The following is a 141,105-nucleotide window of genomic DNA, read 5'->3' as shown; positions in this document are numbered from 1 at the left end:
ACACTATTGAGCATCACCTTCCACCACACCAAGATGCAGAAATGTAGGACAAAAGTCAACTCCTCTCTGAGTGAGTCAGGGCTTATGGGATTTGCATCAGCTGACCTTCTTGGCAAGCAAACCAGGCCAATGAAATATAATGTGCTTAAATATAATTAGTAATAACATTCACAATTTGTCCAATATGAACCACATGTTGGCATCTTTTCCTCGGTCCTCTCAGGAGCCTTTACTGATAGGTAGCATCATCCCAGATGATGAGGGATAATATCATTGTTCCCCAGACCCAGAGAAACAAAATGGGAACTTAAAAAAAAAAAAAAAATGTGTAGAGGTTAAGGATATAGCTTATTTAGTAGAGCGTTTGCCCAGCACATCCCAGGTTCTGGGATCTCGTAAACTAGGCACAGCTGCACACACCTGTAATGCCTGTACATAAGACAGAAAAGCAGGAGAAGCAGGAGTTCAAGGTCATCCTCAGCCTTACCTGAGTCCAGCTCAGGATGAGATCCTGTTTCAAAAAACCAAAAATTGTGCACAGTGACCGCTGAGCCAGAAAAAAACCAAGGCCCAGAGGTAACTTGTCTTGCTCCTAAGTACCAGAGCCAGAATGCAGATCCAAGACTGTCTGACTATTGTGCTATGTTGCTTTGTGAAGGAGTTTCAGACGACTGAGACACCCCAATATCAAAGCAATTACAAGAGAGAATGACATATCCTCATGTTGAAATTAACAGAGATCAGCAAGGGCCCCCTGTAAGTGCAGACAGGCTGGGTCTCAGACCTCATCAGGTACAGAATACCCCCCTAAGGGGTTGTTTGATTGGTCCTTGGATTAGGATTCTGTGGCTCAGACCTCACTGTCTCACAGGTACCCCAAGTGCTGTCCTACCCCACCCCCACCTTCAACAACCAAGACAAGAGAATCAGCCTTTCTGGGGTCAGGAGCAAGGTTTTGCTTTTACTCAGCAACAATACTCTCTGTATTCCTGAAGCACTTCCTAGGAGACCTCGTAACTTTTTCAGGGGTACCTACCCTTGAGGAGAGGCTAAGCTATTCACTCTTAGGATCTGTCCCCTAGCGTGTAGCAGAGCCAGGGCCAGAGGATGATCAGACTCTTAACCGCCTTTCACTGGAGACTATTTGGAAAATGAAAAAACAAGCATGAAGAAGAATATTAAAATCATCTGTAGCCCAGGCTGGCTTTAAACGTCTCTGTCGCTGAGGAGGACACTGAACCCATGATCCTCAACTTCCCACCTCCCACGGGCTGGAATTACAGGTGTATGACGCACTGGGTTCCCTATTAGTATCTCTGTACTTTTCTTCTGGGCCGTCTTCAGTTTCTTTTACAGAAACAGGACCCTGCTGTCCATGCTCTGTCACTTCCCTGTTCGCACTCCGCTTTGGTTCTGCTTGGCTCACACTAACTGCTACCTCGTCCTGTCCTCCTAGTGTCCGTTCCTGTGAACAGTTCCGTCAGTGCCGTGATTCTGAGAGCAGTGAACCAGAACAACCACACGGTGGGCTCCTGGGCTGGACCAGATCAGCAGTGCAACACCAGTGTCCTCTATCGAGTGACATCCTCAGACAACTCCAACTTCCAGGCAACCTGGATAGCTCCTGATTCTGAGGATGTGACCAAAATCAACCTGCAGTAAGGACTGATCATATTTCACTTGGGGCTTTTGAATTTTCTTTAATAACAGGTTTATACAGATTCACATTAACTAGGACTAAAATTAGACTGTGGATGTGAGAGGAGAACCCAGCAGCGTCGCTTCTTGTCTGCCTCACCTTCCCTTGCTGTGCCTTTCATGCACATGTGTGTGTACACACACACACACACACACACACACACACACACACACACGCCACACCCCAATGCACAGTGCCCAACATAATCAGGAAGACTGGGATACTCTTTCAAGTTCTCCATATTCAAACTGGTGAATTTTTTTTAGTCTTTTATTAGCATACAAAATAATAGATTTCATTATGACATTTTCATCATGTATATCATTGTACTTTGCTCCTATTCACCCTCATTACCTTCTCTTGTTCCCCCTTCCCTTCAGTTATCTTCCTTCCTGCAGATAGTCCCCTTCCACTTTCACACATACACACACACACTAGATAGATAGATAGATAGATAGATAGATAGATAGATAGATAGATAGATAGATAGATAGATAGAAATCTAGTAGAGAATCATTTATAAAACATACACTCATTTTGGAAATGTGCAAATGAGAGAAAGTGGAACAGTGAGTAATAACAGTGTTTTCCTTCTGTTATAAAAAATGGATGCCCTGAGGCTCTAAGAAGAAGTCACCCGGAGGCTGGCATTATTCTTTCACAACAGATGCCTCTCACTCTGAGGGCATGGTATGACATCGGCTTCAGAAACCAAATGTTGCGAAGAACGCAGTGTTCCTGAAAGGGCAGCCATGGCGTGCTGTGTCCACTGTCAGCACCTTGGTCTCTGTGGAAGCTGGTGACACTGTTGAGCCATGCTTCCCTCTCTTGCCACACTCTGGGCCTAGCCAGGCTTCACTGGCTCTAGAGGAGGGACTGTTGTGCCCACAGAGTGATAAATGAAAGCAGAATCCAAAGGGAGCCGTTACTACCAATCCCACCATGGCAACAGTTGCTTAGAAGCCAGCTAGTCCTACTTAGAGTAAGGACCTTGACCACACTCGGTGCACCAGCTGTGACACAGCAGTGACAATCTGCAGGAGAAACAGCAGAGGCCCACAGACAGTGCAGTCTCCATCCTCATTTGCACATTCACTACCATGCACTAGTCTCTCTGCTTGTTCATAACGTACACACTCATGATCAGCAAGACTGACTCAAGGGGAGGGAGACACAAGGAATACCACCATGGGGGCACACGATGCTGATTAGGGTCCAAAGGGGATGACAACGGTCATGGCCTGTGGGATTTACAGTGAACCTGGGAAACAGGACCCACACACATGTTAGTACTGAGGTGAAATTCTTCCTCTGCTTTCCCCGAACATGTAGATTCAGAAAGAGCTCTGTTACACACTCTCCAGCCCTCCTCTACTTCATCACACACATCATAACTACAACTGACTCCTTAACTAATTATCTGGCTATTCACTGAAATCTGTCTCTGAAGACACAATAAACGCCATGAGCGTAAGAGCCATGACTGGTGGGTTCACTGTTGTCTGCTCACACCAAGCACAGTGACTGGTATACAGACTGTGTCCTTTCATTGGTGACCTGCTGAATGTATAGACAAGGGGCCAATGTTATAGTAGACCCACTGATTTAATAACAACAGGATGAGCTCTGAGGATCATTTAATGAACATTAAGTACCTCCAGTATGGCAGACATTATTCACAACAGAGCCTGCCCTCCGGAAGTCAGCCCTCTAGTGGGTAGAAAAGCTCATAGCAATTCAACGTTAACAAAAGGTGGGAGATGTGTCAGGGTTAACCAGAGGGAGACTGAACTTGAAGGATATCCTCGAGTTTCTGGACAGATATGACTAGGGAAGTTATTACAGACAAAGAGATTCTCTTGAACAAGGGACAAATATGTGTACCAGCCTGTGGGGAGTTCCTAATGATGAAGCTGGTGGGGATGGGAGATGGGAGAGCTGTTTAGAGTTAAGACCCTAGAGGAGTTCAGTCAAGTCAACATGAACTAGGTCAATATTTAATGATCAGCTTATTGTGCCATATAAAAAGTACGCTCAAAAGAGATTAACAGGATGGGGTGGTTCAGAAAGGCTAAGATGTAGCTTGTGAGTTTCACAGACAAGATCCTCACCATTTCTCTCACTGATTTGCCCTCCAGAGTCTTCATCGTCATCGACAATCACACAGCTGTGAAGTCATCTGTGAGACTGGAACAGATAAGTGAGTTCTGTTGCAAACGCTTTGTATATTTACCGATAAACGCAAGCAGTCTGGAAAATTATTTTACCCAAGTATCAGTTGAGTTTCCCACCACCCTCATACCTAATGTGAGATTTTTCCCAACCTTTTGTTTTATGCCATGTGGAAAAACAAAAGCCCTCTCCAAGATTTGTGCAACTTTTCAGAAATCCCCATGGTCACCCGGGGTTCCAAACCCTTCTTTCAACAGGGACTACTTCTGTTCAGTACTAGATAGGCACCAATCTGAAAAAGCAACATTATTCTCAGTGTCCACCCAGAACCTGAAACCCCACTCACAAAGGCTTTCACAGGGTCCACCTTTAATCAAGCAGTTTTTAAGGGAATTATGCAGGGTGTGGGATTGAAAGGCACTAGTTATACAAAAAGAGTTGGTATCACAGAAATGACAATAATGTCATATGTTCTTGTCCACTTGCTTTTTGTTTTTGTTTTTCTTTTGCAAAAGGTAGATTGACCCTAGTACCTTGGCACAAACTAAGAAAGTACATGATTGCTAAGCTGCATCCTGACCCTTTCACGGGTTTTCTTTCTATTCCGTGTGTGTGTGTGTGTGTGTGTGTGTGTGTGTGTGCGCGCGCGCGCGCACAGACACACAATGTGCTCAGGAAACTAAAGCTCACCAAGTACAAAAATCCATATTCACAAACATGCATACATGTTCATGCATGTATTCATGCTTATGCAGGTCGGTGGTCAGCCTCACCTTGTTTTTTGAGACAGGGTCTCTCGCTGGCCTGGGACTCACAAAGTAGGATGGTTGGCCAGTGATTCCAGAAATCTGCCTTCTTGGCCTCTCTGGTGCTGTGATTACAAACATGTGCCACCACACCTGGAATTTTCACAAGGGATTGAGGAGATCAAACTCAGGTCCTCACAACTGAGCAAAAGGACTTTACTAAGTCATGTCCACAGACCTTTCACGAGTTCCCAACAGGTTCAGCCACTCTCGCCACCACCAGGAATTTCCACCAGCCTTCCACAGGGTGCAGACCCCAGGCTCACACTTTCCCGGGCTCCTCATCCTTCCTCTGTTCCCTTTTCTCGTATTTCCCTGTAAGAAGCCAAAGCATCTAAGCTTCAGGAAGGATAGTCAACTTCCCTAAGGACACAGAGAATGTCCAGAGCAGAGTGAGGACTCCAATTCTACATCTTACACCTTTTTCTACTTTTATTAGACTTAGGTTAAAACTAAGGAGATCATTTCAATGTAATTTTTTTAGTCTAAGGTTCAGTCAAGACCATGTGTGAGGCCTTGGATTCAAATCTCCAGCATGGAGGGTGTTGTGGGGGGGAGAGAAACAAGAACTGTTAGTCTCTCTCAATGTCCAAATAGCAGGCCTTCCTTATGAGTCCCAGAGCACTGAAAGACACACAGCATGTGGCTGGTTTTTCTTTAGGTTATCTACTACCAAATGCACCCATGGAACAGTTATTTCCAACAACAAGTTTTAATGTGCTTATGCCTAATCAAACTATTATATGACAGTCTTAACTTTTTCCTGGGTGGCTTTCCCTCTCTGAGGTTATTTTCTCCCTCAAGGACATTTTTGAAGAAAACACTTGCAGAAATGCTAATGGAGGAGGAAATGTTTATTTCTAATCAGGACCCCTTAGCTCTATCCTAACAAAATACAGTTTAAAAATCAGGGGAAAGTTCTGGAGTGGTGGTTTACACCTGAGTTCCCAGCAGTTAGGAGGCTAAGGCCAAAAGGTCACCATTTCAAGGCCAACCCGGGCTATACACAGAGCAAGACTCTTGTCCCAAACCAAACCAGAGAATGACAGAAAAGGGGAAGACCATGACTGTGCTCTGCTCTTCAGCTGCATGGAATGTCCTGGAGAAATGCTGGAGAGAGAAGACACCGTCTCAGAGCAGGAGGGCATCCACCAGGCAGGCAGAGGAGGCCTGGGCCTGGGCCATTTTCCTTCTCTTGTTGCCAAGTTCTAAAGGGGAAGAAAGTAAAATGGGCAGTGGGCGGGGGGAGTGTGTGCACATGGGGAGGACAAGGGAGGGCGTCCTCTGCCTTCCTCTGTGGCTTTCTTTCTTATGACTAGAGATAGGGCTCTCACTGAACCTAGAGCTTCCCATTTTCAGTTACGATGTTGGCCAACAGGTCCCGGCAATCCTGTCTCTGCCCTTTCCTGTAAGTGCCCTCCTACCCACTCCCAGCTAAGGGTGAGACACCCTTGAAGTGTCTGAGCTCCAAGCTCCAGGTTTTCTGGCATCAGACAAGTCCCAAGGAGTGCAGGCCTGGCTCTCTTTGCTTCATAATCGCTGAGAACCAGTGTCCGGCCAGAACCTGCAAGAGAAAATGGCCTGTGGCTTGCTAGCCGGAGAAATAAAGTCAAGGATAGGGTATCTCTATATACCTGTCTAGATAGGGTATCCCCCACTAACGTTAAGGCAGAGGTCACAGTTCTTGGGTCTACATGAACCTGAGTTCTCCCAAGGCCTTGGAATTAGCAAGAAAATCATAAAATTGTACTACATTGGGTCATGTTTGCACTAGAGTTAAGAGTATGAAGATATTTGAGAGCACACTACCCAACCAATGACAAGTTTCATATGTTTTATAAATTCTGTGGGTCTCCTCATCTCAATAGACTATGTGGGTGCTGGAGAGATGGCTCAGCTCAGCAGCTAAAAACACTGGTTGCTATCCCAGAAGTCCCAGGTTCAATTCCCAGCACCCACGTGGCCCTCACAACTCTCTGTAACTCCAGTCCCAGGAAATCTGATAGCCTCTTCTAGCCTGGAGGGCACTATATGTGATGCACAGACACACATGCAGGCAGAACTATACACGTTTGAAAAACAAATAAGCAAAATAAAATGCAGGAGAAAAGACCATGCAGATCTTAAGGATAGAGGCTTAGGGGGTTTTGGTTGTTTGGTTTTTTGAGACAGTAGCTTTGGAGCCTTTCCTGGAACTCACTCTGTAGCCCAGGCTGTCCTTGAACTCACAGAGATCCCCCTGCCTCTGCCTCCTGAGTGCTGGGATTAAAAGCGTGTGGTGCCACCACCCATCTGAGGCTTAGTTATTTTTATTACTTAGCAGTCTGAACCTTCTAGCTGCCTACAGCTCCCTCCCCCACAAGGCACTGGAGAAGTAGTGATTGACTTTTTGCTCATGATCTCTGGCTTTACTGTCTTGAAAATATATATATAGTTTAGTATTGTGTGTGTATGAAGGTCAGAGGACAGCATTTTAAGATCAGTTCTCTTCTTCCGCCTTTACGTGAAATTGAACTCATGACAAGTGCCTTTACCAGCTGAGCCATCTTGCCAGCCTTTTTCTAGTGCCTACCCACCTCCCAACAAAGGTCTAAGAACACTGTTTCTTTGATTTCTCCTCCCCCAGCAACACCTGCACCCTTGACCCCTACCCCTGAGGCTTCTGGGACCAACCAGACCACAACCATGACTACAGCCAAGAGCCAGACCACAGCCAAGACCATAGCCAAGAGCCAGACCACAACCATGACCACAGCCAAGACCACAGCCAGAAGCGGGACCAACCAGACCACAACCATGACTACAGCCAAGAGCCAGACCACAGCCAAGACCACAGCCAAGAGCCAGACCACAACCATGACCACAGCCAAGACCACAGCCAGAAGCCTGGCCGTCAATGCCCTCGGCAGCCCCCTCGCAGGCGCCCTCCATATCCTCCTTGTTTTTCTCATCAGCAAACTCCTCTTCTAGAGGAGACGGAGGAAGCCGATCTTTGACCTACAGAACATCCTCCCAAAGCTAACTCCAGGCCAGTGCTTAGCCGTGTGAATGAAGTTTTTTTTTTATGTCCTCAGTGTGCAGCTCCACCACCTCGGACCACAGACATGTGACACGAACGAGTGCGTTTGAGCAACACAGACGTTTGCCAGGATCTTTCAGGGCACACATTCTGCTTTTTGTAAATACTTAGGCCAGTCTAGTTGTAACCTGGAGTTCTGACTCTCAGTTTTACATGCTGACAGTCAATCTGAACTTCCGTTTATTGCCAAAGGATTCCCATGAGCCTCCTGGGTTGGGGGATGGGAGGGGGATCCTTCTTTACTTTCAAGATGATTTCAGATTTTTGGCCAAATCTACTCAGGTTACAAAGAACTTCTGTGACTTGCATGACTAAAGGGAAAAAGGAGAAATGAGTGACAGTCTCGTGGCTCTTAGCAGATCCCCTTTGTGCCCAGACCAGCAGGTTTTGAAGAGCAGAAGTATATGAAAACTATGTCTGAGGAGCCAATGACGGGACACATGATTTTTTTTTCCCTAAGTCAAATAAACAATATGTTGAACAAGAATAATAAATGTGTTAAATTGAAAGATAAGCTTTAAATGAGTGATAAAAATACAAAGTGTTACCCAAATTTGTTCCTAAATTGTGTGTGTGTGTGTGTGTGTGTGTGTGTGTGTGTGTGTGTGTGTGTTCAAGGACAGATACAAGGTTAATTTAATCTCAATTTGGTCAAGTAGTCAAAACTGGTTACTTCTTCCTTGATGGTAATATCAACCAAGAAATGAACAAAAAAAAAAAACCTTGTAATATTTATAATACAATGTGAAACAAAAATATTTCTAGCAGTAAGCCTGTAATAAGAAATAAAGTTATCCTTTAATAATTGCTGTCTTATACATTCCAGGACCACCTACCCAGGGGTGGCACCCACCCCCCACCCCCCCACCCCCCGCATCAATCATTAATCAAATCAAGAAAATGTTCCACAGAGTTGTAAGCACACAGGCCAATCTGATGGAGACATTTTTCTCAGTTTAAGTTCTTTCTTCCCAGATGACCCTGCCTGGGTCAAGTTGACAGAAAACTAACCAACACACAAGATGAAGAGATTCCCTCATAACATTATCATCGTCTGTGTGCCGATTCTGTTAGCTGCTTTCACAAACACCGCATGAGCGAGTGTCACAAAAATGTGCTAAGCCTGGAAACTGCCTGGTAGTTCTGTACATTTTTGAAGATAAGAAGATTGAGGGGTCAGAGAATGTCCGAAAGCAGCCCTGGTCACAGAGAAAATCAGCACTCCCCAGTAACCCCGGCCGGCACTCAGCAGGCAGAGGCCAGAGGACCACTGGTAAATTCAGGGCCAGTCTGGTCTAGGAAGTTCAAGGACGGTCAGAAGGGAGGGAGGCAGGACAGGAGAGAGCAGTCACTGAGCTGGTGAAAGGCAGGACAAAGTTCTGAGTCGGCCCTGCCCGGTAACTGGCTGAGACGCAAAATAAAACCACCCCTGCTTCACTGAGGGTGTAATGACCACAGTGCTCTTCCTAGGGGCCATGACTACGGCGGCGTCAACTGTAGCCGTGATCACGACCCACCTTTGAATCTCCTGCAGTTCGTCCTTTGGTGAATGGAGATGGACATTCGTGTCTTTCACCAGCTTTGGTAGCTTCCAATCCTTATCTCTGCTCTTCCAGCTTCCTCCTCTCCTCCACGAGTGTGTCTGCATCAAACAGACCTCTCATTGTCTTCTTTTTCTTCCTGCTCCTCAGACTAGATAGGTTCAACTGAGCTGTCTTCAAATTCGCCACTTCTCCTGCCTCTTCAAGTCTGGGGCTGAACCTCGAAATTTTTATTTTACCTATTACACTTTTTAGCTCCAGAATTTCTATTTCGCTTCTTACTATAATTTCTCTCTGCCCACCAATATTCTCCATTCGGAAAGAATTTCCCTGATTTTAGTTTTTTGTCACGATTTCTTTTTCCACTTTCAGTGTAGTTAAATCGTTCACTTCAAGTCTTTGCTTCTTCGGCCCAATGGCTGGGCTTTCTTGGGAACAATGTCTGCCTTTCTTTTTCCTTTGAATTGACTGTACCTTTTGGTTCTTTGTATCTTTTTTAATTTTTGTTGAAAACTGGGTATTCTAAATACTACAATGTGGCGGCCCTGCAGACCTGATTCTCTGACAGGTACAACCAGTCTTTGCTATTGTTGACTTTATATCTGCAAACAGCATTCCTTGTGTGGTCACTGAATATCTGTCCTGATCTCTCAGCAGTTAACCAGGGACCTTTCAGATTTTGTTAAATGCCGGCATCTTTGCCCTGGGTTTTTGTTTGTTCTGTTTTGTTTGGAGTAGATTGCAGAAGTCTAAACATTTTAACAGGTGTTGCCATCTTCCAGTCACTCTGATGGAGAGACCACAACACTAGGAACCTTTTATTCATTGGTTTTCTCTTACTGGTGACACCTGCTAGCCTGTGCTAAGCACTGTACGTGAATCATCTCATTTAATCCTTACACTAGCTCTATGAAAGTGGGTCATTTGACAGATGGAGACACACAGCTAAAGAGGAAAATTAAAAGCTCAGGATGGAGGTTCAACTCTATATTTCCAGCACTGCAGAGACTAAATCAAGAGGATTGCTATGAATTGGAGGCCAGTGTAGGCTGGCTACACGGAATACCTTGGACTATAGTGCAAAACCGTGTCTCAAAACAAAAAAGAAAGGAAGAAAGGAAGAAAGAAAGAAAGAAAGAAAGAAAGGAAGGAAGGAAGGAAGGAAGGAAGGAAGGAAGGAAGGAAGAAAGAAAGAAAGAAAGAAAGAAAGAAAGAAAGAAAGAAAGAAAGAAAGAAAGAAAGAAGAGAGGGAGGGAGGAAGAGAGAAAGAGAAAGAAAGAAAGAAAGGAAGGAAGGAAGGAAGGAAGGAAGGAAGGAAGGAAGGAAGGAAGGAAGGAAGGAAGGAAGGAAGAAAGGAAGAAAGGAAGAAAGGAAGAAAGGAAGAAAGATGAGAGAGAAAGAATATATTGCCCAGTCAGCAAGCAAATAGTGAAGCTGGCTTTTAACAACTGCTCTGTCTCACTTCTGAACCTGCTGCCCCTTCATCAGGACACCTGGGGAGTTCCTGAGTAGCTACAAAGTCGACAGGGATTCCCCCAGAAAAACTGGCTCACCTGGTCATGTGAGTGGGCGTGGGAGTCCCTCGCTGACACACAAGCTGTGTTCTCTGGGAGTGCTTCTCCGGGTTCCACTGTTGGGCGCCATCTCCAAAACAAACATCGGTGAATCCTGCCCCAGCACGCTAGGAGCAGTTTCGTATTTATCTTTGGCGGTTCAGCTTGTCCCTCGTCCCAGGTTCAGTGTGGAAGGTGTGACAAATGTTGACTTTGCTGCAAGCTGCAGTCCTGGCAAAATAGTTCTCGGAAGATTCCTAGACACAACGAAATCGGGGTAGCGGGAGGCAGCCAGGCAGCGCAGAGGCAGCTGAACAAGAAAATGAGATTAGGAGGCCAGAGACCCAACAGGTCTGACCTTCAAATAAGTTAGGTGAACGGTGACAAGCTGTGGTGCCGTCTTCTGTCCTCTTTCCCCGTCTGTTAGACAGTGCTCAACCCAGTGTCTCGACTCCCTTCCAGGTCTCAATTTGGGTTTCTCTGTCATACCCAACACTACTTTTTTTTTTTTATTATTTCTTTTGTTTGTTTTTTCTATTTCTTTTTTTTTTTTTTTTTTTTTTTTTTTTTTTTTGGTTTTTTCAAGACAGGGTTTCTCTGTGTAGCTTTGCGCCTTTCCTGGAGCTCACTTGGTAGCCCAGGCTGGCCTCGAACTCACAGAGATCCGCCTGGCTCTGCCTCCCGAGTGCTGGGATTAAAGGCGTGCGCCACCACTGCCCGGCCTGTTTTTTCTATTTCTATTTTATTTTATGTGTATGAGTGTTCGTCTGCACCAGTGTAATGTGTCATACGCATGCCTGGGACCTATAGAGGTCAGAAGAAGGTGTCCAGTCCCCGGAACTGAAATCATGGATGGTTGTGAACCACAGTGTGGGTGATGAGGACTGGACCCGGGATCCTCCGCAAGCATAACAAACGGTCTTAACCAGGGAGAGCTCTCTCTCCAGCCCCTCTGTCCTAGTTTAAGAGTCTAGTCAGGGAAGATAAGTAGATGCTACCCTCTGCCACATCTGGATGGTTAACACTGCTGGGAGCACTTCCGAGGACTGTGAAGCAGAACCAGGCTGGGGGCGGGGAGGCGGGGAGTGCTCCACAAGAGACATCCCCCGTGGACTCAGAAGGCAGAACTGAAGCAGCACAGGAGCGAGGCAACTGCCACGCCTGGTTGCTCCATAACGGAGTTTGTACACAGCAAGTGCAGCAGGCCGCAGAGGAAGAGGCAAGAGCTTGCGCATGCGCGGTTTCAGGGAGCGCTGATCCTGGCCTATTCAGTCTATCTTCTGAGCCTCACTCACTGGAAAGTGACACCCTGTAAACGCACACACAGCTAAGTGGACAGTTGTCACTCGCTGATCAATCTTGTTTTCCCACGTGTGCTTTGCTTACAGCTTTACACTTTATAAAATCGATGTATTTCAGTCATTAGGAACAAAAACATCTATCCACCTAAAGGATGTGATCTCTTTCTGAGCAAGTAGGGGGAAAAAAGGCAAATGTCTTCCAAACCCAATTACTCAAGATCTTAAAAAACAGACCCAAACCGGGTCAACAGACCAATTATTATACCAATAATTCAAAGCAGGTAGAAAACCTAGAATGGAGGATTATTGTTAATCCTTAGGTTTTTTTTTTTTTTTTTTTTTTTTTCTCATCTAACTGGGGCTGGCATTGAGTTCCTGATACGATATGCTTGCCTTCCTCCTCCTTCATGGTGCTGAGATTCAATGCACCACCATATCAGGCTACTTCTAAAGTAAATGTTTTAAAATACTAGTAATTAAGTGAGAATTAATCTCCTCTTCCATAGGATGTTAAGTGGCTAAATGTAAACTCCTAAAGCCACATGCCTGGGTTTGGTCTCATTTGGTTCTTCCTAGCTGTGGGACCTTGTAGATGTGACTCAGTTTCTGTGTGACTTGGTGGTATCATAGGTTGCTGTGAAGGTGCAGGGAATTCATGCACACAAAGCGACTAAGACAGGGGCTGGCACCAAGTGTACACCACCCAAATATTGCTACTTAATGCCTAAAAAAGATATCAAAATTGGTACTGATGGACAAGAGGACCAAGCATTACAAACAACATAAATGTGGACAAAATGGTGTCTAGATCAAGGGCCAAGCTTATAAAGGCGTCACTTCTCAAAGACTAGCTCACGCAGGGCTTCGTACCACCTTGCCTTCCTCCAGGCCGTCTCACCTCAGCCCTTCCCTCTTCTAAGGAGGATGTCCTCTAGCTGTCTGCCTCAGCTCCTGGCCGTCCTTCTCCAGAGAATTCAAAGAGTGGATAATGGGGAGGACGAAGCTGTAATTAAGAGCTGGCCTGGGAAAAGGGGGCCAAGGGAAAAGAGCAAAAGCAATCTTGGGCTGAGCACTCTGGGGACGACACAGATCAGAGATCAGAGTCAGCTGAAGAAAAGCCCTAGGACTTCTCAGACACTACCTGGGCGACAGACCGGGTCTCCCTTGATGGCCTTCAAGAGGTGCAAATGAAAATTAAGGTCATTTGACTTCTGATTGCTGGACTGTATTTCCATGGATGGGACTCAGTAAAACTAGCACATATGCACTGCCCACACTGATTTTATGTGCATTATATCCACATAAATAGGTATAATGAAACTACATATATCTCTTTATTTAAGTAGGAAATAAACTAATATATGCAAAATCTCCATATTCATCTCTGTTTACACATATGACTCATATAAAATAACTGTGGGCAAAAGCTTGAGCCCAAAAAACTCAAAAGGCCTTTTGAAAAAGTAAAATATGCACATAATATATATTTAAACAGCTTGGAAAGTTTTTAAATAGTCATTTTAGCTGTTGTATGTTGTTGGTAGTTTTGTTCTTTTGGGGGGCCCACCACCCAGCTCCCAAATAAATCACACACAGAGGCTTGTTCTTAATTATGAATGTCTGGCCTTAGCTTGGCTTGTTTCTTGCCATCTTTCTTAAGTTTATTCTGTCTACCTTTTGCTTCTGGGCTTTTTCCATTACTTCTATAAATCTTACTGATATTCCATGGCTTGCTGTGTAGCCGGGTGGCTGGCTCCTGAAGTCCTCCTCCTTCTCTGGCTACTTTTTCTTCTCCCAGATTTCTCCTTCTATTTATCCTCTCTGTCTGCCAGCCCTGCCTATCCTTTCTCCTGCCTTGCCATCGGCTGTTCAGCTCTTTATTAGACCCTCAGGTGTTTTAGACAGGCAAAGTAAAACAGCTTCACTCATGTTTTAAGCCAAAGAGACCCAAGCTCAAACTTGATTCTTCACTTATGGGGTGACCTTCAGCAAGGTTCTGAACTTGGCCAGGTGTGTGGCACACTATAAGTCTAGCAGCTGGGAGGTAGAGGCAGCAGGCTCGGGACTTCAAAGCTATCCACGGCTTCTGCTTCAAAAGAAGAGGTTCTTAATCTCCTTGAGCCTTGAAAGTGCAAATCCTAAAATGTACAGCTATGCAAACAGCACAGTCTCAAGTGGAAAGGAAATATCTTTATAATCCACAAAATGGTTTTCTTTCCTTTTTGTTTTTTTCTTCACATTTCATTGATTTTGTTATTCTATTCCTTTATTTGTCTTAGAGTTTTCATTGCTGTGAAGAGACACCATGACCACAGAAAGTTTTATAAATAAAACATTTCATTGAGGTGATGGCTCACTTACAGTTTCAGAGGTTCAGTCCATTATCATCACAACAGGGAGCATGGCAGCATGCAGGCAGACATGGTGCTGGAGCTGAGACTGCTACATCTTATAAGCAACAGGAAGTTGACTGGCACACTGGGTGGTATCTTGAGCACAGGAAACCTCAAAGCCTGCCCCCACAGTGATAGACTTCCTCCAACAAGGCCACACCCACTCTAACAAAGCCACACCTCCTAATAGTGCCACTCCCTATGAGATTATGGGGGCCAATCACATTCCAGGAAGTCAACTGACTATCACACTGAGGGAAGCTTGAGCAAAAGAGACTTTAATTAGGGTTTCTATAGCTGTAATGAAATGCCATAACCAAAAAACAAGTTGGGGAGGAAAGAGTTTATTTGGCTTACACTTCAGCATTGCTGTTCATGACTGAACAAAGTGAGGACAGGAACTCACACAAGACAGGATCTCAGAGGCTGGAGATGATGCAGAGGCCATGGAAGACAGCTGCTTACTGGCTTGCTTTTCATGGCTTGTTCAACTTGCTCAGCCCACCTTCTTAGAGAACCCAGGACCAACAGCCCAGCGATGGCACTACCCTCCACAGGCTGGGCCCTCCACATTGATCACTAAACGAGAAAATGCCTTACAGCTGGATCTCAAGGAGGCATTTCCTCAACTTAGGCTCCTTCCTCTGATGACTCTAGCTTGTGTCAAAACCACCCAGTACAGCGTGGTAGACCCCAAAGGAAGTCTTTGGCAGGTGTATAGAGGTCAAAGGACGGATTGCAGTAGTCCATTCTTTCCTACAACCATATGGGTCCTGGGTATCGAACTCAGGTCATCAGGTTTGGTGACAGGTACCATTACACCCTGAGCCATCTCAAGGGTTCCCTTTTCTTTCTTTTTCCATTTCTCATGTGTGTGTTTGATGAGTATGTATGTGTAAGCATGTTTGTGTGTGTGTGGTCACATATGAGCACATATGCATGCCTGTGGAGGCCTGAGGTTGATGTCAGGAGTCATTACTGGTGGCTCTTATTCATTGAGGTATTATCCGCTGAGGCAAGGCCTCACAATCAAACCCAAGCTCACCAATATGGCTTGTCCCCAGCTTGCTCTGGGGATACAGCCTACTCACATGGGATCTGGAATCTGAAATCCAGTCCTCAAGCTGGTCTGGTAAGTATTCTAATGGGACACCCCACCTTTTTCTCATTTACACTATTTTATTTGGAAACATTTCTAACAGTGCAGTGAAGTTAAGCTTCGGAGACAATGGAAGTCAATAATTTAGGCATCATCGGTTTACTATAAAAAGGAAGAATGGGGCTGGGCGGTGGTGGCGCATGTCTTTAATCCCAGCACTCGGGAGGCCGAGACAGGCGGATCTCTGTGAGTTCGAGGCCAGCCTGGGCTACCAAGTGAGCTCCAGGAAAGGCACAAAGCTACGCAGAGAAACCCTGTCTCGAAAAACAAAAAAACAAAAAAAAAAAAAAAAGGAAGAATGGAAACTATTTACATGATGAAATAAATGTTCAGAACTTCAGGGGGATGGACAGCCTTATGTGACACCATTTTAGCAGTGATTTCAGTCCACATACTTTCCAAAAATGTCATCATGTCTAAATAAAAAGTAACCGTGTCGTCTAGAACTGCTTTGGCGCCTCCATGCTCTGGAAGAACTTTGTCTCCAGTTTTCACACTGACTGGTTGGATCTCTCCACCCTTCCTCTTGGCACCTGATCCACAGCTGATACTGTGCTTGCAATACTTTTCCTTGAGACACTTCCGGAAGCGTCATCACGCCACCTTTGGCTACAGTTTCATAACACTCCTTTCAAGCAACATTCGGTCAAAGAGTGAGAGAAACTTCCTGAAAGCTTGACCAGCTGCGACTTGTGCCTCTGTAGCTCGGACCTTACACTCAGGGCCCCTGTGAGGAGATCCTAAGCCCAACTCTTCTTCCTCCTTCTTCTCCTTCCTCCTTCCTCCTTCTCCTCCTCCCCCTCCTCTTCCTCTTCTTATTTTCCCTCTTCTTCCTCCTCCTCTTCTAGAATGGAGTCTTAGGCTGAAAGGATGGCTCAGTGGTTGACTGCACTGACTGCTCTTTCAGAAGGCAGGAATTTGGCTCTCAGCACCCATATGGTGGCTCCCAAACATCTGTAACTCCAGTTCCAGGGAATCAGATGTCATCTTCTGACCTCCACAGGCACCAGACACACATACAAATACACACAGGCAAACACTCATACACATACAAATAAAGAAGGCTAGAGTTTCCAGTTTCTCACTGGTATTAGAAAATTACTGAGATTATGGTAACAAGTCAGGCCCTTCTTTGCTGAAGAAAAACACATTGCCTTCAGTTCAGCAGCCCATAAGACAGCCCACTCTCTAGCCAAAATGAGAGAGCTCACCCAAGGCTCAGCAAACCTCCAAGGACATTTGGAGAGCTTGCCATTACCACAACTGAAGTCTTTCCCCTGGATCTTGCTGTAAGAGGAACCCTGAGTCAAGGCTGCTAAGGTTGGTGTGGATGTGAGTGAGGAGAGCTGTGAGAGATGAGAGACTGAAACCTCCAGATCGTCGCTATCTACATTGGTAGTGAAGGACCAGACAAGATTTTACTCAGAATGGAAATGGAGAATGCCTAGGAAGGTTAAAAAAAAAAGTGAGCAGGACAAACAGGTTTGAGGGGGATCTTCAGGGCTGTTCTCTAAAGTACAGAAAACGTATCAAAAGATGTTATCTAATGCATGCTCCAAATGGTTCGGTGTCTCAAACATCTGCCGAGCCAGGGCCAGCCAGGTTTTCAGAGATGGCAGGTGTGTTCATTATTCAGTAAATGAATATAGTTAGAGCCCTGTGTCTGTGGGTTCCACAACCATGGATTCGACCGACTACCGGTCAAAAATACCTTGGGGGAGGGGGTCACATCAGTTTTGAACATATACAGGCTCACCAAAGAAAACAGTGTAAGAGCTACTCACCAAGCTTTTGTCTTAGGTATTAGAAGCCCACAGATGACTTAAAGTCTATGAAAAGATAGTCATAGGTTCTCTGAAGTGCTGGGCCACACAGACTTTGGGAAGCAGAGTGGAGGTTGTAACATACATCTGAAAGTAAGAGAGTGTTTTTAGGGGGCAATAAGGAGAAGGGAGAAAGCGCGCGAGGGCAAGTGCCCATGGAGGCCAAAAGAGGAAGTGGATGCCCTGGAGCTGGAGTTGCAGGCAATTATAAGCCTCCTGATATGGGTGCTGGAGCTCAGACTCTAGTTCTCTGGAAGAGCAGTATGGGCTCTTAACCACAGAGTTATCTCCCCAGCCCCCTGAATCACTCTTCTAGAATAGTCCGCTCTTTTAAAAGGAGCATGGAAGAGAACTAAGGAAAAGCAGACTAAGGGGCAATGTCAGAATCTAGCTAGAAAGAACGGTGGCAGCTTTTGTTTTGTCTTGTTTTTGAAACAGGGTCCCACTATGTAGCCCTGACTGGCCTCAGACTTGTAAATGCTATGTAAATGAGACTGGCCTCGAACTCTCTGAGAACTGCCTGCCATTCCTTCTGAGCGCTGAGATTAAAAGCGTGCATCACCATGCCTGGTATGGTGGCAGTTTTGGCTAGGATAGTGGCATCAGAAAAGGAGTACTGGACAATAAACACTCTCTGTTTGGGAGGAAGAGCTAATGGGTCTGACAGGTTAGGTGTAGGAGGTGAGAAGGGGTGGCATGGGGGGGGGCAGGGAATCAAGGACAACACCCAGATCTCTGACCTGAAGACAAGAATAGATGGTAGTGGCACTGGAAGACTGGCAGACAAGGGGAAATTAGGGCTTTGTGTTATGTGGTGATATGTTGTGCACCCCAATAAAACTTATCTGGGGATCAGAGGACAGAGCCAGACACTAGATTTGACAGAGAGGCCAGATAGTAATGACACATACCCTTAATCCTATCACTGAGGAGACAGAGATCTGTCTGGATCTCTGTGAGTTCAAGGCCACACTAGGAACAGAGCCAGGCAGTGGTGGCGCACACCTTTAATCCCAACACTTGAGATCTCATGCCTTTGCTTGAGAAGCACACATGCCTTTAATCCCAGACAGAAAAGGGTATATAAGGCACAAGGAAACAGGAACTCACTGTCTAGAGACTGAGGATTTCCTAGAGGTAAGAGCTTGTTGCTGGCTTGTTCTGTTTCTCTGATCTTTCAGCTTTCACCCTAATGTCTGGTTCTAGGTTTTTATTATAAGACCTTTTAAGATCTGAGTTACCGGGCTGGAGAAATGGCCCAGAGGTTAAGAGCGCTAGATGTTCTCCCAGAGCTCCTGAGTTCAGTTGCCAGCAACCACGGGTGGCTCAGAGCCACCTATAATGAGATCTGGTGCCCTCTCCTGGAGGACAGGCGTACATGCAGACAGAACACGGTATACACAATAAATAAATAAATCTTAAAAACAAACAAAAAAAAAACACAAAAAAGATTCATGGACAGTGTTGAGATGTTAAGTTTGACACATCCGTGAGATGTCCACCTCTGGTCTTGTGATCAGATAAAAATTGTAATCGGTTAAAAAAAGATCACACCGTCTCGTCTCTCCCACTTCTTCCAGTTGTTCTTACAATAATCGTATTTATTAAGATATCATGAGAAGGAAAAGGAGTTTGAAGTGTTGGTTCATGTTTATTATCATACTGTGCTGGGAGTTTCCAGGGAAAAATCAACTGAATGAATGAAGAGGAACTTGGGCATAAGAAAGGAGAACTTACATCCCTAGGACACAAGCCTGGGACGTCATCTCTTATCTGTGCATACCTAAGACATGTAAAGGGAGCAGAAACCTGCCCCAACACCGCTCTGACTGTTTTCCTGTGCACGAGCCCCCTTGCACCTCTCTGCGTACTAACAGTTCTCCCTGGAGCCACACGGAGACTTGAACCCTGCTTGTCTGGAACATTCTCCAAAACTGTACTTCCTAGAACGGAACACTAACAGTGGTTCTTCTGTGTGAAAGGGAGGCTAGAAATACCTGTTATAACAACAGCAAACTGAGCACAGTCTGTTTCCAAGGTGCTTTCCATTCCAGGAGGAATTTAAAATCTAAGAGTTTGAAAATCCAAGAGACCAAATACTGGTGGCCACATGTACATCACTAGTCAAGACCCATCTGATCTTGTCTATTTATTTGTTTGTTTGTTTATGTTTGTTTGTTTGGCTGTTTGAGACAGGGTCTCTCTAAAGATCTGCCTGGCTTTACCTCTCAAGTACTGGGGTTAAAGGCACGGGCCACCATGCCCAACCCTGTCTGGCCTTTTTCATAAATCATTGGTGGTTGCTACAAAGCAATGCAAACGATGGCTCGGCCTATTCATTCCGCTCACAAGATAAAGTAACAAGCCTCAGCACTCAGGAGGATGCCGGGAGTTTGAGACCAGTCTGGGCTACACAGAAAGACCCCGTCTCAAAAGGTGGGGGAGGGTTGGGGTGGTGTGGAAAAATAGCTTAGTCCCTAAGGCACTTGCCACACAAGCATGAAGACCCAACCCAGAGCCCGCACAGCAAAGGGTCAGGCGTGGTGGAACACCTTTGTAATTCCAGCACCAAGGAGGAAAGGCAGGCAGGTCCCTGGGGATCACAGGCCTACCTACTTGGCAAGTCCCAGTCAGCGAGAGACCTGTCTCAGAAACAACACTTGAGGTTGGCTTCTGGCTTCCACAGGACTTGAGTGTACACACACACACCAAACAAACAAATCCAAGATACAATGATTACTTTTTCTCAATTTCTCACCTTAGAGGGTTTGTTGGTTTGTTGGTTTGTTTGTTTGTTTGAATCACCCCCACTCCCACCCCAAGACAGGGTTTCTCTGTGTAGCTCTGATTGTCCTGGAACTCACTCTGTAGACCAGGCTAGCCTTGAACTCAGAGATCCACCTGCCTCTGCCCACCCAAGTGTTGAGATTAAAGGCATGTGCCACCATGCCCAAACTTAAAATAAAACAACTCTGTTTTTATTTCCGAGAACTGTACTTTCAAGAATTTTCTATTTCCAAACCCCCACGATCCCCTCTATAAACAAACATTGCCCTGAGACTCCTAAAAAGGAAATGTGCTTTACTCCCTGGTGTCCAGAAAATCAGAATCCACAGTCCCTGACTACCTTTCCAACCTCATCTCTAGCTATCTCTGTGGGATACTTTGCACACTAGCGATCATGTGCAATTCCTTCGAGTGTAGGTTAGACCAGGTGATCTGCTTCTAAAGAATAAAATATAGAAATAGGTGTGAGAGACACACAATGGTGACTCTGGGTTTGTTGATGGTCTCTGTTGTTCACTCCGAGGAAGCAGCCATCATGGTAGAAATGCTTCAAAAGAGGGAGAGCCTGGGGTCTAAGTTAACCACCCTGAGAAGGGGGTTCAGCCCAAGTGAGTTGGGAAGAAGATCCTTCCTGGTCAGGCCTTGAGGTAGTCCTGAGATGCCTTGTACGCAAGCCGGAACCAGCAGTCCCAAGCTTGCTGGTCCACCGAAACTGAGATAACAGCAGTGTGCTGTGTTGAGTCATGTGTACACTATGTTACTTGTTACGAAACAGTAGATAATGATTATGCTAACCCAACAGGGTGGTTGTAAGGATGAAATAATACAAAGCACCTAGACCAGGTACAGTCACGTGCCTGTTCTCCCAACACTTGGGAGGTAGAGGCGAGAGGATCTAGAATTCAAGGTCATTCTTGACTACACAGGGAGACCCTGTCACTCTTTTCAATTTTCATTTTTGAAATAAGGTCTTAAACCCAGCAATAAAACCATCTAGGAAAATACCCGGCACCACAGAAGGCACAGCACGGTGTCGGTTCAATTCCCCTCCCCATCTGTATCCCCTGCCACCACCACAATTACAGATACCTGCTGTTCCATGGCTAGATTCCAACCATTGCTTTACAAAGGTTTTTGCTTCCCTGTCACCTGATTATCTTTTAAAGATGAGGTTTTAAAGGGGTTTATCTTTTAACCTGATTATCTTTTAAAGGTGAGGTTTTAAAGGGGTTTATCTTTTAACCTGATTATCTTTTAAAGGGGTGAGGTTTCAAAAGCCCATGCCAAGCCCAGTCTCTGTCTTTCTCTCTTTTTCTGTTTCTGTCTCTGTCTCTCTGTCTCTGTCTCTGTCTCTGTCTCTCTCTCTCTGTGAGTATGTGTGTGTCTTCTGCCTGCAGATCAGGATGTAGAGCTCTCAGTCCCCTGGCACCATGTTCCTCGCCATGATGATCATGGACCAGCCCTCTGAAACAGAAGCAAGCCCCCAATTAACGCTCTCTTTTATAAGTGTTGCCTTGGTCATGATTTCTCTTCACAGCAATAGAACGCTGACTAAGACAATAACCAACCACTTTCCAACTGGATTAAGTCCTGCTCCACAAGATGAAACTCATACCTGGCACCATTATCAGGCTATGGTTAGACAGGTCATAGGCCCTAGGAGAGAACCTACTACTATTAGTCTGCTAAACAGACAGTCTTAAACTTTACTAATGACTTATTGTTATACCCATAAATCATTGCATCTCTCAACCTTCATATTAGAAGCTTCTATTTACAGTACATGGTGATTACAGTACAAAGACACACAACTGGCTAACGTACAGAGAATAAGAGACTGCAAAATGTTCAGCCCTAAAGGGAACATATATAACATACATGTACTCGAGTACACATACACACACACACACACACACACACACACACACACACACACGGCTTGAGGGTTATTGCAGAAGAGGAAGTAGAAAGAATGTAAGAGCCAGAGGTAGTAGATGACCATAAGGAAACAGTCTTCTGGATACATCAGGACAGCTGCACGTGAGCTCACATCAATTGCAACAGCATGCACAAACCTTGTGCGAGTCCAAGCCAGACCGAATCCCAGCATGGAGAGAGGAGTGGGCACACAATCCTACAACTAACTGTAGAGCTATTGGCAATTGTTAGTTGCCAGCAGAGGGAGAGACAGTTTTCTCTAAGAGACTAGCCCCAGGTAAGTCAACTCTGCTCTGGTGGGAGACGACACATCCAAGAGTATTTGGGCAACATAAATTGGTCTTGAAAGGGGCAGGGGGTGGTGCAAAGCTGCAGAGGGGTCTGGGAAGAGCTGGGGGAGACAGGGAGAAAGGAGGAGGAGAAGGAGGAGGAGGAAAAGAGGAGGAAGAGGAGGAACAAACTTCAGAAAGCATCTAGTCTAAGGATTCCATTTACAGGTAAAAGAACTAAACCTAGAGATGAGTGTAACTCTAAATAGTAATGACTTTGGGACCAGCATTTGAGTCCCAAAATGTTCTAGTTAATCAAATCTAAAAATACATGCCAAATGTGGTAAAATTTCAATGGTTAATAATTTACCATTCATTTATCTATTTAACAACAACAAGAAATCACTGAATGCTATTTACTGGATATGTTACTTAGAAGAAAGGCTTTGCTTCACACACAATTCCCACCAGAAACAACAAAAGCAGTAATTACAATGTAAGTTTGGCATTGCCTTTGAAAGAGAGAGAAATGTCGGGAGCCAGACTGACCCAGGACTTTCTCAAAGGCCCCAATGAAAAGACAAAGGAGCTTCAGTTCCATGTCCTTGTCCAGGAGTGGACTTGGCAAGGCCAGTCTAGGGCTGGGTAGGACTGGAGCTAATGCCTTGAAAGAATCAAGGTTGTGGCTTCTGGGGACCTGACTTTTGCCCCTCGGCTGTGGTTATCAGTCCTTAGGCAGCTACATCTGAGGTATCCCATATTCTCTTTGCCACCACTGTCTCTTTGCTGCCCTTAGCCATTTCCCCTCTGCAAATAGTGCAGATGATGCTGCACTTCTTAATAAACTTGCTTGGCATAAGTCAACTTACACAAGCCCTCCTCCTCCAGCTATTGCTTTTGTCTTATTTCTCATCTTCATTTCTCATCTCCGGTCCTCCCACTCAACTCCTCAATGTTCAGGGTCCATATTCCTGCTGGTTTGGGTCAAGAGGAGCCAAACATGGGGCTCGAATCCATGACCCTGAAATTCAATCTTATGCTCTACCAACTGAGCTATGTAGGTTCCTATCTTTTTGGTTGTGAGTCTAGCCTCTGTAATGGCTGAGCCATCTCTCCAGCACTAGCATGGCCTTCTCAAGTCCATTCCTAAACAAGGACATGGGACTAAAGTTCCCTTTGTCCTTTCATCAGAGCCTGAGAAAATCTTGGGTCACTCTGGCTCCCCATGGAAAAACAAGCCACCAGTATACAATATAGTATCTTTGGTTTTTTTCAATGAACATTCACTAATTCACTCACTCATATGCAGACAAACATATTTTAATGCAGAATAAGCAAATGTTATCTTTGGGCCAACAAGACCTCTAAATAGGTAAAAGCACTTGGTTCAAAGCCTGACAACATGAGTGTAGATGCCCATGGAGACCAAAAGGAGGCATGGGATTCCATGGTGCTGGGGTTACAGGCTGCTGCAAGCCACCTGATGTAGATGCTGGGGTCATCTGATGTAGATGCTGGGAATCAAACTCCAGTCCTCTGGAAGAGCAACAGATGCTCTTAACCTCTGAGCTACCTCTCCATCCCCTAGAGATTAAATTTCTTAATAGACTGAGTGCCCTTTATTACTTCTAGTTATGCTAAAGGTACAAGTTTCTTCAGTGAAAACTGGACACATAAATCATATGAGGCAAAGAATGATGCATATACTGATGGTATATACCAAGACTGATGGAAATGCTACCTTTACATGCATTATCCACCATAGTCTCAGTTTACTGAAATGTGAGCTGCTACTGTGGAACAACAGATCAAATACACCATTGATATCAGTAAACTACTTATTTCTATTTGTCTGGAATTCCAGATGTCATGAACACCTGCATACTTTTAACTTAGAAGAATGCATAGTAACCACATGTTTTAAACCTTGTTAAAAACAGTCAACACAAAGAGCTATGCTACTCAATAAAGCATTTCCTATGCACACTTCTCCTGACTGATCCCACTTGCTCTGATCACTGAATTTTCCCATGTAAGCTGAACTACTTGATGTTCTTCACTATCTTTTCATCATGACTGAATTCTCAAGAATGAATTTGCTTGCTTTGTACAAATAGCTGTTACCTTGTGTCCGGTTTGTATTCTAAACTTCTTAAGTATAGGGCTTTGTATTTCTCTTCACATCACAACTAGTACACACTGGCTTCTCAGAACATTGCCACCTAGTGAATATTGAGAAGGCTTATGCACTCATTATGATTCCAGAGGCACCTGTAGAAAAACAGAGCCATGAGGAGTAAATAAGGACTTTTATTATAAATTTTGACAATGCAGTGCCCACTTGGTTAAATTTTAGTATTTTAGTTGTCAAAAATTTTATTCATGTGTAATATTTTGTATTGAATACTAGAAAGGCAGGATTACTGCTATTACTTCAAAAGGTACTTTGTCTTTCAAGTCCTATAAATACCATGTAAGGTAGGCATTTTTCTAATTTTACTGATAAGAAGTTTAAATTGAAAAAAATTGAGTTATTTGTTTAAAATCACTCAACAAATAAAATTGCAAATGGGCCATGACACCAAAATAAACTATATATATATATATATATATATATATATATCATGAAAAATAAACTCTGTATACCATCACACACAACTAAAAATAACTAAATCTTTACAAAGAAATAGAGTCTCTAGACTGTGCCCTCTAAGTTTTTCCCCCAAGGTTCATATATTACAAATTGCACAAACATTTTTACTATTTATATTATACCAAGAAAAAAAACAAATGCTAAAAATGAGATAACAGAGAATACACACAAGGAAAATGGATTTATTTTGCTTTTAAATAATTCCACACCAAAACATTTTGCTGAGTATGAAATAATATTTAATCTCTAGACAGAAGATACTCTAAATGGCACTGAGAGGACTGGAATGCAACTCAACATGCTTGGCATGTGTGAGGCCCTGGGCGGGGGGGGGGGGGGGGGGGGCGGGCACCAGTCCTCAGCTCTTCCCTGTTCCCTCACCAAATATATATTCAGGACATACTAAAAGTCTGATTTTTAAATACACTTAAATATGGACCTTACAATTATTTTTAACTCTCAGCATTCTAGAATACAACGTGGAGACACAAGTATGTGATGACTGCTGGATATTCTAAAGGACAAAGGGCTTTTTAATTATGAAAAGCAATCAGCCTTCCTATAATTTAACCCTAAAATCTAGTCTCCTTTATACACGACAATGTTGTTGTCAGTTTCATACACTTTTACTTTATAAAGAACTCCTGCAGGAAGAAGTTTCTGGAGGTTTTCCCAGATGTAGACAGCTACATTTTCTGTTGTGCTGAAGAAAACAAAGGAAAGAAGTTCAAAATACAAATAATGAAAAAAAAGTCATTTTAATATACAGAGAAAACAGAATTCCAGTAACGTCTATGGTTACATCAGTAGTTTAGAAATACCACAATAATCACATCAAATGTTAATTTGTTTCATTTCTACTGCTCAACACGAGACAGTGACACACACCTTACAACATCTGCAAAGTACGGCACATCCAGATCCAGGTTCCTGTGATCGAGGGGCTTCATGATGGCCTCCTGCAGACGGAGAAGAGGGAACAGCCCACGCTTGTTTAGGACTCAAGCACGAAAGGGTTCCTTCCCCCAAGTCTCTGAGCACCCCCCTCTCATTTAGCTAAGACCCGACACCGGGGCGCAGTCTTACTGGGCTGTGAAACAAAGTTAGGCCTAGTTCTCTGTAATGACTATGTATGTATCCTGGCTCCTGATGCAGAGGGAAGGAACCACAAAAACAGAGTGTTCCTGGAACTTCCTAGAAACAGAGCCACTGTGATTCACAGTTCAGTTTAGCACTTCTGAATTCTGTCTAAAAGTACTAGAAACACTTTTCCACAGCACGGTGTCACCTAGAGAATAGTGCCCTGTGTCATTAAGACAGGGCCTAAAATGATGGACATTTCTAAATTTCTGCCCTGAAGAATAATTTAACAGTGACCTTCTGTCTCAGAGAAAAAATAAAGATGGGGATTATCACTTCCTGATGTTTACATATATTAACATAATGTTTCTTCTTATGTCATTGGCAAAGATTGTAACTGCCTTATTCTTTCTAAATTTTTACCATTAGCTCTTGTACAAAAATTTAAGCATGTGTGACACAAACTCATTTTCTACCTGGTCCTATTTCAGAAGGTACACTAATAACTGGTTTTCTTCAGCAGAACTGGAATCATAAAAAGAGTGAGTCCTGCCAGGTGGCGGTGGCACGCACCTTTAATCCCAGCACTCGGGAGGCAGAAGCAGGCGGATCTCTGTGAGTTCGAGGCCAGCCTGGTCTACAGAGTGAGATCCAGGACAGGCACCAAAACTACACAGAGAAACCCTGTCTCGAAAAGCCAAAAAAAAGAAAAAGAGTGAGTCCTACGTCAACTCCTAAACTAATTAATTTTTAAAAATAAGTCAAATGAAGAGATGTGAATACCAAGAAAATAAATATCTTTGCTCTATCTTGGATCTCAGTTCTGGCCCCAACTTCTCCATTTCTACAGGACTCTAACTTCACTCTATGGCCACAGGAAGCCACTTTTTCTGGTGGGATAATAATTTAGGTAACCAAAGGAGGAAGAAAACCCCAAGAGCTCCCTAAGTGTTCAATCCTTGACTGCTGAGGCGTCTCACACTGTTGTCTCATAGCACACAGTACCGCATATATATGTTCTGTGCCCCTGTAAACGCAAAGCCCCATCTTTAGAAATCCTCTAAATTAATAGGCACAGAGCTATTTATTCATTCACTCATTCATTCATTCATCCCATTATTCCCTTACTCAATAATTTTTGACTACTTACTATTCTTTACCTCCTAGGAAAGGTAATGTATATGTCTCATTCATTCATCTTTTTATTTCCAGTAATTAGCTTTTAAAAAATGATGCAAAGAAACGAATTTGTTGAATATATGAACAATATGAGAAAGTAATTATTAGTAACATTGTTTTACAAAACATTCTGTCAACCTTGAGAACAAAAGTAAGCTGAAATGAAGAACTAAACAAGCAGCTTGAAATGGTGGGATAATGGAAACAACTGGGTGAAAAAAGTCTCCACTTTGTGACCAAGAAAGACCACATAACCTGGGGCAATGGAGTTAACTGTCCAGCAATCCTCAGTTTTAATTTACAGAATGAAGAAACTGGAATAAATAATCTCTAAAATCTCTTGCAACACAAGAATTTACGATAAAACAATCAAGAAGCTTTTTACTGAATACAATCTGATTGTTATCTCTATTATAAATTGAGTATATTCTGATGTATTATCTATATCATGAATTGAGTACATTCTGATGTGTTATCTCTATCATGAATTGAGTACATGCTGATGTGTTATCTCTATCATGAACTGCCTCGGTAACTCAGCATCAAGTCACAGTTGTTAAGTAAGTGTAGTCTTGGGGCTGCAGAAATGGCTCAAGATGGAGAAGAGCCCCTGATGCTCTTTCAGAAGATCCAAGTTGGGTTCCCAGAACCCACAGGGGACAGCTCATAACCACCTGTCACTTCATCTTACAGAGATCCGAGGCTTCCAGCCTCTATATAGTCACCTGCACTTGTATATTTATGCTAGGACTCCTTCATTCAATTCTGTATTTCCAATACTTAAGCTTTAAAAAAATTGGTTCACATAATTAAAAATAAATCTTAAAAAAAATGGGGAGGGAGCATGGTGGCACACGCAATAAATCCCAGCACTCAAGAGGCAGAGGCAGGTGGATCTCTCAGTCTCTGTGGATAAGAGTAAGATTTACAGAAGTAAGAGAAGGGGGAAAAAAGCCAGGAAGCAAAAGGTAAATGGGATAATTTAAGTTAAGGAAAGCTGGCAAGAAACAAGCCAAGCTAAGGCCAGGTATTTATAATTAAGAATAAGCCTCCATATGTGATTTATTTGGGAGCTGGGTGGTGGGCCCCCCAAAAGAGCAAAAACCCCCAACAACAAGGAGATGAGCATGTGACATTTCTCCCCATCACCTCAATACAACTGTGATTACTTTCTAGTAAGAAGACTTTAGAAGACCAGTTGCTACAAACTTTCTCCATTCCCCCACCTACCCCAACTCATAAAGTCATGGCATCTCAATGGATAAGGCAAACAGAGTACTAAAAATTATACTTAGGGGATATCACATAATAAGCACCTAATATGACATTACCTCCATGTATTCTTTGAGGTCAGTCAAATTCATAACCATTCCTGTAACAGGATCAATCTAAGGAAGAAAAAAGGGTGTCTATCATTCTAGTAGGCTCTCCACATTTACACTTTCACAGAGCTGGATGGGTGGCTCATGCCTGTAATCTCAGCACTTAGGAAACAGAATCAGGAGGATCTGGAGTTCAGAGCCTTTCTTGGATACACAAGAAGTTCAAGTCCAGCCTAGTAGGCTACATGAGATCCTGTCTCAAAAGTAAAATAACTTTACAAGTTATTAAAGGCTGTACAACATGCAGCTTGTGCCCATGTTTTCCTTTATCCTAGGGACACTTATTGTTCTCAGTGCAGAAGCATGGACTTCCAGCACCTGTCACTGGATGGATCTTCCGCCCATCCATATGTAACAGAGGCCTGGCACGGCAGCAGCTCACCACACAGACAGGCCAGGATTGAAGCAACTGAAACACAAGCTTTCAACACAGATTTCACCAGTGTCTGGAAGATGGCCCAGAATCTGAACAACTCCACACACATTTCCAGCACGTACCTCTCCGTGTACTGTCACCACAACTATGGGAAAGAAAACAAAAACACCAACAGAAACAAGTATGACTTTCAACAGATCCGCATATAAGCACAAGTTAGCAAAATTGTTAGCTCTCTGGCCCCCAAGGCTATACGTCAATTTTTCTCCCAATATCTATTCTTTTAGTTAAAATCTTCTTATCAATCAATGTAAGACTCAGTCCAGAGGACCTTGGCAGGAGCTTTGGCTGAGCAGAGGAAATGAGCCAAATTCAAAAAGGTGTGGATTCTACTGATAAGGCTGATGTCCTTGAGAGGACGGAGATGTTACTCAGTGTCTTCCTGAAAAGTGGAAAATGCACATGCATGTCCAGCTCTGTCCCAAACTGACCCAATCCCTCCGCAGACAAAAATACTCATCTTTTACTTTCAAGAACGTGTACTCAGCTCACAAAAATGCTTTGCTGGAAAACAGCAGGTGTTCCCACGAAGCATTTGAAAACTTGGTCAGCACCGTTGTAACGGAATGACTTTATACTTTTGTATTTTCCCATTCCACACAAACCCTACTGGACACTCCACGGTGAGTAAGTACACTGAGTCTGGGAGGCATCTCAGAAAAGAGTCAGGAACTAAACCAGAAATTCGGATCTCCTGAAGCTTTATGTAGCCCTACCTCACATACACATACATACACACACTACTACTACTACTACTACTACATTGTAGGCTTATGTAGCATGCTTTGAGGCACCAGGTATGTCTCAAAGAATAATGTCCCTTTTCCTTCCACAACTACTTTCTTAAAATACTGCCAGCGGAGTTTTAAATATAAACTACCTTTCTGCCATACAATACATCCCTAAGCAACAGACCCTTTTCACTGGCCATTATTTACTCAAAATAAAAAAAAATATTTTCTATTTTGCTATTAAGTTTTTTTTTAATTTTAAATTTTAACTGATACATAAAAATATAGAAAAGTCTACATATAAAGGGGTACTATTTGATGTTTCAATCCCTATATACATAGTATGGCATTAAATCAGGTTAAACAGATCTGTCTCCTCAAACACTGATTATAACCAAATTTTAACATTGGTTTCAGCCCAACCTAATTAAAAGTTTTACTATGCATTCAACTGTCAAAGAAAATGCTTTAAGTCATCTTTGTTGCTCTTGTTACTTTCTACTATCTTTAACAGAATAGACAGTTGTGAGGCAAACTACAACACTTACCCAACCAAGACAATAGCTCTTTGTCTTGGGTGTCTACTGGAGGGCTCGGAGCACCGCCACTGTGCACGGGCCTCTCAGCCAGACCCTGTGCTTACACCACACACACTTCACTCTTACTGACAGTGTTCTTCCCTCACCTTTATAGTTGTGTCCATGGCCATTGGGATTGTTGCACTTCCCGAACACTGTCAAGTTCTCTTCATCACTCAGAGAGGGGCTGCCAACAGAAAACCAGATGAACTCAGTGTGAGACGGCAAGACATCCAGATTCCTCCGGTAGTTTTGCTCTTGATTTTGAAATCTACAACTTAATTTTACTTTACATGATCAGCAGAATAGATCACTTGCATTTCTTTTTTTAATTTATTTATTTTTATTTTTTTTTTAGTAAATTTATTTTACAACATCATTTAGTTCAACATAATAGCCACAGATTCCCCTGTTCTCCCACTCTCGCCCCCCTCCCCCCACCCCACCCCCCATTCCCACCTCCTCCAGATCAAGGTCTCCCCCGAGGACCAGGATCGACCTGGTAGACTCAGTCCAGCCAGGTCCAGTCCCTCCCTCCCAGACCGAGCCAAAGATCACTTGCATTTCATTAGCCACATTTCCATCAAGAACCAATGTACACTCCCTAATTAACTACAGTACCTCATAAAATGACCAAAAACCTTAATTTCAAGCCACTAAATCCGCTCACAGTCAGCACTTGTTCTCTTTTGGCAAGGTCTCCTGTATCCCAGGCTGGCCTCAAAATCACCACGTAGCTTAGCATGACTGAACTTTTGATCCTCTTGCCTCTGCCTCACCAGTGCTGGGATCTGGTACCACACTGACCTATGCAGGACTGGGGATGGAGCCCTGGGTGCATGCTAGTCAGGCACTCTGAGTTACATGCCGCCTGCAATTTTCAATTCTACAAACCGTGAGTGTTGGCTATGGGACACCAGCAGAACAAAGTGAGGAGCAATGATAAGCACAAGAGATACTTGTCCCCCAGCGGCTTAAAAACCTCACTTCTCCTGAAAAAACAACAACCTCAGGCTCCTCTTTTAATGAACTTGCTCTTCTCTGCCTCAACTATTGCCTGGTGGGGACTTTACCAGTATGTTCAGGGCCACTCAAACTAGGTGAAACTTTAAAATTACTACAAATAGCTGTCGTTCCAGACAGGAAACAATTTTCTCAATGGATTTGTGTAGCTATACCAACTCAGGCAACTCCTTATCTTCTGCATCCTTACTAACCTGATGTTTAAGCTTCCCATTATAAAATTCCCTTTCAGGGGCTGGAGAGACAGTTTAACAGTTAAGAGCTCTTATTGCTATTGCAGGGGACCAAGGTTCAGCTCCCAGCACCCACATGATGGCTCATAATAGCCTGCAACTCCAGTTCCAAGGAATCATGCCCTCTTTTGGCTTCCATGAGCTCCTTCATAAAAGCTATGCGCATAACACACAAGCACACACAAACACAATTTTTTAAATTTCAATTTAAATTCTTTAAGATCTTTCTTAGGCATTTACGTTCTCCTATTGCTCATCTTAAGAGAACACTACAGGTCACAAGGCTTTTGCAGAAAATTCTCTCAATGTACAAAACATTTTTGATTCCACACACGGGACAGTGACAAGTATGTGGTGTTTCCTATAATACTCCAGTCTCCTAGCATGGGACAAAGCCTTGTTCGGTAAGAAGTGGGTGGATGCTGTTGGAAATGATGTTCTCATCTCACAGACTGAGGAAATGGTTCAGAGAGCAGACCTTCTAGTGAGTAACGAAGCTCCCTTCAAAACCAACTCTCAGGTGCGGCCTTGGATATCTGGGATTCAATTCCCAACCGTGCTGCTCGCTATTAAAAAAAGGGGGGGGGCACCTTGTGTTGCACCCGGTAGCTCATGCTCCTGTCATTGTGCCTTCAGGATGTGCAGGGTACTGTGTGATGCCCGCCAGCTGCATGATTTTGGATTGGGGCAGCCCCGGGAGGGAACCTCTCCAGGGTGGAGCCTCCCGGATCAGAGCTCTACCGCCCTCTCCCGGGTGAGGCTCGGTAGTGCGGCTCCGCACCTTCACCATTTCCTCTTCCGCCCGCCCCAGATCGGCTCTAACCCACGCGTGTGGCCACGCCCCCGGGGACGTAGCGGGAAAAATCCCGCACTTGCGGTGACACACGTGACCACACCCCACCTGTGCAGCCGGTGGCTCGCACTGAAGGACACGAGGCGTGACAGTCGCGCGCGGCGGCGAACGCCACCCGCCGCGCTCATGGTCTTCGGGCCAGCGACCCCGGAGCGACCGGCGCTTCCGGCTTCCGGGGCTGAGGCCAGCCCCGCCCTCTGCGGCTGCGCAGTGCGAGCTCGGCCCTCGCCCGCCGGAAGCGCTCCTCCGGGGTGGTTTCGGCGCTCGGAGCCTCTCAGTCCTCCTGGAGGCAGACTCTAGCGCCTCCTGCTGTTCAGTCCTCGCCAGGCCGTCAGAAATACTGGGGCCGTGAGTGGGTGGGAGGCAGAGGCCTGGATTTTTAAATTGCCCACGATAGTTTGTGTCTTCCCTTTTCGTTCCATTTTTGACAGTCCTGGGTTAGAATAGAAAAAAAAATCCAGTGGCTGGGCGCCCTTATCAGATACACCCCAGCCCAGTACCACATTGGGAGTATCTTTAAATAAAGGAAACCCTAGCCAAGGGTAACAGTGCATTGCTTTCAGAGGTACTCTGGAGGCTGAGCCCGGAGGATTGATTTTAGGAGTTCGGGTCTATTCTAGGCAACATAGTAAAACACTAGCTCAAGTGGAAAATAAAGGGAAACTGTGACACTGCAATACCCAGGTGAGAGATGTGCAACGACCTTCTCAAACCAGACGCAGGCCTGAGAACAGATTCACCCTTCAGAGCCCTCAGCCTTAAGCTAATCCTGGTTTTAGATTGATGGTTTTCAGTGCTTTGAAACGAAAGGCATTCGGGTGTGATCCCCATTGCTCTTGTGCAACATTCACTGGCTGTGTTGGACCCTTTGTCTCAGAAGGTCGGTGTCTATTAGATGCGGTCTGAGAGTCAGGTGTAGCATAAATCTGTAATCCTAGCACTGGGGCTTGAGACATCTGAGGATGGTGAGCTCAGAGTCTATCTCAAAAGAATAAAATCCTGTAAGTAATCCAAATGGACATCTTTGGCAAGGCAGTCCCCACAGCCATCACCCATCCACTCATCAAATGAAAAACTTTAAAAAGTGTTCACCTAAGATCTAAATACCAAATGCTTTAAGTATCAGACATGTGCACCTCAGAACAACAAAATGGTCCCTCTCGTCCAGAAGTTCACTTTAATGGGGGGAAAGATTACTAATTCTGCCTCAAAGGGAAAAGAAAGCTTCCAAGAACAAAGTGTTCTGAGCTGGGTTCTAAGGAGTCCAACAGATGGGTAAGTAATAAATTCCAGGAGGAAGAGTTTAAGCCAATGAAATGTGGAAGTGTGGCTTGTTTAAGGCATGGTTACAAATCCCTGGATGCCTTGGAATTTGAGATAGAAAGTGTCCAGAATATTAACTGCATACCCTTAGGTTGAAGCATTGTGAATGGGTTTTTCTTTTCTTCTGTGTATAGAGGGAAAGAAACCCCACATTTTTCTTCCCATCTAGTTCCTCTCCAAGAGAAAGGAATTTCCAACTGCTTGAATAATATTTTCGGGTACAACTGAGTCCTGCTTGCTCAGATAGTGGTGGCTTACTCTCTGGAGCTATGCATACCAGAAAAAATGAAAAAAGAAAACTCAAAGCCCAAACTCTCCACCTCATCAGTTCTGGCCATCTTCCATTCTGTTCTGTATCTTGCTTCCCCATGGCAAAGCTGAGCTAGGAGCAGACCCTCTCATTCTTCCTTTCCTCTCACTTGTACACTGAACATCACACCCATACTGAGATGAAGTAAAGGTTCATATGCAGAAGAAAGATGCCTCAGATCTGTGTCCTTCCCAGAAGTCAGAGACTCCATCAACCTCCATGTCTAGACAGAATATATTAAACCTCTGTGTTTTGTCTGAGGAAATACAAGAATGCTTTTCCTCCTGTAGACTTCTGTGAACACCAAGGGACTTAGCCTCTCAAGTTTCTTGGCTTCCACACTCTTAGCTCTGTCTACACATCACATTCTGCCTCTCGTAAAACCTCACATGGGACTTAGGCCTTATTAGTTACTTTCATGTGGTGCAATCCTCTACACAAGGCATTTATATATAAGGAACACTTCACTGGGGAGGAAAGGGTTAATAGGGTTTGGAATAACCCCTACAGAAATTAAAAGAAGAAACTGACATTCCATGGACCTAGCTGTAAGTTAACAGGTGTCCAAATCACATCTTGGAGGACTTCTTCAGGAACAGTGAACAAGCAGAAGGGTCCTGGGCAGTATAACTGATCTAAGATTAAAGTTCAACCTCAGGGCAACTGAAAGAAAGGGAACAAGGCATTCTGGGAGCATGAGGTTCACTTGACTGCTATTAGTAAAAAACAGAGGGCTTAGAACTGTGAAGATTATGTGGTCTCTACTGCCACCTGCTGCCCAATTAAATAAAGAGCCTCCTGCTTCTCATCAACCCCTGGAAGATTATCTATCTGGAGATTTGAATAAATGCCTGTATTTAGCAATCTCCCTCAAAACCACCACCTCTGAGGACTGAGCTGGGGGAGAGATGTGGATAGTAGTGGGTGGTCTTTAAGAGGAAAACGGAAGTGAATGGACAGTGTCTGCCACAGGCATCTGAGGAAGACCCAGTCCAGAGGCCACCAAACATGACAGCACTAGCTTCTTGTCCCAAACACCTTAGGGCCAATTGTAGCAGATAGACCGTGACCTGTTACAGACCTGGAGAGAGCAAGGTGCTGGTCTAGATTCTAAGCCAGTGTTTATCAACCTGTGGGTCTCGACCCCTTTGAGGGGGTCCAATGACCCTTTCACGGGGATCTCCTGGGACTATTGGAAAACACGGATGTTTACATTATGGTTCACAACAGTAGCATAATTACAGTTATGAAGTAGCAACAAAAATGATTTTATGGTTGGGGTCACCACAACATGAGGGATTGTATTCAAGGGTCGCAGCGTTAGGGAGGTTGAGAACCACTGCTCTGAGTCTTACTATCCTTGACTATTTGTATTTCTTCTCCCAGGGCCTCTGATCACCGATGTGGTAGTGGTAATGTCCTAATTTTATTCTTTTTTTTTTTTTTTTTTTTTTTTGGTTTTTCGAGACAGGGTTTCTCTGTGTAGCTTTGCGCCTTTCCTGGAGCTCACTTGGTAGCCCAGCTGGCCTCAAACTCACAGAGATCCGCCTGGCTCTGCCTCCCGAGTGCTGGGATTAAAGGCCTGCACCACTAACGCCCGGCCTAATTTTATTCTTTTTGTGTGTATTCCTTTTTCAAAATTTGTGTGTGGTAGGGTCGGTTAGCACAAGTGCCACAGCACATATATGGGGTCAAAAGATAACTTTGTGGAGTCAACTATCTCCCTCCATCTTTATGTGGGTTCCAGGAACCAAACCCATGTCATCAGGCTTGTACTGCAAGCACCTTTGCCTGGTGAGCCGTCTTGCCAGCCCCGCCAGCCCCTTTCCATGTCTTCTTTTAGTAGAGAAAAGCATGTTCGATACATGTAGACTACCTTCAAAACATCCCCCAGGGCTTACAAGTGGCTCGGGGCGGGGGGGGGGGTAAACATGCTTGTTGAATGACCCTGATGACCTGAGTTTGATCCACAGTCCACAAAAGGCCAGATGCAATGCCTTGTGTCCATAATCCCAGCATCCGATGTGGGGATGGAAAACAGAGAGTGGAGCACTGCCCGGAAGTTCCCAGGTGAAGGAGAGAACCCACTGTAGAAAGATGTCCTCTGACCTCCCTAAGCCTCCATGTCTGCACATATACATACATTGTCCACAGACACACATACAGTAACAACAAATAATATAAAAACTGTAAATAGTATACTGATGCTTGCCCTACGATAATCTAAAGCCAGGGCTGAAGAGCTCACTAAGCAGTGAGAGCATGCACTCTGCTCTTGCAGGAACCCGAGTGAGACAGACACCCAGCACTCATATCAGTCTCCACCTGTACTCACATATACATACCCACATGCACAGTCACACACGAACACACAAATCCTTTTAAAACATATAAAGGGGCTGGAGAGATGGCTCAGGGATTAGGAGCACTTGTTTCTCTCATAGAGGTCCTGGGTTCAGTTCCCAGCACCCCCACGGTAGCTCACAACCATCTGTAACTCCCGTTCCAGGAGATGTGATACTCCATTCTGACCTCCTCAGGCACCAGACATGCATGTGGTACACATACATATATGCAGGTAAAACATTCATACACATAAACTAAATCCTTTAAAATGGCATTAAAAACACAGCAGACCATAACTGCCTCACAAATTATGTTTTTAATAGAAATGTAAAACAATATATCCAGTTTGGGGATTACTTTACTGCTGCTGCAAAACCAAACCAAACTGACAGAACAACCAAAGGTGGAAAGATTTCCTTCGACTCACAGTTTCTGGCTCACAGTTTCAAGGTCACAGTCCACCACAGTGTGGGGGGGGCGTGGTGGAGCACCCCATCTGTGGCAAGGTGGGGAGCACAGAGTGAAGGCCATTCACATTGTCATGGGCAGGAAGCAGAGAGAGGGCATGAGAGAACCAGGGGCTTCAAAGACTGGTCCCTCATCCCCGAACGTTCCCACAGCCTCCCAAAATAGTGCCACAAGCTGGGAACAAACTATTCAAAATACAAGCTCACGGTGGGGGGGTCTGGATCAGGTCCAAACTACAGCAGTTTTGGGTGGGACCCGCTGTTTTCTCTTCTGTACAGAGTGCACTCATTGGAACCTGAATCTCAGACCTGCTGTGCCATCAGATGGGTACGAACGTGCCGTGGAACCCGTAAGGCATCTGCACAGGTACCTCAGCTCGCCCCAGCTCTGTTAAGTTCTTCGCATCCAAGACAAGGAGAAAGTTACTTTGACTCTAGAAAAGGAAGTGCAACACTGAAGTTCCGTCTTCCTTTGGAAACCATCTCCACTGGCTAACCTTGCTAACAACGAAAGCACGTCTTCCTCAGGTTCCCAGTGCCTGTGCCTCACCCAGCCACCCACTAAGTGTTTGCCCAGTTGCCAACCTGGACAGAAACACCGTGACTAAAGAAGTTCACACCGTAAGCAAGGAGATAAGGTTGTTTGTGCCAATTCTCTTCATAAGATGGCTTTGAGTCTAACAATATTTTTGCTTGACCCTTTCTAATCCTGTAAAATACGCGGAAATTATTTCTCCCAAGTTAGAAATGCTGCTACTTTGTGTTACTTAGGAGCCGTACAAATGTCAGTGTTGTAAGTCAGTCTGAGATTGGTGATGACCTAATTACTGGAGTGTTAAGTTCATGGAATAAGCCCATAGCAGACATTACTAATTGATCACAGCACTCTTTTTTTTCCCTAAACCATTAAAGGGTACAGAACCCCACACCCAGGTGCCACTAATAATTGATCAAAGCTGGTGCTTGAGGAGAACACATTTGCTATAAGATTGCTCAGACAAGTCAGTAAGTAGCATTACTGAGATGCTAGCCAGGGCTTATGATACTGGAGTTTTTTAGGTCAGTTCACTGAAATTAAACATGGATGGTGGTATGAACATCAGGCCAGAAATCAGATGATTTAAACACTGGCTTTACCACCGTGAGATCAGATGCAAGTCACCTGCAACTTCTAGAAGTGACAAATTCCACATGAATAAAATGGTATTTCATAATTTATAATAATTATCATAATATGTATGAAAGTGCTTTGTACATAACAAATGCCTCTGAAGACACCACGGGTTATGATTTTACAAATAGGACTTTGAGAAGTATGGACCAAGACTTTTAAAGTGGGGGATATGTACACAGTAAAAAGGGGAAGAAGAGGACAGAGAAGATGCCACAAGGCATCAAAATAGACTGTGGGCTGCGTCACTCCACATCCTGCTCCGATGTACTAGTGCTGCGTTTTTATGGTCAGGGGCAGGCAAATGAACTTACCTGGTTGGGAGTGATCACAACAGAAAGAATAACCCCACCGTCCTCTTCATTGGCTCCTGGTGCCGGAATAAAAATGGGCTCTGAGGGGTAAAAGCCGTCCTCTCTCCAAACCTGCAAGTCCCCCCAACACACACAGAAGGCATCTGATGAAAGGTGAGGGTGAGTGGGAAGCGTTCCACAGCGTTTGTCACTGACAGCATAAATTGGGCATTAACAGGATGTTCTGACAGCGAACATGAACCCAGGTTTACTGCATTGAATGTAGGTAAGAGGAGCCTCTGCTGCCTCTAGATCACCATCTCATATAATTTCCCATCAACCTGAAATACAGGGGTCACTACAGCCTTTACCCCATAATTATTCCAAAAAAAAAATGACATCAATTTTACCATTAGTTTCCCAAGTTTTGGCTTTCCTTGAGATTTGTCATAGGAAACCAACCCCTTGCTTAAGTGATTCATGATTCTCAAACTTAGGAAAATAGCTAAGCTGTTGAAATATTAAAGAACCCAAAGAACTGGGCTGCAGAGACAGCTCAGCAGTAAGAACACTGGCTGTTCTTCCAGAGGACCCAGGTTCATTTCCCAGCACCCACACAACAGCACACAATTTCCTGTAACCGCAGCTCCAGGGGATCAGATGCCTTCATCTGACCTCCACAGGTTCCTGCACACACGTGGTGCACATAATACAGTTGGACACAAACACATTCACATAAAATAAACAGACAGTAAAATTTTTTAAGAAAAGTAATACATCTGAGGAACTACTTTAAACAAAACAGAAATAATTCAAAGGGCAGGGCAGGTCTTGGAAAAAGTGAGAAAGGAGATTTCCATTACCGTCAGTGTCTTGTTCACCACATCAACTTTAATCAGAGAATCCCCCACCAAATGCCGGAAGCCGCAGCCATAGAAGAAATTATATTTTTTGCCATTGAACTGGCCATAGTTGATTTGGGGAAATTCAATCCCTCCTTCCTCTACCAGGTCCTCATGGTGTAGATTTTCAGGAGAGCACCAGATCTAAGAGAGATCCCCAAAGGATTAAAAGTGGCTGCTTAACTCTCTTTACTTTCTCTTAATTCTCTTTCATTTCTCTAGTGTAAGGGCACACTACTCTGTACGTGGTGACAGGATCTGAGAACCACAGTTCTACGTCATGTTTCATATTGTTCCCCTTTCCACAGTGTGTGTGCACATGCAGATAACATTGTCAGGCTTTGTGACTACGTCAAATGCCACAGGAGGCAGAGTGCTTCTGTATTCTGCTAAAAGTAAGGCACCCAGAGCTGCACAGTAAAATTCTCGTGGGAAAAGCAGCGTCTCCAGAAGGTGCGGATGGTCCGGTCAACCTTAGAAGCTCACACCTTCCACAACCACTGGCAAGTTGCCTATATCCGGCTCAGAGCAGAGAAGGTATAGCCAAGCACAGTGTCCATCCCACCCAGTTTCTGTGACTCTTGTGCAAACAAGTCTCCATGACCTCACCCAAGCTCAGCCAACTATTATGAAACCTGCTGGGCACCGAACATTTGGAGAAGAGCCCAAGAGTAATGTCACTAAAACCCAGCCCTTAGTCTGGTGCCCGCTGGGAGCTTACCTTTCCATCACCCTGTTTCACAGCACTGGCAGAAGAATAGGACAGTGGACTAAGGTTCTTCCCCTCAGGGGCATCCACACTGGTATGTAAGGGCAAAACAAATCTTCGAGGGAAAGATCTTGCCACTGAATTATAGACCTGTTCAGAAGAGAGAAATAAACAGATGGGGAAATGTCATCCCTAGGATAAGAAACCAGTGACTTAAATCCAGTCATTACTAGAATTGTGCAAATAATAATTCTAATTCATTCAATCAACAAATATTTATTGAGCGCCTGTTGTAGGCTAAGTATTGTTTCAGATACTGGGAATGCAACACTGAACTTCATGAAATTTGCATTCTAGTGGTGGAATAGTAGTTATAAAATTAAATAGTTATTAATTAGCCTCCAATAAACAAATGATTATATAGTCAAAGGTCCCAGGGACTAGACTGTAACAAGGGAAGGTCCCTTTTTCATGTTTGCTGATTCAGAGAAGGCCCAGTTTAGCAGGCTAGGATTGCTCAAACCCCACACATTCTTGAGAAGGTCAATTTCCAAGACTAACCCTTAGCTGGCTCCTCGACACTGAGTTCTTAGACTGCTGTATCTGATAAGAGTATGTGAAGCCTTGAATGGCACTGTGTAGTCAATAAATATAGTTCATGATAATGATATTACTTAAAAAGAAAACCTTGGTGGCTCGCGGCGGTGGCGCACGCCTTTAGTCCCAGCACTCGGAAGGCAGAGCCAGGAGGATCTCTGTGAGTTTGAGGCCAGCCTGGGCTACAGAATGGGATCCAGGACAGGCACCAAAACTACACAGAGATACCCTGTTGGTGGTGGGGGGGGGAAATACCTGGGGTTTAAGGATGCAGCTCAATGGTACAGTGCCTGCCTAGCATGTATAAGACCCAAGATTTAATCTTCAGTTAAAAAAAAAAAAAGATTAATATCTGAGTTCTCCTAGGGGTCTAGAACTCCACGACCCGAGGTTACTTATGTTGGCTGGATTGCCTACATGGCTGATTCCCAGTGTGACCCTGAACAACCAGGTCTGTGAACTTCCCAGGAAGTTGACAGGTCTCACACAGTGTCAGGACCAGTTCTTTCTATGTGTCCTGTGCAACTACACTAGTAGAGAATTGCCCGCTGGAGCCTGCCTTCCTCCAGCTCCTTCTCTTTGTGCGCACTTTGCTGTTGTGCTAAGTCTTGAGTTCTCCTCGTGAACTGCTGATGCTATGGGTGATCAGAGGAACACTCCAAACAGTCTGTATATTGAGATGGTGTTTAAGCAGAAGACGCAAAGGAAACATGCACAGCTCCTGGGACCATGTGCTTTAAGCACACTGTTCTCTCTTGAAATACTGTGAGACAGAGAACAAACTGTACCATTCCTTGACCTACCTACCCCACGTCACCTCCATCCCACACAGAAATGTTTTCTCTGAGTAAAATACAATGCTGTTCTTTATTTGAATTTTTTTGAAACCTCTAGAATATTATTCTTAAACTTTATAAAGGATTGGCTCTTTAAAAATTACTTTTTAGCCGGGTGGTAGTGGCACATGCCTTTAACCCCAACACTCAGCAGACAGAGAGGCAGGCAGATCTCTTGAGTTTGAGGCCAGCCTGGACTACAAAGTGAGTTCCAGGACAGCCAGGGCAACACAGAGAAATCATGTCTCAATAAAATAAAAATAAAAATGACATTTTATCAACACCACTTTCTTTTGTAAAACCTTAGCTAAACAAAAAGACATTTAAGGTTGGGTCAGGTGGTATGAATCAACCATTCCTTTGAGAAGAACTAAAAGGGGAAAAAGTCTGGATAAAATGTTTAAAAATAAGTGTTTGGAGGCAATGATGAGCTAGAAAGGCCAGGGAGGACAACGAGGCTGAGATTTAGTAGGGAAAGGACCTGCAGATGGACCAAGTGTTAGAGGCAACTCCTTCCCCTCAGGACCTAGTGAGATGCTCAAAGACGTTAGTCATTTGAGAAATGTAAATCAAAACCACAGACACCACCCCACACCTATTAGTAGAGTTATTACTTTTAATAAAAACAACAAATATTGATGCAGGACTGTGGTTCAGTGGGTAAGAGCACTTGTCACACAGCATGAGGGCCTGAGTTTGAATTCTCAGAATCCATATAAAATCCCAGTTAGATGTTTGCATAGCATAGACATCTATAATGACCCAGCTTCTACTGGGAAATGAGAGGCAGGGACTGGTGGCTTCCCAGAATTCCCAGAATCCCCTGCCTCAGCCCCCCCAGTTCAAGCTGGGATTACAGGCTTGAACCATTAGGCTCAGTTTAAACTTTCCTTTTTTCTTTTGAGACAGAATCTCACTCTGTATCCTCAGCTGGCCTGAAACTCACTATGAAAACAGACTGGCCTGTAACTTACAGAAACCCGACTGCCTCTACCTTCCAAGTGCTGGGATTAAAGGTATCTGCCACCATACCTAGTTTAAACACTTTTTAAAAGAAGGAACCAATATACTTCATCACATTAATAAAAAAGGGATAAAATCCATGTGGTAATCTCAATGGTGAGAAAAAAATATGATATGCTACATTTATCCATGACCAAAATTCTTAGTAATATAGAAGTAAAAATAAAACTTCCCTAATCTAACAAAATATACACTTTTAAAAAAAATCTAGGTCAGGTGGCGGCGGCGGCGGCGGCGGCGGCGGCGGTAGCACACGCCTTTAATCCCAGCACTCAGGAGGCAGATCTCTGAGTTGGAGGCCAGCCTGGTCTACAGAGGGAATTCTAGAACAGCCGTGGATACACAGAGAAACCCTGTCTTGAAAAACAACAACAACAAAGGGGTAAAATGGTTTGCTGCGCAAGCCCCACAGCCTGGGTTCAATCGCCAGACCCCACGGTGAAAGGAGAGAACCAACTCCTGACAACTGTCTCTGCCTTCCCTCCCTTCACTTGTGTGCTGTGTCACCCGTGCTCACGCGCACACACCACACATATGCATACGTTCAATAACAATACATAAGCCCAAGTTTACAATATCGGTATCAGAGAAACTAGGGAAGAGGAATACATGGGGAAAGCTCCATGCTTTCAGCTTGCTTTTTTTCTTTAACCCTAAGTCTGCTCTGTAACAGTCCATTAATTAATATACAGCAAGCAACATCTTTAAAAATAAAATGTTAGCCGGCCGGTGGTGGCGCACGCCTTTAATCCCAGCACTCAGGAGGCAGATCTCTGAGTTGGAGGCCAGCCTGGTCTCCAAAGCGAGTTCCAGGAAAGGCGCAAAGCTACACAGAGAAACCCTGTCTCGAAATAACCAAAAAAAAAATAAAAATTAAAAAAATAAAATGTTAATGCCTGGCATGGTGATACACACCTTTAATCTCAGCACTCAGAAGGCAGAGGAGTTCAAGATGTTTACCTACCTGGTCAAGCCCTTCCCCGGCTTTCCTGAGATTCTGTAGCTGGTAAACTTCCAGGCTTCTCCCATCATCCTGACAGCACAGATCCATCACAATACAGCCCTGGTCCTCAAAGGCGTTGATTTGATGAAAGGTAACAAAAGGGTTGCTGTAATACACTCCTGGGAGGGTCTGCAGGACACACAAACAATTAGAAAGACACTCAGTTTCTTTCCATCTCCTTCCCTCCCCTCCTTTCTGTCGTCCCCTTTCAGGAATAAATCTACAAAACTCAAATTAGAAGAATCCCCACCCCCAACTTCCATGCCATGGTCAATAGGTACAACGGAAGAAAAATCAGTATATAAAAGCAAATGATTTAAGGAAGTTCATTTCACGTTAATCAGTGAACTCAGGCGGTCTGACACAAACCAATCTATTGTTGTGACTAATTTAAAAGCCTTCCTGAAATGTGTGGTCTAATGTTTTACAGGATAAACAGGTCCTAGACTCTAATTACAAGATTAATAGAAAATACTGTTGCTTAGGATGCTTATTATAAATTAAGTGAATGACTGAAAAATACACTCATTATTCAAATAATTTTGTAATGAAATCAGGAAAATTAAATTTAGGACACTATCTTCTTAGAGATAAACATAGACAAGTACAATGACACCATTACTAATGGGGACTATAAGAAGATACGCAGCCTGACATGCTGGACTTCAGTGGGACTATGATATTGGCACACCAAGTCCCAGAAGCAGCTACTTTAAGCTTCAAATTGCTGTTGCAGAAGTGACGAAAGAGCTGTGCATAAACTGCACCCCTCTGCACTTTTCTGGCATGAGAAAACCCGTGATGAGAGCTTCCTGTACCCTTTTAATTCAATCAGTTGGAGGGGTAAAAACATTCCCCACAGTTTCCCAACATGCAGCATCCATTGTGCTAATTAATTAATTAGCAGACAATCCAACCAGAAAAAGGAAATAATACCCCTAATTAGAAATGTCTTTAAAAATAATGTATGAAGGTGAAGAGTCAGCCCTGTGGAATTCACCTTCGGGGCATACCCTTTCATTATAAATATGCTCAAATACTCAGCCTGTCCACTGTGTTTATCCACCACATGAAACCGTGTGTTATACTGGGGCTCCCAGCTTATCCCGTCAGCAAAGGCCTTCCCCCGGATTTTAGAAGTGACTATTTTCCACAGTTTCATCTTTAGAGGCTGTTCGATGAAGATTATGTAGTTTTTTGTCATTCCTAAAAGTTTCCAGAAAAGAATAAAATGTTACTTGGCAAACTAGAGTGAACTGAAATGTGGCAGTGAGAGGACCCGTCTGAAAACTGGCATGTTACTGCTGACCTAAGTAAACACCACCCAGAAATACTGTGCTGTTTCCCAGCTCAATGGACATATTTCCTGTTTCTGCATAGAAAAGAGAACTGTTAAGAATACTTGGGTTAATGCCCTTGGTTGGGCTTTGCTTTTTTTTTTTTTTTTTTCATTTTAAGTTGTTTTGGTTTAAGGATAACAGAAAGCAGAACAATATTAAAGTGCCATCCATGCTCAGTATATTTACTCCTTAGTCTTTTTCCTGTACACCCTGGGAGTGAAGACCTAGGAGTATTTTGGCTATCACAATTTACAATATGTAAAGTAAATGTTCTGAATAAAGGCTAAAACATCTCAAAAGTTAACAAAACATTATTTTTAAAGGCTGAAACAATCTATACAGAATATAAGGTTCACACACACACACACGAAATAGTCAAGGCCTTTTCATGTGTGGCTAATATTTTAGGATTTTAATACTGACTCAAATTTTTCATTATCAATTTATATTTCTAGTAACTACTTACATGAAGAAGCCATGTCTCTTCAAGCAATCTGTAGGCTAGCATAAGGAGTACAGGGCTAAACAGAATCACTTAACTGGTATTAATGCAATCTTGACCTCAGTACTGTAACACTCTGATAAGTGATCAACATGGTACTTGTCAAAACTAATCTTTGTGATACAGCAATATTAATTCAGAGCCCAGGGCAACTGGCCTCATCCATAGACTTACCAAAGCTATGGTAGTAAGAAGGCTTCATAGTCTCAGCAGAAGTGATAGAACACAGCACTTGTGCTCCATGAATCGTCTCCCCAGGCCCTGTCTTCTCTGGAGGAACCCGAATAATATTATAGCAAGAACCTGAACAACAAAAATTTCTCCCTTTACCTTTTTTATATACATTCTAAAATGAAATAACCCTTGCTCTTGCAAGGGCTTGGTATTTAGCGAGCATGCTATAAATAGTTATTGATAGATTAACTAATACCACACGTTTATGAAGTTATTCAGTGAACAAATAAATATTTAGGTGATACTGAATTATCTTCCTGGTATTATAATTTGCAGTCTAAGACATGATGAACTTATATAACATGGAATTTCACAATCTCCATTATTCTTAAGGAACAAAATAACTAACACTTTCTTCTTGGTTCATTTATTCTGCAGCCATTTACTGGTCACTAGTCATATTCCAAACACTGTCCTAAGAAGTCTAAATACTGTATTTCAAACTCACAGCAGTACACAGAACAGACAAAAATCTATTCATCTCTAACTCAAATTCTTTAAAAAAACTATGAGCAAAAATGCAATGCATCTGATTGTGATATGAACTATAATGTAAACAAGCTAGAAATGGGGGCTGCAGTGATTGTGTATGGGTAGGCATTCCTGTTTGCCATTTTGAATATGGTAGTCTGGGGTGATACCATTCAAGTGAAGACCTGAAGAAGGTGAGGAAGAGATTTGAGAGCATCTAGGAGAAATGCATTCCAGACAGAGGAAAGTGAATACGCAGCCAGGAACAGTTTGTAGTGTTCAAATAACAACAAAGGGGCCAGCGTAGTCCTGTCTGCTAAGAAGGAGAATCTAAAAGATGAGTCTAGAGAGGTGGATGGGGTAAGAGGTCAACCTGGCCACTATGCTGAGAACATGGAAAAGTAAGATGAAGAAAGTATTGAAGAAATCAATTAAGAGGTTAGTTTGATAATTTTAATTGTAAGAACACTGTGGTTCAAAAATAGATGGGTGGCCATGGAAGTGATGGCATGAGGTAGTTGGAGTTTGAAGATATTTTGAGGGCATTGCTCAGATGATTCTTTTGATTAATTGGGTGTAGGTGTAAGAGAGAAACATGAAGAATGATTCCAAAGTTGTCATTAGCGACTGGAAGGATGGCGCTACCATCAACTAAAACGAGGAAGACTCATTTTTAGAGAGTTCAGCAGAGAAGATCAAAGGTTTGGTTTTGTAATGCCTGTTGACATCCTGGTAAAAACACCGAGTGAGCAACAGGTACAAATTACCTGTTGCAGATGTCCAAGGTGGAGATAAAGACAAGTTTTGAGAGACCACTTCAAAATAGGAAACATCATGTTTTGAACAGTGACAGAAAAAAAAAATAGACAAGAACAGTGATGGGTTAATACGAAGAACATAGTTTAAGTGTTAAAAACTAACTGGGTTGATAAAATGTCTAAAGAATTTTTGCTAATTTGTAAGGAGGATCATAAAATATCTGAAAAGGCTAAAGCTTTACTATGATTTGCCCATTGATTCCTTAGTCCCTTTCCTACACCTTTTTGTTCTTCAAAGTAGATCATTGCAGGCATTTTAAAAATTACAATCAAAAGTATTATGTATCCAAATGTATCCCAGGTATTCAGGCTCCCTGCAATTTACGTATGCATTGAGTTCCAGTTCAAAACCTTCTCACTGAACCAGATAATCCAATGAGAAAACAGAAGCAGGTTTGCTGTTAGGATTAGAGTATAAAAGGATTCCCAGTGCTGGCACTTGGATTACCCAATTCACTGAATTTAAACACTTAGTCACTGAACTGTTCTAACTACAGAGCACTGAAGGCATTGTGAAGGAATTATGCAAGACCAGCTTCTAATCCGGTGAGGAATGTGAAAGAGAGCTGCCTTGCACAGTATCTGAGTCTGGCAGTCTCCAGGAGTTTGTATAAACAGGAAGTTGAGGTAAAGTAACAAGCAGGGGCAGTCCTAATTGGTGCCTGCGTTTCTCAGCTAGACCTAGAGACTGCTTGCACCAAGATGCCCTGGGATCCATAAAGGTGCAGATTCTTGGCGTCTTTTCACTTCTGCTGAACCAGAATCCCTAAAGATGGATGGTGCCTGTGGTCTATCCTGATAGTGAGCATTCTAGATGATTCTTAGATGCAGTAAGGTTGAGACTGATGATCTAGTAACTATTTTAAGATATATAACTAAGAACGATATTTTCCAAATTACAAGTAAGTTTCAAAATAAACTACTTGGTCAATAGAGTTAATAAGAAGTGGATTTTTTTTTTAATGACTAAAAAGTGATGGATGGAACAAAACAAACAGAAAACCTACCCATGTAGGCTTTCATGTACATAAAAACCAGTGGTCTTGTTAGGACAAAGGTCCTGATTTAGCAGATTTAGGTGATGTTGAGACTAACTAAATTCTTTGAGGGCAAAACCCAGGTAACTGTATGGTTCCCCCAGTGAATCCAATATAAAGATAGATTTGAAAAGGTCACTGAAGGCTGGCAACATAACTCAGTCAGTAAAGGCACTTGCCACCCAGTCTGATGACCTGATTTCCATCCCCAGGTCACACATGGTAAAAGGCAAGAACTCACTCTCACAGCTTGTCCTCTGGTTTCCACATGGTCTCCACACATTACTATATCCATTGGAAGGATTTCTACTGTTTCCTAGAACAGCTTTAAAGAAAAGAAGCTAGATGGAAGCGTATTCAGGACGCCCTATCTGTACCTAAGCCAATAAAACTAAAACTTCAGCATCCATCTTCATAGACACTCATATGTGTAGATACAGACCTATGGAGGAGCTATCCACAGAGCCGACTATTCACCAAAGGTATACCACAACCACAACACGTTTCATTGACTGTAGACACTAGTCTAACAATAGTCAAGGTAGATAGTCACAAATATCTAACACTCTCAACTAACACACTCTTGTTCAGAGACAACATGCTCTCAAAAACAGGAATGCAAATTTGCCTTCCCTGAGAGAGTGGGTGTATCATTTTAAAGGTCTTGAGTAAGTGGAGGGAGAAATGGTGACTGGGTGGAGACTAGATGTTAAGTAATAACAATACAGCCTTCTGTAGTCGGGACGGAAACCTAATAAAAGGGGCCAACAGAATGACTTACAGCAAGCCTTTGTGTTTAAAGTCAGGCCTGGTTTCAGGTCTGGCTTAGAGACATGGAAATTGGCTCAAGTAAATGACTTAAACATCCTCAGGGCTCACTGGTCTCATCTGTAAAATGGAGGTGAAAATCGAGTTGTATACTTTGAGAGTTGGCGTGTACAGATTAAAGAAGGAAACAAGAAATATGCTTATCTCTAGCCTATCTTAGGCACTCAATAAACATTAGCTGTAATTACTAGCTACTGGAACATTCTAGAGGAGATTGGTAGCAGGTTTGGAACTGTGTAGATGACCAGCAATATGGGGTATAGCATATGCCATACAGCTATGGCCTTGACTTACTTTGTTAGTTACTTCTGTGTGATAGACAGTGGGCCCTCCCTACGTTCCTTTTCTGTAGCATTTTACATTTTGTTTTTACAATACAGTATGTCTTTAAAGTTCATATTCATATTCAAGAGATATGCGCCTTCAATGCTTATAACATCCAAAAATCATAATGGAACATAAAAATGTAAGTTACACTGAAAAAGACGTATAGGAAATCAGTTGCCAAGCATAGGTACAATAGGACAACAGAACACATACTTAATGATAAACCATGTCTTTTAACCTCAGTAATACCTCTTTGGAACCTTTCAAGTGATAGTTCCTGTTTACATTTTAAACATAATGGCACTTGGGGAAACAGTATACTCCTAATTACATCTAAAAATACTTGCACCCTCACTTCACCTCTTGGCCCATAGGTGTTCCCCATATTGTATGCTGTTCCATCTGGGTCATAATGAGGGTGTGCAGTTGCTCCATTCACAGCAATGAATTTGCTCCAGTCCACCTGCAGGTTTAAGACTACTTGAGAATTATAAATGATACACAATAGATCTTTATTAACATAAATTAGCATAGATAACAGAAGCATGTCATCTATGTTAAAAGTGTGATATGAGGAACCTCTGAGAAATCAAAATTACTTTTCCTGCTAAAAAAAAGAAACAGATGCAAAAACAAAACAATAAAAGCCAGCAGTACCACAGCCACCAACAAAAACATCTGTACAGATTTATCTAGTATCATGGCAAAATTCAAAATAAGCATAACAATTGTAATCAAAAATAAAATTAAAATTTTAGTCTGAGGTGGTGGAACACAACTGTAATCCCAGCACTTGGGAGACTGAGGCAGGAGGATCACAAGTTAAAAGCCAGCTTAAGGTACATGGTGAGTTGTGGGCCAAGCTGAGCTACAGAGCAGACACTGTATCAACAACAGAGTTGTCCTGAAATTGTATTAATTAATGTGCCAAGGCAATACGGGCCTACACAACTTCTAATCTGATAGTTACTGTGCCTAGGAAGAACATGAGCCTGTCAAGGCTACTTCCCTCAACCCCGGCCTTGTGATGTTAAAACTAAGGTAGGAATTTGGGATTATCTTTAAGGAAAACCAGCCCCACAAGCATTACAATCCTGGCAGAGGGTGACGGTAGTCTAAATTAATGGTGTCTTTATTTCTGTGGAGGCGAGCCTCTGATTTCTTCCTTGGCTATCTAGATTCTTCAAGGGACTTTGAATAGAAAAAAAAATGGGATCTATTCTATTCACTTGGGGCCTGCACATTACCTTTTCCCTCCTTTCCAGAGTTTCAATGTCCACTTTATTCATAAAGTTAGTCTCAGTGCTCATGTAGTAGTCACCCTTGTACTGTACGAAGTTGACATTGGTGTTGTCAGTCATGACTGAAACCAGGTAGCAGACAGTAAGCACATGCTCTGAGGGAGAAATTTTCAATGCCCTCCTCTCTTTCACACACACACATACACACACACACACAGAGTGTATTTTTCAAGGGCTGGAGAAATGTCTCAAAACTTAAGAGTACATGTTGCTCTTCCAGAAGACTTGAATTCAGTTCCTAGCACCCACATGGCAGCTCACAACCATCTGTAACTCCAGCTCCAGGGGATTCAACAACTTCTTCTGACCCCCAAGGACAACTACAATCACAGACACATGCACATAAATAAAAATATACTTTTAAAATGTATATTTTTCAAGATTTCTATTTGTATAGATACTGATTAAATGATGATCACTGCCATTTTATGGGCTCTTTACCAGGTGCCTCAAACCTTGACATGAAACGTTCAAAGATATTCTTGCATGGGTCAGGAAGAGCCAGTGTGCCAAATTCTGAGATCACAATCCTATCTCCAGCACTGTTGGCCTTGTATGAGTCACTCTGGAGAAACCTGCTCCGGTATGTCACTGTGCCCTTCTCCATTTTGAACTGGTGAAGCAAAGCCATTCCATCAAACCAGTGATTGAATCTGCAAAGAGAGGAAACAACAGAAACTAACTTATGAGTAAGGAGAGCACGGGGTCAAAATGAGGGGTGGAGTGATCTCTCTGCCATCCAAATATAAAGATAAGCAAGTGGTGTGTGTTCCCAGGGCCAATTATATAACTCAGAGAATTTGAAATTAAGGAATGACAGTGTTCTGAATTCCCTGGGCTACAACAGGGAAGGGCAGCTTGCCTTCTCCTAACCCCGGCCCTGTGATTCTGAACCCCTGTCAAAAAGCTCACTTTCCAATGCGCTGAAGGAAAACCCTACAGAGGTCAGGCCTAAGATGTTTCTGCTTTTTCCCCCTATGATGAGGAGGACAGAGGAAGCTTGGCATTTTCTAAATCAGAACAAGTTCCTAAGAAGAAACATTCATCCTCAAATCCTAAATGCATTAAGTTTTCTGTTTACTACAGTTTTTTTCAATTTTACTTTTTGCATCATCACTTTGGCCTCATGATTATGCTAGAAATTGTCTATCAAAGTGATGGAGCAGGGTTAGCAAGATGGTACAGAGGGTGAAGGTGCTTGCTACCAAGCCTGATGACCTGACTTTAATCCCCGGAACCAGAGGCTGGAGGGAGAGAACAGACTCCTGCAAGCTGTCCTCTGGCCTCCACACATATGCCATGGCACATGTAAAAATAAAATTAAAACATGGAACATCAAAAACCTGTAAGCAAAAAAAAAAAAAAAAAAAAAAAATGTAGCTTTGTTTTGAAAAAAAAAATTTATCACAGCCAGTATAATGATACATATCTGTGATCTCAACACTGGAAAGGTAGATGCAGGGGGACTATGAGTCTGAGGCCATCCTGAGCTAAACCCCTCTCTCAAAAGAGCAATAAACAAACAAAAGAGCTATTATGTGGTCCTTTCTTTCCTAAGTTTGACAGATTAAATGCTTGATGGCATCAGCATGGGCAAGGAAGGTTAGCATCGTTGTCTGAAAAGACAATGGTTCCTGAAATCAGGGCTGGTCTTCGCTCACTCAGGCTCAAGTCGACATTACTCACGAGAGCCAAAAGACAGAAGCAAGGAAAGCATCAACTGATGACTAAAAACAAACCAGTTGTAGAGGTTTGTGCCTGGTACTCCCAAATATGCACTTTGACACACTATTCTGAGTCTGAAACACTTGAGGATCAGCCGCTGCAGACGAGCACTATGGCCTTCTATTTTCTTTCCAAAAGTGGGAAATGGAACTCCCTCATGAAAGATGGCCTCCCTGTATCAGAAGGAAGAGAGACACCCTGCACCTGGAGACAGGGAGGTGAAGCAAAGAGAGAACAGGATAACCTGGCTAACAGAACACTCACTTTGACAGTCACTTTCCCACATCTAACTGCCCCAACTCCAACCCTTGCCACATTCTCACAATTTACTCCTCTTGGTCCAACTACTACTACCCAGGCTTTAGATTAAATGATTCTCCCTTCCAGCACACCCCCAGTGTGTGTGTGTGTGTGTGTGTGTGTGTGTGTGTGTGTGTGTATGTGTGTATGTTGTTTGCTTGTTTGTGTCAGGGTCTGACTATATAACCAAACAAGGCCTTGAACTTGCTATGTAAATGAAGCTAACTTTAAACTTGTGATCACCCTGCCCCAGCCTCCCAAGTACTAGATTATAGGCCTGCACCACACTCAACTGCTTCTCATTTTTCTTACATGGGTTCCCAAGTACATACAAACATTAGCAAGTAGAAGTTATGTGACTTCCCCCACACACACTATTAATCTTCCCAATTGTTGATCTAATTCTTGGGACTAGTGAAGACCACAAGACGATGAGAAAAATTTTGCCTCCTCTACAATACACATCATATTATCACCTAGCACTAAAAAGGAAGAAAACGCTATCATATGTCACAGCACAGATGAACCTGGAGGATCATTATGCTAAGTAAAACAGGCTAGTCATGAAAGTACAGACACTGTAGGGTCTACTTATGTTCGACATTAGAAGTAGGCAAGGGGCCAGAGAGCTGGCTTAGTGGCTACAAGCACAGCGGCCAGGCTGGATGATCCGAGTTGGATCCCAGAAACCACATGGCCAATGGAAAAGAATTGACCTCTGAAAGTTGTCCTCTGACCTCCACATACATGCCATGGCATGTGAACATGTACACATGTATGTGCACACAATTAAACACACTCAATAAATGCACTTTAAAGTGAAAAGTAAAATATTCAGGTTTATAAAAACAGGAATGAGGTTGGTTAATGGACTTGGAGGACAGAGAAAATGACAAATTGTTACTTAACTGGTTAGTTCCAATTTTGCAAAATGAGAAAATTCTGAAAATGTTTCACAATGTGAATACACATGACACTACTGAACTGTACAATTAAAATGGTCAAGATGTAAAGCTTACATGTTACAAATTTTACCACATTTTTTTAATGTAGGGAAAAAGAAGTCCCTTTATTCTCATGATTTCAGATGCCATCTTTATCAGATGCTCAGTTTGGTAAGTTGTGGGTCTGTTTCTGGGCTTCCTGTTCTGTTATCTGCTCCCTGTTCATGAACAGCATCATAATGTTTCAACAGTAGAGAATTTACAGTGCTCTTAATGCCTTGTAAAGCACTAACAATTTTCATTTTCAGTGTGTTCTTGATAATTCTTGCATATTTATTTCTGCATATGAACTTTGATATTAATTAGTCTAACTTCCTGAAATAGCTTGTTGGGATTTTTATTAATATCATAATGTGTTTACAAATAATGGAAAATGCACCTTTAAAATGCTGTCATTCTGTTCAAGAACAAGAGGTGGTTTTCCATTCATCCAAATGGGCAGATATGCCTATGGCTTGGAAGTAATCTGCTCTGTAATATTTTTAAATGTTGGAAATTTTTACATGAAAAAAATTGAACTATAGCAAGGTCACTGGGATGGGATAGGGTGGGCATGGATTATCCAACACAGCCTCTTTTAGAAATCTTATGTTACTCCCTGCCAGTCTCCTCAGCTATTTCTATAGACTATTTTTTTTATTGCCATCATCTGGGGACCTGGAGAAATGGCTTAATGGTTTAGAACACTTGTTGCTTTTGCAGAGGACCTGTGTTCAAGTTCCAGAACTATATGGTAACTTACAACCATGTGTAACTTCAGTTCCAGGGCATCTGATGCTCTCCTCTGACCTTGGGCACCAGGTATGCACATGGTACACATATATACATGCAAGGAATACATTAATATACATAAAACAAAATAAATAAATCAAAAACAATTTCAATAAGAAAAGAATTGCAATCAGCAGTAGACATATCTACCCATTATCTCATATACCTCAGACACCCAAAGAAATGATATTCTAAAGACTGACTGGGTTTTCACCCAGTGTATCTACCTATTGAGGGCTATCTAGCTAGGTACAGGCTATTGATCAAGATATTGGGAACATACGGATAAATTAGGAAGCATTTCTGCCCTCATGGAACTTACATCCTAGCAGAGAAACATAGCTAACACACATAAACGAAGAAAAACAAACAAGGCTGGAGAGTTGGCTCAGTGGTTAATAGTTCCTGTTGCTCTTAGGATATGGGTTCAGTTCCCTGCACCCACATGGTGGCTCACAATCACCCGTAATTCCAGTTTCTGGGGATCTAATATCCTCTTCTGATCTCTGCAGGCACCAGGCATATATTTGACACACATACTTACAAGTAGGCAAAACACTCATACAAATAAAATATATGAGAAATAAGTCATTTAAAAAACAAACCAACAGAGTAAACAGACACTAGCAACAACAGTGCTATGTAGAAAACTGGTAATGCAGTCAGTCTTGATGTTTTTAGAATTAGAAGTCACAAGAGGCATTAAAGGAAGTGAAATTTGAGTTGACATCAAAAGGACAAAAATCAGGCCTGAGAGATGAGGGAAAACAGGTAACAAAGCATCAATGCCAAGATATTGGGTAAAAATATGAAGAACTGAAAGAAGTCATTGTGTCTGGGAGGTTCAGGATGGCAGAGAAAGAGGTAGGAGGTGAAGGCGGTACCTTTCCTTCAGGACCTTGTGGTGAAATATCTCAGTAGTCTCGAAGAGATCTTTGCATGGCTCCCTTGGGCATAAACCCAACGAGAACTTCAAATTCACAATTCACGTGGGGGTGAGGGAGCAAAATGGTTTAAAACAAAGACAAAAAAACAACTTTTTTTCCCTCCTCTAAGCAACAATTTCCCTCTCTATAATCAAAGGGATAGAATAATCACCTCAGAGAAGAAAGAGAGTTGAATGCATGCTCCATAGAATCAAACCACACCACGAAGCCCAAATTGTTCTCCAAAATCTAGGCTTACTTATCCTTTCCAAAGTCGAACTTCCCAGGTCCAACTCGAAGTAGATAGCCATTGAGCCATTCAGGAATGTGTCCTCGGACTTGGGCAGACACGGTGTTCAGAGTCTCCTCCACCGTGGTCAGCAGCGGGGCAATGCACGGCAGATTCTTTCGCTGTCTCAACATGGTTTTTGGTATTTCCCACGTATTTCTTCAAAACTGTGGAAGAGAAGCAAAAAGCATGCACTTGCACACGTGCATGCACACACACATTATAACAGGATCTCTTGCTAATGTGTTTATTCCCCTACAGACACAAGTACACACACACACACACACACACACACACACACACACACACACACACACACACACACACGTTAGAGGATCTCCTTTTAGCATGCTTATTCCCTCAAAGACAATTCTATGGACTGGAAGCTTGAAGGGAAATGTGAACTAAGTCAAATAGTCTCCAAATTCCTCTCTCCTTTTCTTTTCTTTCTTTTTTTTAACATAATTTCTGTATTGATTCTCTGGGAATTTCACATTGTGAACCCTAATTCTGCTCGCCTCTCAGTCTCTCTCCTCATATCCTCCCCTCCCCTCTGCAGAGGCCCACCGCAAAAGAAAAATTAAAAAAAAAATTAATCAAAACAAAACAGAGCAAGCCAACAAACAGAATAAAACAAAACAAACAAACAAACAAACCACTTCACTCCTCCATCTTTGCCGCCCCTCCCACACCTCTTCGTTCATCCTGGTGGCATTGGGAGTGGTGTGTCACAGTATATACGCCCTTTTGTCCAATCAGCTTTACTTGCAAATGTTCATTGTAACGAGTCATTGGTTTGGTTCAAGGAATTCCTCTCTCCATTTTGTTACTCTCAAGTTACCAGCACGGGTTCTCCATTTTGAACCATGACAATCCTTAGATTTCTCTCAGTAATAATCTACCCAAGTGTTAACTCAATACTGTAATTACTACTACTGTCCTCTCTCATAGTTGAACAATGTCTTTCTTTTTCTAGATTAACTCCACGTTAACTCCAGATGTGCTAATAGCAATTTAACTGTTAGAGCAAAAATGGTGGCCATTCAATATTACCATAGTTAGGTTGATCATGGTACCTTAGATAAGCCAGAATGTAACACCAAATATTTCAGTGTGGTCTCTATCTATTTAGTAGGATTTGGATTAATTTCTTCTATTTTAATTATATATATATATAATATATATATAGTTGATATATAATATATAGTATATATAATATAGTGTATAATATATATACACTAATACTCTATGAAATGACACGAGAGTGAAATCTTATCCTATAATCAGGAGCTGGACATCATCCCTGTTATTTCATACTTACATACTTACAAGACTTCACAAGATAGTGGTGCATGAACGCAGAGTGAGGTGTGGTCAAACATAACTTTAGTTATTACCCAGTTACTTGTAACTTTGGCTACAATTCTTTATTTCATAAATAGAAGGTTTGCAGAGGTACAGGAGTTAGACTTAAAAAAAATAACAGATAAACATCCAAAGACCAGAGATCTATGTTCTTTTGGCAATTTGTTTTATACTGTCCAATTTCTTGGAAATACTAAGTTTGAAGTACATATGACCTTTTACTTTCCTAAATATAACAACTCAGGCCCAGCTCTTTCTTGTTTTCCCAAATAACATTCATTTCACCCGGGATGCCCTTCCCAAAGCCTCTCCCTAAGAAGATTATAGCTGAGGATGTAGGTCAGTGGTAAAGTGCTTCTTCCCCAACATCTACAAGGCCCAGTGTTGGATTCCAACACTGAAAAAGAAGACAAGGAGAATATCTGGCAGTTGTGGTGGCACACAACTGTAATCCCAGCACACAAAAGAAAAGGAGGAGGAGCATATGAGGCAGGCTGGACTATGAAGTAAGATACTGTCTCAGAAGGGCAAGAGGAGAGCAGGGGGAAGCAGGAGGACCAGAAGGTAGCTCAGTCAGTAAACTGCTTACTGTGCAAGCATAGAACATGAGTTCAATTCCAACACCCACATAAAGAACAACAATGACACTGGGTGCAGCAACAAGCCTTGTTATCCTCGCACTGGGACAGTGGGAGAGTCTACGCTTGGCTGGCCAGCCCATCTAGCCCAGTTAGTTATCAGCTGCAGGGTCAGAGAGAGATCCCATCTCAAAAAGATGGAAAAAAAACTGAAGAAGACACCTGCTATCAACCTCCGGCCTCTGCCTGTGCACATGCACAGCCATGCAAACACACACACAGATGGTGATGTTTTATTTGTACTAAAATGTGATGTGTATGTTAATAAATAAAGTTGCCTGGGGGTCATAGCTAATAGCAAGCCTTAGCAGAAGCTGGGTGGTGGTGGTGCACGCCTTTAATCCTAGCTCTTGGGAGGCAGAGCTAGGCGGATCTCTGTGTGTTCAAGGATAGAGCCAGCATGGAGACACATGCCTTTAATCTCAATACCAACCATAGAAGACCTGGAGGTCTGTACAGACAGGCAGTGACGAGGCAGTCATATGGTTGGGTTTACAACCAATGAGAAGGCAGAACAGAAACACTATAAAAAGACAGATACACAGGAAGTAGCTCTCTTTCGGAGAGGTAGGACAACAGCAACAGTGAAGGGTAGGGTTTTTAGCTCTTAGCTATTGCTCTGACCTCTTGGCTTTCATCTCTGTATTGGCTCTGTGTTTCTTATTTAATAAGACGGTTGGTTACATCTACGTGCGCGCGCGCGCGCGCACACACACACACACAAAACTGAAAAAGTAAAGAAGATTCTACCTGTTGTTCAAGGTCTAACTCAAATATTACTTCCTTTAGAGAGCATACATAGCCAAAGAGCCCAGGATCAACTCTTAAGTCACTTCCAAATGAAGTTTTTAACCTCTCAGTGCTTTTTCTTCTTTTATAAGACAGGAGATAAAAATTTTTATCATGTGGGCTGGTGAGATGGTTTAATGACTAAGAGCACAGGCGGCTCTTCCAGAGGCCCCGGGTTCAATTCCCAGCACCCATATGGCAGCTCACTTCTGTAACTCCAGTCCCATGTGATCCAACATCCTCACACATACACACAAGCAGGCAAAATACCAATGCACATAAAATAAAATTAAAAATTGAAATTTAAAAAATAAAGTTAGGCGGAAGTGGTGCATGCCTTTAATCCCAGCACTCGGGAGGCAGAGGCAGGCGGATCTCTGTGAGTTCGAGGCCAGCCTGGTCTACAGAGTAAGTTCCAGCACAGCCAGGACTGTTTCACAGAGAAACCCTGTCTCAAAAAAACAAACAAACAAAAAACAAAAAAACAAAACAAAAAATTTTTTTATCATGCTTAAGGTAATAAGTGACCATGTAAGTTTATAGGAAGCTTTAGAATACAATACATATCCCCAAAATGTTTAGTATTATTTATTTAACTTTTAATGATCAATACAATAAGATGCACTACGGCTTTTCTTTCTTTGAAATATTTTAGTTTTTCAACAAAGAGCTGGACATTGCTAAAAGACTGAAAAGTCTCTAATTCCAAAAAGAGGAACCTGTTGCCTAGGGGGTGAGATGAGTCACTCCTGTATTGTGCCTCTGTCCTGTCTAAAAACTGTGCAACAAAAAATCCAACCCTGTTCCTCTCTAGTACAGGAGCTAAATTCCAAATTCCTGGACTCCACTCCATACATAATAATACATAGTCTCTGTGGTGAAGCAAGCAGGCATACAACAAGGTGGGAATGATAGATAGTATTTAGAGGTATTAAGAAAATGCTTTGAAAAAAAGCAAAGAGAAATCTTGATTTTTTTTCTTACTCTACCTTTGTAAACAGTGGCAAATTTATCTTACTCTCCTCTTAGATTAAATTTCCCCAATAAAAGCATATTATTAGCTATTTTAGGTAGAGTTAAACTGAATAGCCCAATTAGATACACATGAATTATAATTATTTCACATTTTTATGTCTTTGCACCACATGTATGCCTGGTGCCTTCAGAGGTCAGAAGTGGTTACTGGATTGCCTGGAACTGGAGTGCAGGATGGTTGAGCCACCTTGTGTATGCTGGGAATCAAACCCAGATCATCTGGAACAGTAGCCAGTGCTCTGAACCACTGAGCCATCTCTCTGGCCCCTTCATTTTAGATTGTATTTAGATATCTGCATGCTCTATACTCCATGTTATTGGAAATCTTATACTCTGCAAATTTCTTGTGGTATTTGATATGGCTGCTACCATCTCCTCACCCATTTCTGTCCTTGGCTAGGAAGACAAGCTATTTGACCACTTAATTGCTGGTTTAGTTTTGCTGCCTCTAACTATGCTGCTTTTTGTCAGCATCCTTATTCATTAGCTGGCAACCTGAGGCAAAAATCTTAACCCCATCCAACCTCAAGTTTTTCCAAGATAAAATAAGGATTAAGAGAGGTTAATGATTCCTGCTTATATCTACCATCATAATGAAATATAATGATACTTTGCAAATGTTAATCTCCTTCACCGATCCTTTCCCTCTTATCACCACATAAATGTCAAGGTATAACCTTGGACCTTTACTCTTCAATTTCAGCATTTTCCTTTAGTCATCTCATCTCGGCTCTTAAATTCTCCAGTTATGTCTCAGACGTGACTCTCAGCTCTTCACCTTCTCTTCTGAATCAGTTCTTCGGCCAGCTAAAACACCTCACTTCAGTCTCTCTGTGGGCGCTGAACTCATCTTGTTCCCTGGCCTTACAACACAGTTCTTCTGACCACAGCAACACAGGGCCCGTAGGAAATGTCTTAAAGACTTTCGTGGCTTGTGTATATATTTCCCAGACTCAAAGTTCTGCACGGTTAACTTCCTTTTCACCAGTCTCTCCTTGGGACTACATGTTGTTTCCTAACCTAAGCGCAACTTCCTCAGCACCGAGGCCTCGACTTTTCCTTCCTATGTGGCACTTCCTTCCTACTGCCCAGCTCAGGCCCTTGATTCTTAACGAATCAACAGTCTCCTAGCTGCAGAAGCTGGGAAGAGAAACTCAGTAAGGAATGAAGCTCCTTCTACACACCACAGCTTCCTACTTAGTGAGTTGCTTGAACCCCTTGGCCATCTTAAGGGTTGGAGACCTCAGGCCAGTTGCCTCCAACTCTAAATAGCTCATCTGGATGACAGATTCTAATTTATCTGGATGAGCAGGGAAGATGGTTTCCCACCAGTGTGATGACATGAAAAAGGCAGAGACACACTACTACTAAATGCAATTTCCTACATACAAATCTGGCTACATTGTTTATTCCCCCGTAACTCCCAAATCACTACCTGACCAGGCACTTGAAAGCCTTGTATGGTCTCAGCCCAACCTAGCTGTTGACTCCAGACTAACTAGACTACTCCCCCAATCTCCTGAGCATTCTATTCTCTTCACCCAGGATATCTCCCATCTCCTTTATATGAAATTTGCATATGCAACTTAACCTTCAAGTTCCAGTTTCTGGGTCACCTGCTTCCTAAGCACCACACCCCATTTCCTCACTGCAGCTGTTGACAGCTTCCCTGTACTCCTTATCTTGCTGTGTTGTGTGATAGAGATAAGGATACTTTACAACCTCTCCTGCAGCACTCCTGGAATACAAAGTCTAGCTTACATCTCCCCTGTCCTAGCACCTAACACACTGCCTTACACACGGCAAGCACTAAGTGATTAGACAGCTTTATAATTTACTGTGTATATCACTGGAATTTCTGGCAGTTCTACATCAACTAATTACTGAAAATATAATAGAAAGCTACAATAGAAAAACCACAGGGTTTGAAACCAGTTCCGAGAATGCAAATAGGAGAACCAAACATTTACAACAGAATATAAAGCAGTCGTTTTCAGTTGTGAAAAGTCAGAATAGAGAAAACCTCTTCCGATGAGGCATCCAAGAAAAATCTCTGGACCTAATCCTGCCCATGTGTTGCATTAACTGAGTGAGCACAGTGGCTGCTTCCTTTCCGATGAGTAAACCAATTCTGTCAGCCTTCTTTCACTTCTCCCTCTGTGGAGTTGCGGCTTGCATCACACAGAGGGGGGCTGACTTCAGAAGCCTGCCGCAATCTTCAGACCCAGGCCCAGCAGTCCACTTGCAAACTGGTAAGAAGAGGACCAGGAAAGGAAGGGGTTGGGGGAGTTCCCTACCTGGGAGCTGGTGTACTGCCACAGAAAGAACGCCCACTTCAGTGGCAGGGAGGCTGCTGAGGGAACGGAGAGAGATTGGAGAGAACTTTAACTCAGTTCAGGGCAGCTGGCAGGTCTCAAGATCTCCAAATCCAAAGCCACCGGCCTTATTAAGTAAATAATGAGCGTGAGTTGTCTCTGGCTCTGTGACAAAATGGAACTGAGGGGAAGGAAGGCAAGGGGTGGGGCCTCAAAACACCTGTAAACTTAGTCTCAGTTCCATGGCAAGTATCCTAACCAACTATAAATAATCTTTGTTTCGAGATTAAAATCGGACCAATGATAGCCTCCCTTCTTGACCATCCCTTTCTGGAGTCTGGCCCTACCTGTAACTAAGTCCATGGAACTCGGATTTAGGGGTTCATTACACAGCTTCTCTCCTTCTGAATGATTCAAACACAGAATAAAGTTCAAATTTAGACCAATAGGCAACAGCTCACCCTTCTCCCTTTCATTTCATCCCTTTTCTTCTATATTCATTAATCTTATGAAAAGCATTCTCTCACAATAAAGCACAGACAGGACACCGTGAATATATATAACCATACATGACTTTATTACTTTAACAAGTATCTTTGAGACTCTAAGTAGCAAACACTGCTAGGAAAGAAAAATACCAAGACAGGAATCAGCACCCCATTCCTTTTCTTTCTTTCCCTTCTCTTTTAATTACAACACTCTGGAGGCAGAGGCAGCTAGAGTTCAAGGCAGACTGGTCTGCATAATGAGTTCTAGGCCAGCCAGGGTTACATAGATCCTGACTCAAACAAACAAAAAAGAAACTTGATGAAATAAAATTTTATTTTAAAGTTTACAGGCAGCAAAGTAAGATTCTGTCTAGTTTAAGAATACAAATTCCTTATAGTGCCCTATGCAAATGTACCTAATTTCTAATTGCTTATATTGGAAAATACACATACAGAAGACCAAATTGTCTACATGATTGAAAGTGGAGATTGAGATTTTTTTTTTGATCCAACTAATGTAGTTATATATTACATAGCTCTTTTTGAATAAAATCATAGTAGTACTTTATTTGTATCAAAAGAGGAACTATTTGGTCTGATAAGAGATCCTCTAGACCAAATTCAATTTCACATTATCATAGGATTGAAAGGGCCTGCCAAAACCATGTTTAAGATGACCTTCTAAGTTCCATACTACTAATTTCCATCTAATCCACCCTACAGCTAAGGCTTCTAAATATAATTTATCAACTTCACAAATCAACGTGGCTAATAAGTAAAAAGTCACTTGGACAGCCAGACTTGGTGGTACATAACCTTAGTGTTGATACTAGGAAGTTTAAAGCAGATGTACCATGAATTCATCTGGGTTCCATAGAGCATGACACTTGAAAAATAAAGAAATAGCCAGGTTATAGTAATTTTCAATTTTTATTTTACTACTTTTATCACATGAAAATGTTTTAAGCCAAATTTTTATTAGTCAAATATAATGGTTAAAAGTAAAAATAATTAAATGGTAATATTAAATAGCAGTAGCACAGTTATATTTTATTATATGCTGAAAAACTGGACAAATTACCTTTAATGTTTAATGTTCTTTTATAATACTAACCAAGAAAAACATTTTAAAACTATCTCCAAAATTAGCTGTTATTTAAACAAATACTGTTAGACATAATCAAATTAACAGAATTCTCTTTCACAGTTTAAAAAGGGTTAAGCAATTTAAGAGTAAAGGAGGAAAAAAGAACACATATGTAATTTTTAATTTACATTTTTATATAATGTGCCAAATATTTGACCCTCAAAAGAAAAATTACAAACTTCATATTACTGTTCATGTTAAAACCCCCTTTAAATTAGAAAAAGTTACAGTTCACTACATATATTTTCTTTAACAAGTAGACTACAGCAATAATAGGAATGGACTTTCAGTTGGTAAAGACACTTTACTTGTGCAGGGTGTTGGTAATCAATGTGAACCTCTGCTTTACGAACTCTCTTTTTTGTTCCAGAAAGTTTTCAATAATATTGGCTTCTTTGAAGAGTCCATCTAGCTCGTCAATGTAAGATGCATCTACTGCTGCTCTCTCACTAATAGGGAAAAAGGCTTGATCTTAAAATGAGTTATAAAGTCTAGACATGCCATCATTGTCAAGTTCCTTATACTGTATCTGTTAACTATTTCAATTTCATGGCTTTGCCCATGACAGAGCTTAGTTAATTTACTAATATTATTCAAGAAAAAGTTAAATCAGTTTAGCAAATATTTTTGACTACTTAAAAAGTCTCATAACACAGAGAAAGTGTATCTTATACACTTTAATTATAAATTATTAAAATTGAACAAACTATTACTCAGATACAGTGACTGTCCAGTAGCTTATAAAGCACCTTGTAACACTTCAAATTCTCAGGCCAATACTTAAATTCAGCCTTGAAATGTATACTAATAAAATATAAATATTCAAACTATTTATCTTTTAATATAACCCCATTAACATTAATTTCACCAAATAATACTATTCTCAAAGAGATAGCTGAATAAAATTTTAAAGGTATTATCATCAAGAAACCAAGATACATCCACTCTGGTATTAGCACTAGAAATATGAAAAGTGATGTTTGGACAAGTTGGGGATTACACCCTTAAAATAATCAACTCATCTACTATAAGGAATCGAGACAAAATTGTAACTTCAATTTTCTAGTTACCAGATAAGATTTTTAAGTCACGGAATTAAAATTTTTACTTCATTTTTCAGAAGGAAAGAATTTCTAACAAAAATACTCGAAAATGCCATAATTACTTGCCTCAAAAGCTTTGCATATGTAGACAACATCAGATTAATTTCCTTGCTCATATCTGTTCAAAAAATTGAGTAGGTTGTAAAATCTAACAAAGCTTCTGCATGATACAGTCAATCACATAAATATAATCATTATTTATACATCACCGCTCAAATCCTTCTCCAGGGTTTCCTCTTTATAAAGGAGTCCAGAACATTCAGAGAAAGAAGAATCCGATTTTTCAAGAGAGGGTACCTGTGGACTATCTGACACCTGAGGCTAGGAAAAGAAAGAAAACAGATCAATGGTAAGATCTTTCAGACATATATAGTCTGTTTATTAAAAAAATCAAACCAAACATTTTTCAGAGGGGTTGGGGACACGGTTCTGTACTACGGTGTTTGCCTAGCATCCTTAAGGCTGTAGGTTCAATCCCCAGTATTTCAGAATTAGAAATGAAACTCTATGCTTGGGCCTAGGGATTATTTCAGTGGGAAGCACTAGACTAGGATAGCACTCAAAAATACAAAAAAAAAAAAAAAAAAAAAGCAGACAGGCTAGAGATTCCATACCAGCTATGAATTTTTTATCATCAAGGAAAACTTTGGACACAAGAGACACCTTGCTCAAAATACTAAATTTTGTTCAGTTTTGAGATTTTGAAAATGGTGTTTAACTCTTAATGAAAACCAGTCTTTTATCTTGCACCAGTGGATATTTTTATAATAACATGATAACTGTACTTTAGACAACAGACAAATGGCTGCAAGATTTTGCAATGTAGAGACTGGCGAGATGGCTGAGCAGTGAAAGGAAGCCCTAACCACTGCAATCCGATGATCTAAGGACAATCTCCAGACTTGCCTACGGCATGTAAGATTTTACTCATCTTAGAAAATAATTATGCATGTAAACTCCCATGGGCCAAAAAGACATGGACTTACTTTGGTTACTTTTAAGGCCATAACCTACCAAGAAGAAATCCCCAAGTAGATTTGTATAGGTCTGTCCTTAATGGAAGAGCTAGGTAGAGTCACCCTGGTTCCTGCCAGGACAGTCCTACCTCTGGGACTATGAGAACACTAACTTCTACTTACCAATAGCACTTTCTCCAGGAAAGAAATTAGAAATGGGTAAAATATAATAAAAGGCTCCAGGAGCATAAATCTCACCTCCAATTCTCTTGACCTCTTGCAGTTTCTAGAATCAGGTTTTACGAGGTGGTTTGCCATCATACTCTGGAGGCACAAACTATAAAGTTTAGAGATTTGTCAATTTAGGTATGAGCTCCACACTACAGTTCTCTTCACCCGTGTCCTTTTCCCACTTCTACCATAATTAATTTCTGCTCTCCTGATCTGCCACCTAAATTTAATTTCTCCCGTCTCTATTTCATCTTCTCTCTCAAAACATTTCATTCAGAAACCTTCTGGGTCAGTAAACTCAAGTTTTATCACATAGCATCCAAGGTCCTCCATCATCTGAGACCAACTTAACTATTCATACCATTTTCAACTACTATATATAACGAGTCTATATAAAACGAGCTCAACTAACCTCACTGGCAATTCTATCTTGTTTTAGCACCAGAACATTTAAGGTTCTTCCATCTTTATAAAATTTTAATGTTAAAATTAGAGGTGAGATGCTCTTGGGACCCTCTTCCTCCTACTGAGTTGCCTCATCCAGCCTTGATATGAGGGTCTGTACATAGTCTTATTGTAACTTGTTAGGACATGCTCAGTTGAGATCTCTAAGAGGCCTGCTCTTTTATGAAGGGAAGTGGAGGAGGAATGGATCTAGGGGAGAGGGGCGGTAGGAGGGAGGGGCTTGGATGAGTGGAGGGAGGGGGAAACTGAGGTAGAAATGTAATATATGAGAGAAGAATAAATTTTTTAAAAACTAGAGTTTGGAGTTCCCCTTTTTTCCTTCTCGAAAGAAGGACAGCGTGAGGGGAGCTCTAGAGATGGTTTAAACAAATAAAACTAGGCTATCCCAGAAACAAGATCTCTTCATTCTTCTAGTGAGGCTGTTTCCATTGCCCCACCCATACCTTAATATGGCATCAAATTGCTTCCCCATAAATTCTGAAGCTATTTTCCTAAGAATCTGAACTGTTAAGGTTTAAACTTGAAAAGACAATGAAACTTAAAAGGATGGTCTCTTTATCTTAGAGTTAAAGAACTATTTACATTCAAATAATCAATTTGTTTCTCTTTTTTTGTTTGTTTGTTTTTTGAGACAGGGTTTCTCTGTGTAGACCTGGCTGTCCTGGAACTCTCTCTGTAGACCAGGCTGACCTTGAACTCAGAGATCTACCTGCTTCTGCCTCCAGAGTGCTGGGATTAAAGGCCACATGACCGGCTCTGTTTCTTTTAAATACCATGAGTTAGGCCGGGCGGTGGTGGCGCACGCCTTTAATCCCAGCACTCGGGAGGCAGAGCCAGGCGGATCTCTGTGAGTTCGAGGCCAGCCTGGGCTACCAAGTGAGCTCCAGGAAAGGCGCAAAGCTACACAGAGAAACCCTGTCTCGAAAAACCAAAAAAAAAAAAAAAAAAAAAAAATACCATGAGTTAGATTAATTATAGGCAATCATATATGATAAGATGGGAAAAAGGAGCAAAAAGCAAATTATAAAGATGTTTCTAATTTCAGCATGTACTTCGAGTGCCTACCATCAGGATACTAAGTTGAAGCGCTAGCATAGTAACATGCAGAAAATGCACAACAGAAGCACTGACATTCCTAAAGAATCGAAACCAACACAAGCTAAAAGTCTTCTTCCCCTTTTAGTTCTCCCTTTTCTGCTTCTTCTTTCCTTTCTCAAACTAACAGAGTGCATACACATACATACACACACACACACACACACACACACACACACACACACACCTTCTATAGTTAGGTAATTCTGTGTTTGGAAAAGTGATTTCTGTCATCATTTAAGGCTCCTAAATAGCCGAAGTCTGGATTCACAGGCGGGCCCACCCCCTATGAAAACATCAGCGACTTGGGGCTATGCCACCCAAGGTGTCACCTTGTGCAACTGTCCGTGGTTGTTGGTCTAGGATTTCCTTCTGCGGGCGGAGTTATGGTTTGGTTTCAGATTTTCTGGGACTGAGACTCACCACATACACCAAACTAGCCTGGAGCCCATCGGGTGGCCGAGGCCGGACTCAAACCCGCAGCCACCCCCCTGTCCCCGTGCTCCGAGTGCTGGAACCACAGGCGTGTGCTGCCACCGCGGCTCCCGCCTTCTGCCGCCGTGCTCCCTTCACAGCGCCGGTGCCTGCTCACGCCATTTCCCCGCCTCTTTCCCTCACCTCCCTCACACCTTCCGGTTCGCGCCCCCACGCCAGCCCCTCAGCCCCGGAGAGGCCGCGCCCCACCCCACCCGCGGCTTTCCTTCCCACCCGAGGTCCCCATCACGCGCGCTCACCCCCTTGTCCCACTCGCGAGGGGGAGATTCGGCCACGACCTGCCTCCTCAGAAGCGTGGGAGCGCCAAGGCTTCGTGCTCCTCTGCGCAGGCGCCCGGGGCCCAGCTCCCGGCAGGCAGCGCGCCAGGCACGTGACCGCCACGCTGGCTCCGTCCGCTTGGAGCCACGCTTCCGCCAATTTCCCGCCTTTTCCCTCTCGCCTTGGAACCTTCGAGAAACAGAAAGCTCGCTTCTTGCCCCGTGGAGAAGGGAGAGTAAACTTAGAAACTGGTCTCCAGGAAGGAGAGAAGCGTTGCCAGGGGCAGCTGGGCTTGTGCCAGAGCCAGGAGTCTCAGCCGATGAGCATTAACTATTTCCCACCTGCTCTCTCAGGAAAGGGCATGCTGGGCGGTGTAGGGTGTGCTGGCAGGAGGCGGCTCAACCGGTTCCTCCAAGCCCACAGCCTCCATCAGTGGCCCTCTATGTCATGGATGTGTCAGTAAGTGTAGCTGACCTCATTAGCGTCCACGAGGTACTTAGTAATTCTCATGGTTCACACACTTAACTTTATTGGGTACTTTTGCAGGCTGACTTTGACCTGCGGTCTCACAGACAGACTTCCTAAACTCTTTCTGGTGTTAGTTAACCTGGTGCAGAAACAGTATATTGCCTCATAAAACAAAGGTCAATGACATGCCTCCATGAACCCTGAGCACATAATCTTACAATTTCAGAAGGCTGTTATTTAACTCGCAGTCTTTTGTTTTTGTTTTTTTCCCTTTTGTTAATTTACTAGGTTAGTATCAAGGCTGGGAAGTGGCTAGCGAGACGGAGCATTTGCCTAACTAGAATGTTCCTTCCTTGCTATGGGAGGTGGGGGTGCTTGAAAGTGTGTTATCTGTGTTGAAATTTTTACTGTCTGTAGTATGTAATACACTTTTTATAAAGTTGGATATGTTCATTTTACAGCACTTTCCTATCCTTGGGTCCAATCTCCAGCACCTATAAATCAATGCATACTTGTAATTCCAGCACTGGGAAGGTAGAGGCTAGAGGATCAGAAATTTAAGGTTATTATCCTTGGCTACTTTTGAGGCTAGCCTGGAATACATAAGACAAAGTTAAAGACCGTCTTTTATTAAAAGACTATAGCTGGGTGGTGGTAGTGCACACCCTTAATCCCAGCACTAGGGAGGCAGGCAGATCTCTGTGAGTTTGAAGACAGCCTGGTCTACAGAGTGAGTTCCAGGACAGCTGGGGTTTATGCAGAAAAACCCTGTCTTGAAAAAAAAAAAAAAAAAAAAAAAAAAGACTATGACTTTTCTAATTTTTTTTATAAACATGAAATGAAAATGTAAGGATTTAAATTTTTAAGCATTTCTAGAAATATAATATTCACCACTCAATATTTATTTGGTTTTGTTTGTTTGTTTTTGAGACAGAGTCATACTTACAAGTCCAGGCTAGACTGGAATTTATAATCCTCCTGCTTCAGTCTTAGCTATTCTATATTACTATCACTAGAACAGTTTTTTTTTTTCCCCAGCACCATTATTTTTAAAGGTCCATTAAATGAAAAAGTCTGGGTGATGTTGATCTATTTCCTCTCCCAGCCTTCACATTGTATTATATCTAAGCAGATAATTATCCATTTGGTTCCTAAAATATTTCAAAGAGAAAAAAAAAAGATTCTCTCCTAATACATGAATTTTTTCATCGGATTAAAAGAAAATCATATTATATTATTTTCTTGTTTTAATGTTACCCTCATTGTGTGAGTAATGAGAAGATGTGGAGGGTTCTGGTTAACCAGTGCCTTAGAATCTACCAAGGACTGTCAACAAGTCTATAAAATATATAGGACACAGAAACAGCTTACTCCAGATCATAGAAAAAAATAACTTTGTATCAAAGTCCCAAAACTTAGAAATGTACCTATCATTCATCCTACATCTTTTAGAGCTGGAAGAAGCTCACTGGCACTCACTCTGCTTCTGGTCACTTTGTTGTGCATGTATGGAGATGGAACCCAGCACCATGTTCTTGTTAGCCAAATGCTCTACAGTTGAGCTAACCCCGCTGATCACTCTGTGACCCTACTTCATTCAGTCATTTGTGTCACTTGGAGGATGAAAACTTGCTGTTTAAATTCAATCACATTTGTATTCTTACCACATTCTTTTTTAAAAATGTTAGTTTTTCTTCTGGCAATCCATTACACCAAGTCCCTCCAAAGACCTCACCACAAACTTCCTCTGTAATCATGCCAAGGACATGATGTTTTCATGACTTTAGGAAATTAAAACTCTACCCTATTTTTTTTTTTTTAAGTCAAAACTACCTGCTTACACAGCATTTTATTTCCTAACTTTAGAAGCCCTCTTACCATCTCTGTACTGGAAAGAAAAAAAAATCACTTTCTAAATCCATTGCTAACAAAGCAACAATTTAGCTCGTGTCCAAGTAAAAAGTCCCTACGAAATACTGCTATTCTTTCAAGGCTATATTTACACTCTTTTCTTTAGAAGTAACATTTTAGAAGGCTATATCAATGAGTTGATTCGAAAGCTGTATCAATGAGTTAAAGATAAACCTTAACAAATAATCTCCCTCAGTCATATCTCAAATATTTTGGGTCAGAAACCTGCCACCATCCTAGGACTAGATGGTTTGGGTTTGTTTGTGTTGGGGGAAGGAGCCTGCAGTGTTAACATGCCACAGTATACATGTGGCAGTCAGAGGACAGACTTCTGATGTCAGTTCTGGGCTGTCTTCGCCACCCAGGCTCGCTGGCCCTGGAGCCTCCCGGGGATTCTCCTGTCTCTACTTCGAATTTCCCGTAGGCACACTGGGATTACGCACTAGTGCTACTCTGTCCAGCTTCTAGTCTATTTTTACTCAAGTTTTTATATATATAAAAAAATAAAGTCCAATGCTGGGGCAGAGGAGACAACTCGGCCAGTAAAGTTCTAGCCACACAAGCATGAGCGCCTGTGTTCAATCCCCAACCGACCCACATTAAAAAAAATAATGCCTGGCTGGGCAGTGGTGGCGCACACCTTTAATCCCAGCACTCGGGAGGCAGAGCCACGTGGATCTCTGTGAGTTTGAGGCCAGCCTGGTCTACAGAGCGACATCCAGGACAGGCACCAAAGCTACACAGAGAAACCCTGTCTCAAAAAACCAAAAAAAAAAAAAAAAAAAAAAAAAAAGCCTGACATAGGGCCAGTGAGATGGCTCAGAACATAAAGGCACCTACTGCCAGGCCTAAAGGCCCGAGTTCAATCCCTGGGGCCTGCATACTGGAAGGAGAGAACCCACTCCTGCAAGTTGTCCTTTGACCTCCATATGTATACCATGGCACACGAATCCCCCACATGCACACACACATTTACACAGGGGGAAAAAAAAAAAAAAACTTTTAAAAAGCCTATTAGCATGATGGCACACACTTGTCACCCCAGCACTGAGGAGGGGGAGAGAGTCAGCTCCCTGGATCTCACTATCCTGTCACTTAGCTAGCCAAATCATGTGACAACCCCCACCCCCAGGTCTTTTTTTGTTTTGTTTTGTTTCGAGACAGGGTTTCTCTGTGTAGTTTTGGTGCCTGTCCTGGCTCTCACTCTATAGACCAGGCTGGCCTCGAACTCATAGAGATCCACCTGGCTCTGCCTCCCGAGTGCTGGGATTAAAGGTGTGTGCCACCACCGCCCGGCAACCCCCAGGTCTTAGTGAGAGACTCTGTCTCAAAAACCAATATGCACAGTTCTGAGCAACAACACCAGAGGCTGGCTTCTGCCTCTACATGAATGTACCACTCCCACACACCCACGCGCCCGCACACACAGGAAAGATTCTAATGATATAGATTTGGCCTGGTATTTGATGTGATAATAGAAAGGCCTTATGAAAATGTGCTGTTTCCAGGCCATTGAGAAGTAAATCTGAACAGCCCCTATCAAGTGTCATATGACACCATGTTGAGCTTGGGAAGGAAAAATCCTAAATAAGGTCTTAAAAGGGGAAAAAAGAAAATACTATACAAAAATATTTATTTCCCCCCAAAAAATATATTTTAAGGATATTTTAGGTATTTGGGGTATAATATAGAAATGTAATTTCTATATTACAGAAATTACTCCAGTGTGTTAGATGGAAGCATTTCATGCTCAAGTGTGACAAGAGCCTCAGAACAGAGAGGCCGGTGTGAGAAAGGATGCTCTAGTTAACCAAGCAGGGTCATTTCCTTATGTTGCTTTCCTAACCTTCTGAAAGAGACATGGGTCTGGGAAAGGCCAGACCCCAGCTTTTACAGAAGAGATGATTCACCAGATAGTGACATTTACATGAAAGGAAATGCCCGTGTTCTCGAGCATTTTGCTGCAAGTTCTCCGTGCCTTGGAGTCAGGCACCATTTGAGGCGGGTCTGAGGCGTGCCAGGGGCAGTCTCCTCCCTTGGCTACCTCCTTCCTCCTTCCTCATGTCTCAGTCCTCTTCTCACAGACTGCTGCTGGATCCACACCCAGACTGCAAGCTCTCTGGGTCCCCATGCTCCCTGTATTCCCGGCTGCCTGCTCCAGCTGCTGACAGGGCTGCCACCTTCTACATCTCCAGTGTCAGGAAGAGGAAAGAAGTCTCAAAGCTTCCGAACCACTGCCTCTTGGAGGGAGCTATTTGACCCAGGTAAGACATGTCCCTCTTTCTTTGGAAAGGCTGTCACAACAATTAGAGAAAAATAAGCTAAAAACACTATTGAGAGGAAGGTGTCTCCTCTCTCTTCAAGACAGGAAGCCAGTGATCCCCTCAGGAACAGATGCAGGGAACAGGTTGTTTTCTTTACTAGATGTGGGAGAGTGTCACTCCAGGGCACAGATTCTGTTTGTCTTTTGAAAATTATTAAGGACCCTGGAGAGCTTTTCTTTCTCCTGTTTCCCAACTACTGTAATGTACTGTGCTAGAAAAAAATTTAAAGCTGAAGAAATTTAATAGCTACCTAGTGGTTTATTGTAAAGTACATCACGTGTACTCTTAAATAACATTCTTTAAGACAGCCGTCTAGCCTGAACACTCTACAGCCGTTTGTATATGTACAAATCTCTTTACTGTTTGGCCCAGTGGAAGACAGCAGGATTCTGCTTGCTTTGTTTCGTACTGTTGCGATGGTACACAGACTTCGCCTCTGATACTTTCTTGTCCGCTTGTGAGAATACAAGATCTGAAAGGCAAGTGGATTCTAGGATTACCAGAAACAGTCTGGGCTACCCTATGAGCCACTCCGAACCTCTGCTTTGGAGCGATGAAACAAGATTTTCTTTCAAGGATGTCTCAACTCCAAACTACTTCTGTCAAAGCAAAACAGACCTAGTACAAGGCTGATAATCAATAAGATCTGCAGGAAGTCTTGGGCAGGTCTGTACTTGGACAATATAGCATTCCCCAGGAAGACTAGTTCACAAGGGAAGGGCTAAATAAAATTATCGCTATTTTTTTTGTTTTGTTTTGTATTTTTAATTTTTTATTTTTTTATGTGTATTGGTGTTTTGCCTGTGTGACAGTGTTGGAGCCCCTGGAACTGGAGTTACAGACAGTTGTGAGCTGCCATGTGGGTGCTGGGAATTGAATCTGGGTCCTCTGGAAAAATAGTCAGTGCTCTTAACCGCTGAGCCATCCCTCCAGCCCCAGTTATCGCTATTTTGAAGTCAAAGAACAAACCCAATCAAGATGTCTTTAATCTCTTTACTTTTTGCCTATTTTTAGCTGACCAAATTCTCCAACAAGCCCCTGCAGAATACCTTACCTCCCACCTGCAGCGCTTTCCCAGGGCTGCTAACCAGGGTCTGACTCTTCCATAGGACTCTCAAACCCCTCCATAGTCTTCGGTTCACTTCAGGAGAGAACTGCTCCACCCACCACCCCACCCCACCACACCACTGTACCCTTCCCCAGTGCCCTCCTCCTCGGCTCAAATATGGAGCCGTCTTCAAAATTAACACTGACTCACCTTTCACACATTCAAGTATGTCAGGTTCATTTGACCTCTTTTGTCAAGTCTATATTTAACAGTTGATTAAATATACCTGTCATTAATGATCTAATTTCCTGTTGTGTTCTGCCCCCATTGCTTCCACATCCCACGTACACACTTTTGTGCGATGGCCCAACTGTCAAGGGCCAGTGAGGTGGCTCAGCAGGTACTGGAGCTGCCTCAAAGCCTGCTGACTGAGATTGATTGATCCAGGGGACCATGTAAAGATGGCAGGAGAGACTCAACTCCACAAAGTTGTCCCTGACCTCCACACATATGCCGTCGTACACTCATGCACACAAACTAAATACAGGCGTTTCCGGTTTGGTTTGGTTTCTTTTTGTTTGTTTATTTGTTTGAGGCAAGGCTTCACTATGTAGCGCTGGCTGTCCTTAAACTATGTAGACTAGGATGGACTTGAACTCACAGAGATCCACCTGCTTCTGTCTCCCGAGTGCTGAGATTAAAGGTGTGCACTGCCACACCTGGCTACAATAAAGGTATTTTTAAGAAGAATCAACATGTTGAGTGTTGATCTTGCTGCTGTCAAGACAACTTCCCACCTGACTTTAGAGATTTAATCATGTAGCAGGGCCCTCTGTTCTGCCCATACCTATTCCACAGAACCGGAGTTCCACAGAGAGGGCAAGTAGGATCACAGTTGCTCTTCAAGTTCAAAGTATTTTACTTTTAACACAATACTACATTTTTAAACTCCTAGCAATTTTAAAATTCTGGCTGAATAAGATTCTATAGCTGTGTATTACCTTCCAGTGGTTCTCAACCTTCCTAATGCTTTGACCCTTTAATATAGTTCCTCACATTGTGGTGACCCCAACCATAAAATTATTTTTGTTGCTACTTCATAACTGTAATAATGAATCATAATGTAAAGATCTGTGTTTTCTGATGGTCTTAGGAGACCCCTGTGACAGTGTTGAGCCCCACACATTGAGAACCACTCAGGAGGAAGTGGCTGCTGGGACATTTGCCCCATATAAATGGCTCTTTCGTGGCAGCTTTAACTACAGCCTAGAATTGCAGAATGCTGGGGCTGGAAAAGACCTTAAAGCTTGATCACCAGCTTTCTTGTTTTCCAAATGAGGAAACAGAGACCCCTCCCCCCATTAAGTAACTTTTCCCCGACAAAATTGGAACTCATGTGACCTAATTTTCATCATGATATTCAGCCATTCACTCTCTGTGGGCTAATTTTCAAAGGTTTATACATTTTTTTTTGTTTTGTTTTAAAGACCCAATGCTTGCTATATGCTCCTAGGGGGCTCTTTATGAGAATATTAGGTGAAGGCTGGAGAGATGCCAAGGTTGGAAAAGTGCTCCAGGACCTGTGTTCAATCTCCAGAACGAAAGTTTAAAAAAGCAAACAAAACTGAGTGGTGCAGTGAGCTTCTAACCCAATGCTGAGGTGACAGGAACAGGTGGATCCATCGTGGAGTTTGCTGACCATCCAGGTTAGGCAGCAGGCAAGTGCCGAGACACTGAGAGGTACTGTCTCAAAAAAAAAAAAAAAAAAGTGTGGCCAGCAAATTGACTCAGAGGGTAAGGGTGCCTGCCACCAACCCTGGCCCCAGAAATGACTTCTGCAAGTTGTCCTCTGACCTTAGACATGTGGACACTCGCACAAATAAATACTGTTTCTTTACTTTTTAAAAGGATAGATGGTACTTAATGAATAATACCCAAAATTGTCCTCTGATACACACACACACACACACACACACACACACACACACACACACACGTGCATGTGCATGCACAAACACTTACAAACACATACATATGCAAGAGACTATCAGATAAACTATTAGATAAATGTTAAGGCACTCTTGGCCACTGGGAACTGTATGTCATAGATTAGAATTGAGGAAGCCAAGAAGTGAGAAGAGTCAGAGAAACATGGGGAGAGGAGTGAAGAGGAGATTACATTTGCAGTCACGATGCACTGAGAGCTAACTGAAGTGAGGACAAAGTAAGTGAAAACTTCAGACTAAATACATGAAACAAAACAAATTAGAAAAAAAGGAGAGTGAGAGTCTTACACTTTGAGTAATCTGTTTTCAGGCTCCCCTTGTTTTCTTTCTTTCACTAAGTTTTAGAGGGGAGTTCTAAGATCTGTCCCCCAAAATAGAATGTATTGGCTACACTATGACCCAAGTGACTTTTGAAAAACTTAGATTGAACCTGTCTTTCTCCTACCCAAGGAGAGTGACCTTTTCAGCCTAAGGAAACAAGACTTATTACCTGGCTCTCCTTCCCTGGTTTTTGTCAAAGGAACTACACTGCAAGTTCCTCTAAATTAAATTAAGGCAAAATTGAAATAATGTAACAGGAAAATAATGGTTTAACTTTATAAGTAATGGAAAATAATATGAATATTTTCAAATTAAATACTTGGTCTAGCTGGGAAATGGTGGTGCATGCCTTTAATCCCAGCACTCAGGAAGCAGAGGCAGGCAGATCTCTGCAAGTTTGAGGCTAGCCTGGTCTACAAAGAGAATTCTAGGACAGCCAGGACTACATAGTGAAACCCTGTTTTAAAAAAGACTAACTGGGGGGTTGGGGATTTAGCTCAGTGGTAGAGTGCTTGCCTAGCAAGTGCAAGGCCCTGGGTTTGGTCCTCAGCTCCAGGAAAAAAATAAAGAAAGAAAAGAAAAACTAACTAGGCCAGGGGGTAGGGGGTGGCACACGCCTTTAATCCCAGCACTCAGGAGGCAGAGTCAGGCGAATTTCTGTGAGTTGGAGGCCACCCTGGGCTACCAAGTGGGTTCCAGGAAAAGGTGCAAAGCTACACAGAGAAACCCTGTCTCAGGAAAAAAAAAAAAAAAAGAAAGAAAGAAAAAAGAAAAAAAAAAACACTAACTAACTAACTAAATAAATAAATAAAATACTTGGTTTAAATTGGCATAATTTCAGAGCTGCTAGGCCAGGGGGTTTGTAAACTCTGCCCTCTTGCCAAGTGGAAGAAGACCTTACCCTGGTTGGATTATCTGCCTCCACCACTCTGGTATAAATTAAGCTGTTCCTTCCAGATTTCAGCTCTCCCACTGAGCCCTAGTTCCAACCTTCCCCCTCCCTTTTTTTTACATTTTGGGGGAGGGGAGACAGGAGCTAAATGACCTAAGATGACCTTGAACTCATTCTGAGTTACCCAAGCAGGCCTCCAGTCTCTACCACCCTTGTATTGGGGTTACAGGCCGGCCTATGCCAGACTGGATTACAATGCTAGTATACATTTTATTGCAGTGTGAGCATGTGCATGAGACAGGTGTGTGGGAGTTAAAGGACACTTTTTGTGGAGTCAGTTCTCTCCACCTTTATGTGTGTTCTGGGGATCAAACTCAGATCTCCAGATATGGGTGGCAAGTGGCCAGAACCATCTCACCAGCCGTATAATACTATTTTTCATCATAGTTATTTTCTTTTCTTTTTGCCTTTTTGAGACAGGGTCTCACCAAACCCAGACTGGACTCTAATTCACTGTGTAGATGAAGGTCATCTTGAACTTCCTGTCTCTACCTTGAAACCCAGGCCTTTTCCTACTAAGTGTGATGACTGGTGTATACCAACACACCCAGGTTTCAATATCTGATAACAATGTTATCAAGGTATTAAGGGGCATTGTTACTATTTGTGATATGAACAATCTCTAAGTATATAAATACAAGTAAGATGCAAGAATACAGCATTAAGAGGGCCAAAGTACCACCATGATAAGGTGTGAGGGGAAAGCACTCTACAAAGCATTGTTAATAATGCTGAGATGGTGGATGGAAAGAAGGCATGCATCCACGTTGATGGCTGTCAATATGTGTACCCCAAGAGTGGTGCCTCCGCACTGTTACATTTATTACCAAGGACAAAATAATCTTGGAAGTATGTGGGATCTGCAGAAACACATCCTTTCGGAAAGCTGTGATTAACTACATTTATGCTTTGTATGGTAAAATGTTGAAAAACTCAAGCAAGCCTTGTTCTCCCAACCTCCCTGCTCCTTGGCCCTTGACAAGGCTGCTCCTCTGTCCTTACTGAACTAACACCACTGTGAAACCTTCTCCACCACCACCACAAGGAGTCTCTTGCAATTCCAACTCCTACAGCACGCATTATACCTTGTCTCGCCCACCGGCGTCAGAGTCACTGGTAGATGGGAGCTAAGTTTCACTCAGCTTCTAGCCCCAGCTGACTCATCTTAGATGTTTAGTGATTAAATGGAAAACAAGTTCCAGAATTATGGGGAAGAGTGGTTGTTTTGTTTGATGTTATTATTGTAACTTTTGAAGGGAGGAGCCTTGCGTGTGCCAGCCAAGCTCTCAAACACTGGGCCACATGCCTAACCTCTGGTTTTTTTGAGACAGGGTCCCACTATGTAGCCCAGGAAGGCCTCTCTCTAATTCATTATCCTACAGCTTTGGCTTCTCAATGTTGGGAATACAGACATGTACCACCAGACCCATTTAGGAGTGGTAAATTAATAAATTATTTATTTTATGCATATGGATGTTTTGCCTGCATGTACCACTGCTGCCTGTGGAGGCCAGGAGAGAGCATCAGATCCCCTGGAACTGGAGTTATAGATAATTGTGAGCCACTGTGTGGGTGCTGAGAGTGGACCTGGGTCCTCTCCAAGAGCAGCCAGTGCTCTTAACCACTGAGCTGTCTCTCCAGCCCTAGGAGTAGTGTTTTTACAATAACTGACTGAGTCCTTCTCTAGGGTTATTCAATCAATGACTAATTAAATACTCACTATAGTAAATACTAGTAATTTAAAAACACAATTTTTGACCATAGTGTTTGCTGTATTCCAGGTAAATTACTTTTGAAAACTATGGGCTGGGCAGTGGTGGTGTACGCCTTTAATTCCAGTACTCAGGAGGCAGAGGCAGACAGATCTCTGTGAGTTCGAGGCCAGCCTGGTCTACAGAGCAAGTTTTAGGACAGCCAGGACTATACAGAGAAACCCTGTCTGAAAAAACAAAAAAGAGAAATATATATACATTATATAATATTAGAAAAGACAACATAAGCCATTTATTCACTAATAATGAATCAAAATAGAGTCCCACTCTTTACTCCTTTGGTCCCCTTCCTCCTTCAAATCATCTCCCTTCACTTTTCATAGTTTTTAAATCTAGATTCTGCATCTGAGAGAAAATATCTTATACTTGTCATTCTGAGTCTGGCTTATTTCATTTAAGATGGTGACTTCCAGTTCCAAGCATTTTTCCACCACGAAATGTAATTCATCCTTTATGGCTGAGTAATAAATACCCTATTGTATTATTTCATTCATTCATCTGCTGGTGGACACCAACTGATTCTATAACTTGGCTCTGGTGAACAGTGCCCTGAGATATGCAGGTATGCAGGTATCCCCACTGTGTGTGTGGCTTTGACTTATTTGGGTATATTCCTAGGAATGATATACCAGGATAATATGATAATTCTCTTTTTTGTTTTTTGAGAGACCTCCATTTTGATATCCAAAGAGGTTAAACTAAGCTACATTTCTATCAGGAATGTAGAAGGATTCTTTTTTCTCTACATCCTTGCCAGCTTGTTAGGGATTTCTTTTTTTGTTTTGCTTTTGTTTTTGTGTTTTCCTGATGATAGGTATTCTGACCAGGGCGAAATGGAAACTCATAACTTTTTTTTGTTTTTTTGTTTTTTCGAGACAGGGTTTCTCTTGTGTAGCTTTGTGCCTTTCCTGGAACTCACTTGGTAGCCCAGGCTGGCCTCGAACTCACAGAGATCCGCCTGGCTCTGCCTCCCGAGTGCTGGGATTAAAGGTGTGTGCCACCACTGCCCGGCTAAGACTTATTTTTTATTGTTCTAAATTATGTGTGTGCTTGTGCTTCTGTGGAGAGGTATGTGCATGTGAGTATAAGTTCCCATGGAGACCAGAGACATCAGATCACCTGGAGCTGGTGATTATAGGCAATTGTGAGCAGCCTGATGTAGGTGCTGGGAACTGAACTCAGATCCTCTGCAAGAGCAGTACATGTTCTCAACCAATGAGCCATCTCTTCAGCTCCTCAATGTATTTTTAATTTCTCTGGGAGCTAAAGGTGTGACCCTTTTTTTCATGCACTTATCAGCCGTTTGTACTTCTTTTGAAAACTGCATGTTCAGTTCCTTTACCCATTTATTAATTGGAATATAAAATATATTTAATAACTATTTACATTTGGATATAAGGAACTAAACCTAGGTCAAACCATTAAAACATCTACCATGTAATACATACTTTAAGTTAGCTTCATTAAAATTAAGTTTTTCAACTGAGTTTTAATTTCCTTCTCCTACTGTAAGTACTTGGTCTCAGATTATGCTAAAAACATTTAGTGAGTTCTTAAGAGCACAGATTTATAAATACTCCCCTAAATACTACTGTTTTCAATAGCTATAACAGAATACCTAAAGCTAGATAATTTAGAGGGGGGCTTGGGGGACAGCAGTGGAGAGGAAGGGAGACAGAGAGAGAGACAGAGAGAGACTTAAAAGTAATAAATACGGATGGTCTGTGACCATTTGTAACTAGAGCTCCAGGGTATCCAAAGACACACACACACACACACACACACACACGCACACGCACACGCACACGCACACGCACACACGCACACACTGAGAGAGAGAGAGAGAGAGAGAGAGAGAGAGAGAGAGAGAGAGAGAGGAAATAAATCTTTTTAAAAGTGCCCTCTCATGAGAAAAAGCACTAATCCATTCCTTCCTGTGGGCTCCACTTTAATGTTATGTAATTCCAAACATCTCCACAAAGCTTCACCTCCTGCACTGACACATAGAGACCAAGTCTCAACACTAGCCTTGGTGGCTACAAACCATAAAAACAATTAACAGTTGTGACTCAGTCACAGTCCTGGGAGCTCCATCCATTAACAGCCCTCAATGCACAAGACGCCAGCTGCTCTCTAGAACATTCCTGTGGTGTAGGGGAAGTTTGAAGTTTTCCCCTGAAGGTGCCATATTTGAGTCTGCTGAAATAAGACTACAATCAATAAATTATCAGGAGCAAAGGCTACAAGACATCGTTAACTTGCACAAGGACCTGAGCTACACGAAACATGAAAATAAACCGAAACCAGAGAGGTGAAGTTTGGATACGTTCCTCAGAGAGGAAGTGGAAGTAAGGTTTGCAGGTGGCTTTAAAGAGTGTTGAATAACTGTTGGGGGAGGATGGCCCCTGAGGCAGGATTATGATTTCAACAGCACCCCGTCTCAAAAGAGGGGAAAAAAAAAAAAAAAAAAAAAAACCCTAAACAACTGAAGGTAATCATGTTCCTCTTCGGTGGACCCGCCTTCAGGAGACAATGAGCTGCAGAGAAGTCTCTTTCCTACCTTAGGTGAGGAAGGGGTCAAGAGAACCTGCCAGTGACCACAGGAGGAAGCAGAGAGAGCCTGAGGATGGTGCTTTCATCTAGCCCGTTATTTTCACACTAATGTACATGCAGGAAACGCATTAAGATAGAATGGTTATTAAAAGCTGAGGAAGCAGTTGTTGAGACAGGGCCTTAGGGAGCAATCTTACTGCATAGTCTTGAACTCCAGATCCTTCTGACTCAACCTCACAAGTGCTGTCGAAAACAATCTATCAATTTTATAGAGTGCTTTTGTGTTCCTTATTAATACATTAAGCCACAAGATCTACTAGGATAATTTCAAAACGATAAAGAGCTTAAGACATATTTCAAGACTCATGGTAACAACAATAGCTGATAATAAGCAAGCATTTCTATTAGTAGCAGGGTCAGGGCACTGTGGTTTGTTCCCTACATAACATCAGGAGGGGTACTACATTTTAGCTTAGGAATAAATGGGAAAAATATGTATTTTTTTTCTACCCAAAGTCACAGATTTCTCATACTTAGAACTCCATGACAAACCCTTACTCCATGATAAAATTCTGGAAGGCTATACACGTGTAAATGGTGAAGAAAAGGGAAAAAGCAAATACAATGAGATTTTGGGTGTTTTTTTTTTTTTGCAGAATCATCATATTTATGTATTACTCATACACAAACACTTCAGATCAAAAGCTGCTGCTGCCTTCAGAAGGAACCCACAAATGTCAGAGCCTTTTCCCTAACTGCCCCAAATACTGCTTTCTTCTGCCTCCTCTCCTTCACCACTGTAACAGTGAGGTCATGAACCTTCAGCATCTCATCTACAGGAAGCTACTGGGTTTAAGTTCAGGTTAAGTTCATGCCCAGTTAAGGATGTATTTCTAGCATCCTCAGTGAACTTGAAACTAATCATTTAATAATGAACCATATATTCACCCTTTAAAATATTATGAAACGGCACTCTCCTGATTCCAGACAGCTAACAGTTTATAAAAGACGATAAACATGAGTGTGCTAGACTGATGCCTCACATTTATTAAACATCACAGTATTCATCAGCATACTGAATGATAAATGACTTTCAGATGTGGAGGTTTAGAAGGTAACATTAAGGAACTGGAGAGGTGGCTCAGCAGTTAAGAGCACTGGCTACTCTTCTAGAGGACTGGGGTTCTGTTCCCAGCACCTAAATGGTGCCTCACAATCATCTGTAACTCCAGTTCGAGGGCATCCCGTGACTTCTGGCCTCCATGAGAACTGCATACATGTGGTGCACAGACATACATGCAAGCAAAGCACCAAGTACATAAAACAAAACAAAACGAAACAAATCTTTTTTAAAAGGTAAGAGGTTTGTTCATTTTTATGTGTACAAAGAGCAATCTTTGCTCCTCACGGGTGACCCTTTGCTTTCATTAGGAATAACGATGGCTGCCGCCCCTGAAAGCTTCTGCATCAACTTCAAGGAAATGATATTTATTGACAACACACTTTACTTTATGCGTAAGTCTAAATCAATAAGACAAATGCAGGGCTCAGATACAGGTATTCAACTAGAAAGGAAATCATGAAGTGGGCTTGGACTTCTGTTGGTCATCAGATTCTACTGTAATGTTAGTGACCTCCCTCTCTAAAAATAACCAGAAGATTCCCATTGTCCCAGTCCCCTGCCCTATGTCATGGGGTGGCACTCCAGCAGTAGCTCACCAAGATGGTGTCTGATGCCCATCATGGAAATGTACCATTGAGGAAACACTGCCTCCCAAAAAAATACAACTCATGATATTCTAGGACTAGAGTTCTGTGTATACCATTCATGTGAATATATTGACCAAAAAAAAAAAAAAAAAAGATTCTAAGTTTCCATTGGTGATTTGACTTCACTGAAAGTTCAGCTTTCTTTGGAAGCTTCCTGGGAAATCCTTAGATGTCTTTCCATTTAAACAATAAATTTAAAGGAAAGTTTGCCACTTTATTAAAAAAAATTGCCACTTTATTAAAACTTTTTATTTACAAATCCTGGGTTTAAATATTTTAATTATTACTGTTTTATGTGCACAGGTGTTTCTCCTGCATGTATGTCTGTGTGCTATGTGCATGCAGTGCCATTTGAGGATCCCCTGGAACTGGAATTATAGACAGTTGTGAGCTGCCATGTGGGTGCTGGGAATTGAACCTGGGTCCTTTGGAAGAGCAGACAGTGTTTTTAACCACTGAGCCATCTCTCCAGCCCTAGACTTAAGTCTTATACCTAACATACTTGAGCACACACAAGCCCTGTTATGGGCTCCTGATGTTTGTCATCTGATATTCCTGATGGAGGCCAACAGAGCCCATCACCATTCCACAAAGGTTAGGGTGTGAGGAGTGGGGCCAGGCATGGTGGTGCACGCCTTTAATCCCAGCGCTTAGAAGGAAGAGGCAGGTGGATCTCTGTAGGTTGGAGGACAGCCTGGTTTACAAAGTGAGTTAGTTCCAGGGCAGCCAGAACTATTTAGTAAGACCCCAAGGAGAGAGAAAAAGAGAGAGAGAGGTATGGAAGGAAGAACAGAGTTGCAAAAGGGTGGGGAGGGGACATGTTAAGCTGAACTATGTAATTTAACATATATGTTTCTCTTTTTCTCCCTTTAGCCGAAGATGATGGTAAAGTATGAATTTATTTTTCTCTCTTTGAAAATTAGAAGGTACTTGAGACACATCCATTGTCTTCTGGGAGAAACTGTCCATAGAGATGTTTCCTTGGTAGTTAATAATTACAGTTATATTAAATGCAGGTTATCCTATGGTGAGAGCATAATAAAACTTGAATTCCTTGGCTAGTGGACTTAGGGTGTTTCCGTCTTACTACTGTTGTTTACAGCACCCTTGCAGGATTCTTGGACATTTCTGTTGTCTGGCTTGATTTGACACTGGTTATTATATAGCCTAGACTAGCCCAGAAGTCACTATATCTCCTGGACTGGCCTCAAACTTGTGATCCTCCTGCCTTAGCCTCCCAAGTGCTAGGGTCATGAGTGTGCAACAGCATTCTTGTACAACAGTGTTAGCACACGTGTCTGTCTATTTGTTCAGGATAAAATCTAGAAAGTAAGCAGGACAGTAGTGGCACATACCTTTAATCCCAGCACTTAGGAGGCAGAGCCAGGCAGATCTCTGTGAGTTCAAGGCCATCCTGGTCTACAGAGTGAGATCCAGGACAGGAACTAAAGCTACACAGAGAAACCCTGTCTCGGAAAACAAAATCTAGGAAGTAGAAATGCCAGGTTGGCAGAAGGAAGGGGATAATTGGCAAATCACAGCTTCAATCCATTGCACACAGCACAAGTGGGGTCTACCTTAGACACCGGGGGGACACTTTTTCTATATTTTCCTTTGGTGGAGGAAAAGAAATTGTCCCTCCATTGAATTTATAAATGTACTAGCAAGAGATAATTCCCTAGCCTGGTGTGGTGTGTGCCTTTAATCCCAGCACTTTGGGAGGCAGAGTCAAGCAGATCTCTGAATTTGAGGACAGCCCAGTCTATAGAGCAAGTTCCAGGACAGCCAAGACTATACAGAAAAACCCTGTCTTGAAAAAAAATTAATTAAAATATATATAATATATTTAGAGAGAGAGGGAGAGGGAGAGGGAGAGGGAGAGAGAGAGAGAGAGAGAGAGAGAGAGAGAGAGAGAGAGAGAGAGAGAGAGAAGATGGATTTTTCCTTGGAACGCCAGCTCACAAAAAATCTAAATGAAGACTTATTAATTATGAAAGCTCTGCCTTCGCTTAGACTTGTTCCTAACTAGTTCTTATAACTTAAATTAACCCATTTCTAGTCTTGTATTCATCTACATATTGCCACTTGACTCATGACTTTTACCTCTCTTCCTGCATGTCTGTCCCCTCTGTTTGGCTGACAACTCCACCTTTGTTCTTCCCCAAGCTCTCTCCTCTACCTCCTACCTAGCTGTTGGCCATTTAGCTTTTTATTAAGCCACTCACAGAGACACATCTTCACATGGTGTAAAGGAATATTCTACAATGAGGGGGCGATTCCCTGAAAGGGAAAAAGAGATGGTAGGGTCAAGTTCCTGAGAGCAAGAAGACTTGAAAGCACAGCTGTGAGAGACAGAGCTCGACTGGGAAACAAAGCACTGACAACTGATGAGCCTGTGCTGGCACAGTTCTCACTTTTGCGTAAATAGGTTGAAGATTTTTTTGGTTTTTTGGTTTCGTTTGGGGGGGTGGTTGTTGCTGATTTTGTTTTGTTTTTTCAATACAGGGTTTCTCTGTGTAGCCCTGGCTGTCCTGGAACTCACTCTGTAGACCAGGCTAAAACTCATAGAGATCTGCCTGCCTTTACCTCCCAAGTGTTGGGATTAAAAATGGGCAACACCACCTCACAGCTGGTTAAGGATTTAAGGTACTAACAAAATGCTGTAATGAGCCACCACAAGGTGCAGTTATAAAGGGAAGGGCAAGCAGAAGATCAGCTAGGGAAGAGGTCCCGGAGGCAGGAGACTAGAGGGCTTCGTGATGTCTAAGAACATGGACAGCATGAATAAAAGTGTAAGAAAACAAAGGAGACTGACCAGAAAGTAAAATATTCGAACCTTTGGAGAGACAGTAGCTCCGAGTGCAAACAGGAAACATGGTGTGCTTGCTCTTAGAAGCAAACTGAAACACAACAGACTCATTGCTGCTTCTAGAACAGAGGGCTGTGCTAACTCTGGAAACAGTATTACTAGGTCTATTTGTTGATCTAATAAAACAACTTACCTTTAATGAGTCAACGTGTATTATAGGAGACCTGGAATCAGACCACTTTGGCAGGGATTGCTCTACAACTGCAGTAATACGAAATTTGGATGACCAAGTTCTCTTCATTGACAGAATCAAGCAACAACATGTGTTTGAGGATATGACTGATGCTGACCTACTGGGTACTTTTCTCTACTTATTTAAAAACACAGAGATGACCACCACTTCTTCCCACTCCATTTTACTGCCTACATTTTCAAATTTCAGATGCCATCCTTAGATGGAAGGCCACAGTAGTAACTGTAACTTCACTTTAGAGAGTCCCCCTTTTTAATTGGAGTGAGGAATTGGATCCAATAGACACTGGTAGAGTACATGTCATTCTGAGTCTACGTGTGTATCACCAGTTCCTCTATTTCAATTGTATCTCCATAGAAGAACCTTTTCAGGTTGGATCTTTTATCCCCACTGGTTATAGCTGAATATACTGCTGACACCATCAAAATGCAAAGGAAAAGTAAAACACAAGCATTTCAAATGAACCTGTCTTCCACCAGAACGTGAGAGTGCCTCTCAAGATGAGCGCGCTTACCTGCCTCTCAAGATAGAAGTTCCAAATATCACAGTTTGGGGCCTAGTTGAATGTATAGTCCTGAAAAAGTCCTATTTTAAGTTTTTGCAATAACAAATGTTTTGAATACTCTGTTGAACATTCAACAATTAAACATAGTCTTTAGACTTAGAATAACGTTCTGTTTGGAGGTTGATTTTATTTTTTATTTGAGACAGGATCTCATTATGTATCCCTGGCCATCCTGGAACTTACTTTGTAGACCAGGATGGCCTAAAATTCACAGAGATCTGCCTGCTTCTGCCTCCATAATGCTGGACACCCAGCAGGGTTCATGATATCTTTAACACACTCAAGAAAAATATCAGAAATCAAGAAATATATCAGAATACCTTTAACACTCAGAATATTTTTTAACACACTCATGTTGCCTACCCAATAGTTTATAACACTCTGTAAGGATGTTTTAAGGGGTGTCTGGCTAACTGGACCTCATGTCTGTTGGCCATTTGGCCAAACCTGAGTTCAAGGTTGTGACTGATCTATTAAGGTGGATCTATCCTTTTGTTAAATTTCTATAGATGCCCAATTTAGGGGGGAAACTCTAATTAATGGCCTCACTTATTGATATTTATTTCAGCTAATGAGCCCCAGACCAGACTGATAATATTTATGTATAAAGATGATAAAGTAAGAGGACTGCCTGTAACCCTCTCTGTGAAGGATACAAAAATGTTTACCCTCTCCTGTAAGGACAAAATCATTTCCTTTAAGGTAAGATTCAACTTCATTTTGGTTTTAGTCATATTAATGCACAAAATTAAAATACATATATCATCAGACCAACCTTCTATGTAAAGCCCAAAGAGCAGAGACAACCACTGAAATACATGATACAGGGAACTGCCAAGCCCTTTGACTTGGTTGGCTAACTCTGTCTCTGAGCCTGTCTGAGAGGGAGAGACAGCTGAATGGTTTTTTTCTTTTAAAGATTTATTTATTTATTATATACACAGTGTTCTGTCTGCATGTTTTGCTTGCACACCAGAAAAGGGCATCAGATCTCATTACAGATGGTTGTGAGCCACCATGTGGTTTCTGGGAATTGAACTCAAGACCTCTGGAAGAGCAATCAATGTTCTTAACCTCTGAGCCATCTCTCCAGTCACCAGCTGAATGTTTTTATTCAAAAAGGGTTTCTTGTATCCCAGACTGACCTCAAACTCAGTAGTATATAGTTGAGGGTGACCTTGAACTTTTAACCCTGCCATCTCTACTCCCAGGTGCTAGGATTACAGGTATATGTCACTGTGCCAGGTCTCATGCTCAGGGTCTCCCAATAATGCAGATCTTACCCATCACTGCCATAGACTGGTTTCGGGTAAGACCCAGCTTCATTTCCCCATCGTATCACTAGAGCTCTGTGGTCTAGGATTACTTCTCATTTAGACTGTAGGCTTCAGCATCTCCTGCAGCTTAAGTCTCTCCCTGAGTTGTGGTTTACCAAGCACCGCTTCAGAAGCAGATGCTAATGAGAGAGCAATTTATATTACCATCAATTCACAGCCCATACTAGTTTGGTAAATGGCAAAAAACTATGGCTGTCAATTTATCTAGTTCAGTTGAAAGCACACCTTCAAAGTCTTCTATGCATTTTAAGAGGGCAGAATGCATTTTTTTTTTTTTTTTTTTTTTGATTTTCGAGACAGGGTTTCTCTGTGTAGTTTTGCGCCTTTCCTGGGACTCACTTGGTAGCCCAGGCTGGCCTCAAACTCACAGAGATCCGCCTGCCTCTGCCTCCCGAGTGCTGGGATTAAAGGCGTGCGCCACCACCGCCCGGCTCAGAATGCATTTTTAATTCTAGAGATTTCTCGATCAGTCCACAGGATCATGGGGATCTTTGCTACCATGGGGCCAAAATTAACTCCAAAATATCAGCTCTATGATTAACATAGAAGAACCTCGGGCAGTGTCCATATTTTCTAATACAGCCTGAAAAGTAGACAAGATGCAAGACTAGGAAAAGGCAGGCACTCCTAGCAGTTACAGGCCCAGTGGGAAAGACTGCAGTTTCCAGACATCTAATCCGGACTAGGACCTTGGTGTCTGGACAAAAGATATGGGAATCAGTACTTGGTACTAAACTCAGGACAGAAGGGAGAGAGTACTGTGCACTGTCATGCTTAGCAGAAAAGCAGAGTTGGGGGCCAAGGGGCTGAGTCCATGCAGCTGGGCTATTGGGGAACCCAAGATTCAGCTATGGAACAACTGCTGGGTCTAGTCACACTACAGTTTAGTTTCAGGATCCCAGGAAGAAGGAGCTCAGATTCTGACACCTCCTGTACCTCTCATGGCTGATTCAGAAACTAGAGCTCCCGAGCTTAAGGGAGGATGCCATGAGTGTTTTTAGCTAAGGACGACTGAAGAAGACGAGAACTGAAATTAGCCCAAAGAGATGGTTTTCTTTGCTAGAACTTTCCTTCATCATTAGCAGACCTGGACTCCGCTTGGTGGAAGAGAACAGAAGGAAGGTCTCTGGGCATAGGGGATCCAGGAGGTCTCTATATTGATGAGCTTGCCATGTCGGTAAAGTTCAGAATGGACAGGAAAATATGTTAGGAACTGAAGAGAGGTGGTCAGTACTCCTATTGTGCCTATATTTAGAAGGTTTTTTTCTTAACTCTTGAAAAAGTAAAGCTTTAAGTCTGTTTAGTAATACACTTCTAAATAAATTGCACACGTTCAAATTGTTAAAATACTTTTTTTAAAAAATAGTTCATTTTCTGTATGCATGTCTGTGTGTACGCGTATGTTTCTTCAGAGGCCAGAAGGAGACATATCCCCTGGTGCTGGAGTTCTGGGCATTTGTGAGCTGCCCCATGTGGGTGCTAGGAGCCAAATTCTAGACTCTGAGAGACCAGAACAGCAAGCCATTGCTCCAGCCCCAGTTATTTATATCCTTAAAAATTATGTAATATCAGGCTGGGTGGCAGTGGTGAATACCTTTAATCCTAGCCCTTGGGAGGCAGAGGCAAGCGGGTCTTTGTAAATTCGAGGCCAGCCTAGTCCACAAATGAGTTCCAGGACAGCCAGGACTGTTACACATAGAAACCATCTTGAAAAACAAACAACAACAACAAAATTATGTAATGTGTGTTTTCTCCACAGGAAATGGATCCACCTAAAAATATCAATGCTACAGAAAGTGATCTCATATTCTTTCAGAGAGGTGTTCCAGGACATGATAAGATGCAATTTGAATCTTCACTGTATAAAGGATACTTTCTAGCTTGTAAAAAGGATGGTGATTTGTTCAAACTCATTTTGAAAAAAAAGATTGAAAATGGGGATAATTCTGTAATGTTCACTCTTACTAGCTTACGTCGAACTTAGGTATTAAGTGTTTTTGTATTCCAGAAAGATGATTGGAATACATGAGCCTTAGAATAATCCATTATGTGTTGCTGTAACAAAATATCTGAGGCTGCATAATTTATAAAGTAAGTAGGTTCACTTGTCTCATGTGTCTAGCCCAATTCCTACTTCCTGGTGAATGGCCCTGACTGCATTACAACATGGAAGATAAAGGGGAAGGGATTAACTGCGCTTGAATTAGTACATGGATGAGCTTCACTTCATTTATCCTTTCCAATGCCAGAGCCCTAGTAATCCATTCCAGTACCTCACCTCCTCAAGACGGTTATACTGGGGACCAAGTTTCCAGCACACGTATCACAGCAAATCTGCTCTTGTGAGGGTAAAATAAATATCAATAATGGCCTCAACATGTCATTAAAGTGTGATAATAATTGGGTGATATTTTTTAAGATAGCATTTAGGAGGTAGAGAGATGGTTCAGTGATTCTTCCAGAGAACTCTTGTGTATATGATGGGTTTGTGACATGCCACACTGAGTGAGTAGAGTCAGTTCTATTCTTCCATCTTTGTGTGGGTTTCAGGTTCCAGCTTCTAGGAATCAAACTCAGATCATCAGGTCTGCATAGCAAGCGCCTTTCTCTGTTGGGTCGTCCAGCTGACTGCGTTGTGTGCTCGCTTAGCCATTATCGTTCTGTCTCACTGTGAAAAGGTTGAGCAAGTCAACATTATCGGGTGGTTCACGCTGCCTTTGACCCCAGGCTCCAGCAGCTCTGACACCTTCTTCTGGTCTCTGTGGGCACCCCCGCTCACACACCACACACACAGACACACACACACAGACACACACACACACACACACACACACACGTTTAAAAGTAAAATCTAAGCACAGAATACACCTGACAGCAACTTTATTTTATCATCCCTGGCCAGGGCGCCCCGGTCTGTTTGGAGTTAGGAAACTGAAGGATTGAATTCTACCATTTGCTTTCTTTCTGTCATTTCCTTGAGACCCAATCTCCCTATGGCCTTAAATCCAATCCTCCTGCCTTGACACCCCCAGTGCAGGTTTTATATGCAGGCACCACCATACGTTTTCTGTTCTCTCCCCTCCTCTCCTGACTCCTGATGGCAGATGCTTAAAGAGTGGGGTGGAGTGATGTGATGACAGACACTGGGTTTCGGAGTCAGACATCCTCATTCTGAATCTTGTCCCATAACCTAAGAACCAAAATGAACAAGAAATATGGGCACAGATGCACTCTTTCTGGGCGCTCAATGGCCAGGCATATACAATGGAAACAACAGAAACATCTCTTCCGGAGGGTAGCTGTGTAGATGAGAAAGATCTTGGTGGCATACAGCACTGGAGTGCTTTACACTTCTCCAAGTGTCCACCACGCACTTCCAACTCAGCTCATCACTCATACATCACGTCTCAGACATGAGGCTTTCCCTCCCACATGAACTACCCACCCCCACATACCACTTTGGGTTGTTTCTCTTCCTGCAGACTCTCCTCTGGAGAAGGATCGCTTCATTGCCTTCTGCTCTGTTTCCTGACTCTTAGACATACATTGCTTTTTTTCTTCCTGTCTTCTCTCAACACAGGGGCTTTATAATTTAAAGAAAAAATGTTAGCTCATAAAAGCCTATTCTGTTTTCCTTGTTAGTTTTTCCAAATTTCAAGCCCTTGATTTTGCTGCACAAGAGAATTCTAATTTAACCTAGTGCACAGAAACAGCCACTCACAATTGGAAATCTTGTTAATGTCCTGACAGTTGTCAAAAAACTACACAGCTGACTAGGCTGTAGTCACAGCTTCGGGCAGCCTCAAAATTTGACCTTTGATTTTTTTCCCCCTCCAGTGGTGTTTGAGATATTGGTTCATGGCTGGGCCTCTCACTCTCATGGTGGACTGGTTATGTTTGTTTGTTTGGTTGGTTGGTTTTTGTCTGGATCTAAATTCAGTGTATTCAACAGAGCTCATGTCTGAAAACTAGAAAGTAAAAACAATAAATGGCAAGGGCACTATAGACAAACTTCTAAACGATCTTATTAAATAAAAAACACGGAGCCAGATATAGGGGTGAAAACCTGAGAGATCAGGGAAGTAGGGAGAGCCACAGCTAACCTCACCTCACCAACTCCGCAGCTGCAGCTCCCGAAGGTCAAGCTACTTCTTGTCTACCCATGCCTATATGCCTTACTGTTCTGCCATCTGATTTGCTCTCTCTGTCAAGCTAGGTCACTTCCTCTTCCTGCCCAGCTCTGTCACTTCCTGTCTGTCTGTACAGACCTACAGACCTCCATGGTTAACTAGTGTTGGAATTTAAGGCGTGTGCCTAGCTCTGTTTCCAGTGTGGCCTTGAACTCACAGAGATCCAGACATATCCCTGCCTGCCAAATGATAGGACTAAAGGCGTGTGCTACCATTGCCTGACTTCTATATAGTGACTGGCTTTTTCCTCTGATCTCCAGGCAAGTTTTATTTTATTGGGAGACACAGTATATTGGGGGACACAATACATCACCACAAGTCACTGAAAACATGAAGCTTGAGACAAGAGCCCATGAGGCTCATATACACATGAATATATACACATACAACACACACACACACACACACACACACACACACACACACACAAAGACTGATTAGAGTTGCTGATAGGTTGTGGTCCAGTTAGTCCAACAATGGCTGTCTACCAACAGAAAGTCCAAGAATCTAGAAGTTGCTCAATCCATGATGCTAGATGTCTCAGCTAATCTTTGGTACACACCTGATCTCAAAGAAGCAGGCTCTAATGCCAGTGAAGGAATGGATTTACCAGCGAGTGTAAGGGTGAGCAGTCAAAAGGGAGCAAGCTTCCTTCTTCCATGTCCTTTATATAAGCTGCCATTAGAAGGTGTGGCCCAGATTAAAGGTAGGTCTTCCCACCTCAAAAGATATGGATTAAGGTGTATCTTCTCATCCCAAAATATCTGAATTAAAAGTTGGTCTTTCCCACTTCAAATGATTTAAAGAAAAATTTCCTCTCTGGGTGGTGGTGGCATATACCTTTAATCCCAGCACCTGGGAGACATAGGCCAGCCTGGTCTATAGAGCGAGTTCCAGGACAGGCTCCAAAACTACTTAGAGAAACTCTGTCTCCAAAACAAAAAAAAAACAAAAAAAAAAAAAAAAAAAGGAAAAAAGAAAGAAAGAAAGAAAAATTTCCTCACAGATGTACCCAGCCACTTGGGTTTTTGTTATTCCAGATACAGTCAAATTGACAACCAAGAATAGCCATCATAGGCTCTTAAACTGAAAGAATCTCCAAGATGTCTTCAGAATTATTAATTCACTTTGTTGTAGCTTTTTTATTTAAAAAAAATGAAGATTTTTTTTCAAAAATCTTTCAGATGTTATACTCTGAAAACAATCTATTTTTAAGATTTTATTTTAATTTCTAATGTATGTATATGCATAGGTGAGTGTATACATGAGTTCAGTGTCCATGAAGGCCAGAGAGGGCATCGGGTCCTCTGGAGCTGGAGTCCCAGCCAGTTGTGAGCTGCACAGTATAGGTGCTTGGAACTGAACTTCAGTCCTCTGCAAGAATGGGAAGCATTCTTAACTGCTGAGCGTCTCTCCAGCCCCACAATATGTTTAGTATCAGAAGCACACAATATTTTTAATATCAGGAGCTGGAGAGACGGCTCAGCAGTTAAGAATGCTTCCTCCTCTTCCGAGGACCTGAGTTCAGTTCTTAGTACTCACCTCTGGTAACTCACAATGGCCTGTTAACTCCAGCTCCAGTGGGGATGCAGTACTCTCTGTTGGCCTTTCTGTGCACCTGCACACACACACACACACACACACACACACACACACACACACATACACACACACACACACACACACACACACACACTGCACAATTAAAAATAAAATAAATCTTTTAAAAAAAAAAGACCATAAACAAACATAGAAGCAGGGAGGCTAAGATGTAGCTACATTAATGGAGTACCTGAAATATGCACAAAGAACTAGGCTGGACCCCCAGCACTGCATAAAACTAACCACCATGGTACACTCCTGTAATCCCAGAACTCTGGGGGTAAAGGCAAAAGGATCAAAAATTTAAGGTCATGCCGGGCGTTGGTGGCGCTCGCCTTTAATCCCAGCACTTAGGAGACAGAGCCAGGTGGATCTCTGTGAGTTCAAGGCCAGCCTGGTCTACACAGAGTTCCAGGAAAGGTGCAAAGCTACACAGAGAAACCCTGTCTCGAAAAACAAACAAACAAACAAATTAAGGTCATTCTCTAGTATTATAGCAAATATTGAGGCAAACTTTGGCTACATGAGACCCTGTCTAAAAAAATAAAATTTAAATTAATATATATATATATATATATATATATATATATATATATATATATATATATATATATATATCAAGACACAGTCTTAGGTCTTCTAAAAATGCAGTAAGAATAAAAACAAAGGCCAGGCAGTGGTGGTAAATGCCTTTAATGCCAGCACTTGGGAAGCAGACTCAGGCAGATCTCTGTGAGTTTGAGGCCAGCCTGATCTACAGAGTGAGATCCAGGACAAGCACTAAAACTACACAGAGAAACCCTGTCTTGAAAAAAAAAGGGGGGGGGAGGGAGGGAGGGAGAGAGGGAGGAAAGGGAGGAAGGTAGGAAGGAAGGGAGGGAGGGAGGGAGGGAGGGAGGGAGGGAGGGAGGGAGGAAGGAAGGAAGGAAGGAAGGAAGGAAGGAAGGAAGGAAGGAAGGAAGGAAGGAAGGAAAAATAAAAACAAGGGGGCTGGAGAGATGGCTGAGAGGTTAAGAGCACTGGCTGCTCTTCCAGAGGTCCTGAGTTCAGTTCCCAGCAACTACATGGTGGCTCACAACCATCCATAATAGGATCTGATGCCCTCTTCTGGCCTGCAGGGATACATGCAGAGCACTCATACATAAAATATAAATAAATAAAATGTGTAAAAAAGAATAAAAACGGGAGAAGCCCCACTGCCAGGTGAGCCTTCACTGAAAACATGTCACCCAAGTCTCGAAAACAAGAAAGATTTTAAGAGACACATGTGGGGCTGGAGAGATGGCTCAGAGGTTAAGAGCACTGACTGCTCTTCCAGAGGTCCTGAGTTCAATTCCCAGCAACTACATGGTGGCTCACAACCATCTGTAATGAGATCTGGTGCCCTCTTCTGGCCTGCAGTCATATATGCTGTATACATAATAAATAAATAAATCTTAAAAAAAAAAAGAGAGAGAGAGAGAGAGAGACATGTGAGCAAGAACTCTCCTTCATAGCTTATGAATATGGAACTCCTCGGAAGGTATCTGTGAGGTCAGAGGGCTAATTGACACACTGGAGGCCTAAATCATAGACTGTGGAGAAAGAACTCAACACTTTCTATGTTTTAATTTCTTCTCTGTGTTCTCACCATTCTGAAAGTGGTAGAGACTAGATTTTAGATCTCTTAGGGTGCTCCTTTGTCCAGAATTGTATCTAAATTCCATGGGGTAATACTAAGGTACCAGAGATGGGATGGCTAGGGAATCTAATCCTCCGTTATCAACACACTATGGCATATGCTAAGATGTTACTTCCTTGTGGTCTCTGGCTGGCTGCTCACAAAGTTGCTATTTAGCAGGCTCTCACTCCTGTCCACCGAACCCTTTTAGGAGTTTGGCTGTCTCCACCTGTGTGGTTGACACTCTTGGTCACTGTTCTAGGATCCATTTTTTTTTTTTTTTTTTTTTTTTTTTTTTGGTTTTTCGAGACAGGGTTTCTCTGTGTAGCCCTGGCTGTCCTGGAACTCACTTGGTAGCCCAGGCTGGCCTCGAACTCACAAGGATCCACCTGCCTCTGCCTCCCGAGTGCTGGGATTAAAGGCGTGCGCCACCACCGCCCGGCTTCTAGGATCCATTTTGCCTCCTTCCTTATGTATGCAGTTTGCTCGGGTCAATGGTGTTGATTGACAGAGCTACCCTCTTGCCTCCCAAAGCCACTGGCAGAGTTCCATTCACTTGGGCACACCTCGATGACATTTCCTAATATACAGTGGTCCTTTGAGGGCGAGTGTGGGAAGGATGTTGGTCCAAATCAAAGTTAAGTATTTTCCCATGGTTGAGAGAAGAGAAATTCCTTTCTGAACAGGAATGGGTGAAGCCAGGAACTGATGTAGTCATTATTTGCTTAATATTAAATCATTTTGTACTGCAAGTAGGAAAAGAGCCAGCCTTAGGAGAAAGTCAACACCCAGAGGGAGAGCAAGGGAGCCAGTGCCTGATAAAATCCCTTCTGCCTCTGATCTTTTAACACGGAGCATCAATCAGCATTAACTGGACTTCCTATTGCTGTTATCCAAGAGCTTCCAGACTAATCCAGTCAGCCTTAGGAATGCTCCGTAGAATACTGAATGTCCCGGCTTTCTGGACTCTGCTGGACTGCACTGAGGAAGTTCAGGTCTTAGCTGCGATCCACCCCAGTTTCTTTTACACGGGGGCTCCACTCCGAAGACAGCTTAGGGGTCCTCTATTTTTGTGTCTAGTGCACAGTGAGGAATGTCAGCCTCCATCTCAGCCCTAGAACTCCACAGGGAAGCGTTCATTGGATCCTCTCCCACCTCTGCCCCAGACCTGCTTTTTCAGGGGGTGGCTGAGTCTGCACAGCCCATAAATCCACATCACTGGTCTCAGAATTACACGCCATTTGGGTCCTTTAATGTTCTGAGGCTGGACTGTTGGTACAGTATAGAGTGAAATGGGCACATGGAGGGGGTAAAGGCAGGATAATCAGAGGTTCAAAGTCATCCTTAATTACATAGCAAGTATAGAGCTAACCTGGGATAGATGAGACTTTTCTTGGAAAAAGAAGAAGAGGAAGAAGAAGGAGGAGGAGGAGGAGGGGAAGAAGAAAAAGAAGAAGAAGAAGAAGAAGAAGAAGAAGAAGAAGAAGAAGAAGAAGAAGAAGAAGAAGAAGAAGAAGAAGAAGAAGAAATTTAAAAAAGGGGGGGGAGTTGGTGAGAGGGCAGCTTGCTTCAGGGCCTGGGACCTCAGTTTGACCCCCAGAACCCACATGGTGAGGAAAAGAACCAACTCCTGTGAGTCGTCCTCTGACCCCCACGTACTTGTTATGCCTTGTAACATGGCCAGGTGTGCAAATAAATAAATATAATTCAAACATTTGCAAGCCTCCAAAGCTCTGAAGTCCTGAGGACCCTAGTCAAGAGCCTAGACTGTCTGTGCTGAGGGGCAGAAGGCGATATCTGCGACTTATGCTTTGTCATTTATCAGTGGCTGGTAGCCTCAGAATCTTTCATGGTTAAAGATTTACCATAGAAAACAGAATGCCAATACCTTCTGGGCCAAGATCGGTGAGGTCACAAGTGCAGGCTGCACAGGATGTGCAGAACCAACACGCTGGCCCTGCCTGGTCAGCATTCCTCTTTCACCTTGATAAAACACTGCACGCCCAAGTCTTCCAGTAAGTAACTGGAAAGATGCCACCTTCTTTCCTAGCACCTGGACATGGATAGCTGAGCCTAGGCAAGGGACCAAACGTGCCCATATTAAATGCCTGTTAGATGCCAAGCAACCTGTCATTTACTACACAGATGCCCACAAATCAAGTTCCTAACTCCAAGGTCAGGCTAGTCTCAGGAAGGTGTGCACAAGTTGCTTAAGGAAGCAAAGAAGCCTGAAGGTTAAGCCTAAGACAGGGTTTCCTCACTTTTCTAGGTAGACATTAAGTCATGTGTTGTATCCTTTTAGTAGTAGTAGTAGCAGTATTAGTATTTACTAGTATTAATAGTAGTAGTAGTATGTTTGTGTGTGTGCATGCACACACATGCACCTGTGATTGCATGCTTACCATGATTCATGTGCGGAGGTCAGAGGACAACTTTTAAGAGTGAATTTTCTCCCCCTCCACCATGTGAATCCTGGGGGTTGAGCTCAGGTCACCAGGCTTGGCAGCAAGTGCCTTTACCTGTTGAGCCTTCTCACTGACCGGATTTGGAACTTCTGACCCTCCTACCTAGTCTCCGAAGTTCTAGCATTACAGGCATGTGCCACCATGCCCAGCCCAGCTATGGGTTCATGTTCACGCTTGCATAAAGGTGAACTTTATCTTATTTGGAAGTTATCATTTAACTACACAAGAGAGGGAGAGGTGATCTAAGTCAGTGGGATAAAGTGAGGACATGAAGAAGACAGGGTTCTCTAGTAAGGTGAGGGGCTCAATCAGAAGTCAGCTCCCCCAAAAGACTCCAAGAGATCAGTTCTTTTTTCACAGCTGTTGTTCTTATGGGTTATAGCATGCATATATGTTGGGGAAATACAATTAAAAACAGAATCTCGGGGCCGGAGAGATGGCTCAGCAGTTAAGAACATTGGCCACTGCTCTTTCATGGGACCTGGGTTTGATTCTCAACACCCAGAGGACAGCTCCAGTACCGGGGGATCTAACGCCCTTTCTGGGCTCCCTGAGCATTGCACAACACCCATATACATAAAATAAAAATAAAGGAAAAAAATTAAAGCCAAAATCTTTGGTCAGGGAGAAATGACTCCATGGGTAAAAGCATTTGCTACCAGGCCTGACAAGCTGAGTTCCATCCCCAGGAAGCACATGATGGAAGGAGAGAACAACAAGTTGTCTTCTGACTACTACACAAATGTGAGCCTTCCACTCACTGAAAAAAAATTAAATGAAGACATCTTAGCTGGCAGATACAACCCATTACACACATTGCTGAGATGAACCATAATTAATCCTCAATTAAGAGGTCTTGACAACTTACTACCCACAGTCACCCTAACTTTACTAAGTGTTCTAGTTTCACTGTTTGCTGTGAAGCAACACTCCAAAAAAAAAAACAACAGGGGTGGGCGGTATTTGCTTACACTTCCAGATCACAGCTCTTAATGAGGGAAGGCAGGGCAGGAACTCAAGGTAGGAACCTGAAGGCTGCTTCTTATTTATTACTCTCCCCATAAACTAACACTCTGTGTGTGTGTGTGTGTGTGTGTGTGTGTGTGTGTGTGTGTGTGTGTGTGTCTGTGTGTCTCCTCCCCCACCCCCGTGTATATGTGTATATGTGTGTGCGTGTGTATATGTGTGTGTGTCTCTCTCTCTGTGTCGCCTCCCCCACTCCCGTGTATGTGTGTGTGTGTGTATGTGTGTGTGTTTTGTGTCTCCCTGTCTGTCTCCGTCTCTCTCGTGTCTCTCTCTCTCTCTCTCTCTCTCTCTCTCTCTCGTGTCTCTCTCTCTCTCTCTCTCTCTCTCTCTCTCTCTCTCTTCTCTCTCTCGTGTGTGTGTGTGTGTGTGTGTGTGTGTGTGTGTGTGTGTGTGTGTGTGTGCTCACGCACGCTTAGGCAGGGTCACCTATAATCCCAGGCTGATCTCAAATTCACTTTGTAGCTGAAGAGAACCCTAAACTCCTGATTCTCTTGACTCAGCCTCGCAGATCTGGGATGACAGGCATGAACTTACTCAGAATGAAACCTGCTAAAGGTGGGTTAATGCCTCAACCTAAGTCAGGCAACAGCACAATCTCAGACTTCCGCTTTCCAGGCACCCATTACACTTGCAATTAATTAGCTGAGAACTTAGATTTTTAGAGACAGGGTTTCACTATGTAGCCTTGGCTGGCCTGGAACTTGTAATGTAAACCAGGCTAGCCTTGAACTCACAATGATCTGCCTGCCTCTGCTTCCTGAGTGCCAGAATTGAAGGTGTGAGCTACCATGCTGGGCTCACATGGGTTCATGTTCACGTTTGCATAAATGTGAATTTTATCTTATTTGGAAGTTATCATTTAACTACACAAGAGCAAAACAAAACAAAAACCGATGCTCAAATTCTGACCCTTGAACCTGAAGCCCATCTCTTTGTCCCATGGCCAGGCCACTAAGATCAGGCAAAACCAGGGATCTCAGTCTTGCCTGTCAAATGTCTGATTTCTCCTTCTCAAGATATAGAACATCCCATTCTGGGTAGTGGTGGTGCACACCTTTAAACGCAGCACTCTATGAATCTCTATGAGTTCAAGGCCAGCCTGGACTACCAAGTGAGTTCTAGGAAAGGCGCAAAGCTACACAGAGAAACCCTGTCTCGAAAGACAAAAAACAAACAAAAAAAAAAGAGCACAGAACTAATTCATTCCAAATCACCTCCAAATTAGAACTAAATTCATTCCAAATCACCATCTCCCCAGAAGAGTCTTGCCACATCCCTGGGTCCTCGTCTTCATCACTTTCCTTCACATTGGCCGTCACAACCTTCCTTGTCATTCATGCTGGTGACACACAGGAAGTCCCAACAGAATGGAGCACCTGGCACGGTTGCTGCAGCTGGTTCAGTGCCAGCTTTGCTTCTGCTCACTGTCTGCAGCTGCCAAACCGAGCCCAGTGTGGAGACTCCCGGTGTCGTGGGAATGACCCACAGAGAAAGCTCCACTCTCCTGGGACTAATACTTTTTCACTAGCTTTCTGCGCTCTACTGACTCACTTCTCTATAAGACGTTTATTGACCAGGACATAGTATAACCCTTCATGCCAACAGAGCCTGTAGGAGGGGCACACACCTTTAATCTCAGCACTTGGGAGGCTGAGGCAGGTGGACCTCTGAAGTTCAAGGCCAGCCTGGTCTACAGAGCAAGGTCCAGGACAGCCAGGGCTACACAGAGAAACCCTGTTTTGAAAAACAAACAAATGAAAGGCAAAACACTTAATGCCATCAGAATCCATCTTCACTTTGGACAGAGCTAAAATTACAAGACAGTCAGAGAAAAGCTTCCTCCTCCTCTGTTTCATCTTTTTTTTTTTTTTTTTGGTTTGTTTTGGTTGTCGAGACGGCCTCACCATGTAGCGCAGCCTGGTCTCAAACTCGTAGTTTTCTTGTCTCTGTCTCCCAACTGCTGGGATTACAGGCATGTGCCACCACATCCTGCAAAGGCTGCTCTTAGTTACAACAAATCTGTTTTTATGTGTGTGCGCATGCATGTGTATCTGGTGCCCTCTTCTGGCTTCCAAGAGCACTATCCATATATATGGAGATATATATAGATGATATAGATATAGATATATAGATATATATGAAAGTGTATCTGGTGCCCTCTTCTGGCCTCCATGGGCACTGTCCTTAGGAAGAGCGTTTGCATGCGCGCGCGCGCGCGCGCACACACACACACACACACACACACACACACACACATTCAAGCAAAACTCACATACACAAAATAACAAATAACTGCACCAGGTCCTCTGCATGTGTTATGGCTGTTATCTTGGTGTTTTTGAGACTCCTGACAGTGGGAGCAGGCATGTCTCTGACTCTTGCCTGCTCCTGAGACTCTTTTCCTCCTGTTGGGTTGCCTTGTCCAACCTTGATATGAGGGCTTTCACCCTGCCTTATTGTACCTAGTTTTGTCCTGTTTGGCTGTTGTCTCTTGGAGACCTGTTGCTTTCTGAAGAGGAAACAGGGGGAGTGGACCTGGGGGAGAGGGGAGATGGGGGGCTAGGAGGAGTGGAGGGAGGGGAAACCTTGGTTGGGATGTATTGTATAGAGAAGAATCTATTTCCTATTTTAAAAAAGTTTGAAAAAAAGACGTGGTTTAGAGGAGGCTCCTGATGGCTGGCTCAGCAGGTGACCGCAGCTTGGTGCTGTGCTCCAAGACCTGAGTTGGGTCACATGGAGAAGAACTGACTCCTTCAGGTCGCCTTCTGACCTTCACAGGAGTATGGCCCTCCCTGCATCCCAACACACACAAAATAAGACTTAAGGGCTCTTTTAGGCCCGCCCTGTGGTCAGTCACTGTGTGACTAAGAAGACACCGTTACTATTTATCGCTGTCACTTCCCCCTCAGCTTCGTGGCCAGGAAGGACTCGCTAACAGCATTACAGCCATCAGCTTGCCTTTGAGCTTTGCACCAGGCACAGCTCGCTGGATTTACTGTTACCAGTTTGCTTTTAGCTTTGTGGTCATTTTGAAGGCCCTGTCACTGGATCGCCTTTGACCTTGCAATTGGTCACCACCAAGTGTGGAGCCTTAGCACAGACTTCAAGGCCACTGCTGGCTCACTTTGACCCTGGCCACAGAAGGCCGCACTGGAGAACGACAGAGGCAGCTGGCAGGCTTTCCGCCACAGTGCTTGAGTCTGCCTTCTTAGCTTGTTGTTATTACATTTATTGTTTGTTTGTATGCGCTCAGTTTGAAAGATGCTCAAATTCAGGTTGTCCTGATGGCAGTTAAATACCCTCACCTGCAGAGCCTTCTCATCCACCTCTCATTTTTAATTATATTTTCCTTTGGGGGGTGTGGTTCACGTGTGTCATGGCACATCTGCAGAGGTCACAGGACAATGGGAGTCATCTTTTTACCATGTGATTCCCTGGGAGCAAACTGAGGCTATCAGGCAGCCAGCCCCCTTTACTTTTCCAATTCCCTACAGCACTGTCCAAGGTATTACTGCCCACTGATCATGTCACCTGACATACTGCATGCATGCTGACACACTCATGCTGCACACGGTGCCTGGAAATCAGTTGGCCCTGTCACTTAAACACTTGCCAGCCTTGCTGCCCAGCAAGTCCCTGGGGAGTGAAATGTCCTTAGTACTCATCAGGCCTTGGAGTTAGTGTAGCTAGAGAACACCCTAGTACTAACATAGTTCTAATACCTACTACTCAATCTTCATATTCTAGTCGTACTTAAACTGCCTGTTTCTGCCTATCACGAGTCCTTTTGTATTGTGGCATTCTATGTGAATTACTTATTTCCTAAGCCACACATGTTAAAACTCATCTCTGATTCAGAGCTGTGGATACACCACTTTTAATTACTTAAGTGTTTTTTTTTGGGGGGGGGAGGGGGTGTTAAGTAATAATTTCACTCTGTAGCCCAAACTGACTTGGAACTTACTGTGATCGATGCTGGCCTGAAACTCATACCAATCCTCCTTCCTCAGCCTCCCAGAGGACTAGGATTACAGGCATGCAATCACATATAACCTATAAACCACCATACCTGGCACAATAGGGTTTTTTGTTTTGTTTTCTTTTGGTGTGTGTGTGTGTGTGTGTAAAGGGTTTCTTTGTGTAGCCTGGGCTGTCCTGCAACTAGCTTTGTAGACCAAGCCAGCCTTGATCTCACAGAGATCCACCTTCTAATTGCTGGGATTAAAGATGTGTGCCACCAATGCCCAGTGTATAAGAGTTTTTTGTTTTGTTTTTTGAGACAGGGTTTCTCTGTGTAGCCCTGCTGTCCTGAAACTCACTTGGTAGACCAGGCTGGCCTTGAACTCACAGAAATCTGCCTGCCTTTGCCTGAGTGCTGGGACGTAACAGGGTTTTTTTGTTATTTTCTGTTTTTTTTTTTTTTGGGGGGGGGGGAATTGTTTGTTTGTTTGTTTCCAGGCAGGGTTTCTCTGTATAGCTTTAGAGCCTATCCTGGAACTGGCTCTGTAGACCAGAGTGGTCTTGAACTCATATAGATTCTCCTGCCTCTGCCTCCTGAGTGCTGGGATTAAAGGCATATGCCACCATCGCCGGCAGGGACACAACAGTTTTAATGACTAAAACTAGAGCCAGGCAAGGCAATACACAGCTCAGGAGACTAGACAGAATGGCTTGAGACCAGGACTTTGATGCTAGCCTGAGCAACAAACTAAGACACCATCTCAAAATAAAAGAAAACAAGTGAGTTTTGTGGTTCACAACTATAACCCTAGCACTTGATACCTGTAACTCCAGCACTCGGGAGGCAGAGACTGCCACAAGTTTGAGGCCAGCCTGGTCTACCTATAGAGTTCCAGATCCGATTAAGCCTGTAAGACTCTTATCTCAAACAAACAAAGCTTCCAAAAAACTAGACACCATGGAATACTAGCACATAAAAAAGTACAATGTATATTCATTATATAATATTTTATTTAAAAATTTTGCTTTTTCAGAGTCTGATTTCTTATGAGCGATTCCCACAGTGGGAAAAACACTTTAGTACTCAGTCTCTTACTTGTGGATAGCTTATTTCTGCACCAGGGACACTTATCTGAAGAGTAAGCCTGTTTGGAATCTATCATATTTTAACCCACCCACAAAGGAGAACTCCCTAAACCAAACTTCTTTAAATTCACCTTTCCTCGAATTCCTTCCCAAGACTTAAGAAAAGCCAGTAATTGGAGACATCAGCATCTCTGATTTGAAGTTCCCCAGATGTTCAACAGCTGGTGCCAACTGAACAGAGCTCCAAATGGAAGACTTTCCAAAATCATGCAAAGTCTATGACTCACGAATGAACAGTCCTCCCTCCCAGTCCAAGTAGAGAAGTCTCCTTTTATCCCAACAGGAAAGAACTGAACTCTCAAGAAACGGTAGTTAAAGGCAACATGAGTTCGTGAAATGTGCAGTTACACCATGGGTCTTGTGAGCAGGAAGCCACCAACGCAGTGGACTATGGAACCCAGACTCATGACTAGTTGAACTTAACTCCTCTCAAACCTTTTCCTCAACAAATGAATTCTGAAAATAACCATGTAATTACAAGAAATTCTGCCCACCAATGGACTTATCCTTCATTTCCCCCTCACTGTGAGCTGATTGGCATCGACAGAGCAGAGGCAAAGAGGCATACAATCTAAGGTGCTGACCGAAGAGGTCAGAGCTTCCACAGCATGGCAACCGCTCTGCAGATGCCTACATCATGGTAGTTGAAATAGCAAAGCCCAGCAAAGGTCAAAGCCGAGAGTCCCAAGAGGCCTGCCTTGACAGCCTTCTGCAGCGCGTCCCCATGAACGTAGTCAGTCACCACTTGTCCAAGGCCCCTAAAGAGAAGAAAGTCACAGCACAGGACAGTTAGAGGACATACAGACAAGTCATGACCCCACTCACCCCAAAAGTCAGACTCAAAACACAGTCTTTTTTATCTCTAACTCCAGTAACTGTTTGCCTCTTCCAGGGGTTCTGTGTGACCACTTTCACAGATGGAAATATTTCTATGCTTGAGATAAGTAGTCAAAGCAACTCATGGTAAAAAAACAAAAAACCAACAACAGTGGAAACCAAAATACAATCGAGAGTTGCTAACATGTAATAAAGAGAGCTCATCCTGTGGACTTAATCTCCAGAGCCCTTAGACAGTAACTAAATGCTCCTCTGTCTGTAAACTCTTCTACAGTATTCACTCCTGCAGCGTTTACTAAGCAGGTATTGGATGCCAGAACATGTCACCAATGCTAAGGGTGCAATAGATAACGGGATGCTCCCTGTTTAGAAACAGACATTCTAGTGAAACAGAAAAAGGTAACCATATGCAGCATGAGGAAACGCCTTAGGAAGGGTGAGTTGAAAGAGAACACCCAAACGGAAGTGACAAGGACCCTGGCATCTCTGAGGAGCAGTGAGGAAGTTAATGAGGCTGGAGTCTGTGAGTCAAGAAAAAACCATAGCAAAGCAGGGCGGACTGCAGTGTCCAAAGGAAACACCAGGTTTGCAGCACCAAGTATCCTAAACAAGGAGTGACCTGACTTTACATTTCTACAGCAGTTGGCTTTGTTTGTTTGTTTCTGTGGGGGTTTTGTTGTTGTTGTTTTTCTTTGAGACAGGGTTTCTCTATGTAGCCCTGGCTGTCCTGGATCTCGCTCTGTAGACCAGGCTGGCCTTGAACCCAGAGATCCGCCTGGCTCTGCCTCCCAAGTGCTGGGACTAAAGGGGTGCATCACTGCCGCCTGGCCAAATTTCACCTTTTTAAGAGTTTACCATTCAGTTTGTTAGTCTAGTCAGAGTTGTGAACTATCATCACTATTTCTAGAACATTTTCACACACTCAAAAAGAAGCACTAGTGATTAGCCCACTCAATACCCAATCACTGATCTCCTTGTTTCTATGGATTTGCCTAATCTGGCATTTCATATAAATAAAACCATGCCGACATTCCCTTTGTGTCATACGTTTTTTTAGCATGCTTTTGCTCTCAATGCTCATCCATATTACAGCACACCTCAGTACCCCACTCTTTTATGTGGCTGTACAATACTCTATATTCTATTTTGGCCACAGGGATGGTTTTCACTTTTAACTAATTTAAGTAATGTGATATGACATTCTTGTATAAGTTTTAATGCAGACACATTTTGTTTTCTTTTTTGTTACGGTTTTGTTTTTTGAAATGAGATCTTGCTATGTATCCCAAGCTGGTCTCAAATTTGCTATGTTGCTAAGGATGACTTTGAACTTCTGATCCTTTTGCCTCAAGTGCTGGATTACAGGCAGCACCACCATGCCTGGAAAGGTGGGGAGAGAACACAGGGTATCACAAATGCTAGATAAAGACTATAACAACTGAGCTACCTGACCAGCTCTGTATCTGTACTTAATTATAGGAGGGAAGAGGAGGAAGGACACAGGCACAAATAGTAAACAGATGATCTAACACATGAGGAGGTCGCGAGTGCTCTTAAGAAAAACAAGGCAAAGATGACAAATGTGAGAACTGAGTGAGTGGTTAGGGAAGGCTCTGCTGAGTGCAGTGTTAAACATCTACGACGGGAGCAAGCCGAGTACATAACCAGCAAGTTTCAGACAGAACATGAAGAGAGTACAGGGTCCCCAGCACATCTCAAGAACAGTAAGAAAGCCAGTGTGCCTGAAAGAAGCAGCTGGAAATGAGAGGTGTGTGTGTGGAGGAGGTGGAGAAGGTGGACATGGTGGTGGTGGTGGTGGTGGTGGTGGTGGTGGGTGTTAAAGACTCTTAGGGCAGTCTTTTGTTTATTTTGGTTTCGTGTGTGTGTGTGTGTGTGTGTGTGTGTGTGTGTGTGTGTGTGTGTGTATCTATATAATATTTATATCGATTATACATATTTCTTTTTATTTTACATTCTTTTTTGTTTGTTTGGGGTTTTGTTTGTTTGTTTGTTTGTTTTTGAGTCAGGGTTTCTCTTTGCGCCTTTCCTGGAACTCACTCTCTAGCCCAGGCTGGCCTCGAACTCACAGAGATCTGTCTGGCTCTGCCTCCCAGGTGCTAGGATTAAAGGCTCATTCATTGTATTTTATTTTGCTTGCATGCATGTCTGTTCAAGGGTGTCAGAAGCCCTGGACAGACAGGTGTGAGCTGCCATGTAAGTGCTGGGAACTGAACCCAGGTCCTCTGGATGAGCAGCCAGTGCTCTTAACTGCTGAGCTTAACTGCTGAGCCACCTCTCCAACCCTTTATTTTGGTTTGTTGAGACAGGGTCTCACATTGGTGCCCAGGCTGAACCTGAACTCACTATATAGCACAAGATAGCCTTGAACTCAAACTGATTCTTCTACTTCAGTAAATGTGGGGATTACAGATGTGTTCCACCACACTTGGGAATTTCAAGCATTTAACAGAGACAAGGTCTCACTGTTGTTGTCCTGACTGACTTTGAACTAGCAATCTTCCTGCTTCAGCTCCCTAGGATAGGACTACTAGACATCTAATACTACATAAAGAGTCTGTACAAAACTTGAAGAATTCTTTTAGTTTGAGTAAAATGAGAGAGAGGTTTGGAAAGAGAGTACTTATCCCACTTAACATTTTAACAGGATCACTGGGGCTGCTGTATTGGCATCAAACACAAAGGAGGTCAATTTAGAGGTTACTGCTGCAGCCGAGGATGGTGACCAGATATGGGGCTTGAATAAGTCAGAACACACTGGAATGACAGTAACTGACACAGCATGAGGAAGAGCCAGGTGTGGTGGTGCACACCTGCAATCCCAGGACAAGGGAGGCAGAGGTCTCTACGAGTCCAAGGACAGCCTAGACCACCTACTAAGTTCCAGGTCAGCCAGGGCTGCAGAGTGAAACCCCATCTCAAAAAAGTGTACAGGAGAAAGGCTAGACTTGATGACACAGGTCTGTGACCCCAGGATGGAAGGTGCAGACAGGAGGATCAGGAATTCAATGTCATTCTTGGCTCAAAAGACACTGTCTCAAAGAGAAAAAAAAAAAGGATACAGGAGGAACAGATTGGGAGACAATCAGGAACTCAACTTTACAAACACTATGTTCAAACTGCCTACAAAGATTATTAAAATTAAGACAGCAAACAAGCAAGATACATGCAGAGCATGCTGGTTGTTTTGAATGAAGATGGCCTCCACAGGCCCACATATTTGAAAACTTGGTCCCCAGTTGGTGGAATTCTTTGGGGAGGATTAGGAGGTGTGGCCTTGCTGGGGGTATCACTGGGGGAGCCTTTGAGGTTTCAAAAGACTCTCACCATTCCCAGTGCTCTCTCTCTGCCTCCTACTTTCGATGTGAGCTCTCAGCTATGGCTGCAGAGCCGTACTTGCCTGCTGTCACGCTCCCCACCATGAGTCATGGACTCACCCTCTGAAACTGTAAGCCCCGAATAAAATCTTGGTCATAGTGTCTTCACAGCAATAGAAAAGTAGTTAAGACAGAAGTACATATATGTAATCCCAGCACTTGAGGCTGAGTCAAGACAATTTCAAGTTTAAGGCTAGCCTGGGCTACCTGACTCAAAAACAATATTAATAAACTACCCACATACCCAGATTTATTTGATCACTATTAATTGTTTGTGTGTTTTTAAGTTTTCTAGAAGTCTTGAGAATTTCAATCAGTGTTTTCTTCATAAACAGACAGACAGGCTTGCAGCAAACAGACCAAGCAGACAATGCAGAGGGGCTGTTGTACTTGCCAGTGACTGTGCAGGGAGAGGGCTGCAGCCAGGGAGTAGTCCACCACAGAGCAGGGACTGAAGTACCCAGCGGGAAGCAGGCCCAAGAGCAAAACACTGACAACCCTCTCGCTGGTCCAGTGGAGAGATGCAGCCTTGGAACCAGCTACAAAAAAGAGGAGATTCATGGAGTTGAGAAAGAAAACTTCAACCTATCACATGACTACTCAAACAATTAGAATGATAAATAGCATACACAGAATATCCATCTTGAACATAAATCACATGGATTTATGTTCAAGATGTGTCTCTGAGCACAAAACACACTTTCTCACAGGCCAGAAGGCAGGCTAAGTATTTGTGGAATTAAGGCAGTCTTGGGCTTCAGTGAAACAGGTATCTCATGGATGTAATTTGGTGACCACTAATGGACCTCTTTAAAATAATAATGCTAATAACTCTAATCTTTGGGGAAAAAATGTAGTATGTTCTGAAAACAGCTTAAACTAGCCAAATGAAAGAGAAGCACACGTCTAAGGATACCTTTTAAGGGTACAGTCCTTCTGCCCTTTGCAATGCAGTGAAAAACAGATGAGACACAAAGGCTGATTTAGACAGGTGAAAACAACACAGGCTCTAAGTATTTCTTTTTTTTTTTTGGTTTTTTTTTTTTTTTTTTTTTTTTTGGTTTTTTGAGACAGGGTCTCTCTGTATAACAGCTCTGGCCGTCCTGGAACTCACAGAGATCCGCCTGGCTCTGCCTCCTGAGTGCTAGGATTAAAGGCGTGCGCCACCACCGCCCAGCTCTAGGCATTTCTAAGAAGCTCTAAACTCCTTAGAGAACCCGACAAAAGGATGGAGTTCCTACTCAGAGAAATGCATTAAGACCTATGCATACAACTTTGGGGAACTTTCTTCAGTCCCATGTACTTCAGAATCAGTCTGCTAAATCTAACAAAGGCAGAAAAACCCAACTTAAGAATTAGGGAGGATTGAAAGGTAAAAAATAAAAACCAAGACGCTTTACAAATACTGATCTCAGCCCCAAGGCGGCTGAGGCACGACGACTGTGCCAGTCTGGAATACACACTGAGTACTAGGCCAGCTACAGTGGGAGACCTACCTCAAAAGAATTCACAAACCACAAAAAGGCAAATAAAAAAGTATGATTTCAGGAAGAATACTACAAGTGTGAGGCTAGCCTGGACTACAAAGCAATTTTCAGACCAGTCAGGACAAAATAAATATTTCTCTCTCTGGACTTTAAAAATGGAAATACAGCTGGGTGGTGCTGGCAACGCCTTTAATCCCAGCACTCAGGAGGCAGAGACAGGCAGATCTCTGTGAGTTCAAGGCCAGCCTGGTCTACAGAGTGAGATCCAGGACAGGCACCAAAGCTACACAGAGAAACCCTGTCTCGAAAAACAAAACAAAAGAAAAAAAAAATGGAAATACAGTTAACTCATTATTCATGTTCATATCGTCTAATGTGAATATCCACACAGTATTTATCTAGGAGATTCCACATGGTTTTAATCAACCTGGAAAAATTCCAGCTATAAATCCACGATTCAGTCCACAAGGTAAGACTTTACGCAGGCTCCTCTCCATTGGCTAAACAAACCAGTAACTAGCTACAGTGAACAGACTTTCCACAGAGCTGTTCCCTTGACAGTGAAGTTAGGCCAGAAGAGTCTCTGCGAACACAAATGGCACCACTCATGTCTGCACTGTCTGCCCAGGGGTGTGAGCTAGGTCTTTATTTACTAGCACACAGGAGAGACTCCTGGGGAGACACTGAGGCCCTCTGAATGTGTGACAGTCAGCCCAGGTGAAGATGGCTGAAGCACCAGTGACAGTCCACAGCTGTCTGAACTCCAGTGCCCGGAATCCAACACCCACGCAGGCAGAAGACCCTACACCTAAAACAGTAAATGAAACTGTTCACAGAGCGTCGGCAGAGAGGACCTACAGTGGTGCCTTGGCGACAGGTGAACGTGCTGTGTGCCGTGCCATCCTGGGGTAGGCTGGTCCTGGAGAAATGCTGAGACAGAAGCAGGTTTCACCACCCGGCTTCGGAGTAACAGAGCTGAGAAAGAAAGACAGGGAGCATGAGCACTTCCTGGCAGGACCGACAGGCTTCCTAAACTACCATGAGCATGCCACTCAAACTTTTTTTAAAAAGGACTTACTTTTTTAAAGGACAAACTTTATTGAAAGGTTTTATTTTTACACGTATGAGTGTCTTACTTACATGTATGTCTGTGTACCATGTACATGTCTGGTGCCACAGACATCCTTCCCCATAACTGGCATTCCACACCTCCCCTAGAGCTAGAGTTATAGTTATGAGCCACCATATGGGTGCTGGGAGGAGAAGGCACGTTCTCTGGAAAAGGAGTCAGTGCTCCTAACCGATGAACCATCTCTCCAGTCCCAAACCTTTTTTTAAAAAGAAAAAAGAAGTCTGTGCTGGGGATGTAGCTCAGTTGTTTACTTGCATGCATGAGGCTATTTCCAACACCACATATAGCCCCAGCCCATGAGAAACAGGAGCTGAAGTTCAAGGTCACCTTCACCTTCATATGGAGTTGGAGGGCAGCATGGGATGACACGAGACCCTGTCTCAAAAACAACAAAAATCTGCAGACTCCTACTAATGAATCATGAGTAAAAGGGCCTCTTGGATTTCATTTATTAAAAAACTGGTGGTCTCTTGTTCCTTCATTTACTCATCTAGTTATCTAGTATTAACTGCAATCAAGACTGTTTCACAATGGAGCAAGAAAGATAAGCACAGAAGTCTTTGCCCTCAAGATATTCAATTTAGTTGAGAAAGCTCACCTAGCGCCCTCTTCCTTTTCAAGACCGAATCTCACTGTGTATTCCTGAACCCCTCCCTTTTGATCCCACCTCTTGGTTAAAAAGACAAACTGATGTTTACCCAGCTACATCACAGATTAGCCACAGGATGACAAGCAGTTAAGTCAAACGGCTCTCTAAAGTTCGGTTTCATTTGCAGAAGGAGAATGTTCTGGTTTGCTTTCTGTAACTGTGATAAATACCATGACCAAAATCAATTTAGGGGAAGAGAGGGTTCATTTCAGCTTGCACTTCCAGGTCACACACAGTCCATCGTTGAGGGAAATCAGAGCAAGAAATCAAGTAGGAAGCGAAGCAGAAACCACAGAGGAGTGCTGCTTACTGGCTTGCTCCCCGGCTCACAATCAGCTAGCTTTCTTACTTAGCCCAGGCACAAGTGTCTAGGATAGTGCTGACCACAGTGGGCTGGGTCCTTTCACATCAACTATCAATCAAGACAGTTCCTCACAGACATGGCCAAAGGTCAATCTGAGGGAGGCAAATCTTCAGTTAAATTCTCTTTCCAAGTGACTCTAAGTTATATCCAGTAGGCAAAAACAAGCCAGCACAGTCAAAAACTGCATTTACTTCATAACACTGCTCAAAACCAGGCAACATATGCAAAGGTTTAATGAGCTCCAAGAATGCTAATTGCATACAAACAGAAAAAAAAAATTAATAGTTTCTCTCTCTCTCTCTTAGAGGTGGGGTTTGTTTTCTGAAACAGAGTATATCACTTTGTAGCCCTGGCTGGCCTGGAACTCTATGCAGACCAGGCTGGCTTCTAACTCAGAGACTTGCCTCACTCTTTCTCCTTGCCCCTGACCTTGAACTTTCTGATCCTCCCACCTCCACGCTCTAGAATCACAGGCCTGTGCAAGCATTCAACTTTGGAGGTAGCCTCAGCTGCCCCTGCTCTTTCTTCCTTCTCTTTCCCTGCTTCTGTGAAATGGTACCCAAATCATCTGTACTTCCCAAACATTCAACCGTGGAACTTGTTTTTAATACTTACTATGGTCTGTTCCAGAAATCCAGGAATAGCCAATAGCCAGTCAGGGATTTCCCTCCTAGAAGTCACCAAACCTACTGACACATCTCCTTAACATTTCCTGAGACTGCCTCCTTTTCCTTGTACCTTCCACGCTCAGGACTTCCCCAGCCTGGCCTACCACAATAGTGCCTTATCTCATCTCCATGACTTGCCTCTAAACCTGATCTATTTCCATCAAGGCCATCTACTACACTATTACTAAACAGTAAGTTAGGCTGAGAGTATATAGTTTGGCAAAAGGGCAATTACTTAGCATGCATGAGATGCTGAATTCAAAAGAAAAAGACTGCCAGGCAAGGTGGTGAACATCAGCTACTTAGGAAGCTGGGCCAGGGCAAGTTTCAGGCCAGCCTAAGAAATAATAACAACAACGCCGGGCGTGGTGGCCCACGCCTTTAATCCCAGCACTCGGGAGGCAGAGCCAGGTGGATCTCTGTGAGTTCGAGGCCAGCCTGGGCTACCAAGTGAGCTCCAGGAAAGGCGCAAAGCTACACAGAGAAACCCTGTCTCGAAAAAACCAAAAAAAAAAAAAAAAAAAGAAATAATAACAACAAAAATAAACCTAGACTGCAAACCTATCAAGCCTTTCAATGTTACTGCCAACCTGAGCAATAAAGAAAAACTGTAACTTCGGAACAGAATAAATAAATGCTGTGATTTAGTTCTATTTCGCCTTTCTAGGCTAACTTCATACTTTGGCTTTCGAAATATTATTTTACTTGTTCCACTTTATCTCACACTGCGCATCTTTCTTTCCCTTCCCCACTGCTTTTGCAGCGCTCAGTTGCTAACTATAATGTACTTCTCTGCAGAACGAAGACAGGTTAGTCCTTCCAAAACAATCACCCCAAACTTTCTCTGGACTCATATTAACAATGTCCATATAGCACAACAGTTTTTGCTTTACACTATCTGTACCACGCCCCCCCACCCCCACCCCCCGAATTCTGTGAGGGTAGAAATTGTTTTATTCGTGTTTCTATACCAGCCTCTGAAGCGTTTTGTATCACCAAAATGCCTGGTTAAGATGATTATCGAAGCCCTGGGTGGCGGTACATGGCTGTCATGCCAGCACTCAGGAACCAGTCAGGAGTCTGCTGGCAAGCTCTAGGTTAGCCTGGTCTACATGGCTAGCTCGAGGAACGATGGCACTACACAGAAAGCCGCTGTCTCCAAACAAAAGATAATCAAACTGATTCCTTCCACCTACACTCAAACAGGAGGCTGTGAAAACACCTTAGCCCGGCAGCACCGCCGCAGCCCAGAGGCTGCAAGTACCAGCTGGGGAGAGCCGCCACCAGGGACACACTCGGGCCTTTGGGCTACAGCGGTCTGGGCTGCGTCCGCAGATCCAGGCGCCTCGGGGGCCGAAGAGGAAGTCCCTTCCCCTCCAGGCGCCCCACCACCCGGCGATCGAGCCCTCGCTCCTTCCCTCCCCCTGCTCCAGGCCGCAGCAGGGACCTCTGTTGGCTAAGACACCTCACCTCGGCCTCCTTGGCCACTGCAGAGGACACCGAGCTTTAAGAGAACCGCCATGTCGTTTAGGAGGGCTCAAGGTCACCCAACAACCCGGAAGCAGTTATGCAGCGAGTCCCGCCCCTCGCCAAGGAAGGGCAAAGCAGCCCGGAGGGTGAGCCGGAAGGCGGCGCGCGGCTACCGCGCGTGCGCACACCGGCGGCATAACTCAAGCTTTTGACAATGGCCGAGCTTGGGGAAGCGGACGAAGCGGAGTTACAGCGTCTAGTGGCCGCGGAGCAGCAGAAGGCGCAGTTCACTGCGCAGGTACGAGGATGAGGAACAAGGAAAGGAGGGTGAGGCGCAGGCCCCGGGCACCCACGGAGCTCCGGACACTGCGGCACAGCGGGCCCACTCGATGCTGGATGCCGGCTGCTCCTCCCGCCTGGCGGCCTACGGCGCTCAGTGTCCGTGAGGCTAGCTCTGCGTGGGAGGAAAGAGGTGTAAAGCGGGTTGTGGGGGGGAGGTTTGGGCGACAGAAGAGCATGGTGGTCATATTAGGCGGCCACTGGTCTGGAGTGGCATTCGGAGTCACTAGGTTCTGACCTTGGGGTTCAAGGGCCGGTAGGGAAGACACCGGTCCCCACCTTGAGTTCTGGGTTCGTTGTTGCCCGCTGCCTCTCTGCACTGGGTCATGTGATATTGGAAGTGATGATCGTTATTAAAGGTGAGCGCTGCAACATTCAGTGTAGACTCGGTTGAGACAGAGTTTGGAGTTTTCGGGCGCATTTCAAACCAGGGTGTTAACTGTTGCTGACCTTGGAAATACTGATAGTTATCCTTTGAAAAACTACTTACTTGGTACTTAGCTTTCCAAGTAATACCACTACGTGTCCTTAGATACAATCCCAAACTATGCTCAGTTTGGAGAAATCAGTATCCTGACTTCTTCCCATTTTAGAATAGTGCTAGTTGCTTTGAGGATTGTGGGTGGGCGGTGGTGGTGCACACCTTTAATCCCAGCACTCGGGAGGCAGAGGCAGGCAGATCTCTGAGTTCCAGGACAGCCCTGGCTACACAGAGAAACCCTGTCTTGAAAAAGAGAATTATGAAAGTATGAGTTCTAATGAGAATTTGTGTATAAGGATGAGGAATTATTGGTGACCAGAAGGTAGAGTAGACCCCAAAGTGATCCCATGATATGCTATTAAAGTGGTTTTTATCAAGTCACAGAAGAAATAAGGTATCTACAGACCCCAGTGATTAAGGTTTTTCTCTCCTCTTAGGTGCATCACTTCATGGAACTATGTTGGGACAAATGTGTGGAGAAGCCAGGAAATCGGCTAGACTCCCGCACTGAAAACTGCCTCTCTAGCTGTGTGGACCGCTTCATTGACACTACTCTTGCCATCACCGGCCGGTTTGCCCAGATCGTACAGAAAGGAGGGCAGTAGGCCGAACCTCAGAATGACAGAAGACCCAAAAGACTTGTTACTAAACAGACTGAATGGCTACTGGAGAAAGAGTTGTCAACGTGAAGAAGGTTAGCATCAGGCAGTTACCAAATCTGTTGGTGCTAAAAAGTAACAGATCAAATGTCCAAAAGTGAAATTTTATTTATTGGAATTCAATAATTCCAGGTTGTATCACACCAGTTAATAAATGTGAAGTCTCCAATTCTTTTTCTTCTAAGTCCTAGTTTAGGAATCAACAGAGATCTCTGATTGACAGAACACTAAAAAGTGTTCCGTGGCTGGTAGTGCAAATGGGAGATCACAGGTTTTGAAAAGTCACCCTAAGCCATCTTCAAGGGGATTAGAGGAACCATCAAAGCCTTAGCCTAAAGCATGGAAGGGAATTTAGGGGTAAGAAAGGTTTAGAACAAAAACTTTTATTGCTTATATGACGAAGAAAGGATGAACATGGGTTGGGAGTGGGGGGTAAAAAAATAATCAGGCAAAATGTGCATTCCTTGGGGACAAGAAAAGCCTGTTAGTATGGGAGGAAGGTAAGGTCAAGACCCAAACAGAACCGACTTCTTGGAAGTGCCTTATTCTGCAGGACCATCATCCTGCATCTGTGCTTAGAATCAGTACTTTTGTAGCACAAAACTGCTTTAAAACTACATGCCCAAAACTACTTCCAACAAAGATTTCACTTGCTTCAAGAAGGTTATGAGGTAGTAACTAGACTCTCCTCCCATTAAACCTCCACTAAACCCAAGGAAAAAACATACCATGGAACGTTGACATTTGAGTACCAAAGTTAATAGTGTTTCAGTATCCCAAAAGGTAGCACCTGCTCATAATCCAGGGATAGGGCACATCTGGCCAACTATGTATTTTAAAAACAAGCACTTTATTAGAAGTTCCATAAAGAGCACAAATTTAGTTAGAACTATAAAATGCCACTTCATGGGATGTCAGCATAGTAGTATTCTATTGCTGGTGTCTGTCATGCTAACCATGAAGTATTTTTGTATTACACATGCAAAAAGTAAGGCCAGGGAGGTTAACTTAACCTGCTGTAGAACTCAATCAATCAGTGGCAGAACCATGACCCCCACAGTCTTAGGTATGAGTTTTTGTGCTTTCTACTCAGTACCAAAAGTGACAACCTCAAAAACAAAAACCCTGACAATGTCACTTTATCTTTCCTCTTAATGAAAAGTCAACTGTTCTACCAGCCACTTTTCAGTGGTATTTTGGTTTCTTTTAATATCAGGATCACAGTATAGCAGGGAGAAATAATATGTTCTTGATAATCGTAACACAAAGTCAGACTGGGAAGAAGTGGGTGTGTCCCTGAGAAGTGTGTTTCATTTTGGAATTGATTCAGCTGGTTTCAGGGAAAATCAAAAACTCATTAATAGAATTAGAAGTGAACGACAGGACGGGGGTATGGCTCAGTGATAGAGCACTTGCCTAGTGTGTGCAAGGCCTTCATTCAATCCCCAACTTGGAAAAAGAAAAAAAAAACATTTAGATGGCTGTTGCCCTGAACCTCTTTGAAAGCATCATTGGCAACGTGACTACTTCCTAATTCTTTCCATTTGAGAGGACAACTGAACAAATAATTTCAAACATGAGCCCATTTTAGGCAATATAAAGCAATGGAACTAGAAAACCAATTACTATCCAGTTACTGTTATGTTTGGGTTATACTAAATGTAGCTGTAGCCCCTGACCAGCAGGGAAATGAGGCAGAAAGCCCTACGTTCCTTAGCAGTCATCTGTGGATCTTACCATGAAGGGAAAAGGTTTGTTCCCAGTAAATTAGATACCTGTAGGGCCCAACTCTAGAAGACTCAAAGCACCAAAGCTGAAGTCAGGACACCTCCTGTATAAATAGCAAGTGTTTCCTTGTCAAACTATTCTATCTAGCACTACTTCAATCCTCCTTCATCCCAGACCCTTGATTTCCCCAAATCCAACATTCCAATTGGTATACCCAGATTATTTCTGATTTCAGCTTTCTGGGTTCTTTAATTTGCTGTATAGGTATTCTACCCTAAATTAATTGCAAAAATAATCTCTTCAAGAAACCTTAACAAAATACCAGATTCCCTATTAACAAAAGGGGATGGAGACTAACAATCCAAAAGAGGGAAAAAAGGGATCTATGGCAGGCCAACTCTGACCTCCGACCTCCGACTCCTGTGCTGTCGGAGTCGCTGGCAACCCCCATTATATAGAACTGTAGGTGACCAGAGTCCGTGAGAGGCAGGACTGCGACCTTCCCACTCAGTCATCCTCAGAGCTTTCAGCAGACCTTGCATCCGTAGCCACTTTCCAATTCCTGCGCTTGCTTGTCCTCTCCTGCACTTCAGGGTTAGCCACAGGAACATCAACACTTTTCTCTTTCTTTTTCCTTTTGGTTTTCTTAGTGTCTCTTTCCTCCATTTCCTCAGAACTGCTAGCTGCTGAATCATCTGACTGGGAAGTAGCACTTTCTCTCCCTAAAGGTAAAGGTTTTTTAGGAGACTTTTTCCTGGATTTTTTCTTGCTCTTGTGTGGTTGCTTCCTTTTCCTGGTACTCGAAGCTCCAGTTTCTTCAGAGAACTCACTTGAGGAATCTGCTGCTGTGTCCATAGCTGCCTTTTTGTTTTTCTTCTGTTTTTTGTGTGACCGTTTTTTCTGCTTCTTTTTATGGGATTTCTTTGACTTCTTATGTTTTCGGGATTCATGGGCAGATGCTTTTACCTGGGGAGATGTTTTTTTCCCATTGGTAATGTCTTGTTGGTCACTACTAAGAAAAAGTGAAGACAGAACTTTTATGGAAGAAAGAAAAGGTACATTTATATTTAATATTCTGCACTAAATTATTAACATCTGAACTTTGAATCAGAACTTGGAGCTGGGTATGGTGATGCACAGCTATAATCCCAGCACTCAGAAAGCAGAAACAAGAAAACTTCCCAAGTTTGAAGACAGCTTGCTCTACAAAGCAAGTTCTAGGCCCCCAGACTACAAAAAGAGACTGTCAAAAAAAATAAATATGAGCACTCTGAGAATGTTACTGTGAAGTTTCTATTTTATTATTCTCACAAATGTTTATTTCCTCATCTTTAAAAATCCTAATTTGAGCTAACCATATTGGTATATAACTGTAATTCCAATGTTTAAAAGGTAGGGGCAGGAGGGCCAGGAGTTCAAGGCCGTCTTGAGCTGTAGAAAATCCTGTCAAAAAAACAAACTCCTGATCTGCCATGCTGAGTTACATATAAAATACTAAATACCAGTGCTCCCTCATACATAGTTTCATTTTCTCTGATTTCCAGTCACCTGTGGTCAGTTCCAGAAACAGTTCCTAAGACTTTAATCGCATGTCATTCTGAATGGCAGGATGAAATTCCTCACTGTTCCACTGTGTCCCACCTCAGACCTGAATCATCCCTGTGGCTAGTTACCAGCCATCTGGGTTATCAGATCCACTGCCTAGTATAGCTTATTTATAGCACAAGCAAGTTGCTGACAATTAGGATATGGCAGCGAGAAGCAGGAAGATAACGTTCTTAAAGTGAAAAAAGATTTTAATAAGTATTGTGTGTATAAGAAAAGAATAGGGCTGGAGAGATGGCTCAGAGGTTAAGAGCACTGACTATTCTTCCAGAGGTCCTGAGTTCAGTTCCCAGCAACCACATGGTGGCTCACAACCATCTGTAATGAGATCTGGTACCCTCTTCTGTATACATAATAAATAAATAAATCTTTAAAAAAAAAAAAAAGAAAAGAATAGGAAATGGAAGATACGTAGGTAGACAGATGGTATAAAACATCTACGGTTTCAAGCATCTTTGAACATGTTCACTACAAAGGATGGTGCACAATTAGTTTTGAAAGTCCTTAGGCTGACAGAACATCAAACTTCAATCAGGAAAGGCACACAGGATTGCCTCCCAACTTATTCCACTTGTTTCCTTTGTTTTGGAGACAAGACTTCATTATGTCCCAGGCTGGCCTCAAAGTCCTAGACTCAAGCCATCCTCCTGCTTTAGGCTCCTGAGCATCTGGGACTACAACCATGCATTACCATTCCAGGTTCTGGTTATATTTTCTGTGGCAAGTTAATTTTTTTTAAATGTTAGGAATTCTACTCACGGCACAATTTTGCATTTATCTTAGGTGTTTGGTTTTGTGTTTCTAGTAAGTGTATTTACCTACCTGTCTGTTTCAAACTCTTCAGGATACAACTCTTTATAACCACTGTGACCCCATCTGTAAAACACCATAATACATATATTTTTATGAAGCAATGCATATCAATTTTGGAAATTAAAACAAAATTAGATATTGGACTGCATGAACACACTGCATGAATACACAGAGAACACAGGAAAATGGGGCAAAGTAAAACCACACAATAACTGGGTAACAACTCTACTTTGTATACTATCATCTCAGACACAGGATGTACTGTTTACTTGAAAGCTTGTATCTGTTCTTGAGGAGACACTAAAGAACTCTATCAGTGAAATCATTTTCCCAAACTACTTCATAATATGTTATCTACACTGGAACATTCTAAAGATACTGAGAAGTGATTCACATGCCAAGAAAGTTGTCCTTTTTAATAAGTGCTGGGCCTGCAGCCCAAGGCCAACTTTAATCTTTCTGTCTCTATGGATTATCCATTCTGGACACACCACATAACAGAATCATAGAGCATGTGGCCTTTGTATCTGACTTATTTCACCATGTTTAAGGTTTTCAAGGTTATGCATGTATAATTAGTACTTCTCCCTTTTACCACTAAGTACTATTCCCCTATATGGAAAGCCTATATTCTGTTTATGCATTCATTAGGCACAGCATTTGGATTTCACTTCTTAGCCATTATAAGTACTGCTGCTATGCATACTAACCTACAAGCTTTTATGGGACAATCTGTTTTGAAGAATTGTTTATATTTATTTTATGTGTATGAGTGTCTTGCCTGCATGTATATATGTGCATTAAATGCATGCCTGATGCCCAGAGGTCAGAAGAGGGTGTCAGATCCCCTGAAACTGGAGTTAAGGACAGTTGTAAGTTGCCTTGTAGGTGTTGGGAACCAACATGGGTCCCCTGCAAGAGCAGCAAGTGCTCTTAACCACTGAGCCATCTCTCTAACCCTAGGGCAGTTTCAAGAAATAGATATTCTCTGGCCAAATATCATTAGGGGTCATAAGAATGTAGTCACAAACCTATCTGGCATGTTGGATTCATAATCATATAATTTCTTGTTCCAGGATTTAGCCTTAAGAAAATCATCTTCCAGGGCCCCAGGAATTTCATTCCTTGGCCTCCAGTAGTCTCTCTGACTTTCTTCATCAAAACCATCACTTCTCATCCGACTGTAAATGAAAAAAGACAAACATTTAGATTTAAAAGTAATCTGTGACGCTACTTTATGGAGCACTATAAACAAAACTCATGGAACATGCTGAGAACAGTAATTTGCACCATGTAACATTGATACCGGTCATACTTAACCAATAATACACCAAAGTCTATATACTCTACAGACACACTCACTCACAATTCTTTTTTCTTTTAATGATTTCTCTAGGTAGTTTTAGAAATCAAGGCCAGCCTGGTCTACAGAGCGAGATCCAGGAAAGGTGCAAAGCTACACAGAGAAACCCTGTCTCGAAAAACAAAAAATAAATAAATAAATAAATAAATAAATAAATAAATAAATAAATAAATAAATAAAATAAGAAATCAGGATTATGACCTATCTCACATACCTACTTCCTGAACTTAAGGGCATATAAGGCCCTAGAGATATTCCTAATTATTCATACATCCTATACCTCTCATAGAACACAGTCAAGCCTGTATAATCCTTTATATTCACACTCAATTTTTTTTTTTTTCCTGATAGCCCTACCTGTCCTGGAACTCATTTTGTAGACCAGACTGGCCTCAAACTCAGATCCACCTGCCTCTGCCTCCTGAGTGCCGGGATTAAAAGTGTGTACCATACCCAGCCACACTCAAATGCACAAAGAAAATAGGAAAGCCCATTGACCTCCTGGCAAAGACAGTGAGTAAATGTGGCTTTTAAAAGAAGCCTAGGGCTGGAGAGCTAGTGCAGTGGTTAAGAGCACTTTTTGCTCTTGCAGAGGATACTAGTTCAAATCCCAGCACTCATGTCAGGAGCTCACAACTGCCCAACTTCAGGGCATCTAATGCTCTTTTCCATCCCCTGCAGACACCAACAGACACAGAGACACATATACATGAATAAAATAATTTTTTAAAGGCTCTAATAGACTAAAGGGTGAACAGTATGACTGACTAAATTCATTATAAGACTCCAGGGATTGTTAAGAGGGCTAAGCCGCTAAAAGTGCTTGCCTGGAAAGCCTGATGACCTGAGTTCTAATCCCAGAACCCACAATAGGGAGAAACTCCTGAAAGTTGTGCTCACACTCCCATGTGTACACTTTGGCACATCATATATACTCACACATCAACAACACAAAGTTGCCAACACAATAAACTGGTTTTGTTTTTGTTTTTTGAGACAAGGTTTCTCTTTGTAAACTTGGCTAGCCTGGATGTAGACCAGGCTGTCCTCGAACTCACAGAGATCTACCTGCCTCTGCCTCTTGAGTGCTTACAATTAAAGGTATGAGGTACCATGCGCAGCAAATAATATAATTTTTATAAGACAAAAGAAAAAAGAAAGAAAAACACTCCAGTAGAAAATCTTAAAAGCCATTAGACAAAGTTGGGATTCATAAAACCTAAATTTTACAGTAATCCAAGGAGAATTTTTTAATTCTCCATTGAAAATTAGTGTAGAAAGCCAGGTGGTGGTGGCACATGGGTTTAATCCCAGCACTCGGCAGGCAGAGGCAGGCAGATCTCTGAATTTGAGGCCAGCCTGCTCTACAGTGTGAGTTCTAGGACAGCCAGGGCTACACAGAGAAACCCTGTCTTGGGGGAGCAGGGAAAATAAAAAAGGAAAAAAACTAGTATAGTGTAGTTATGTTATCACGGCCATTGTTATGCTTGGACCTAAACTTAGGAAACCAGGAAGGCTTAATTTGCTGAACTGAATTCATCTATCTTTTTTTTTTTTTTTTTGGTTTTTCGAGACAGGGTTTCTCTGCGTAGTTTTGCGCCTTTCCTGGAGCTCACTTGGTAGCCCAGGCTGGCCTCGAACTCACAGAGATCCGCCTGCCTCTGCCTCCCGAGTGCTGGGATTAAAGGCGTGCGCCACCACCGCCCGGCGAATTCATCTATCTTTAACATACTAGAATTTTTAAAGCTCGAGTTAGAACTTCTGAAAAATGAGTTATTTTTGGTTCTCAGAGGCACACTTCACCTTGAGCTGCTGGGTACTGTGTTCCTTCTGGTCCCCTGGTAAGCATCCTCCATTTGCTTCTCTAGTTCTCTGATTTTCCACATGTCAGATTCCTCCTGAATCTAGACGTTTTCAAAAAGGAAAGAAACAAAAATAAGTCACTGAAAACAGCACTTTGCATTACAAAAAAGGAACTGCCCTAACTATGGGGTACAGACTGGGCTATGATCTGGAAAACAAATTCCTGTTTCTCTACGAAGTTTAAAAAGTGACAGCCAGGCAGTGGTGGCGCACACCTTTAATCCCAGCACTGGGAAGGCAGAGGCAAGCGGATCTCTGTGAGCTCAAGGCCAGCCTGGGCTACAGAGTGAGATGCAGAACAGGCTCCAAAGCCACACAGAGAAACCCTGTCTCGAAAAACAACAAAAGTGACTAAACAGTCTAATGCAGTAAATCTAAAATTATGCAGCAACAGAGGTTTTTGAACCCCTGAACAGACACACTAATCACCTCATCAATTTAAAATCCTGCTGCAATCAGAAAGTAATAGCCCTACGTGTTTCTGGGACACAACATGATGGCAACAGCAGGAGACCTTATAGGAAAGCAAAGCAGCACCATTAGACTATTTCACAAAGCAGGAGCAGCAGCTCAGGGACCTTACCAACACGTTTTTAAAAACAATTGGGTTTTCTTCCTTTTTGGGGGCGTGTGGGGGTTCAAGACAGGGATTCTCTGTGTAGCTCTAGCTGTCCTGGAACTTGTTCTATAGACCAGGCTGGGTTTGAGCTCAGAGATCCGCCTGCCTCTGCCTCCTGAGTGCTGAGATTAAAGGCGTGCACCACCACCCGGTGAAGCACAGGTTTTCTTAGTTTTGTTTCTCAGTGCAGTACCACTGGCCTGGTACCCCTTCCCAGTCCCTGCCTCTTTGGTTTTGTTTTTTATTGTTCTTACTGGTAGTAGATTATTTTGTGTTGTTGTTTTCAGACAAAATCTAAATGATTTAGGCAGACCTTCAACTTGTGACCCTCCAGCCTAGCCCTGGCCTCCTGGATGGCTGAGATTTTAGGCTTTTGTGCAAGGCCCAGCAGGGACAGGTGTGTCAATTCCCGAGGCACGGTCTCTTCTTACATTAAGAAAACAGAACGGATGGATAGATAGGTAGACAGATGAGATTTTTATTTACTTACTTTGTGTGTATGAGTCAGAGACAAAGAGAAAGGGCACACACGTGGGGTCAGAGGTAACTTTCAGAAGTTGGTTCCTGACTTCCACTTACTGAGTCAGGGTCTCTCTTGTTTTCTACTGCTACACTATGTACTCCAGACTCGCTGGCCCTGAGCTTCCGGTCAGTTCCTCCATCTCTACCCCCTGCTGTAGGAGTACTGGGATTACTGACTTTCATCACTGCATCTGGCTCCACATGGGTTCTCGAGATCAAACTTGGGCAGCAATCAGGCTTACAGAGCAAATGCTCACCTGTGCCATCCTCCCACCCCATTTTGTTTTGCTTTTTTTGATTCTTAGAAACAGGGTTTCTCTGTGTAACTGCCCTGGCTGTCCTGGAACTCACTCTGTAGACCAGGCTGGCCTCAAACTCACAGGGATCCACCTGCCTCTGCCTCCCAAGTGCTGGGATCAAAGGCATGTGCCACCACACCTGGCTTGTTTTGCTTTTTAACACTTGTATTATTTTACTTTATGTGAATGTTTTGTCTGTGCATGCAGTACCCACAGAGGCCAGAAGAGGATGTCAGATTCCCTGGAACTAGATACTGATGGTTGTGAGCTACCATGTAGGTAGGAGCTGAGAATCAAACACCGGTCCTCTGGAAAAGCAGCCATCTCTCCGGCACCTTTATGTTTGTTTGTTTTCTGTTTCGTGCCACATAGAACAGGCGAGCCATGTACTTCATGTACTTCAGCAAATTTCCTGTCTCTGTCTCCTAAGTGCTGGGATTACAGGCATGCACCATCATACCTGGTTCACATTAAAATTCGTGTCAGGCCAGGTGGGGGTGGTACACACCTTTAATACCAGCACCTGGGAGGCAGAGACAGGCAGATCTCTGTAAATTTGAGGCCAGCCTGGTCTACAGAGTGAGTTTCAGGACGGCCTGGGCTACACAGAGAAACCCTGTTTGGAAAAGAAAAAAAAAAATTCTTGTCAGAAACAAAACAACATAGTAACCAGAAAACTGACTGAGAAGCAGATGACAATTGCCAAAAACATAAGTGAATTTTATTTCTAAGTCCTCCTGAACAACTGGGTTAAACCTATGCCAGATTTATCTTGCTTTTAGCTGACCCTCTCAAATACAAGGTCCCTAGACTACTACAAGTAGAGTTAACCCAACTATATAGGTAGCGTGGGTAACTATCACACCTGCACCCACAGTGAGAAACTCAGGTGACAGCTGCACACAGGTCTGTAATCATAGCCACTGCGGAAGTGAGAAGTCTGTAAGAAGTCCAGGGCCTGCCTGGACTATGGAGTGAGATCAAAGCCAGCTAGATAACAAGCTTAGTGATCCTGTCTCCCAGGTTCAATTCCAGTACTCAACACCCTAAGTAATATAACAGTAACAGTATTAGTAATGATCAAGCCAGGAGTAGTTTGCTGAAGGAAACTGAACAAGGGGGTCTTGTCCTTCTTTTCTTTTTTCTTTTTTTTTCCCGGAGCTGAGGACCGAACCCAGGGTCTTGCGCTTGCTAGACAAGCGCTCTACCACTGAGCCAACTCCCCAACCCCTTTTCCTTCTTTTCATTAGAGGTGCACTCTTAGGTGACTGTCTAAAGCCCCAAACTTTATTCTGCCCCAATCCTCTCCTTGCTCCAAGTTCCTTATCATAAATTCATTCAGAACCAAACTACCTGCATCTCCCATGTTGCCTTCTTGTCGCTTTTGTTCTTAATTACCACCTGCCCAGTCACAGAAGGTGGTCACCACCATCCCATCAGCCCAAGCTCCTCTTCATCCCTGCTACACTTCCATCCAAACCTCAGCACCACTCACCTAGGACGTCAGTTACCTAATCATCCTCCACAGTACTTCTCTCTGTCTCCTATTTCCTACCACACCGACAAAATCATCTGTCTAAACGTACACACTTGTCTTTGAACGTATAGCAATCATACCATCTCCTCCCCTCAAGGTGTAAAACAACACAAGGATGACACATGTAAGATACCACTCCTCAAAAGACTTCTTTATTGCCCGGAAGAGAAAGTTTATCTCCTAAGTTTCATACAAACAATCTAATTTGCCACTTGGGCCTTATTTTCTGTCACCAGCCCTATATCTTCTATTTTCTAGATGCATATAATTTCTTGCCTCAAGTGATTAATGCTTGAGGGGTGTGGATGGAATGAAGGACTTTGCATATATGAGGCATCACTGCTGCAAGCCACAGGAAAACGTAATGGAATTCAGCTACTATCACAAAAGCTGCTACTTGGATAAGTCAAGGACTTTTCCAAAGGTCAAGCCATGGCTTAAGTCTTGGTGATATTTTAGCTTTTGTACACATATTAGCCGATACCTGCAATAATTTCCTTGTATGCTATGTACACTTCCAAGAAGTCATAACAGCGTATTTTATCTGAAATATCTAGCAAGCATTCAAGGCTAAACAATCTCCTGAATTAAGGTACATTAAACTCAGACCCTCCTTTCTTATATAGCCTTAGTGGTATTTTTACTAACATTATAGACTCCTAACATTTACCTAACCACACCTAGAAATGTTGTTTGAGCACATAAATTCCCTTTTTCTGATATATTAACCGATTTTAGCTCTTAGTGGACCACCTCCTTTACCACTCCCCTTTTGGGTTGTAAAAGAAAGCCTGATGGTCACTACCTGAGGAAAACTCTTGTCTGTCTTTATGACCCTGTAAGAATTCAAGCCTTGCTTTAGCTAGAGCATTGCTATTGTATGGGTATATAACTGTAAACCTCAGACATAGAGAGGATTTTTTGAGGATTTTGACTGGAGAAGACTCTGACTAGAGAACTAGAACAATGAGATGGAAGATGAGGAAGAGCTAGATGGGGAAAAACAAGATGAGAAAGACCAAAATGGGGCAGAACTAAGATGAGAGAATTAAGATAGAACTTAGAAGGGCCAGCAGATAAAGGTAGAGAGAAATCAGGCAAGAAAGGAGCTAGGCACGAGAACAGAACTGAAGCTGTGTAGACAGGATTTTATTCCAGGGGAATAAAGTAGATGGACAAAGAGCTTGGTTCATTTCAAGAAAATAATTCTAGCCATTTGTAGCCTCTCTTCCGAGCCCCTGGAAGAAGATTGTTAAGGCTGGTCCTTAATAATATTTGAGACATTACCACTAAGATGCATCACCAGTCCCTGATATTTTGCATGGTGCTCTCAGTCTAGTAATGCATCCAGTAAATTTTATTCATCAAGAACCAGTTCAAATTTCAGCAACTCCAATACCATTCATTCTGTGAACTCTTTCTAATTTCCCAAGGCAAATTTCTTTATTCCTTCCTGGGTGCTCTAACACATTTTGTAACTATCTTCATGATATACTACTTTTCAAACTACAATCGTTTCTTATACATCTTTGCTATCTCCCAACATAATTCATAGTTTGCGGGATGCCCTCAAGAAATGTTGATGACTAGATTGTATCACCTACCTTATTGTGAGCATCTGTATGCCGGATGACATTCCTCAGGAGGACTTTCCCCAATGGAACCCGTGACATTCTTTAATCTGAAATGAATCAATAATATGTAATAAATTTTTTTTAAACAAACAGCTTTTTTTTGTTTTTTTTTTTTTTAAAAAACTTTATTTTATGTGCATTGGTGTTTTGCCATGGATGTCAGGTCCCCTGGAACTGGAGTTACAGACAGTTGTGAGCTGTCATGTGGGTGCTGGGAATTGAACCCAGGTCCTCTGGAAGAGCAGGCGGTGCTCTTAACCACTGAGCCATCATCTCTCCAGCCCCATAATAAATTATAAAGAAACAAAAGGTGAAGGGAAAAAACAACTGAACTGAAGACATAGAACCTAAGGGAGAATTCCCTTCACTGTTAAGATGCGCTACTGCAGCAAATGAAGGGTGAGAGGATAATGCGCGATAAAAGTCTTCACAATGGCAGAAAAAGCTGCTCAGAGTGGCTTCTATGAGCACTACTTTATTTAGTCCTCCTAAGTTTCTATGTTTAAGAGTCAAGGAGTCCCTCAAGATCCATGGGGGGATTCGTTCCAGGGCCCCCAAAGGTAACAAAATCCATGGGTGGGCTGAGGATACAGTTCAATGATAGAGCATTTGCCTAGCACAATAGCCAACCAGGATTCTGTCCCCCTTTAACATATACATGCACACACACAAAATAATCCTAGGGTGCCCGTCTATCATTTAGAATAGTGTAGTATTTGCATATAAACTCCTGTGTGTTTTAAATTATGACTTTTTTTGGAGACAGGGTCTCAAACTAGCCTCAGCTAGCCTTGATCCTCCACCTTGTAAGTTCAGAGACAACAGGCATCCACTTCCACACTTAGGGTGGGTGGGGGGAATCTAGATTACTTCTAACACCTAAAACTATGCAAATCTTATGTAAATATGTTACTATGCAGATTAGAAATAATGACAGTGGGGGGGAAGGTCTGTACATAATAAGTATAGATGCAATCTGATTCCCCAAACATTTTCGGTGGGCTGTTGTTTGAACCTGTGGGGATCTCGGAGTTTGGGCTATATCCCCACTCCTATTTTGAAAATAAAGATCCTTAAAGTCATAACTCGCCCCCAGGCTGAAGAGACCCAGGCAAAGGATTGTATGTCAGTGTCTAGGTTGGAAATTAAAAATCAAACTCCCCAAAATTAGCTTGCAACTAAGTAAACATCTAGATTTGCGGGTAATCAACATCACATATGTCAACAGTGTAATAAAAACTGAGTTCTAAAAAATGTTAGATGACCTAAATATCTCTATTCAGGACATTTTGTTTCCTACATCGTTTGGACCTTTCCAAAACCCAGAAAACAACGATATTCACATGTGCAGCTACCAGGGGCTTGGTGCCACCGTCCCGATGCTCACTCACCCCTCGATCCTGAGGAAATCAGGCATCTTGTTAGTGTGAGACGAAGAACCACTCCATTACAAGATCTCCTCCGACCCAGGAAGCCAAGGAGTCAGGGCTGAAAGGCAGCTCTGCAGCTTCACCCGAGTCCTTCGTGAAAACGCAGCCTTCCCACCGGTTACAGTGCCCTCCTCACCCGAGGCCCAGGCTACGGCTGCCTTCCCCCAGCCGAGCCCGCCAGGCGGCTCTCTCTCTCCGGGACCCAGGCCAGAGCGGGCGCAGGCGCGGAACGCGGCCTGCGGGCGGACCCGGGCGGGCATGCCCCGCTCTCGCTGGGCTGGGACGGCGCCCGGCGGCTCGGTTTCACTCCCGGGACAGAATGGGGACACGGGGCGTGGGTAGGGCCTTCCGTTGGGACCCGGGAAGCGTCTAGGGTGCCTGAGGGGGAGCTTGAGGTTTCCAAGGGGAAGTCGGAAAAAACACCCCCATGTCTGTCAGCGGGGTCCCTGCCCCGCCGCGGCCTCGGCGCTCCCGGCAGCCTTCCCTCCAAACGCCCTCCCCACACAAACACACACAAACACACCCATACCGTGCGCCGCAGCCTCGCGTGGCGGGGTGGGAGAAAAGGCGGCGGCTTCCTTCCGGGCCGGAAGTCGTGCTGCCGAGAAACGCTTCCTTCCCACTGGGACCTCCCACAGAGCGGGTTCGCGGGTCGCCGGGGAAGCTGACAGGTGCAGGAAGGAAGCCGGCACTCTTCTGAGAGAGAAGCCGGACGGCCCCGCTGAGGAGCTTGTCCGGCACCGGAGGAAAGATCCCGGAACTGGATGTTGAGACGCAGTTCTACTTTGCACTCGCCGGACCCAGTTAGATGTTGTACCCGGCCTGGTTACCATGGTAACCGGAGTCGCGGTTTGTCTCCTGAGTGAAGAGGTGGGTTCCCCCGCGTTTGGATTAACTGTGCGTTCGTTGTTTATTAAATCTAACCTTAATACATGATTTTAAGACTCTAAACCTCTTCTTAAAAATTTTGTGGACCTTCAGGGACACTTCTCCGTTGCGGGAGGAGGGTGATGATACGATCTTAGGATACTACTCTCATATAGTGTTTGTAAGTGTTCCAGCTTTCAATATTGGCGTTCTTAATCCTCATCTTCATTTTGAGAAGAATAAGTGTATATATACATTGTTTGCTCAACATAGCTGCCTGGAGTTAGAAAGAACTTAAGCATACTGGCTCCGGTGTTCCTACTCCTCTCCCCCACCCCCGCCCCCTGACACACACACACACACACACACACACACACACACACACGCTGGTTTTTTGAGACAGGGTCTCAAATATGTAACCCTGGAACTCGCTCTGTAGACCAGGATGGCCTCGAACTCACAGAGATCCACCTGCCTCTGTCTCCCCGAGTGCTGGGATTAAAGGTGTGCGCACCACTGCCCGGCTCAGTGTTCCTACTGTTAACTGCTATATTGAGAATTAATGTGGCTCTACGTGTTTCTTTCTTTCTCTCCCCGTTCACCCCTCCCTTCCCCCCACCACACACACACACACACACACACACACACACACACACACACCTCACTCTTTCAGGACTGGGAGGCACAAGTCAGTCAATATCCAACTATTTGAACAAGATCACCAAGAAAAACAAGACTTAAAGGGACCTTTCTGCTCCCACTGTGTTTGTGAAGACCAGAGAAAGGGATAGGTACAACGTGGTGGGAATTTAGGAAGTGGTTAGACTTACACACTATAGAAGAGTCAAGGTAAAGCAGAGTGGGTGTGCAATCTTTTAGACGTAGGAAGTAAGAACAGTTGAGAACTTCCCCAAAACAATTCCAAAAGCCTTCCTCCTTCCTTGAAAGAGGAAGTAAGGCCATAGTCACACAGACACGTCTTTTCTCAAGTCATATCTTTCCACAGGTTCTAGAGGCCTATCTCATTACCAATCATGAAGGCATCCTCAAAGGGTCTTCTCACCCAGATTTCTCAGTTCTGGAATATGCTCGATGATTTGGCTGAAAATGATCCTGAGCGCTACAAGAACTTCATCGAGCAAGAGCTGAAAGATGGAAAAGAGCTCTGTGTCGACCCAGAACCACACCTCTGCCTACAGACCAAGATTCTAGTATGTAGAGCTGGTGCAAGGGACGATAGGTGCCCAATAAAACTATTCCAGTGTAACTAGAGAATACCTTACCCTTCTCAAGTGCTACTTTAACACAAGAGAAGTTTATTAAAATTGCCTCTCTAAACAGAAAATGAAACAGTGTGGAAGATTTCACTGAAGGAGTAAAAATGAGAAATTCATACTTGGTATTTCAGAAATATCCAAATGAGACCTTCTTGTAGAAAAATAGTGATATAATGAATTAAGTTTGTAAAACTATTTTTATTACATTTTATGTGTGTGCATGGGTTCAAAAGAGTGCGTGTGCAAGGCAGTTGCCTAGCATGTGGGAAGGCCTGAAAAAATGTGATGACTTGCATTCAGGATATTATCATCAAATTTCATTTAAAAAAGCTGTTTGACAATATCAAAATTATTCACGTTCTAGAAACCAAAAGAAAAAATACTTTTTATCAACCTATGTCAATGGAAAAGGATCCCGGCTCCCCAATCAGCCACTCATCCTGTACCTATACATGTTGGCAGACCAGAAGATTTCTCTGAGGCATCAGGTATAAAGGATTAAAGAAAGTATGTGTGAATTTTTTATTGAACATGTTCATACACCAGATTTTACTTGGTAAAAACATTCTTTTCTTTCTTTCTTTGGGGTTTTTTTTTGTTTGTTTGTTTTGGTTTTGGTTTTTGGTTTTTGGTTTTTTTCAAGACAGGGTTTCTCTGTATAGTTTTGGTGCCTGTCCTGGAACTCTCTCTGTAGACCAGGCTGACCTCGAACTCACAGAGATCCACCTGCCTCTGCCTCCCGAGTGCTGGGATTAAAGGTGTGCACCACCACCACCCAGCCAGATAAAAACATTTTAAGTAAAATATTCCATTTGGTGTTAATATAATTAATGGCAAATTAGTGTATTGCGTGAATATTTAATATGATTTCTAATAATATGATCTTTCAACCCACATAGTAATGCCAGTATAGAATTGGAATTTAATGTATATTATGTGTTAGGACAGGAGCCTGCATCTGTATATCGTACAGCGCTAATCAGGCCATGCCTCCCACAGCTCTCTCTGATACAGAGTTAAGAATCAGTCTTTGGAGCTAGGCAGTGGTGGCTCATGCCTTTTAATCCCAGCACTGGGGAGGCAGAGGCAGGAGGATCTCTGCGGGTTTGAGGCCAGCCTGGTCTACAGAGCGAGTTCCAGGACAGGCACCAAAACTACACAGAGAAACCCTATCTCAAAAAAAAAAAAATCAATCTTTGGGAGCTGGAGAGATGGCTCAGCAATTAAAAGCACTGGCTGCACTTTCAGAGGACCCATGGTTCAATTCCCAGCACCCACACAGCAGCTCACAACTATCTGTAACTCCAGTTCCTGGGGATCTGACACCCTCACACAGACATACATGCAGGCAAAACACCTGTAGCACGAATCTTAAAAGTTCTTATTAATAAAAACAAACCTGAGCCAGGTATTGGGGTGAACGCTGAATGATCAGAGAGAACCAGCCACAGCTACCTCACCCTGCCAATTCCTCAGCTGATCCTGTTTCCTCAGACTGGAAGCCTCTGAATCCTCATCCAGAATGAATCTCAGCTGAACTGCTGCTCAAAAGCCTAAAAGCTTAACCAGCCTCTAGCTATCTCGTCCTCACACCTTAAATACCTTTCTCCTTCCTGCCATCACTTCCTGAGATTAAAGGCTCACTTCCTGGGATTAAAGGCATGAATGCCCATGCCTGGCTGTTTCCAGTGTGGCTTTAAACTCACAGAAATCTGGATGGATCTCTGCCTCCCAAGTGAGAGGATTAAAGGCGTGTGTGCCACCGTTCTCTGGCCTCTATGTCTAGTGGCTGTTCTGTTTTCTGACCCCAGATAAGTTTATTAGGGTGCACAATATTTTGAGGAACACAATATCACCACAATCACCAATGCACATAAAATAAAAATAAAAATATTCAATTTGTTCTATGACTTGACAGCTTTCAATTCATGATCACCTGGCTCTTCCATGATGTCATGTATTGAAGTACATTATGTGAATATGTACTGAAGTAAATTATGTGATGTGAAACTTAATAGGGTTTCTGACAACCCCCCCCCCCATCATAGGTTTCTCCACTGACACAGAAAGCCAGATCAAGCAGAATCAAAAAAGTATAACAGGTTTATTTAAGCAAAGCAACTCCCAGGGGAGTTCTCCAGTCCCAGAGATCGAGGCTAGAGAAGCTTCACAAGCAAAAGCAGGGAGACTTTATAGGCTTTATAGGTTGTAGGCAAGGGGTGATGATGTGTCCCCCACAAGCTGGGTTGTGCCCAAGTGTGGTCAGAAGCTGAGCACTTTAGGTGGGGACTTGGGCAGCGGCAACTTCAGGGGAGGAAGCTGCAGTAGCCGCCAAGAACGCCAAGAATGCAGAACTGGGCTTGTTGGTGCCTTCCCTCTGTTCAGAGACTCTGAATGTGCAGGGTTTGGAGACAGAGAGAGAGAGAGAGAGAGAGAGAGAGAGAGAGAGAGAGAGAGAGAGAAGAATGCGGCTTCTCAGATCATGCAGGGGTAAGCTGGAGGTTCCAACTGAACATTACTGTCACTCTTAAAAAGTCATAAAGATCATAAAAAGTCGGCTTTTTTATTTGTTCTTTGGATTGCTCCTTAGGGGATTCTGCTCATGGAAGTGCCCTGCAGCTGCTCTCTGAAGAACCCCCATCTCTCTTATGGCAGCTAGCCTCCTCTCCCACACTACCTCTGATTCTCACTCTGTGAAGCTCCTCTCCAAGCTTTAAAGGGAAGCCAGTAGTTCCCTTTAAGGCTCCATTGGACTTAGATCTCCGTCTACTGCGGTGTTCTTGTCTAAGGCTTTTCCTCTCATCTCACTTCACAGCCCTTTCTCCTAATAAACTGTATTTCTTCTGCTGGTAATTTTGTGTCAGCTTCCTTTCAGGACCAGCCACTGCTGGTTTAGCATAGTGCTGCTGTGATTGCTCTAAAAACACAGGGATGGGATTTGTGGTTTCTAACTTTCTAATGTGGGTTAGTATACTGCCCGACAAAAATCCTTATAGAAACAAGCTCTCTTCTGAATTCCACACAGGTTCCTATACAGTCATTGATGTTGCCTACAACCCTGGTGTTCTGCAAGCAGCAGAGAAAGACCAAGGCATCAAAGATCAGTTAATAAAAATGGCCATTCATTGCATTGAGGAACGACTCCACTTCACACTCGCACATTCACACCGTGTTACTAGCTTTAAAATTAAAGGAAACATTCAGAGAATGAAAGAAAATCTGATGGGCATTAAAACTGACTTCGCAGGCTTCAAAGAGATAATGAGAACTGGTAAGTGGATGGATGTAAACTGAAAAGAAACTGATGTCAGATTTTGCTTTTGTAACCTGTGTATATTTTTCAAAGCAGAAGTCTCTATCTTAAAAGAATGAGAAACTTAAAGAGAGAAAAATATACATTATTAGAAATGTCAGAATAGCCAGAAAGATGTCAAAATCTTGCAGAATTCGCAAGCAAATTATTTGGCTTGAGGTTCTGGGTGTTTGGGGTCTATTTAACTTCACCAGAATTAAATCCAGCCAGAGCCTCACATGCTAGGCAACTTTCAGTGAGCTGCACGCCCAGCTCTGCTTCAGATGCTTAGAACTACATTTCTAAGCTAATTCCTTTTTTTTTTTTTTTTTTTTTTTTAAGTTTCTCCAGACAGGGTTTCTCTATGTACCCACCATGGCTGTCCTGGAACTCGCTCTATAGACCAGGCTGGCCTCGAGCTCACGGAGATCCACCTGCCTCTGCCTCCCAAGTGCTGGGATTACAATCATACACTACCATCGCCTGGCTCTAAACTAATTCAGTGGCAGCTTCAGCAAATGTCTGTAAACACCACCTATCTTAATGCTCACAACCTGATAGTATTTTGTGACTCCCCCCCCCCCCCGCCTTTTTTTTCTTTCATAAAGAAGATACTCTTGAAAAGATCAGGAGCAGTGCTGTGAGTGAACCAAATCACCTTCCTCAGGTGCTGCTGACAAAAAAGCAAGCATTGGGCAAAGGACGCTGTCTTATAGAGGAGATTTCGAGTTCCGAAATCCAGGTGGAGGTTAAGAAACCAGCCTATGAATTAAAGGTGGTAAAGGATCAGAATGAGAAACCTCTGAAAATTGAACTGAAAATCCAGCTACCTGGGATTAACTCAGTCTCCCTCTGTGAGCTTAGTGTTTCTGAGGTAAGTTAAGCAGATCCTGTGGTAGTCCTGTGGTGTTGCTGGGGGATTGTTTTCAGGAACTCTGAAGATAAGAAGATCCTCTGATGACCAGTTTTTTATTGTTTGCAAGTAACATTTGCACCTCCTCCATGTGCTTGAGGATACTCCTGCCATGGAATAATGTGTAAGTGCTGTGTAAATTTGATTGTGCCTCAGCTTTGCACAACTATGACAAACAGGTGAGATAACTCTAAAGGAAACATTTGCTAGGGAGGGTCATGCTCTTCCAGCCTGGCTTAGGTAACTGTTTTCAGACTGTGTTGGAAGGATCAAGCAGATTGGGACAGGAAATCATGACAAAGCAAGGCCAGGAGATAAAGGAAAGGTCCCGGGTCCCACAATCCAGTCCCCTGAATGACCCAAGGACTTCGCACTAAGTCTTGCCTCCTAAAGGCTCCAGCACCTCCCAATAGCACTTCTGTAGTGGGGGAAACACTCGGAGCTTTGGGGAGCAGTTAAGCTCCAACGATAGCCAGGCATGATGGTGCATTTAATCCCAGCATTTCGGAGGCAGAGGTAGGCAGACCACTGTCGTTTTGAGGCCAGCCTGGCCTACATAGTAAGTTCCAGGACAGATAGGGCTATGTAGAGAGACCCTGTCTCAAACAGACAGACAAAAAATAGATCCAAACGATGCCAAGCTGTTTGTACCAGTTACAGAATAATGAGAAGAAGAAAAAAGATCTGCTACATGCTCAGTGTAGATGCAATCGCTATAGGCCTAACTACTTTTCCAATACAAGGTAGGCTGTGTCCACAGATGTAGAACCTTCAGTTGGAGGGTCAATTGCACAGTAAATTTGTATCTATAGTATGCTGCACTAGGAACAAACTCCTAAGTTTCAGAGGCTTACAGTAATTTTCTCAGGCTGCATATTAACTAGGCCTGCTCTGCCCCATTAACTGTACATTCTGAGACTTGAACTATGCCGTTCTCATGGTGGGGGGAAACAGAAATAGTTGCCCAAAGTAATAGACATAAAACTTCCATGTATATATAACACGTATCTCTTCTACTTGCACCCCATCAGCCCAAGTACATCACAGGGCAAAAGCATCAGTAGGCCTGGGAATCACAAAAAGTGATATATTTATTGCAGAGATGTATAAGATTCTCTTACCTTACAGAAGAGGAGCAAATAATTGGGACATCCTGTAGTCTTGGCAGAGACAATTTGCTTCATTCCTTGAAGAAAACAACCCTAATCACAATCTGTTCTCTCTATGTTCGTTCTCTCTCTCTCTCTCTCTCTCTCTCTCTCTCTCTCTCTCTCTCTCTCTCTCTCTCGTTTTTTTTTTTCAAGACAGGGTTTCTCTGTGTAGCCCTGGCTGTAGTGGAACTCGATCTGTAGACCAGGCTGGCCTTGAACTCAGAGATCTGCCTGCCTCTGCCTCCCTAGTGCTGGGATTAAAGGAGTGCGCCACCACCGCCTGGTCTGTGTTCTCCTTTTAAACCAGACCAATGACATGTCAAGTTAAATAATCTATTGTGAACCCCATCCACCATATGGTGAGAGATAGAAAAGTCTCACCTCAGAAGTGACCCCAAAAGTCTAGTTACTGGGGAACAGCAATCCTGAAATTCTAGCAAGCAAATCCTGTGAAAGGCCCTACATGGAGGTGGAGGATATTCTTGTTTAGATCCCTTGAGAACGTCCCTTGACTACCTACCTTCCTACTCCATTGTTTGGCCAATATTCAGCTCCATCTGGGGGAAGTTTTTCCCGTTTCAGCATCCACACTGGTCATAGATGTAAAAGGAATATGGTAGAATATGTCATTCTTGAGGGCTTAGCGTCTTTCTCTGTGGGTTGCCTGCTTATGGAATGCCGAGGGCCAGGATGCTTTAGAATTTGAAGGCAGTTCCTTTTAGCCCATTGTAACTGGTTCTCTGACTGTAGTCATTGCTCTGACCACAATGCTTTCCCAAGACTAGCATCTCTAACCTTCATTCATTTATTTATTTGTTTATTTTGGTTTTTGGAGACAGGGCTTCTCTGTGTAGCTTTGGAGCCTGTCCTGGAACTCTCTCTGTAGACCAGGATGGCATTGAACTCACAGAGATCAGCCTGCTTCTGCCTCCCAAGTGCTGGGATTAAAGGCGTGTGCCGCCGCCGCCCAGCTTAAACTTTATTTTTTATTTTTAAATTAATTTTTAGGCTAATGCATACAATAACATGTTCTATCGTGGCACCTTCATATCTTTAAACTGAATTGCTTCCATCTTAGCCAAATGTAAGGATTGACTGACATCTGCCTCAACTGACTCAAAGGCTTTAAACAAATGCCACTTAACCTTTGTCTTAATCAGCCATTATAGCTAATGGTCATTTCTTAATTTTACTTTTTCTGAATTAATTCCATTTTTTGAGGCTGCATATAAACTAGTTGTCTGTACCCACTCCCTCTTTGTAATACTTTATGAAATGTACCCAATAAGAAGCACATGTTAATAATATTCTATTTCCCACTACTAAAGGCACAGATCAGCTGGGTACTTTATTTGCCTTCAGAATTATCAGGCTAGCTTCCCTACAGGGCACTGTCACTATAAAGCGACCTGGATCACTATCTTTCAGGCCCCAGGACATTCCCTCACCATCTGATGGTAAATCCGAAGACAGCAACACAATATTCCGATGGCAACAATCTACTTCTGGTGCTTACCAGTTAACATGTGATGTGTCCTGTTAGTAATCAGAGGCTCAAGAATCCACAAAAATGTTATTGCTGGCTGCAAGTCCTATGGCAGGAACTAGGTCTTCAGGGGTGAATGTTGTAGTCTCTGGGCATCACTTTTAGGATGCAGTTTTCTCTTGTCATGATTCTAAAATCTATTTTTTTTAATTTGTAGGTTGACTTATTGATTGAGGTCTCTGAGAAGTACCGATTATACCTGAATCTTCCGGAATCGGTTAATACAGAAACGACTACGGCAAAATTTGTCAAAAATAAATCCGTACTATTCATTACAATGCCACTGGCATGAAAACAGAGTGTTCGTGTTTTCACTGCTGCAGCTCATGTCAGTTACAGGACCTGCGCTGTGGGCAGGGGTCGTGGGTTTTTGTTTTTGTTGTTGTTGTTTGAGACAGGGTCTCACCTGGTGTAGTCCTAGCTAGCCTTGAACTTGCTATGTAGATCAGGCTAGTCTCAAACTCATAGAGGTCTGCCTGCCTCTGCCTCTGGTTTTAAAGGCATGTGCCACCACACCTAGCAATATATATTTTTATCTTTGGGAAAGGATCACATGTAGCCCTAGGTCACATGGCTTAACCTTGCTACATACCCCGGGATGATCTCAAATTTCTGATCCTTCTGTCTACAATGCCCAAATGCTGAGATTACAGTGATATGTCTAATTTCATTTACTTTACTTTTCTCAAACTTTGTGGGGCTAGAGAGATGTTAAGAGTGAAGACTGTTGGAGAGGACCTGGGTTTGGTTCTCAGGGCCCATGATGGGTGGCTCACAACTGCCTGTAAGTCCAGCTCCAGGGGATCTGACACACTGTTCTGGCACATGCCCTCAACTGCACATACCCACACACAGACACAAACATATACGTACAACTTAAAATAGAAAACATCTTGAAATAAAATTACATAACTTTGCATCAACCAGAAATTTCAAAACACTATAACCACAAGATGATGGTTTTAAAGATGTTTATAGTTATCTCAAGTAATTTAAAATGTCATTTGGGAAAATTCCAATTGTTTACAAATGTGTTAGGGTCTCTAACAGTGTGATAAAACATGACCAAAAGCAATCTGGGGAGGAAAGGGTTTATTTCAGCTTACAGTTCAACCACATCATCAATGGAAGTCAGCACAGGAAATCAAGCAGGGCTGGAGCCTGGAAGCAGGAGCTGATACAGAGGCCAAGAACTGACCATTAGCTTGATGCACCAGGTTTACTCAGCCTGCTTATTCAACCCGTAACTGCCTGCCCAGGGATGACACTACCTACAACAGGCCGGGCCCTCCCACATCACTCACTAATTAAGAAAATACACCAGTCTTACCTTCAGGCCTATCTGATGGAGGCATATTTTTCAACCGAGAGCCTCTCTTCCCAAACGATTCTAGCTTGTTTTAAGTTGACATAAAACTAGTTACAGCTACCATCCCAAGTATCACATGAGAACTGTTGGTTTAACAGAAAGAAAAGAAAAAAAAAGAAAAGAAAAATTTTTTCATCAAAAACCCCCCCCAAAAACCAAAAAACAAACCAACCAACCCACTCAGACTCTGAAAAGAATCAACAGGACCAGCTGTGGCAGTAAAGGTGTCTTCCAGCAACACACAGGGCCACATACAGTAATAACCACGGCTATGCCTCTAAGAACTTCTGTAAGTCAATGAAACAGGCTTTTCAAATGATGAGCTAGACTTCTGCCAGACATGGACTTGTCTGGGCTAGACAGAATACTTGGAGGACATTGCACACCATAGGAAAAATACATGCAGTTCTAATTTGAGAAAAAAATTGACTCAGCCCAAGTACTTTATTCTATAGAAAAGAAGCAACATCTTTCTTTTTTTCCTGGAACAGGATCTCTGTGTAATATTGGCTGTCTATAGACTAGGCTGGCCTTAAACTCACATAGATTCACCTGCCTCTGCCTCCTGAGTGCTGGGACTAACGGGCATGTGCCACCACCAGCCAAGTGGCATTTTTCATTTTTGTTTCTAAGCTGTCAAAAAAGTACCAGCCACCTAATTTGTATGTAAAGACAGCAACAGGCAGATGAAACTTCATTTATTATTTTATGTTTATAAGTGCTCTATCGATTTTATGCCAGAAGAGGGTACCAGATCTCATTATAGATGGTTGTGAGTCACCATGTGGTTGCTGGGAACTGAACTCAGGACCTCTGGAAGAGCAGTCAGTGCTCATCAACCTCTGAGCCATCTCTCCAGCCCTGAGGGCAGATCAAACTTTAAACATCATTTGCTTTCCAAGGTTGAACCCAGATCTCACAAATGCTCGTCAAGAGTCTACCAACTGAGCCACCTCATAACCCTGTTATGTGACATTAAGAAAGCAAATATGTGGTGGCGCACACCTCTAATCCCAGTACTCAGGAGGCAGAGGCAGGCAGATCTCTGTAAGTTCAAGGCCAGCCTGGTCTAGAGAGAGAGTTCCAGGACAGCTAGGTAATGAGATTAAATTGCTAACAATCTATGGAAATAGCTTAATGATTATAGGAATTCATGGGGCGGGGAAGTTAACTCATAATACAGGAAACTCACAATATAGGAAATCAGGATTATAACAGGGTCCTGGAAAGGTGAGGCACAGTCCAGTGCTGTTCTCCAGAGAGCTCTGCCTTGATCCGTAGCACCAGCATCCAAGACCACAAGGTATCGAAGAGAATAGAGTGCGTGTGCATGCATCCCAAGTCTTAAGGGTCCCTGTCCGGGCTACGCCTAAGGGGCAACTATCTAGCAGCTACCTACTGCCTCACTAGGGGTGGTGCTTCAGGGCCTGGCACAGACAACCACCCACTACAGCTAGGGCTGTTACAAAGAGAAACCCTGTCTCAAAAAAACCAAAAGACCAAAAGAAAAAAAAAAGCAAGTATAATTTTCTGGAATATGACTTTCACTAGAACTATACTGGTAAAAGGCTAATTTATTTTCAGAACTTCTGATATTCTAAAACTAATAGTTAATAAATTATTATCCTCACCCTCCAATACACTTGAAAAGCCTTCACTGACAGAGCCATGTTTCCTAGAAAATGCCTCTACCTGAGACTGGAGAGATGGCTTGGAGGTTAAGAGCACTGGCTCCTCTTCCAGAGGACCTGGGCTCA

General features: G+C 43.1%; 9 protein-coding genes and 1 pseudogene across 15 annotated transcripts in view; 4 read left to right on the top strand and 6 right to left on the bottom strand.

Annotated features, from left to right (window-relative positions):
* Positions 1-8,270, top strand: part of LOC114690363 (placenta-expressed transcript 1 protein-like) — an 11,125-nt gene extending 2,855 nt beyond the window's left edge. The window contains exons 2-4 of the mRNA XM_028865122.2: positions 1,457-1,658; positions 3,838-3,899; positions 7,304-8,270. Coding sequence (XP_028720955.1) covers positions 1,457-1,658; positions 3,838-3,899; positions 7,304-7,647 — 608 coding nt within the window. The 3' untranslated portion in view covers positions 7,648-8,270. The remainder of the gene's footprint in view (positions 1-1,456; positions 1,659-3,837; positions 3,900-7,303) is intronic.
* A 7,815-nt stretch (positions 8,271-16,085) lies between these two features.
* Positions 16,086-19,292, bottom strand: LOC114690357 (annotated as a pseudogene).
* A 6,215-nt stretch (positions 19,293-25,507) lies between these two features.
* Positions 25,508-32,855, bottom strand: Pts (6-pyruvoyltetrahydropterin synthase). Of its 3 annotated transcripts, XM_028864892.2 has the most exons (6): positions 32,717-32,855; positions 30,667-30,746; positions 29,313-29,335; positions 28,764-28,820; positions 26,062-26,132; positions 25,508-25,876 (listed from the first exon to the last, which is right to left on the bottom strand). In XM_028864892.2, the coding sequence occupies exons 1-6, from the start codon at positions 32,794-32,796 to the stop codon at positions 25,753-25,755; spliced, it is 435 nt and encodes a 144-aa protein (XP_028720725.1). In that variant the 5' UTR covers positions 32,797-32,855; the 3' UTR covers positions 25,508-25,752. The 3 variants fall into 3 exon arrangements, with proteins under 3 accessions (XP_028720725.1, XP_028720726.1, XP_037063401.1); XM_028864893.2 differs by lacking the exons at positions 29,313-29,335; positions 32,717-32,855 and adding an exon at positions 32,406-32,533; XM_037207506.1 differs by lacking the exons at positions 29,313-29,335; positions 30,667-30,746; positions 32,717-32,855 and adding an exon at positions 29,197-29,301.
* Positions 32,856-36,944: 4,089 nt separating this feature from the next.
* Bco2 (beta-carotene oxygenase 2) lies at positions 36,945-61,866 on the bottom strand. Of its 2 annotated transcripts, none has more exons than XM_037207504.1 (12): positions 61,646-61,866; positions 55,492-55,715; positions 50,948-51,159; positions 50,453-50,568; positions 49,566-49,668; positions 45,665-45,793; positions 44,694-44,854; positions 43,610-43,777; positions 40,202-40,339; positions 39,442-39,624; positions 38,600-38,710; positions 36,945-37,548 (listed from the first exon to the last, which is right to left on the bottom strand). In XM_037207504.1, exons 2-12 carry the CDS (start codon positions 55,653-55,655, stop codon positions 37,435-37,437), a joined length of 1,599 nt encoding a protein of 532 aa, XP_037063399.1. In that variant the 5' UTR covers positions 55,656-55,715; positions 61,646-61,866; the 3' UTR covers positions 36,945-37,434. The 2 variants fall into 2 exon arrangements, with proteins under 2 accessions (XP_037063399.1, XP_028720727.1); XM_028864894.2 differs by having other exon boundaries at positions 55,492-55,688.
* On the top strand, positions 61,513-90,366 carry Il18 (interleukin 18). Its single transcript, XM_037207505.1, has 8 exons — positions 61,513-61,600; positions 64,630-64,750; positions 72,365-72,544; positions 82,688-82,771; positions 83,900-83,911; positions 86,055-86,192; positions 87,222-87,355; positions 89,750-90,366. The coding sequence occupies exons 4-8, from the start codon at positions 82,696-82,698 to the stop codon at positions 89,972-89,974; spliced, it is 585 nt and encodes a 194-aa protein (XP_037063400.1). The 5' UTR covers positions 61,513-61,600; positions 64,630-64,750; positions 72,365-72,544; positions 82,688-82,695; the 3' UTR covers positions 89,975-90,366.
* Positions 63,402-68,413, bottom strand: Tex12 (testis expressed 12). Its single transcript, XM_028864898.2, has 5 exons — positions 67,883-68,413; positions 65,616-65,694; positions 64,611-64,722; positions 64,468-64,519; positions 63,402-63,747 (listed from the first exon to the last, which is right to left on the bottom strand). Exons 2-5 carry the CDS (start codon positions 65,676-65,678, stop codon positions 63,603-63,605), a joined length of 372 nt encoding a protein of 123 aa, XP_028720731.1. The 5' UTR covers positions 65,679-65,694; positions 67,883-68,413; the 3' UTR covers positions 63,402-63,602.
* A 13,520-nt stretch (positions 90,367-103,886) lies between the features above and the next one.
* Positions 103,887-114,149, bottom strand: Sdhd (succinate dehydrogenase complex subunit D). The gene is made up of 4 exons (XM_028864903.2): positions 114,042-114,149; positions 110,617-110,733; positions 108,666-108,810; positions 103,887-104,797 (listed from the first exon to the last, which is right to left on the bottom strand). The coding sequence occupies exons 1-4, from the start codon at positions 114,091-114,093 to the stop codon at positions 104,632-104,634; spliced, it is 480 nt and encodes a 159-aa protein (XP_028720736.1). The 5' UTR covers positions 114,094-114,149; the 3' UTR covers positions 103,887-104,631.
* A 19-nt stretch (positions 114,150-114,168) lies between these two features.
* Positions 114,169-115,689, top strand: Timm8b (translocase of inner mitochondrial membrane 8 homolog B). Its single transcript, XM_028864904.2, has 2 exons — positions 114,169-114,339; positions 115,299-115,689. Exons 1-2 carry the CDS (start codon positions 114,256-114,258, stop codon positions 115,464-115,466), a joined length of 252 nt encoding a protein of 83 aa, XP_028720737.1. The 5' UTR covers positions 114,169-114,255; the 3' UTR covers positions 115,467-115,689.
* Positions 115,690-115,887: 198 nt separating this feature from the next.
* Positions 115,888-129,556, bottom strand: Nkapd1 (NKAP domain containing 1). 3 transcript variants are annotated; one of them, XM_028864900.2, is made up of 7 exons: positions 129,463-129,531; positions 128,895-129,311; positions 127,474-127,550; positions 122,833-122,933; positions 120,698-120,847; positions 119,676-119,729; positions 115,888-118,260 (listed from the first exon to the last, which is right to left on the bottom strand). In XM_028864900.2, exons 3-7 carry the CDS (start codon positions 127,540-127,542, stop codon positions 117,756-117,758), a joined length of 879 nt encoding a protein of 292 aa, XP_028720733.1. In that variant the 5' UTR covers positions 127,543-127,550; positions 128,895-129,311; positions 129,463-129,531; the 3' UTR covers positions 115,888-117,755. The 3 variants fall into 3 exon arrangements, with proteins under 3 accessions (XP_028720733.1, XP_028720734.1, XP_028720735.1); XM_028864901.2 differs by lacking the exon at positions 128,895-129,311 and having other exon boundaries at positions 129,463-129,556; XM_028864902.2 differs by lacking the exon at positions 129,463-129,531 and having other exon boundaries at positions 115,888-118,257; positions 128,895-129,148.
* Positions 129,547-138,274, top strand: Pih1d2 (PIH1 domain containing 2). 2 transcript variants are annotated; one of them, XM_028864899.1, is made up of 6 exons: positions 129,547-129,803; positions 130,807-131,011; positions 131,442-131,565; positions 134,103-134,348; positions 134,978-135,243; positions 138,137-138,274. In XM_028864899.1, the coding sequence occupies exons 2-6, from the start codon at positions 130,835-130,837 to the stop codon at positions 138,269-138,271; spliced, it is 948 nt and encodes a 315-aa protein (XP_028720732.1). In that variant the 5' UTR covers positions 129,547-129,803; positions 130,807-130,834; the 3' UTR covers positions 138,272-138,274. The 2 variants fall into 2 exon arrangements, with proteins under 2 accessions (XP_028720732.1, XP_037063397.1); XM_037207502.1 differs by lacking the exon at positions 129,547-129,803 and adding an exon at positions 129,818-129,981.
* The last annotated feature ends 2,831 nt before the right edge of the window (positions 138,275-141,105 follow it).

Source organism: Peromyscus leucopus, chromosome 7 (genome assembly GCF_004664715.2).
Source record: "Peromyscus leucopus breed LL Stock chromosome 7, UCI_PerLeu_2.1, whole genome shotgun sequence".
Lineage (NCBI taxonomy): Eukaryota > Metazoa > Chordata > Mammalia > Rodentia > Cricetidae > Peromyscus > Peromyscus leucopus.
The sequence above is the reverse complement of the archived record's forward strand: the minus strand, read 5'-3'. Positions and strand labels throughout refer to the sequence as shown.

Bases quoted from the DNA above. Each gene is read 5' to 3' on its own strand.
- Pts (XM_028864892.2), bottom strand. From the start codon at position 32,796: ATGAGCGCGGCGGGTGGCGTTCGCCGCCGCGCGCGACTGTCACGCCTC. The intron at 29,336-30,666 runs GTGAGGGAAGAA...TCTTTCCCATAG, and splicing joins CCATGGACACAACTATAAAG to TTGTGGTGACAGTACACGGA. The intron at 25,877-26,061 runs GTGTGTGTCACT...TGTTTTCTTCAG, and splicing joins TACTTTGCAGATGTTGTAAG to CACAACAGAAAATGTAGCTG.
- Nkapd1 (XM_028864901.2), bottom strand. From the start codon at position 127,542: ATGTCACGGGTTCCATTGGGGAAAGTCCTCCTGAGGAATGTCATCCGG. The intron at 119,730-120,697 runs GTTTGTGACTAC...GGTGTTTTACAG, and splicing joins GAATCCAACATGCCAGATAG to ATGGGGTCACAGTGGTTATA. The intron at 118,261-119,675 runs GTAGGTAAATAC...ACTTTTTCTTAG, and splicing joins GAAGAGTTTGAAACAGACAG to TAGTGACCAACAAGACATTA.
- Tex12 (XM_028864898.2), bottom strand. From the start codon at position 65,678: ATGATGGCAAACCACCTCGTAAAACCTGATTCTAGAAACTGCAAGAGG. The intron at 64,723-65,615 runs GTGAGATTTATG...TTCTTTTCCTAG, and splicing joins AGAGGTCAAGAGAATTGGAG to CCTCAGGTGTCAGATAGTCC. The intron at 64,520-64,610 runs GTGATGTATAAA...TTTTTTGAACAG, and splicing joins CCTGGAGAAGGATTTGAGCG to ATATGAGCAAGGAAATTAAT.
- Sdhd (XM_028864903.2), bottom strand. From the start codon at position 114,093: ATGGCGGTTCTCTTAAAGCTCGGTGTCCTCTGCAGTGGCCAAGGAGGC. The intron at 108,811-110,616 runs GTAGGTCCTCTC...TCTTTTTTGTAG, and splicing joins CCTGTCGCCAAGGCACCACT to CTGGTTCCAAGGCTGCATCT. The intron at 104,798-108,665 runs GCAAGTACAACA...TCTTCTCTTTAG, and splicing joins CTCTCCCTGCACAGTCACTG to GGGCCTTGGACAAGTGGTGA.
- Il18 (XM_037207505.1), top strand. From the start codon at position 82,696: ATGGCTGCCGCCCCTGAAAGCTTCTGCATCAACTTCAAGGAAATGATA. The intron at 86,193-87,221 runs GTACTTTTCTCT...TATTTATTTCAG, and splicing joins GACTGATGCTGACCTACTGG to CTAATGAGCCCCAGACCAGA. The intron at 87,356-89,749 runs GTAAGATTCAAC...TTTTCTCCACAG, and splicing joins ACAAAATCATTTCCTTTAAG to GAAATGGATCCACCTAAAAA.
- Pih1d2 (XM_028864899.1), top strand. From the start codon at position 130,835: ATGAAGGCATCCTCAAAGGGTCTTCTCACCCAGATTTCTCAGTTCTGG. The intron at 131,566-134,102 runs GTATAAAGGATT...AATTCCACACAG, and splicing joins AGATTTCTCTGAGGCATCAG to GTTCCTATACAGTCATTGAT. The intron at 134,349-134,977 runs GTAAGTGGATGG...TCTTTCATAAAG, and splicing joins CAAAGAGATAATGAGAACTG to AAGATACTCTTGAAAAGATC.
- Bco2 (XM_037207504.1), bottom strand. From the start codon at position 55,655: ATGTTGAGACAGCGAAAGAATCTGCCGTGCATTGCCCCGCTGCTGACC. The intron at 49,669-50,452 runs GTAATGTGCAGG...TTAAACCTGCAG, and splicing joins CTCTGGAAAGGAGGGAAAAG to GTGGACTGGAGCAAATTCAT. The intron at 43,778-44,693 runs GCTGAGTATTTG...TGTGTCCTGCAG, and splicing joins TGGATAAACACAGTGGACAG to ACCCTCCCAGGAGTGTATTA.
- Timm8b (XM_028864904.2), top strand. From the start codon at position 114,256: ATGGCCGAGCTTGGGGAAGCGGACGAAGCGGAGTTACAGCGTCTAGTG. The intron at 114,340-115,298 runs GTACGAGGATGA...CTCTCCTCTTAG, and splicing joins AGGCGCAGTTCACTGCGCAG to GTGCATCACTTCATGGAACT.